The sequence below is a fragment of the Cetorhinus maximus genome, chromosome 2 (assembly GCF_964194155.1).
Source record: "Cetorhinus maximus chromosome 2, sCetMax3.hap1.1, whole genome shotgun sequence".
NCBI lineage: Eukaryota > Metazoa > Chordata > Chondrichthyes > Lamniformes > Cetorhinidae > Cetorhinus > Cetorhinus maximus.
In genome coordinates this window covers 140,572,398-140,716,576 of record NC_135880.1, presented here as the reverse complement: position 1 = coordinate 140,716,576, position 144,179 = coordinate 140,572,398, and the positions used below count along the sequence as shown (strand labels likewise).

The following is a 144,179-nucleotide window of genomic DNA, read 5'->3' as shown; positions in this document are numbered from 1 at the left end:
ACTGCTCACCCTCCTGCACACTGCTCCAGCTTCTGCCCACTGCTCCCGCTTCTGCCCACTGCTCTGTCTTCTGCCCACCGCTCCTGCTTCTGCCCACTGCTCCAGCATCTGCCAACTGCTCCTGCTTCTGCCCACTGCTCCCTCTTCTGCCCACTGCTCCCTCTTCTGCCCACTGCTCCCTCTTCTGCCCACTGCTCCCTCTTCTGCCCACTGCTCCCTCTTCTGCCCACTGCTCCCGCTTCTGCTCACTGCTCCTTCTGCCCACTGCTCCTTCTTCTGCCCACTGCTCCTTCTTCTGCCCATCGCTGCCTCTTCTGCCCATCGCTGCCTCTTCTGCCCACTGTTCATTCTATTGCCCATTGCTCACTGTCCTAGCTACTGCTTACTGTGTAGCCACTGCTCACTGCCCTGCCCATTGCTCGCTTACCTGCCCCTGCTCACTATCCTGCCCACTGCTGATTGTCCTGCATATTGCTCACCGACGTGCATATTGCTCACCCTCCTACGTACTGCTCACCCTCCTGAACACAGCTCACCCTCCTGCATACTGCTCAACCTCCTGCATAGTGCTCATCGACCTGCATACTGCTCAGCCTCCTGCATACGGCTCAGCCTCCTGCATACGGCTCACCAACCTGCATACTGCTCACCCTCCTGCATACTGCTCACCCTCCTGCATACTGCTCACCCTCCTGCACACTGCTCACCCTCCTCCATACTGCTCACCCTCCTGCATACTGCTCACCGTCCTACATACTGCTCACCCTCCTCCATACTGCTCAACCTCCTCCATACTGCTCATCGACCTGCATACTGCTCATCGACCTGCATACTGCTCACCGACCAGCATACTGCTCACCCTCATGCATAAGGCTCACCCTCCTGCATACTGCTCATCGACTTGCATAGTGCTCATCGACCTGCATACTGCTCATCGACCTGCACACTGCTCACCCTCCTGCATACTGCTCACCCTCCTGCATACTGCTCACCCTCCTGCATACTTCTCACCCTCCTGCATACTGCTCACCCTCCTGCATACTGCTCACCCTCCTGCATACTGCTCACCCTCCTGCATAATTCTCACCCTCCTGCATGCTGCTCACCCTCCTGCATACTGCTCACCCTCCTGCATACTGCTCACCCTCCGGCATGCTGCTCACCCTGCTGCCCGCTGCTCACCCTCCTGCACGCTGCTCACCCTCCTGCATACTGCTCACCCTCCTGCATACTGCTCACCCCCCTGCATACTGCTCATCCTCCTGCATACTGCTCACCCTCCTGCATACTGCTCAACCTCCTGCATACTGCTCACCCTCCCGCATACTGCTCATCCTCCTGCATACTGCTCACCGACGTGCACACTGCTCACCCTCGTGCATGCTTCTCACCCTCCTACATACTGCTCACCATCCTGCTCACACTCCTGCACACTGCTCACCCCCCTGCATACTGCTCACCCTCCTGCATACTGCTCACCCTCCTGCATACTGCTCACCGACCTGCATACTGCTCACCCTCCTGCATACTGCTCACCGACCTGGATACTGCTCACACTTCTGCATACTGCTCACCCTCCTGCATACTGCACACCCACCTGCATACTGCTCACCCTCCTGCATACTGCTCACCGACCTGCATATTGTTCACCGACCTGCATACTGCTCACCGACTGGCATACTGCTCAGCCTCCTGCATACTGCTCACCCTCCTGCATACTGCTCACCCTCCTGCACACTGCTCACCCTCCTGCATACTGCTCACCGGCCTACATACTGCTCACCCTCATGCACACTGCTCACCCTCCTGCATACTGCTAACCCTCCTGCATACTGCTCACTGACCTGCATACTGCTCACCCTCCTGCATACTGCTCACCCTCCTGCACACTGCTCACCCTCCTGCATTCTGCTCACCCTCCTGCACACTGCTCACCCTCCTGCACACTGCTCCAGCTTCTGCCCACTGCTCCCGCTTCTGCCCACTGCTCTGTCTTCTGCCCACCGCTCCTGCTTCTGCCCACTGCTCCAGCATCTGCCAACTGCTCCTGCTTCTGCCCACTGCTCCCTCTTCTGCACACTGCTCCCTCTTCTGCCCACTGCTCCCTCTTCTGCCCACTGCTCCCTCTTCTGCCCACTGCTCCCTCTTCTGCCCACTGCTCCCGCTTCTGCTCACTGCTCCTTCTTCTGCCCACTGCTCCTTCTTCTGCCCACTGCTCCTTCTTCTGCCCATCGCTGCCTCTTCTGCCCATCGCTGCCTCTTCTGCCCACTGTTCATTCTATTGCCCATTGCTCACTGTCCTTGCTACTGCTTACTGTGTAGCCACTGCTCACTGCCCTGCCCATTGCTCGCTTACCTGCCCCTGCTCACTATCCTGCCCACTGCTGATTGTCCTGCATATTGCTCACCGACCTGCATATTGCTCACCCTCCTACGTACTGCTCACCCTCCTGCACACAGCTCACCCTCCTGCATACTGCTCAACCTCCTGCATAGTGCTCATCGACCTGCATACTGCTCAGCCTCCTGCATACGGCTCAGCCTCCTGCATACTGCTCACCAACCTGCATACTGCTCACCCTTCTGCATACTGCTCACCGTCCTACATACTGCTCACCCTCCTCCATACTGCTCACCCTCCTCCATACTGCTCATCGACCTGCATACTGCTCACCGTGCTGCATACTGCTCACCCTCCTGCATACTGCTCACCATCCTGCATACTGTTGACCCTCCTGCACACTGCTCACCATCCTGCATACTGCTCACCCTCCTGCATACTGCTCACCCTCCAGCACACTGCTCACCCTCCAGCATACTGCTCACCCTCCTGCATACTGCTCACCGACTTGCATATTGCTCACCCTCCTGCATTCTGCTCTCCATCCTGCATACTGCTCACCCTCCTGCATACTGCTCACCCTCCAGCATACTGCTCACCCTCCTGCATACTGCTCACCCTCCAGCATACTGCTCACCCTCCTGGACACTGCTCACCCTCCTGCATACTGCTCACCCTCCAGCATACTGCTCACCCTCCTGGACACTGCTAACCCTCCTGCATACTGCTCACCCTCCAGCATACTGCTCACCGACCTGCATACTGCTCACCGAACTGCATACTGCTCACCCTCCTGCATACTGCTCACCGACCTGCATATTGTTCACCGACCTGCATACTGCTCACCGACCGGCATACTGCTCAGCCTCCTGCATACTGCTCACCCTCCTGCATACTGCTCACCCTCCTGCACACTGCTCACCCTCCTGCATACTGCTCACCGGCCTACATACTGCTCACCCTCATGCACACTGCTCACCCTCCTGCATACTGCTAACCCTCCTGCATACTGATCACTGACCTGCATACTGCTCACCCTCCTGCATACTGCTCACCCTCCTGCACACTGCTCACCCTCCTGCATTCTGCTCACCCTCCTGCACACTGCTCACCCTCCTGCATAAGGCTCATCGACCTGAATACTGCTCACCCTCCTGCATACTGCTCACCCTCCTGCACACTGTTCACCCTCCTGCATACGGCTCACCCTCCTGCATACTTCTCACCCTCCTGCATACTGCTCACCATCCTGCATACTGCTCACCGACCTGCCTACTGCTCAGCGACCTGCATACTGATCACCCTCCTCCATACTGCTCACCCTCCTGCATACTGCTCACACTCCCGCATACTGCTCACCCTCCTGCATAAGGCTCATCGACCTGCATGCTGCTCACCCTCCTGCGTAAGGCTCACTGACCTGCCTACTGCTCAACCTCTTGCCTACTGCTCACCCTCTTGCCTACTGCTCACCGACCTGCATACTGCTCACCCTCCTGCATACTGCTCACCCTCCTGCATACTGCTCACCCTCCTGCATACTGCTCACCCTCCTGCACACTGCTCACCCTCCTGCACACTGCTCACCCTCCTGCATACCGCTCACCGACCTGCATACCGCTCACCGACCTGCATACTGCTCACCCTCACGCATATTGCTTACCCTCCTGCATACTGCTCACCGACGTGCACACTGCTCACCCTCCTGCATACTGCTCACCCTCCTGCACACTGCTCACCCTCCTGCACACTGCTCCAGCTTCTGCCCACTGCTCCCGCTTCTGCCCACTGCTCTGTCTTCTGCCCACCGCTCCTGCTTCTGCCCACTGCTCCAGCATCTGCCAACTGCTCCTGCTTCTGCCCACTGCTCCCTCTTCTGCCCACTGCTCCCTCTTCTGCCCACTGCTCCCTCTTCTGCCCACTGCTCCCTCTTCTGCCCACTGCTCCCTCTTCTGCCCACTGCTCCCGCTTCTGCTCACTGCTCCTTCTGCCCACTGCTCCTTCTTCTGCCCACTGCTCCTTCTTCTGCCCATCGCTGCCTCTTCTGCCCATCGCTGCCTCTTCTGCCCACTGTTCATTCTATTGCCCATTGCTCACTGTCCTAGCTACTGCTTACTGTGTAGCCACTGCTCACTGCCCTGCCCATTGCTCGCTTACCTGCCCCTGCTCACTATCCTGCCCACTGCTGATTGTCCTGCATATTGCTCACCGACGTGCATATTGCTCACCCTCCTACGTACTGCTCACCCTCCTGAACACAGCTCACCCTCCTGCATACTGCTCAACCTCCTGCATAGTGCTCATCGACCTGCATACTGCTCAGCCTCCTGCATACGGCTCAGCCTCCTGCATACGGCTCACCAACCTGCATACTGCTCACCCTCCTGCATACTGCTCACCCTCCTGCATACTGCTCACCCTCCTGCATACTGCTCACCGTCCTACATACTGCTCACCCTCCTCCATACTGCTCAACCTCCTCCATACTGCTCATCGACCTGCATACTGCTCATCGACCTGCATACTGCTCACCGACCAGCATACTGCTCACCCTCATGCATAATGCTCACCCTCCTGCATACTGCTCATCGACTTGCATAGTGCTCATCGACCTGCATACTGCTCATCGACCTGCACACTGCTCACCCTCCTGCATACTGCTCACCCTCCTGCATACTGCTCACCCTCCTGCATACTTCTCACCCTCCTGCATACTGCTCACCCTCCTGCATACTGCTCACCCTCCTGCATACTGCTCACCCTCCTGCATAATTCTCACCCTCCTGCATGCTGCTCACCCTCCTGCATACTGCTCACCCTCCTGCATACTGCTCACCCTCCGGCATGCTGCTCACCCTGCTGCCCGCTGCTCACCCTCCTGCACGCTGCTCACCCTCCTGCATACTGCTCACCCTCCTGCATACTGCTCACCCCCCTGCATACTGCTCATCCTCCTGCATACTGCTCACCATCCTGCATACTGCTCACCCTCCTGCACACTGCTCACCCTCCTGCATACTGCTCAACCTCCTGCATACTGCTCACCCTCCCGCATACTGCTCATCCTCCTGCATACTGCTCACCGACGTGCACACTGCTCACCCTCGTGCATGCTTCTCACCCTCCTACATACTGCTCACCATCCTGCTCACACTCCTGCACACTGCTCACCCCCCTGCATACTGCTCACCCTCCTGCATACTGCTCACCCTCCTGCATACTGCTCACCGACCTGCATACTGCTCACCCTCCTGCATACTGCTCACCGACCTGGATACTGCTCACACTTCTGCATACTGCTCACCCTCCTGCATACTGCACACCCACCTGCATACTGCTCACCCTCCTGCATACTGCTCACCGACCTGCATATTGTTCACCGACCTGCATACTGCTCACCGACTGGCATACTGCTCAGCCTCCTGCATACTGCTCACCCTCCTGCATACTGCTCACCCTCCTGCACACTGCTCACCCTCCTGCATACTGCTCACCGGCCTACATACTGCTCACCCTCATGCACACTGCTCACCCTCCTGCATACTGCTAACCCTCCTGCATACTGCTCACTGACCTGCATACTGCTCACCCTCCTGCATACTGCTCACCCTCCTGCACACTGCTCACCCTCCTGCATTCTGCTCACCCTCCTGCACACTGCTCACCCTCCTGCACACTGCTCCAGCTTCTGCCCACTGCTCCCGCTTCTGCCCACTGCTCTGTCTTCTGCCCACCGCTCCTGCTTCTGCCCACTGCTCCAGCATCTGCCAACTGCTCCTGCTTCTGCCCACTGCTCCCTCTTCTGCCCACTGCTCCCTCTTCTGCCCACTGCTCCCTCTTCTGCCCACTGCTCCCTCTTCTGCCCACTGCTCCCTCTTCTGCCCACTGCTCCCTCTTCTGCCCACTGCTCCCGCTTCTGCTCACTGCTCCTTCTTCTGCCCACTGCTCCTTCTTCTGCCCACTGCTCCTTCTTCTGCCCATCGCTGCCTCTTCTGCCCATCGCTGCCTCTTCTGCCCACTGTTCATTCTATTGCCCATTGCTCACTGTCCTAGCTACTGCTTACTGTGTAGCCACTGCTCACTGCCCTGCCCATTGCTCGCTTACCTGCCCCTGCTCACTATCCTGCCCACTGCTGATTGTCCTGCATATTGCTCACCGACGTGCATATTGCTCACCCTCCTACGTACTGCTCACCCTCCTGCACACAGCTCACCCTCCTGCATACTGCTCAACCTCCTGCATAGTGCTCATCGACCTGCATACTGCTCAGCCTCCTGCATACGGCTCAGCCTCCTGCATACTGCTCACCAACCTGCATACTGCTCACCCTCCTGCATACTGCTCACCGTCCTACATACTGCTCACCCTCCTCCATACTGCTCACCCTCCTCCATACTGCTCATCGACCTGCATACTGCTCATCGACCTGCATACTGCTCACCCTCCTCCATACTGCTCACCCTCCTCCATACTGCTCATCGACCTGCATACTGCTCACCGTGCTGCATACTGCTCACCCTCCTGCATACTGCTCACCATCCTGCATACTGTTGACCCTCCTGCACACTGCTCACCATCCTGCATACTGCTCACCCTCCTGCATACTGCTCACCCTCCAGCATACTGCTCACCCTCCTGCATACTGCTCACCGACTTGCATATTGCTCACCCTCCTGCATACTGCTCACCATCCTGCATACTGCTCACCCTCCTGCATACTGCTCACCCTCCAGCATACTGCTCACCCTCCTGCATACTGCTCACCCTCCAGCATACTGCTCACCCTCCTGGACACTGCTCACCCTCCTGCATACTGCTCACCCTCCAGCATACTGCTCACCCTCCTGGACACTGCTAACCCTCCTGCATACTGCTCACCCTCCAGCATACTGCTCACCCTCCTGCATACTGCTCACCCTCCAGCCTACTGCTCACCCTCCTGCACACTGCTCACCCTCCTGCCTACTGCTCACCCTCTTGCCTACTCCTCACCGACCTGCATACTGCTCACCCTCCTGCATACTGCTCACACTCCTGCAAACTGCCCCCCCTCCTGCACACTGCTCACCCTCCTGCATACCGCTCACCCTCCTGCATACCGCTCACCGACCTGCATACCGCTCACCGACCTGCATACTGCTCACCCTCCAGCACACTGCTCACCCTCCAGCACACTGCTCACCCTCCAGCACAGTGCTCACCCTCCTGCATACTGCTCACCGACTTGCATATTGCTCACCCTCCTGCATACTGCTCACCATCCTGCATACTGCTGACCCTCCTGCATACTGGTCACCCTCCAGCATACTACTCACCCTCCTGGACACTGCTCACCCTCCTGCATACTGCTCACCCTCCAGCATACTGCTCACCCTCCTGGACACTGCTCACCCTCCTGCATACTGCTCACCCTCCTGCATGCTTCTCACCCTCCTGCATACTGCTCACCATCCTGCATACTGCTCACCCTCCTGCACACTTCTCACCCCCCGGCATACTGCTCACCCTCCTGCATACTGCTCACCCACCTGCATACTGCTCACCCTCCTGCATACTGCTCACCCTCCTGCATACTGCTCACCGACCTGCATATTGTTCACCGACCTGCATACTGCTCACCGGCCTACATACTGCTAACCCTCATGCACACTGCTCAGCCTCCTGCATACTGCTAACCCTCCTGCATACTGCTCACTGACCTGCATACTGCTCACCCTCCTGCATACTGCTCACCCTCCTGCGCACTGCTCACCCTCCTGCATTCTGCTCACCCTCCTGCACACTTCTCACCCTCCTGCATAAGGCTCATCGACCTGAATACTGCTCACCCTCCTGCATACTGCTCACCCTCCTGCACACTGTTCACCCTCCTGCATACGGCTCACCCTCCTGCATACTTCTCACCCTCCTGCATACTGCTCACCATCCTGCATACTGCTCACCGACCTGCCTACTGCTCACCGACCTGCATACTGCTCACCCTCCTGCATACTGCTCACCCTCCTGCATACTGCTCACACTCCCCCAAGACTGCTCACCCTCCTGCATAAGGCTCATCGACCTGCATGCTGCTCACCCTCCTGCATAAGGCTCACTGACCTACCTACTGCTCACCCTCTTGCCTACTGCTCACCCTCTTGCCTACTGCTCACCGACCTGCATACTGCTCACCCTCCTGCATACTGCTCACCCTCCTGCATACTGCTCACCCTCCTGCACACTGCTCACCCTCCTGCATACTGCTCATCCTCCTGCATACCTCTCACCGACCTGCATACCGCTCACCGACCTGCATACTGCTCACCCTCACGCATATTGCTTACCCTCCTGCATACTGCTCACCGACGTGCACACTGCTCACCCTCCTGCATACTGCTCACCCTCCTGCACACTGCTCACCCTCCTGCACACTGCTCCAGCTTCTGCCAACTGCTCCTGCTTCTGCCCACTGCTCCCTCTTCTGCCCACTGCTCCCTCTTCTGCCCACTGCTCCCTCTTCTGCCCACTGCTCCCTCTTCTGCCCACTGCTCCCGCTTCTGCTCACTGCTCCTTCTTCTGCCCACTGCTCCTTCTTCTGCCCACTGCTCCTTCTTCTGCCCATCGCTGCCTCTTCTGCCCATCGCTGCCTCTTCTGCCCACTGTTCATTCTATTGCCCATTGCTCACTGTCCTAGCTACTGCTTACTGTGTAGCCACTGCTCACTGCCCTGCCCATTGCTCGCTTACCTGCCCCTGCTCACTATCCTGCCGACTGCTGATTGTCCTGCATATTGCTCACCGACGTGCATATTGCTCACCCTCCTACGTACTGCTCACCCTCCTGCACACAGCTCACCCTCCTGCATACTGCTCAACCTCCTGCATAGTGCTCATCGACCTGCATACTGCTCAGCCTCCTGCATACGGCTGACCAACCTGCATACTGCTCACCCTCCTGCATACGGCTCACCGTCCTACATACTGCTCACCCTCCTCCATACTGCTCACCCTCCTCCATACTGCTCATCGACCTGCATACTGCTCATCGACCTGCATACTGCTCACCGACCAGCATACTGCTTACCGACCAGCATACTGCTCACCCTCCTGCATAATGCTCACCCTCCTGCACACTGCTCATCGACTTGCATACTGCTCATCGACCTGCATACTGCTCATCGACCTGCACACTGCTCACCCTCCTGCATACTGCTCACCCTCCTGCATACTGCTCACCCTCCTGCATACTGCTCACCCTCCTGCATAATTCTCACCCTCCTGCATGCTGCTCACCCTCCTGCATACTGCTCACCGACCTGCATACTGCTCACCCTCCGGCATGCTGCTCACCCTGCTGCCCGCTGCTCACCCTCCTGCACGCTGCTCACCCTCCTGCATACTGCTCACCCTCCTGCATACTGCTCACCCTCCTGCATACTGCTCATCCTCCTGCATACTGCTCACCTTCCTGCATACTGCTCACCCTCCTGCACACTGCTCACCCTCCTGCATACTGCTCACCCTCCTGCATACTGCTCACACTCCTGCACACTGCTCACCCTCCTGCATACTGCTCACCCTCCTGCACACTGCTCACCCTCCTGCATACTGCTCATCCTCCTGCATACTGCTCACCGACCTGCCTACTGCTCACCGACCTGCATACTGCTCACCGACCTGCATACTGCTCACCATCCTGCATACTGCTCACCCTCCTGCACACTGCTCACCCTCCTGCATACTGCTCAACCTCCTGCATACTGCTCACCCTCCCGCATACTGCTCATCCTCCTGCATACTGCTCACCGACGTACACACTGCTCACCCTCGTGCATGCTTCTCACCCTCCTACATACTGCTCACCATCCTGCTCACACTCCTGCACACTGCTCACCCCCCTGCATACTGCTCACCGACCTGCATACTGCTCACCGACCTGCACACTGCTCACCGACCTCCATACTGCTCACCCACCTGTATACTGCTCACCCTCCTGTATACTGCTCACCCTCCTGCATACTGCTCACCGACCTGCATACTGCTCACCGACCTGCAAACTGCTCACCCTCCTGCATACTGCTCACCGACCTGCATATTGTTCACCGACCTGCATACTGCTCACCGACCGGCATACTGCTCAGCCTCCTGCATACTGCTCACCCTCCTGCATACTGCTCACCCTCCTGCACACTGCTCACCCTCCTGCATACTGCTCACCGGCCTACATACTGCTCACCCTCATGCACACTGCTCACCCTCCTGCATACTGCTAACCCTCCTGCATACTGCTCACTGACCTGCATACTGCTCACCCTCCTGCATACTGCTCACCCTCCTGCACACTGCTCACCCTCCTGCATTCTGCTCACCCTCCTGCACACTGCTCACCCTCCTGCATAAGGCTCATCGACCTGAATACTGCTCACCCTCCTGCATACTGCTCACCCTCCTGCACACTGTTCACCCTCCTGCATACGGCTCACCCTCCTGCATACTTCTCACCCTCCTGCATACTGCTCACCATCCTGCATACTGCTCACAGACCTGCCTACTGCTCACCGACCTGCATACTGCTCACCCTCCTGCATACTGCTCACCCTCCTGCATACTGCTCACACTCCCGCATACTGCTCACCCTCCTGCATACGGCTCATCGACCTACATGCTGCTCACCCTCCTGCGTAAGGCTCACTGACCTGCCTACTGCTCACCCTCTTGCCTACTGCTCACCCTCTTGCCTACTGCTCACCGACCTGCATACTGCTCACCCTCCTGCATACTGCTCACCCTCCTGCATACTGCTCACCCTCCTGCATACTGCTCACCCTCCTGCACACTGCTCACCCTCCTGCACACTGCTCACCCTCCTGCACACTGCTCACCCTCCTGCATACCGCTCACCGACCTGCATACCGCTCACCGACCTGCATACTGCTCACCCTCACGCATATTGCTTACCCTCCTGCATACTGCTCACCGACGTGCACACTGCTCACCCTCCTGCATACTGCTCACCCTCCTGCACACTGCTCACCCTCCTGCACACTGCTCCAGCTTCTGCCCACTGCTCCCGCTTCTGCCCACTGCTCCGTCTTCTGCCCACCGCTCCTGCTTCTGCCCACTGCTCCAGCATCTGCCAACTGCTCCTGCTTCTGCCCACTGCTCCCTCTTCTGCCCACTGCTCCCTCTTCTGCCCACTGCTCCCTCTTCTGCCCACTGCTCCCTCTTCTGCCCACTGCTCCCTCTTCTGCCCACTGCTCCCGCTTCTGCTCACTGCTCCTTCTTCTGCCCACTGCTCCTTCTTCTGCCCACTGCTCCTTCTTCTGCCCATCGCTGCCTCTTCTGCCCATCGCTGCCTCTTCTGCCCACTGTTCATTCTATTGCCCATTGCTCACTGTCCTAGCTACTGCTTACTGTGTAGTCACTGCTCACTGCCCTGCCCATTGCTCGCTTACCTGCCCCTGCTCACTATCCTGCCCACTGCTGATTGTCCTGCATATTGCTCACCGACGTGCATATTGCTCACCCTCCTACGTACTGCTCACCCTCCTGCACACAGCTCACCCTCCAGCATACTGCTGACCCTCCTGCATACTGGTCACCCTCCAGCATACTACTCACCCTCCTGGACACTGCTCACCCTCCTGCATACTGCTCACCCTCCAGCATACTGCTCACCCTCCTGGACACTGCTCACCCTCCTGCATACTGCTCACCCTCCTGCATGCTTCTCACCCTCCTGCATACTGCTCACCATCCTGCATACTGCTCACCCTCCTGCACACTGCTCACCCCCCGGCATACTGCTCACCCTCCTGCATACTGCTCACCCACCTGCATACTGCTCACCCTCCTGCATACTGCTCACCCTCCTGCATACTGCTCACCCTCCTGCATACTGCTCACCGACCTGCATACTGCTCACCCTCCTGCATACTGCTCACCGACCTGCATACTGCTCACCGACCTGCATACTGTTCACCGACCTGCACATTGCTCACCGACCTCCATACTGCTTACCCACCTGCATACTGCTCACCCTCCTGCATACTGCTCACTCTCCTGCATACTGCTCACCGACCTGCATACTGCTCACCGACCTGCACACTGCTCACCCTCCTGCACACTGCTCACCCTCCTGCATACTTCTCACCGACTTGCATACTGCTCACCGACCTGCATACTGCTCACCCTCCTGCATACTGCTCACCGACCTGCATATTGTTCACCGACCTGCATACTGCTCACCGGCCTACATACTGCTCACCCTCATGCACACTGCTCACCCTCCTGCATACTGCTAACCCTCCTGCATACTGCTCACTGACCTGCATACTGCTCACCCTCCTGCATACTGCTCACCCTCCTGCACACTGCTCACCCTCCTGCATTCTGCTCACCCTCCTGCACACTGCTCACCCTCCTGCATAAGGCTCATTGACCTGCATACTGCTCACCCTCCTGCACACTGCTCACCCTCCTGCATACGGCTCACCCTCCTGCATACTTCTCACCCTCCTGCATACTGCTCACCATCCTGCATACTGCTCACCGACCTGCCTACTGCTCACCGACCTGCATACTGCTCACCCTCCTGCATACTGCTCACCCTACTGCATACTGCTCACACTCCCGCATACTGCTCACCCTCCTGCATAAGGCTCATCGACCTGCATGCTGCTCACCCTCCTGCATAAGGCTCACTGACCTGCCTACTGCTCACCCTCTTGCCTACTGCTCACCGACCTGCATACTGCTCACCCTCCTGCATACTGCTCACCCTCCTGCATACTGCTCACCCTCCTGCACACTGCTCACCCTCCTGCATACTGCTCACCCTCCTCCATACCGCTCACCGACCTGCATACCGCTCACCGACCTGCATACTGCTCACCCTCACGCATACTGCTCACCCTCCTGCATACTGCTCACCGACGTGCACACTGCTCACCCTCCTGCATACTGCTCACCCTCCTGCACACTGCTCACCCTCCTGCACACTGCTGCAGCTTCTGCCCACCGCTCCTGCTTCTGCCCACTGCTCCTGCTTCTGCCCACTGCTCCAGCATCTGCCAACTGCTCCTGCTTCTGCCCACTGCTCCCTCTTCTGCCCACTGCTCCCTCTTCTGCCCACTGCTCCCTCTTCTGCCCACTGCTCCCGCTTCTGCTCACTGCTCCTTCTTCTGCCCACTGCTCCTTCTTCTGCCCACTGCTCCTTCTTCTGCCCATCGCTGCCTCTTCTGCCCATCGCTGCCTCTTCTGCCCACTGTTCATTCTATTGCCCATTGCTCACTGTCCTAGCTACTGCTTACTGTGTAGCCACTGCTCACTGCCCTGCCCATTGCTCGCTTACCTGCCCCTGCTCACTATCCTGCCCACTGCTGATTGTCCCTCATATTGCTCAGCGAACTGCATATTGCTCACCCTCCTACGTACTGCTCACCCTCCTGCACACAGCTCACCCTCCTGCATACTGCTCAACCTCCTGCATAGTGCTCATCGACGTGCATACTGCTCAGCCTCCTGCATACGGCTCACCCTCCTGCATACGGCTCACCAACCTGCATACTGCTCACCCTCCTGCATACTGCTCACCCTCCTGCATACCGCTCACCCTCCTGCATACTGCTCACCCTTCTGCATCTTGCTCACCCTCCTGCATACTGCTCACCCTCGTGCATACTGCTCACCCTCCTGCATACTGCTCACCGTGCTGCATACTGCTCACCCTCCTGCATACTGCTCACCCTCCTGCACACTGCTCACCCTCCAGCATACTGCTCACCCTCCAGCACACTGCTCACCCTCCAGCATACTGCTCACCCTCCTGGACACTGCTCACCCTCCTGCATACTGCTCACCCTCCAGCATACTGCTCACCCTCCTGGACACTGCTCACCCTCCTGCATACTGCTCACCCTCCAGCATACTGCTCACCCTCCTGCATACTGCTCACCCTCCAGCCTACTGCTCACCCTCCTGCACACTGCTCACCCTCCTGCCTACTGCTCACCCTCTTGCCTACTCCTCACCGACCTGCATACTGCTCACCCTCCAGCACACTGCTCACCCTCCAGCATACTGCTCACCCTCCTGCATACTGCTCACCGACTTGCATATTGCTCACCCTCCTGCATACTGCTCACCATCCTGCATACTGCTCACCCTCCAGCATACTGCTGACCCTCCTGCATACTGGTCACCCTCCAGCATACTACTCACCCTCCTGGACACTGCTCAGCCTCCTGCATACTGCTCACCCTCCAGCATACTGCTCACCCTCCTGGACACTGCTCACCCTCCTGCATACTGCTCACCCTCCTGCATGCTTCTCACCCTCCTGCATACTGCTCACCATCCTGCATACTGCTCACCCTACTGCACACTGCTCACCCCCCGGCATACTGCTCACCCTCCTGCATACTGCTCACCCACCTGCATACTGCTCACCCTCCTGCATACTGCTCACCCTCCTGCATACTGCTCACCCTCCTGCATGCTGCTCACCGACCTGCATACTGCTCACCCTCCTGCATACTGCTCACCGACCTGCATACTGCTCACCGACCTGCATACTGTTCAACGACCTGCACATTGCTCACCGACCTCCATACTGCTCACCCACCTGCATACTGCTCACCCACCTGCATACTGCTCACCCTCCTGCATACTGCTCACTCTCCTGCATACTGCTCACCGACCTGCATACTGCTCACCGACCTGCACACTGCTCACCCTCCTGCACACTGCTCACCCTCCTGCATACTTCTCACCGACTTGCATACTGCTCACCGAACTGCATACTGCTCACCCTCCTGCATACTGCTCACCGACCTGCATACTGCTCACCATCCTGCATACTGCTCACCCTCCTGCATACTGCTCAGCCTCCTGCACACTGCTCACCATCCTGCACACTGCTCACCCTCCTGCACACTGCTCACCCTCCTGCATACTGCTCAACCTCCTGCATACTGCTCACCCTCCCGCATACTGCTCATCCTCCTGCGTACTGCTCACCGACCTGCATACTGCTCACCCTCCTGCATACTGCTCACCGACCTGCATATTGTTCACCGACCTGCATACTGCTCACCGACCGGCATACTGCTCACCCTCCTGCACAGTGCTCACCCTCCTGCATACTGCTCACCAGCCTACATACTGCTCACCCTCCTGCATACTGCTAACCCTCCTGCATACTGCTCACTGACCTGCATACTGCTCACCCTCCTGCATACTGCTCACCCTCCTGCACACTGCTCACCCTCCTGCATTCTGCTCAGCCTCCTGCACACTGCTCACCCTCCTGCATAAGGCTCATTGACCTGCATACTGCTCACCCTCCTGCACACTGCTCACCCTCCTGCATACGGCTCACCCTCCTGCATACTTCTCACCCTCCTGCATACTGCTCACCATCCTGCATACTGCTCACCGACCTGCCTACTGCTCACCGACCTGCATACTGCTCACCCTCCTGCATACTGCTCACCCTCCTGCATACTGCTCACACTCCCGCATACTGCTCACCCTCCTGCATAAGGCTCATCGACCTGCATGCTGCTCACCCTCCTGCATAAGGCTCACTGACCTGCCTACTGCTAACCCTCCTGCATACTGCTCACTGACCTGCATACTGCTCACCCTCCTGCATACTGCTCACCCTCCTGCACACTGCTCACCCTCCTGCATTCTGCTCACCCTCCTGCACACTGCTCACCCTCCTGCATAAGGCTCATTGACCTGCATACTGCTCACCCTCCTGCACACTGCTCACCCTCCTGCATACGGCTCACCCTCCTGCATACTTCTCACCCTCCTGCATACTGCTCACCATCCTGCATACTGCTCACCGACCTGCCTACTGCTCACCGACCTGCATACTGCTCACCCTCCTGCATACTGCTCACCCTCCTGCATACTGCTCACACTCCCGCATACTGCTCACCCTCCTGCATAAGGCTCATCGACCTGCATGCTGCTCATCCTCCTGCATAAGGCTCACTGACCTGCCTACTGCTCACCCTCTTGCCTACTGCTCACCGACCTGCATACTGCTCACCCTCCTGCATACTGCTCACCCTCCTGCATACTGCTCACCCTCCTGCACACTGCTCACCCTCCTGCATACTGCTCACCCTCCTGCATACCGCTCACCGACCTGCATACCGCTCACCGACCTGCATACTGCTCATCCTCCTGCATACTGCTCACCCTCCTGCACACTGCTCACCTTCCTGCACACTGCTCACCCTCCTGCATACTGCTCACCCTCCTGCATACTGCTCACCCTCCTGCACACTGCTCACCTTCCTGCACACTGCTCACCCTCCTGCATACTGCTCACCCTCCTGCATACTGCTCACCCTCCTGCATACTGCTCACCCTCCTGCCCACTGCTCACCCTCCTGCATACGGCTCACCGACCCACCCATTGCTCACCCTCCTGCATACTGCTCACCCTCTTGCCCACTGCTCCCCCTCCTGCCCACTGCTCCCCCTCCTGCACTCTGCTCACACTACTGCACACTGCTCACCCTCCCGCACACTACTCACCCTCCTGCATTCTGCTCACCCTCCTGCATACTGCTCCCCCCCCTGCATACTGCTCACCCTCCTGCATACTGCTCAACCTCCTGCATACTGCTCACTGACCTGCATACTGCTCACCGACCTGCATATTGCTCACCCTACTGCATACTGCTCACCCTACTGCATACTGCTCACTGACCTGCATACTGCTCACCGACCTGCATACTGCTCACCCTCCTGCACACTGCTCACCGACCTGCATACTGCTCACCGACCTGCATATTGCTCACCCTCCTGCACACTGCTCACCGACCTGCATACTGCTCACCCTCCTGCACACTGCTCACCGACCTGCATACTGCTCACCGAACTGCATATTGCTCACCCTCCTGCACACTGCTCACCCTCCTGCATCCTGCTCACCCTCCTGCACACTGCTCACTTTCTGCATACTGCTCACCCTCCTGCACACTGCTCACCCTCCTGCATACTGCCCACCCTCCAGCACACTGCTCACCCTCCTGCACACTGCTCACCCTCCTGCATACTGCTCACCCTCCTGCATACTGCTCACCCTCCTGCATACTGCTCACCCTCCTGCATACTGCTCACCCTCCTGCATACTGCTCACCATCTTTCATATTGCTCACCGACCTGCATACTGCTCATCCTCCTGCATACTGCTCACCCTCCTGCACACTGCTCACCTTCCTGCACACTGCTCACCCTCCTGCATACTGCTCACCCTCCTGCATACTGCTCACCCTCCTGCACACTGCTCACCTTCCTGCACACTGCTCACCCTCCTGCATACTGCTCACCCTCCTGCATACTGCTCACCCCCCTGCCCACTGCTCACCCTCCTGCATACGGCTCACCGACCCACCCATTGCTCACCCTCCTGCATACTGCTCACCCTCTTGCCCACTGCTCCCCCTCCTGCCCACTGCTTCCCCTCCTGCACTCTGCTCACACTCCTGCACACTGCTCACCCTCCCGCACACTACTCACCCTCCTGCATACTGCTCACTCTCCTGCATACTGCTCACCCTCCTGCATACTGCTCACCCCCCTGCATACTGCTCACCCTCCTGCATACTGCTCACCCTCCTGCATACTGCTCACCCTCCTGCACACTGCTCACCGACCTGCATACTGCTCACCGACCTGCATATTGCTCACCCTCCTGCACACTGCACACCCTCCTGCATCCTGCTCACCCTCCTGCACACTGCTCACTTTCTGCATACTGCTCACCCTCCTGCCCACTGCTCACCCTCCTGCACACTGCTCACCCTCCTGCATACTGCTTAACCTCCAGCATACTGCTCACCCTCCTGCACACTGCTCACCCTCCTGCATACTGCTCACCCTCCTGCATACTGCTCACCCTCCTGCATACTGCTCACCCTCCTGCATACTGCTCACCCTCCTGCATACTGCTCACCGACCTGCACACTGCTCACCGACCTGCATACTGCTCACCCTCCTGCATACTGCTTACCCTACTGCATACTGCTCACCCTCCTGCACACTGCTCACCCTCCTGCACACTGCTTACCGACCTGCACACTGCTCACCCTCCTGCATACTGCTCACCGACATGCATACTGCTCACCGACCTGCAAACTGCTCACCGACCTGCATACTGCTCACCCTCTTGCATACTGCTCACCCTCCTGCATACTGCTCACCGACCTGCATACTGCTCACCCACCTGCATACTGCTCACCCTCCTGCATACTGCTCACCGACCTGCATACTGTTCACCGACCTGCATACTGCTCACCGACCGGCATACTGCTCAACCTCCTGCACACTGCTCACCGACCTGCATACTGCTCACCCTCCTGTATACTGCACACCCTCCTGCACACTGCTCACCATCCTGCATACTGCTCACTCTCCTGCATACTGCTCACCCTCCTGCACACTGCTCACCATCCTGCATACTGCTCACCCTCCTGCATACTGCTCACCCTCCAGCACACTGCTCACCCTCCAGCACACTGCTCACCCTCCAGCACACTGCTCACCCTCCAGCATACTGCTCACCCTCCTGCATACTGCTCACCGACTTGCATTTTGCTCACCCTGCTGCATACTGCTCACCATCCTGCATACTGCTCACCCTCCTGCATACTGCTCACCCTCCAGCATACTGCTCACCCTCCTGCATACTGCTCACCCTCCTGCATACTGCTCACCCTCCAGCATACTGCTCACCCTCCTGGACACTGCTCACCCTCCTGCATACTGCTCACCCTCCAGCATACTGCTCACCCTCCTGGACACTGCTCACCCTCCTGCATACTGCTCACCCTCCAGCATACTGCTCACCCTCCTGCATACAGCTCACCCTCCAGCATACTGCTCATCCTCCTGCACACTGCTCACCCTCCTGCATACTGCTCACCCTCCTGCATACTGCTCACCCTCCAGCATACTGCTCACCCTCCTGGACACTGCTCACCCTCCTGCATACTGCTCACCCTCCTGCATACTGCTCACCATCTTTCATATTGCTCATCGACCTGCATACTGGTCATCCTCCTGCATACTACTCACCCTCCTGCACACTGCTCACCTTCCTGCACACTGCTCACCATCCTGCATACTGCTCACCCTGCTGCATACTGCTCACCCTCCTGCACACTGCTCACCTTCCTGCACACTGCTCACCCTCCTGCATACTGCTCACCCTCCTGCATACTGCTCACCCTCCTGCATACTGCTCACCCTCCTGCCCACTGCTCACCCTCCTGCATACGGCTCACCGACCCACCCATTGCTCACCCTCCTGCATACTGCTCACCATCTTGCCCACTGCTCCCCCTCCTGCACTCTGCTCACACTCCTGCACACTGCTCACCCTCCCGCACACTACTCACCCTCCTGCATACTGCTCACCCTCCTGCATACTGCTCACTCTCCTGCATACTGCTCACCCTCCTGCATACTGCTCACCCCCCTGCATACTGCTCACCCTCTTGCATACTGCTCAACCTCCTGCATACTGCTCAACCTCCTGCATACTGCTCACCCTCCTGCATACTGCTCACTGACCTGCATACTGCTCACCGACCTGCATATTGCTCACCCTCCTGCACACTGCTCACCCTCCTGCATCCTGCTCACCCTCCTTCACACTGCTCACTCTCTGCATACTGCTCACCCTCCTGCCCACTGCTCACCCTCCTGCACACTGCTCACCCTCCTGCATACTGCTCACCCTCCTGCATACTGCTCACCCTCCTGCATACTGCTCACCCTCCTGCATACTGCTCACCCTCCTGCATACTGCTCACCGACCTGCACACTGCTCACTGACCTGCATACTGCTCACCCTCCTGCACACTGCTCACCGACCTGCACACTGCTTACCCACTTGCATACTGCTCACCCTCCTGCATATTGCTCACCCTCCTGCACACTGCTTACCGACCTGCATACTGCTCACCCTCCTGCACACTGCTCACCATCCTGCATACTGCTCACCCTCCTGCATACTGCTCACCCTCCTGCACACTGCTCACCATCCTGCATACTGCTCACCCTCCTGCATACTGCTCACCCTCCAGCACACTGCTCACCCTCCAGCACACTGCTCACCCTGCAGCACACTGCTCACCCTCCAGCATACTGCTCACCCTCCTGCATACTGCTCACCGACTTGCATTTTGCTCACCCTCCTGCATACTGCTCACCATCCTGCATACTGCTCACCCTCCTGCATACTGCTCACTCTCCAGCATACTGCTCACCCTCCTGCATACTGCTCACCCTCCTGCATACTGCTCACCCTCCAGCATACTGCTCACCCTCCTGGACACTGCTCACCCTCCTGCATACTGCTCACCCTCCAGCATACTGCTCACCCTCCTGGACACTGCTCACCCTCCCGCACACTGCTTACCGACCTGCATACTGCTCACCCTCCTGCATACTGCTCACCGACCTGCATACTGCTCACCGACCTGCAAACTGCTCACCGACCTGCATACTGCTCACCCTCCTGGACACTGCTCGCCCTCCTGCATACTGCTCACCGACCTGCATACTGCTCACCGTGCTGCATACTGCTCACCCTCCTGCATACTGCTCACCCTTCTGCATACTGCTCACCCTCCTGCACACTGCTCACCATCCTGCATACTGCTCACCCTCCTGCATACTGCTCACCCTGCTGCACACTGCTCACCATCCTGCATACTGCTCACCCTCCTGCATACTGCTCACCCTCCAGCACACTGCTCACCCTCCAGCATACTGCTCACCCTCCAGCACACTGCTCACCCTCCAGCATACTGCTCACCCTCCTGCATATTGCTCACCGACTTGCATATTGCTCACCCTCCTGCATACTGCTCACCATCCTGCATACTGCCCGCCCTGCTGCATACTGCTCACCCTCCATCATACTGCTCACCGTCCTGCATACTGCTCACCCTCCAGCATACTGCTCACCCTCCTGGACACTGCTCACCCTTCTGCATACTGCTCACCCTCCAGCATACTGCTCACCCTCCTGGACACTGCTCACCCTCCTGCATACTGCTCACCCTCCAGCATACTGCTCACCCTCCTGCATACTGCTCACCCTCCAGCATACTGCTCACCCTCCTGCACACTGCTCGCCCTCCTGCATACAGCTCACCCTCCTGCATACTGCTCACCCTCCTGCATACTGCTCACCCTCCTGCATACTGCTCACCATCTTTCATATTGCTCACCGACCTGCATACTGCTCATCGTCCTGCATACTGCTCACCCTCCTGCACACTGCTCACCTTCCTGCACACTGCTCACCCTCCTGCACACTGCTCACCCTCCTGCATACTGCTCACCCTCCTGCACACTGCTCACCTTCCTGCACACTGCTCACCCTCCTGCATACTGCTCACCCTCCTGCATACTGCTCACCCTCCTGCATACTGCTCACCCTCCTGCCCACTGCTCACCCTCCTGCATACGGCTCACCGACCCACCCATTGCTCACCCTCCTGCATACTGCTCACCCTCTTGCCCACTGCTCCCCCTCCTGCCCACTGCTCCCCCTCCTGCACACTGCTCACACTCCCGCACACTACTCACCCTCCTGCATACTGCTCACCCTCCTGCATACTGCTCTCTCTCCTGCATACTGCTCACCCTCCTGCATACTGCTCACCCACCTGCATACTGCTCACCCTCCTGTATACTGCTCAACCTCCTGCATACTGCTCAACCTCCTGCATACTGCTCACCCTCCTGCATACTGCTCACCGACCTGCACACTGCTTACCGACCTGCATACTGCTCACCCTCCTGCATACTTCTCACCGACCTGCATACTGCTCACCGACCTGCATACTGCTCACCCTCCTGCATACTGCTCACCCTCCTGCATACTGCTCGCCGACCTGCATACTGCTCACCCACCTGCATACTGCTCACCCTCCTGCATACTGCTCACCGACCTGCATACTGTTCACCGACCTGCATACTGCTCACCGACCGGCATACTGCTCGGCCTCCTGCACACTGCTCACCGACCTGCATACTGCTCACCCTCCTGTATACTGCTCACCCTCCTGCACACTGCTCACCGACCTGCACACTGCTTACCGACCTGCATACTGCTCACCCTCCTGCACACTGCTCACCCTCCTGCATACTGCTCACCGACCTGCATACTGCTCACCCTCCTGCATTTTGCTCACCCTCCTGCATACTGCTCACCGACCTGCATACTGCTCACCCTCCTGCATACAGCTCACCGACCTGCATACTGCTCACCGACCTGCATACTGCTGACCCTCCTGCCCACTGCTCACCCTCCTGCCCACTGCTCACCCTCCTGCATACTGCTCACCCTCCTGCATCTTGCTCACCCTCCTGCATACCGCTCACCCTCCTGCATACTGCTCACCCTCCTGCATCTTGCTCACCCTCCTGCATACTGCTCACCGACCTGCATACTGCTCACCGTGCTGCATACTGCTCATCCTCCTGCATACTGCTCACCCTCCTGCATGCTGCTCACCCTCCTGCACACTGCTCACCATCCTGCATACTGCTCACTCTCCTGCATACTGCTCACCCTCCTGCACACTGCTCACCATCCTGCATACTGCTCACCCTCCTGCATACTGCTCACCCTCCTGCATACTGCTCACCCTCCTGCCCACTGCTCACCCTCCTGCATACGGCTCACCGACCCACCCATTGCTCACCCTCCTGCATACTGCTCACCCTCTTGCCCACTGCTCCCCCTCCTGCCCACTGCTCCCCCTCCTGCACACTGCTCACACTCCTGCACACTGCTCACCCTCCTGCATACTGCTCTCCCTCCTGCATACTGCTCACTCTCCTGCATACTGCTCACCCTCCTGCATACTGCTCACCCCCCTGCATACTGCTCACCCTCCTGCATACTGCTCAACCTCCTGCATACTGCTCACCCTCCTGGACACTGCTCACCCTCCTGCATACTGTTCACCCTCCTGCATACTGCTCACCATCTTTCATATTGCTCACCGACCTGCATACTGCTCACCCTCCTGCACACTGCTCACCTTACTGCACACTGCTCACCCTCCTGCATATTGCTCACCCTCCTGCATACTGCTCACCCTCCTGCACACTGCTCACCTTCCTGCACACTGCTCACCCTCCTGCATACTGCTCACCCTGCTGCATACTGCTCACCCTGCTGCATACTGCTCACCCTCCTGCATACTGCTCACCCTCCTGCCCACTGCTCACCCTCCTGCATGCGGCTCACCGACCCACCCATTGCTCACCCTCCTGCATACTGCTCACCCTCTTGCCCACTGCTCCCCCTCCTGCCCACTGCTCCCCCTCCTGCACACTGCTCCCCCTCCTGCACACTGCTCACACTCCTGCACACTGCTCACCCTCCTGCATACTGCTCACCCTCCTGCATACTGCTCACTCTCCTGCATACTGCTCACTCTCCTGCATACTGCTCACCCTCCTGCATACTGCTCACCCCCCTGCATACTGCTTACCCTGCTGCATACTGCTCAACCTCCTGCATACTGCTCAACCTCCTCCATACTGCTCACCCTCCTGCATACTGCTCACTGACCTGCATACTGCTCACCCACCTGCATACTGCTCACCCTCCTGCACACTGCTCACCGACCTGCATACTGCTCACCGACCTGCATATTGCTCACCCTCCTGCACACTGCTCACCCTCCTGCATCCTGCTCACCCTCCTGCACACTGCTCACTTTCTGCATACTGCTCACCCTCCTGCCCACTGCTCACCCTCCTGCACACTGCTCACCCTCCTGCACACTGCTCACTCTCTGCATACTGCTCACCGACCTGCATACTGCTCACCCTCCTGCACACTGCTCACCATCCTGCATACGGCTCAACCTCCCGCATACTGCTCACCCTGCTGCATAGTGCTCACCCTCCTGCACACTGCTCACCCTCCTGCATACTGCTCACCCTCCTGCACACTGCTCACCCTCCTGCATACTGCTCACCGACCTGCATACTGCTCACCCTCCTGCGTACTGCTCACCGTCCTGCATTCGGCTCACCCGCCTGCATACTGCTCACTCTCCTGCATACTGCTCACTCTCCTGCATACTGCTCACTCTCCTGCATACTGCTCACCCTCCTGCACACTGCTTACCCTCCTGCATACTGCTCACCCTGCTGCACACTGCTTACCCTCCTGCACACTGCTTACCCTCCTGCATACTGCTTAGCCTCCTGCATACTGCTCACCCTCCTGCATACTGCTCACCCTCCTGCATTAGGCTCACCCTCCTGCATACTGCTCACCTAGCTGCATACTGCTCACCCTCCTTCATACTGCTCACCGACCTGCACACTGCTCACCCTCCTGCATACTTCTCACCCTTCTTCATACTGCTCACCCTCCTGCATACTGCTCACCGACCTGCATACTGCTCACCGACCTGCATACTGCTCACCGACCTGCACACTGTTCACCGACCTGCATATTGTTCACCCTCCTGCACACTGCTCACCATCCTGCACACTGCTCACTCTCTGCATACTGCTCACCCTCCTGCCCACTGCTCACCCTCCTGCACACTGCTCACCCTCCTGCACACTGCTCACTCTCTGCATACTGCTCACCGACCTGCATACTGCTCACCCTCCTGCACACTGCTCACCATCCTGCATACGGCTCAACCTCCCGCATACTGCTCACCCTGCTGCATAGTGCTCACCCTCCTGCACACTGCTCACCCTCCTGCATACTGCTCACCCTCCTGCACACTGCTCACCCTCCTGCATACTGCTCACCGACCTGCATACTGCTCACCCTCCTGCGTACTGCTCACCGTCCTGCATTCGGCTCACCCGCCTGCATACTGCTCACTCTCCTGCATACTGCTCACTCTCCTGCATACTGCTCACTCTCCTGCATACTGCTCACCCTCCTGCACACTGCTTACCCTCCTGCATACTGCTCACCCTGCTGCACACTGCTTACCCTCCTGCACACTGCTTACCCTCCTGCATACTGCTTAGCCTCCTGCATACTGCTCACCCTCCTGCATACTGCTCACCCTCCTGCATTAGGCTCACCCTCCTGCATACTGCTCACCTAGCTGCATACTGCTCACCCTCCTTCATACTGCTCACCGACCTGCACACTGCTCACCCTCCTGCATACTTCTCACCCTTCTTCATACTGCTCACCCTCCTGCATACTGCTCACCGACCTGCATACTGCTCACCGACCTGCATACTGCTCACCGACCTGCACACTGTTCACCGACCTGCATATTGTTCACCCTCCTGCACACTGCTCACCATCCTGCACACTGCTCACTCTCTGCATACTGCTCACCCTCCTGCCCACTGCTCACCCTCCTGCACACTGCTCACCCTCCTGCACACTGCTCACTCTCTGCATACTGCTCACCGACCTGCATACTGCTCACCCTCCTGCACACTGCTCACCATCCTGCATATGGCTCAACCTCCCGCATACTGCTCACCCTCCTGCATATTGCTCACCCTCCTGCACACTGCTCACCCTCCTGCACATTGCTCACCCTCCTGCATACTGCTCACCCTCCTGCATACTGCTCACCCTCCTGCATACTGCTCACCCTCTTGCACACTGCTCACCCTCCTGCATACTGCTCACCGACCTGCACACTGCTCACCCTCCTGTACACTGCTCACCCTCCTGCATACTGCTCACCCTGCTGCATACTGCTCACCCTGCTGCATACTGCTCACCCTGCTGCATACTGCTCACCCTCCTGCATACTGCTCACCCTCCTGCCCACTGCTCACCCTCCTGCATGCGGCTCACCGACCCACCCATTGCTCACCCTCCTGCATACTGCTCACCCTCTTGCCCACTGCTCCCCCTCCTGCCCACTGCTCCCCCTCCTGCACACTGCTCCCCCTCATGCACACTGCTCACACTCCTGCACACTGCTCACCCTCCTGCATACTGCTCACCCTCCTGCATACTGCTCACTCTCCTGCATACTGCTCACTCTCCTGCATACTGCTCACCCTCCTGCATACTGCTCACCCCCCTGCATACTGCTTACCCTGCTGCATACTGCTCAACCTCCTGCATACTGCTCAACCTCCTCCATACTGCTCACCCTCCTGCATACTGCTCACTGACCTGCATACTGCTCACCCACCTGCATACTGCTCACCCTCCTGCACACTGCTCACCGACCTGCATACTGCTCACCGACCTGCATATTGCTCACCCTCCTGCACACTGCTCACCCTCCTGCATCCTGCTCACCCTCCTGCACACTGCTCACTTTCTGCATACTGCTCACCCTCCTGCCCACTGCTCACCCTCCTGCACACTGCTCACCCTCCTGCACACTGCTCACTCTCTGCATACTGCTCACCGACCTGCATACTGCTCACCCTCCTGCACACTGCTCACCATCCTGCATACGGCTCAACCTCCCGCATACTGCTCACCCTGCTGCATAGTGCTCACCCTCCTGCACACTGCTCACCCTCCTGCATACTGCTCACCCTCCTGCACACTGCTCACCCTCCTGCATACTGCTCACCGACCTGCATACTGCTCACCCTCCTGCGTACTGCTCACCGTCCTGCATTCGGCTCACCCGCCTGCATACTGCTCACTCTCCTGCATACTGCTCACTCTCCTGCATACTGCTCACTCTCCTGCATACTGCTCACCCTCCTGCACACTGCTTACCCTCCTGCATACTGCTCACCCTGCTGCACACTGCTTACCCTCCTGCACACTGCTTACCCTCCTGCATACTGCTTAGCCTCCTGCATACTGCTCACCCTCCTGCATACTGCTCACCCTCCTGCATTAGGCTCACCCTCCTGCATACTGCTCACCTAGCTGCATACTGCTCACCCTCCTTCATACTGCTCACCGACCTGCACACTGCTCACCCTCCTGCATACTTCTCACCCTTCTTCATACTGCTCACCCTCCTGCATACTGCTCACCGACCTGCATACTGCTCACCGACCTGCATACTGCTCACCGACCTGCACACTGTTCACCGACCTGCATATTGTTCACCCTCCTGCACACTGCTCACCATCCTGCACACTGCTCACTCTCTGCATACTGCTCACCCTCCTGCCCACTGCTCACCCTCCTGCACACTGCTCACCCTCCTGCACACTGCTCACTCTCTGCATACTGCTCACCGACCTGCATACTGCTCACCCTCCTGCACACTGCTCACCATCCTGCATACGGCTCAACCTCCCGCATACTGCTCACCCTGCTGCATAGTGCTCACCCTCCTGCACACTGCTCACCCTCCTGCATACTGCTCACCCTCCTGCACACTGCTCACCCTCCTGCATACTGCTCACCGACCTGCATACTGCTCACCCTCCTGCGTACTGCTCACCGTCCTGCATTCGGCTCACCCGCCTGCATACTGCTCACTCTCCTGCATACTGCTCACTCTCCTGCATACTGCTCACTCTCCTGCATACTGCTCACCCTCCTGCACACTGCTTACCCTCCTGCATACTGCTCACCCTGCTGCACACTGCTTACCCTCCTGCACACTGCTTACCCTCCTGCATACTGCTTAGCCTCCTGCATACTGCTCACCCTCCTGCATACTGCTCACCCTCCTGCATTAGGCTCACCCTCCTGCATACTGCTCACCTAGCTGCATACTGCTCACCCTCCTTCATACTGCTCACCGACCTGCACACTGCTCACCCTCCTGCATACTTCTCACCCTTCTTCATACTGCTCACCCTCCTGCATACTGCTCACCGACCTGCATACTGCTCACCGACCTGCATACTGCTCACCGACCTGCACACTGTTCACCGACCTGCATATTGTTCACCCTCCTGCACACTGCTCACCATCCTGCACACTGCTCACTCTCTGCATACTGCTCACCCTCCTGCCCACTGCTCACCCTCCTGCACACTGCTCACCCTCCTGCACACTGCTCACTCTCTGCATACTGCTCACCGACCTGCATACTGCTCACCCTCCTGCACACTGCTCACCATCCTGCATATGGCTCAACCTCCCGCATACTGCTCACCCTCCTGCATATTGCTCACCCTCCTGCACACTGCTCACCCTCCTGCACATTGCTCACCCTCCTGCATACTGCTCACCCTCCTGCATACTGCTCACCCTCCTGCATACTGCTCACCCTCTTGCACACTGCTCACCCTCCTGCATACTGCTCACCGACCTGCACACTGCTCACCCTCCTGTACACTGCTCACCGACGTGCATACTGCTCACCGACCTGCATACTGCTCACCCTCCTGCATATTGCTCACCCTCCTGCACACTGCCTCACCCTCCTGCATACTGCTCAGCGACGGGCATACTGCTCACCCTCCTGCATACTGCTCACCGACCTGCATACTGCTCACCCTCCTGCATACTGCTCACCCTCCTGCATACTGCTCACCCTCCTGCATACTGCTCACCCTGCTGCACACTGCTTACCCTCCTGCACACTGCTTACCCTCCTGCATACTGCTTAGCCTCCTGCATACTGCTCACCCTCCTGCATACTGCTCACCCTCCTGCATTAGGCTCACCCTCCTGCATACTGCTCACCTAGCTGCATACTGCTCACCCTCCTTCATACTGCTCACCGACCTGCACACTGCTCACCCTCCTGCATACTTCTCACCCTTCTGCATACTGCTCACCCTCCTGCATACTGCTCACCGACCTGCATACTGCTCACCGACCTGCATACTGCTCACCGACCTGCACACTGTTCACCGACCTGCATATTGCTCACCCTCCTGCACACTGCTCACCATCCTGCACACTGCTCACTCTCTGCATACTGCTCACCCTCCTGCCCACTGCTCACCCTCCTGCACACTGCTCACCCTCCTGCACACTGCTCACTCTCTGCATACTGCTCACCGACCTGCATACTGCTCACCCTCCTGCACACTGCTCACCATCCTGCATACGGCTCAACCTCCCGCATACTGCTCACCCTCCTGCATATTGCTCACCCTCCTGCACACTGCTCACCCTCCTGCACATTGCTCACCTTCCTGCATACTGCTCACCCTCCTGCATACTGCTCACCCTCCTGCATACTGCTCACCCTCTTGCACACTGCTCACCCTCCTGCATACTGCTCACCGACCTGCACACTGCTCACCCTCCTGCACACTGCTCACCGATGTGCATACTGCTCACCGACCTGCATACTGCTCACCCTCCTGCATATTGCTCACCCTCCTGCACACTGCCTCACCCTCCTGCATACTGCTCAGCGACGGGCATACTGCTCACCCTCCTGCATACTGCTCATCGACCTGCATACTGCTCACCCTCCTGCATACTGCTCACCCTCCTGCATACTGCTCACCCTCCTGCATACTGCTCACCCTCCTCCATACTGCTCACCGACGTGCATACTGGTAACACTCCTGCACACTGCTCAACCTCCTGCATACTGCTCCCCGACCTGCACACTGCTCACCCTCCTGCCCACTGCTCTCCTTCCTGCCCACTGCTCTCCTTCCTGCCCACTGCTCACCATCCTGTCCACTGCTTCCATCCTGCCCACTGCTGTCCATCCTGCCCACTGCACACTATCCTGCCCACTGCTCTCCTTCCTGCCCACAGCTATCCATCCTGCGCACTGCTCATCAAATTGCCCTCTGCTCACTATCCTGCCCACTGCCCACCATCCTTCCCAATGCTCACCATCCTGCCCACTGTTCTCCGTCCTGCACAGTGCTCTCCATCCTGCCCACTGCTCTCCTTCCTGCCCACTGCTCACTGTACTGACCACTGCTCACTGTCCTGCCCACTGCTGACAATCCTGCCCACTGCTCTCCTTCCTGCCCACTGCTGTCCATCCTGCCCACTGCTCACCATCCTGCCCACTGCTCTCCTTCCTGCCCACTGCTGTCCATCCTGCCCACTGCTCTCCATCCTGCCTACTGTTGTCCTTCCTGCCCACTGCTCTCCTTCCTGCCCACAGCTCTCCTTACTGCCAACTGCTCTCCATCCAGCCCATTGCTCACTGTCCTGCCCACTGATCACTGTCCTGCCCGCTGCTCAGTCTCCTGCCCGCTGCTCACTGTCCTGCCCACTGCTCACTCTCCCGCCCGCTGCTCACTCTCTGCTGCCCACTGCTCTCCTTCCTGCCCACTGCTCTCCTTCCTGCCCACTGCTCTGCTTCCTGCCCACTGCTCACCATCCTGCCCACTGCTTACCATCCTGCCCACTGCTCACCATCCTGCCCACTGCTCTCCATCCTGCCCACTGCTGTCCATCCTGCCCACTGCTCACCATCCTGCCCACTGCTCACCATCCTGCCCACTGCTCTCCTTCCTGCCCACTGCTGTCCATCCTGCCCACTGCTCACCAACCTGCCCACTCCTCACCATCCTGCCCAATGCCCACCATCCTGCCCACTGCTCAACATCCTGCCCACTGTTCTCCTTCCTGCACTCTGCTCTCCATCCTGCCCACTGCTCTCCTTCCTGCTCACTGTACTGACCACTGCTCACTGTCCTGCCCACTGCTCACCATCCTTCCCACTGCTCTCCTTCCTGCCCACTGCTGTCCATCCTGCCCACTGCTCACCATCCTACCCACTGCCCACCATCCTGCCCACTGCTTCCATCCTGCCCACTGCTCTCCTGCCCACTGCTCACTGTCCTGCCCACTGCTCACCATCCTGCCCATTTCTCACTTTGCTACCCACTGCTCACCATCCTGCCTACTGCTTCCATCCTGCCCACTGCTCTCCTTCCTGCCCACTGCTCACTGTACTGACCACTGCTCACTCTCCTGCCCACTGCTCACTGTCCTGCGCACTGCTCACCATCCTGCCCATTTCTCACTGTCCTGCCCACTGCTCACCATCCTGCCCACTGCTCTCCATCCTGCCCACTGCTCTCCTTCCTGCCCACTGCTCACTGTACTGACCACTGCTCACTGTCCTGCCCACTGCTCACCATCCTGCCCACTGCTCTCCTTCCTGCCCGCTGCTGTCCATCCTGCTCACTGCTCACCATCCTGCCCACTGCTCACTGTCCAGCCCACTGGTTACCATCCTGCCCATTTCTCACTGTCCTGCGCACTGCTCACTGCCCTGCCCACTGCTCACTGCCCTGCTGGCTGCTCACTGTCCTGCCCACTGCTCACCATTCTGCCCACTGCTCACTGTCCTGCCCACTGCTCACTGCCCTGCCGGCTGCTCACTGTCCTATTGACTGCTCACTGCCCTGCAAATGCTCTGTCCTAGCTATTGCTCACCATCCTGCCCATTGCTGAATCTCTCGCCCACTGCTCAATCTGCTGCCCAGCATTTACTCACCTACCCGCCGCTCACTCTCCTGCCACTACTCATTGTCCTTTCCATTGTTCACTGTCCTGCCCACTGTTCCGTGTCCAGCCTTCTGGTCACTGCCTAGCCCACAGCTTAATGTCCTGCCCACTGCTAACTGTCCTGCCCACTACTCACTGTCCTGCCCACAACTCATTGACCTGCCCACTGATCACTGTCCTGCCCGCTGCTCACTCTCCCGCCCGCTGCTCACTGACCTGCCCACAACTCACTGACATGCCCAATACTCACTCTCCTGCCCACTGCTCACTTACCCGCCAACTGCTCACTGTCCTGCCCACAACTCACTAACCTGCCTGCCGCTCACTGTCCTGCCCAATGCTCACTGTCCTCCCAATGCTCACTATCCTGCCCAAAGTTCACTGTCCAATGACTGCTCCCTCTTCTGCCCACTACTCACTGTTCTAGCGACTGCTCACTGCCCTGCCCAATGCTCTGTCCTAGCCATTGCTAAATCTCTTGCCCATTGCTCACTCTGCTGCCCAGCATTGACTGTCCTACCCACTGCCCACTGTCCTAACCACTTTTCACTATCCTGCCCACTTCTCCCTGTCTTGCCGGCGGCTCACTGTCCTGCCCACTGCTCAGTCTCCTGCCCACTGCTCCCTCTCCTGCCCATTATTCACTGTCCTGCCCATTGTTCACTGTCCTGCCGGTGTTAACTGTCCTGCCCACTGCTCACTGTTCAGCCCACTGCTCACACTACTGCCTGCTTCTCGCTGCCCTGCCTGCTGCTTAATGTCCTGCCCATTTCTGACTGTCCTGCCCACTCCTCACTGCCCTGCCCACTGCTCAGTATCCTGCCCACTGCTCCCTCTTCTGTCTAATGCTCACTCTCCTGCCCATTGCTGAATGTCTCGCCCACTGCTCACTCTGCTGCCCAGCATTTACTGACCTACCCATTGCTCACTCTCCTGCCCACTGCTCTCCATCCTGCCCACCGCTCACTGTCCTGCCCAATGCTCAATGTCCTGCCCACTGCTCACTGTCCTGTCCACTGCTCACTGTCCTGCCCATTGCTCACCGTCCTGCCCATTGCTCACCGTCCTGCCCATTGCTCACCGTCCTGCCCACTGCTCACCGTCCTGCCCACTGCTCACCGTCCTCCCCACTGCTCACCGTCCTCCCCACTGCTCACCATCCTGCCCACTGCTCACCATCCTGCCCACTGCTCTCCTTCCTGCCCACTGCTCTCCATCCTGCCCACTGCTCTCCTTCCTGCCCACTGCTCACCATCCTGCCCACTGCTCACCATCCTTCCCACTGCTCACCATCCTGCCCACTGCTCACCATCCTGCCCACTGCTCTCCATCCTGCCCACTGCTCTCCATCCTGCCCACTGCTCTCCTTCCTGCCCACTGATCTCCTTCCTGCCCACTGCTCTCCATCCTGCCCACTGCTGTCCATCCTGCCCACTGCTGTCCATCCTGCCCACTGCTCACCATCCTGCCCACTGATCTCCTTCCTGCCCACTGCTCTCCATCCTGCCCACTGCTCTCCATCCTGCTCACTGCTCACTGTCCTGCCCACTGATCACTCTCCTGCCCACTGCTCACTGTCCTGCCCACTGCTCACCATCCTGCCCATTTCTCACTGTCCTGCCCACTGCTCACCATCCTGCCCACTGCTCTCCATCCTGCCCACTGCTCTCCTTCCTGCCCACTGCTCACTGTACTGACCACTGCTCACTGTCCTGCCCACTTCTCACCATCCTGCCCACTGCTCTCTTTCCTGCCCACTGCTGTCCATCCTGCCCACTGCTCACCATCCTGCCCACTGCTCACCATCCTGCCCACTGCTGTCCATCCTGCCCACTGCTCACCATCCTGCCCCCTGGTCTCCATCCTGCCCACTGCTCTCCTTCCTGCCCACTGCTCACTGTACTGACCACTGCTCACTGTCCAGCCCACTGGTTACCATCCTGCCCATTTCTCACTGTCCTGCGCACTGCTCACTGCCCTGCCCACTGCTCACTGCCCTGCTGGCTGCTCACTGTCCTGCCCACTGCTCACCATTCTGCCCACTGCTCACTGTCCTGCCCACTGCTCACTGCCCTGCCGGCTGCTCACTGTCCTATTGACTGCTCACTGCCCTGCAAATGCTCTGTCCTAGCTATTGCTCACCATCCTGCCCATTGCTGAATCTCTCGCCCACTGCTCAATCTGCTGCCCAGCATTTACTGACCTACCCGCCGCTCACTCTCCTGCCACTACTCATTGTCTTTTCCATTGTTCACTGTCCTGCCCACTGTTCCGTGTCCAGCCTTCTGGTCACTGCCTAGCCCACAGCTTAATGTCCTGCCCACTGCTAACTGTCCTGCCCACTACTCACTGTCCTGCCCACAACTCATTGACCTGCCCACTGATCACTGTCCTGCCCGCTGCTCACTCTCCCGCCTGCTGCTCACTGACCTGCCCACAACTCACTGACATGCCCAATACTCACTCTCCTGCCCACTGCTCACTTACCCGCCAACTGCTCACTGTCCTGCCCACAACTCACTAACCTGCCTGCTGCTCACTGTCCTGCCCAATGCTCACTGTCCTCCCCAATGCTCACTATCCTGCCCAAAGTTCACTGTCCAATGACTGCTCCCCCTTCTGCCCACTACTCACTGTTCTAGCGACTGCTCACTGCCCTGCCCAATGCTCTGTCCTAGCCATTGCTAAATCTCTTGCCCATTGCTCACTCTGCTGCCCAGCATTGACTGTCCTACCCACTGCCCACTGTCCTAACCACTTTTCACTATCCTGGCCACTTCTCCCTGTCTTGCCGGCGGCTCACTGTCCTGCCCACTGCTCAGTCTCCTGCCCACTGCTCCCTCTCCTGCCCATTATTCACTGTCCTGCCCATTGTTCACTGTCCTGCCGGTGTTAACTGTCCTGCCCACTGCTCACTGTTCAGCCCACTGCTCACACTACTGCCTGCTTCTCGCTGCCCTTCCTGCTGCTCACTGTCCTGCCCATTGCTCACCATCCTGCCCACTGCTCTCCATCCTGCCCACTGCTGTGCATCCTGCCCACTCCTGTCCATCCTGCCCACTGCTCACCATCCTGCCCACTGATCTCCTTCCTGCCCCCTGCTCTCCATCCTGCCCACTGCTCTCCATCCTGCCCACTGCTCACTGTCCTGCCCACTGATCACTGTCCTGCCCGCTGCTCAGTCTCCTGCCTGCTGCTCAGTCTCCTGCCCGCTGCTCACTGTCCTGCCCACTGCTCACTCTCCCGCCCGCTGCTCACTGTCCTGCCCACTGCTCACTGCCCTGCCCACTGCCCTGCCCACTGCTCACTGTCCTGCCCACTGCTCACTGTCCTGCCCACTGCTCACTGTCCTGCCCACTGCTCACTGTCCTAATGACTGCTCACTGCCCTGCAAATGCTCTGTCCTAGCTATTGCTCACCATCCTGCCCATTGCTGAATCTCGCGCCCACTGCTCAATCTGCTGCCCAGCATTTACTGACCTACCCGCTGCTCACTCTCCTGCCACTTCTCATTGTCCTTCCCATTGTTCACTGTCCTGCCCACTGTTCCATGTCCAGCCTTCTGGTCACTGCCTAGCCCACAGCTTAATGTCCTGCCCACTGTTCACTCTCCCGGCCGCTGCTCACTCTCCTGCCCATAACTCACTGACATGCCCACTACTCACTCTCCTGCCCACTGCTCACTCTCCTGCCCACTACTCACTCTTCTGCCCACTACTCACTGTCCTGTCTGCCGCTCACTGTCCTACCCAGTGCTCACTGTCCTGCCCACTGCTCACTGTCCTGCCCACAACTCACTAACCTGCCTGCCGCTCACTGTCCTGCCTGCCGCTCACTGTTCTGCCTGCCGCTCACTGTCCTCCCCAATGCTCACTATCCTGCCCAAAGTTCACTGTCCAACGACTGCTCCCTCTTCTGCCCACTACTCATTGTTCTAGTGACTGCTCACTGCCCTGCCCAATGCTCTGTCCTAGCCATTGCTAAATCTCTTGCCCATTGCTCACTCTGCTGCCCAGCGTTGACTGTCCTACCCATTGCCCACTGTCCTACCCACTGCTCACTGTCCTGCCCACTGCTCAGTCTCCTGCCCACTGCTCCCTCTCCTGCCCATTGTTCACTGTCCTGCCCATTGTTCACTGTCCTGCCCACTCTTCACTGTCCTGCCCACTCTTCACTGTCCTGCCCACTGCTCACTGTCCTGCCCACTGCTCACTGTCCTGCCCACTGCTCACTGTCCTGCCCATTGCTCACTGTCCTGCCCACTGCTCACTGTCCTGCCCATTGCTCACTGTCCTGCCCACTGTTCACCGTCCTGCCCATTGTTCACTATCCTGCCCATTGTTCACTGTCTTGCCCACTGCTCACTGTTCAGCCCACTGCTCACACTACTGCCTGCTTCTCACTGCCCTGCCTGCTGCTCACTATCCTGCCCATTGTTCACTGTTCTGCCCAATGCTGATTGCCCTGCCCAATGCTCATCGTCCTTCCTGCTGCTCACCATCCTGCCCGCTGCTGTGTCCCACCCGCTGTTCCCTGTGCCTCCCAGTGCTTAGTGTCCCCCCCAGTGCTTAGTGTCCCCCCCAGTGCTTAGTGTCCCCCCCAGTGCTTAGTGTGCCCGCCAGTGCTCAGTGTCCCCTCCCAGTGCTCAGTGTCCCCTCCCAGTGCTCAGTGTCTCCCCCCCCCCCAGTGCTCAGTGTCCCCCCCCCCCCCCCAGTGCTCAGTGTCCCCGCCAGTGCTCAGTGTCCCCCCCAGTGCTCAATGTCCCCCCCCAGTGCTCAGTGTCCCCCCCCAGTGCTCAGTGTCCCCCCCCCCCCCAGTGCTCAGTGTCCCCCCCAGTGCTCAGGGCCTCGGCAACTGCTCACTATGGTGCTGCGAACTCACTGTACTGCCCACTGCTCACTAACTTGCCCACTGCTAAGTGCTGAAAACTACTCACTGTGCTGCCCAGTGCTCCCTCTTCTGCCCATTGCTCACATTTCTGCCCACTGCTCCCTCTTCTGCCCACTGCTGCCTGTCCTGCCCATTTCTCACTGTCCTGCCCATTTCTCACTGTCCTGCCCACTGCTCACTGTCCTGCCCATTGCTCACTGTCCTGCCCACTGCTCACTGTCCTGCCCATTGCTCACTGTCCTGCCCACTGCTCACTGTCCTGCCCACTGCTCACTGTCCTGCCCACTGCTCACTGTCCTGCCCACTGCTCACTGTCCTGCCCATTTCTCACTGTCCTGCCCATTGCTCACTGTCCTGCCCATTTCTCACTGTCCTGCCCACTGCTCACAGTCCTGCCCATTTCTCACTGTCCTGCCCATTGCTCACTGTCCTGCCCATTTTTCACTGTCCTGCCCACTGCTCACTGTCCTGCCCATTTCTCACTGTCCTGCCCACTGCTCCCTCTCCTGCCCACTGCTTCCTCTCCTGCCCACTGCTCACCGCCCTGCCCACTGCTCACCATCCTGCCCACTGCTCACTGTCCTGCCCACTGTTCACTGTCCTGCCCATTTCTCACTGTCCTGCCCATTTCTCACTGTCCTGCCCATTGCTCACTATCCTGCCCATTTCTGACTGTCCTGCCCACTGCTCACTGTCCTGCCCATTTCTCACTGTCCTGCCCATTTCTCACTGTCCTGCCCATTTCTCACTGTCCTGCCCACTGCTCACTGTCCTGCCCGTTGCTCACTGTCCTGTCCATTTCTCACTGTCCTGCCCACTATTCACTGTCCTGCCCACTGTTCACTGTCCTGCCCATTGCTCACTGTCCTGCCCACTGTTCACTGTCCTGCCCATTTCTCACTGTCCTGCCCACTGCTCACTGTCCTGCCCATTGCTCACTGTCCTGCCCAATGCTCTCCGTCCTGCCCACTGGTGACTGTCCTGTACACAGTTCACTGTCCTGCCCACTGTTCACAGTCTTCCCATTGCTCACTGTTCTGACCACTGCTCCCTGTCCTGCCCACTGGTCACTGCCAGGCCAACACCTCACTGTCCTGCCCCTTGCTTACTGTCCTGCCTGTTTCTCACTGTCCTGCCCACTTTTTACTGTCCTGACCACTATTCACCGTCCTGCACTCCGCTCATCGTCCAACCCACTGCTCACTGTTCTGCCCATTTCTCACCGTCCTGTCCAGTACTCACTGTCCCACCCACTGTTCACTGTCCTGCCCAGTGCTCACTGTCCCACCCACTGTTCACTGTCCTGCCCACTGTTCACTGACCTGCCCATTGCTCACTGTTCTGACCACTGCTCCCTGTCTTGCTCACTGGTCACTGCCAGGCCAACACCTTAATGTCCTGCACATTGCTCACCATCCTGCTCGTTGCTCACTGTCCTGTCCACTTCTCATTGACCTGCCTGCAGCTCACCGTCCAGCCCAGTGCTCACTGTCCTGCCCATTGCTCACTCTCCTGCCGCTACTCACTGACCTGCCCGCTACTCACTGTCCTGCCCGCTACTCACTGTCCTGCCCGCTACTCACTGTCCTGCCTGCTGCTCACTGTCCTGCCCGCTGCTCACAGTCCTGCCCGCTGCTCACCGTCCAGCCCAGTGCTCACTGTCCTGCTCACTGCTCGCTCTCCTGCCGCTACTCACTGTCCTGCCCGCTACTCACTGTCCTGCCCATTGCTCACTGTCCTGCCCGCTACTCACTGTCCTGCCCGCTACTCACTGTCCTGCCCATTGCTCACTGTCCTGCTCACTGCTCGCTCTCCTGCTGCTACTCAGTGTCCTGCCCGCTACTCACTGTCCTGCCCGCTACTCACTGTCCTGCCCACTACTCACTGTCCTGCCCATTGCTCACTGTCCTGCCCACGACTCACTGTCCTGCCCATTGCTCACTGTCCTGCCCATTGCTCACTGTCCTGCCCATTTCTCACTGTCCTGCCCACTGCTCACTGTACTTCTCACTTCCCACTCTCCTGCTATTGCTCACTGTCCTGCTCACTGCGCGCTCTCCTGCCGCTACTCACTGTCCTGCCCGCTACTCACTGTCCTGCCCGCTACTCACTGTCCTGCCCGCTACTCACTGTCCTGCCCATTGCTCACTGTCCTGCCCACGACTCACTGTCCTGCCCACTGCTCACTGTCCTGCCCATTGCTCACTGTCCTGCCCATTTCTCACTGTCCTGCCCACTGCTCACTGTACTTCTCACTTCCCACTCTCCTGCCCATTGCTCGCTGTCCTGCCCATTGTTCACTGTCCTGCTCATTGCTCACTGTCCTACCCACTGCTCACTGTCCTGCCCATTGCTCACTGTCCTGCCCATTGCTCACTGTCCTGCCCACTGCTCTCCATCCTGCCCACTGCTCTCCATCCTGCCCACTGCTCACCATCCTGCCCACTGCTCACCATCCTGCCCACTGCTCTCCATCCTGCCCACTGCTCACCATCCTGCCCACTGCTCACCGTCCTACCCACTGCTCACTCTCCTGCCCACTGCTCACTCTCCTGCCCACTGCTCACTGTCCTGCCCACTGCTCACTCTCCTGCCCACTGCTCACTGTCTTGCCCACGGCTCACGGTCCTGCCCACTGCTCAATGCCGTGCCCACTGCTCACTCTCCTGCCCACTGCTCACTGTCCTGCCCACGGCTCACGGTCCTGCCCACTGCTCAATGCCGTGCCCACTGCTCACGGTCCTGCCCACTGCTTCCTTTTCTCCCCACTGATCACTCTCCTGCGCACCGCTCAATGTTATGCCACTGCTCACTGTCCTTCTCACAGATCATTGTCCTGCCCATTGCTCACTGTCCTGCCCACTGCTCACTGTCCTGCCCACTGCTCATTGTCCTGCCCACTGCTCATTGTCCTGCCCACTGCTCACTGCCCTGCCGGCTGCTCACTGTCCTATTGACTGCTCACTGCCCTGCCCACTGCTCACTGCCCTGCCCACTGCTCACTGTCATGCCGGCTGCTCACTGTCCTGCCCACTGCTCACTGCCCTGCCCACTGCTCACTGCCCTGCCGGCTGCTCACTGTCCTATTGACTGCTCACTGCCCTGCAAATGCACTGTCCTAGCTATTGCTCACCATCCTGCCCATTGCTGCATCTCGCGCCCACTGCTCAATCTGCTGCCCAGCATTTGCTGACCTACCCGCCACTCACTCTACTGCCACTACTGATTGTCCTTCCCATTGTTCACTGTCCTGCCCACTGTTCCGTGTCCAGCCTTCTGGTTACTGCCTAGCCCACAGCTTAATGTCCTGCCCACTGTTCACTCTCCCGGCCGCTGCTCACTCTCCTGCCCACTACTCACTCTCCTGCCCACTGCTCACTCTCCTGCCCACTACTCACTCTCCTGCCCACTACTCACTGTCCTGACTGTCGCTCACTGTCCTGACTGCCGCTCACTGTCCTGCCCAGTGCTCACTGTCCTGTCCACTGCTCACTGTCCTGACTGCCGCTCACAGTCCTGCCCACTGCTCACTGTCCTGCCCACTGCTCACTGTCCTGCCCAAAGTTCACTGTCCTGCCCAGTGCTCACTGTCCTGCCCAATGCTCACTGTCCTGCCCAAAGTTCACTGTCCTGCCCAGTGCTCACTGTCCTGCCCAGTGCTCACTGTCCTCCCCAATGCTCACTATCCTGCCCAAAGTTCACTGTCCAACCACTGCTCCCTCTTCTGGCCACTACTCACTGTTCTAGCGACTGCTTACTGCCCTGCCCAATGCTCTGTCCTAGCCATTGCTAAATCTCTTGCCCATTGCTCACTCTGCTGCCCAGCGTTGACTGTCCAACCCATTGCCCACTGTCCGAACCACTTTTCACTATCCTGCCCACTTCTCCCTGTCTTGCCGGCGGCTCAATGTCCTGCCCACTGCTCAGTTTCCTGCCCACTGCTCCCTCTCCTGCCATTGTTCACTGTCCTGCCCATTGTTCAATGTCCTGGCCACTGTTCACTGTCCTGCCCACTGCTCACTGTCCTGCCCACTGCTCACACTACTGCCTGCTTCTCGCTGCCCTGCCTGCTGCTCACTATCCTGACCACCGCTCACTATGCTGCCCATTGCTCACTGTCCTGCCCATTGTTCACTGTCTTGCCCATTGTTCACTGTCCTGCCCATTGCTCACTGTCCTGCCCATTGCTCACTGTCCTGCCCACTGCTCACTGTCCTGCCCATTGCTCACTGTCCTGCCCACTGCTCACTGTCCTGCCCACTGCTCACTGTCCTGCCCATTGCTCACTGTCTTGCCCATTGCTCACTGTCCTGCCCACTGCTCACTGTCCTGCCCACTGCTCACTGTCCTGCCCATTGCTCACTGTCCTGCTCACTGTCCTGCCCACTGCTCACTGTCCTGCCCACTGCTCACTGTCCTGCCCACTGCTCACTGTCCTGCCCACTGTTCACTGTCCTGCCCACTGCTCACTGTCCTGCCCACTGCTCAATGTCCTGCCCACTGCTCACCGTCCTGCCCATTGTTCACTATCCTGCCGATTGTTAAATGTCTTGCCCACTGCTCACTGTTCAGCCCACTGCTCACACTACTGCCTGCTTCTCACTGCCCTGCCTGCTGCTCACTATCCTGCCCATTGTTCACTGTTCTGCCCAATGCTGATTGTCCTGCCCAATGCTCATCGTCCTTCCCGCTGCTCACCATCCTGCCCGCTGCTGTGTCCCACCCGCTGTTCCCTGTCCCCCCCAGTGCTTAGTGTCCCCCCCAGTGCTTAGTGTCTCCCCCAGTGCTTAGTGTCCCCACCAGTGCTTAGTGTCCCCGCCAGTGCTCAGTGACCCCGCCAGTGCTGTGTCCCCTCCCAGTGCTCAGTGCCCCCCCCCAGTGCTCAGTGTCCCCCCCCAGTGCTCAGTGTCCCCGCCAGTGCTCAGTGTCCCCCCCAGTGCTCAGTGTCCCCCCCCAGTGCTCAGTGACCCCACCAGTGCTCAGTGTCCCCCCCAGTGCTCAGTGACTCGGCCACTGCTCACTATGGTGCTGCGAACTCACTGTACTGCCCACTGCTCACTAACTTGCCCACTGCTAAGTGCTGAAAACTACTCACTGTGCTGCCCAGTGCTCCCTCTTCTGCCCATTGCTCACATTTCTGCCCACTGCTCCCTCTTCTGCCCACTGCTGCCTGTCCTGCTCACCGCTCCCTCTTCTGCTTAACGCTCACTGTCCTGCCCACTGCTCCCTGTCCTGCCCACTGCTCCCTGTCCTGCCCATCGCTCACTGTCCTGCCCACTGCTCACTGTCCTGCCCACTGCTCACTGTCCTGCCCACTGCTCACTGTCCTGCCCACTGCTCACTGTCCTGCCCACTGCTCACTGTCCTGCCCATTTCTCACTGTCCTGCCCATTTCTCACTGTCCTGCCCATTTCTCACTGTCCTGCCCATTGCTCACTGTCCTGCCCACTGTTCACTGTCCTGCCCATTGCTCACTGTCCTGCCCATTGCTCTCTGTCCTGCCCATTGCACACTGTCCTGCCCTCAACTCACTGTCCTGCCCACTACTCACCGTCCTGCCCAATGCTCACTGTCCTGCCCTCATCTCACTGTCCTGCCCTCATCTCACTGTCCTGCCCACTGCTCACTGTCCTGCCCACTGCTCACTGTCCTGCCCATCGCTCACTGTCCTGCCTACTGCTCACTGTCCTGCCCATTGCTCTCCGTCCTGCCCACTGCTCACTGTCCTGCCCATTGCTCACTGTCCTGCCCATTTCTCACTGTCCTGCCCATTGCTCACTGTCCTGCCCACTGCCCACTGTCCTGCCCATTTCTCACTGTCCTGCCCACAGCTCACTGTCCTGCCCATTGCTCACTGTCCTGCCCATTTCTCACTGTCCTGCCCACTGCTCACTCTCCTGCCCATTTCTCACTGTCCTGCCCATTGCTCACTGTCCTGCCCATTTCTCACTGTCCTGCCCACTGCTCACTGTCCTGCCCATTTCTCACTGTCCTGCCCATTGCTCACTGTCCTGCCCACTGCTCACTGTCCTGCCCACTGCTCACTGTCCGGCCCACTGCCCTGCCCATTTCTCTCTGTCCTGCCCACAGCTCACTGTCCTGCCCATTGCTCACTGTCCTGCCCATTTCTCACTGTCCTGCCCACTGCTCACTGTCCTGCCTATTTCTCACTGTCCTGCCCATTTCTCACTGTCGTGCCCATTGCTCACATTTCTGCCCACTGCTCCCTCTTCTGCCCACTGCTGCCTGTCCTGCTCACCGCTCCCTCTTCTGCTTAACGCTCACTGTCCTGCCCACTGCTCCCTGTCCTACCCACTGCTCCCTGTCCTGCCCACTGCTCCCTGTCCTGCCCATCGCTCACTGTCCTGCCCACTGCTCCCTGTCCTGCCCATCGCTCACTGTCCTGCCCATCGCTCACTGTCCTGCCCACTGCTCACTGTCCTGCCCATCGCTCACTGTCCTGCCCACTGCTCACTGTCCTGCCCACTGCTCACTGTCCTGCCCACTGCTCACTGTCCTGCCCATTTCTCACTGTCCTGCCCATTTCTCACTGTCCTGCCCATTGCTCACTGTCCTGCCCACCGCTCACCGTCCTGCCCACTGCTCACTGTCCTGCCCATTGCTCACTGTCCTGCCCATTGCACACTGTCCTGCCCTCAACTCACTGTCCTGCCCACTACTCACCGTCCTGCCCATTGCTCACTGTCCTGCCCTCATCTCACTGTCCTGCCCACTGCTCACTGTCCTGCCCACTGCTCACTGTCCTGCCCATCGCTCACTGTCCTGCCTACTGTTCACTGTCCTGCCCATTGCTCTCCGTCCTGCCCACTGCTCACTGTCCTGCCCATTGCTCACTGTCCTGCCCATTTCTCACTGTCCTGCCCATTGCTCACTGTCCTGCCCAGTGCTCACTGTCCTGCCCATTTCTCACTGTCCTGCCCACAGCTCCCTGTCCTGCCCATTGCTCACTGTCCTGCCCATTGCTCACTGTCCTGCCCATTTCTCACTGTCCTGCCCACTGCTCACTCTCCTGCCCATTTCTCACTGTCCTGCCCATTGCTCACTGTCCTTCCCACTTCTCACTGTCCTGCCCACTGCTCACTGTCCTGCCCATTGCTCACTGTCCTGCCCATTGCTCACTGTCCTGCCCACTGCTCACTGTCCTGCCCACTGCTCACTGTCCTGCCCAGTTCTCACTGTCCTGCCCACAGCTCACTGTCCAGCCCATTGCTCACTGTCCTGCCCATTTCTCACTGTCCTGCCCACTGCTCACTGTCCTGCCCATTTCTCACTGTCCTGTCCATTTCTTACTGTCCTGCTTATTTCTCACTGTCCTGCCCACTGCTCACTGTCCTGCTCATTGCTCACTGTCCTGCCCATTTCTCACTGTCCTGCCCACTGTTCACTGTCCTGCCCATTGCTCACTGTCCTGCCCATTGCTCACTGTCCTGCCCACTGTTCACTGTCCTGCCCATTTCTCACTGTCCTGCCCACTGCTCACTGTCCTGCCCACTGCTCACTGTCCTGCCCATTGCTCACTGTCCTGCCCAATGCTCTCCGTCCTGCCCACTGGTCACTGTCCTGTACACAGTTCACTGTCCTGCCCACTGTTCACAGTCCTTCCCATTGCTCACTGTTCTGACCACTGCTCCCTGTCCTGCCCACTGGTCACTGCCAGGCCAACACCTCACTGTCCTGCCCCTTGCTCACTGTTCTGCCTGTTTCTCACTGTCCTGCCCACTTTTTACTGTCCTGACCACTACTCACCGTCCTGCACTCCGCTCATCGTCCAACCCACTGCTCACTGTTCTGCCCATTTCTCACTGTCCTGCCCAGTGCTCACTGTCCCACCCACTGTTCACTGTCCTGCCCAGTGCTCACTGTCCCACCCACTGTTCACTGTCCTGCCCACTGTTCACTGACCTGCCCATTGCTCACTGTTCTGACCACTGCTCCCTGTCCTGCTCACTGGTCACTGCCAGTCCAACACCTTAATGTCCTGCACATTGCTCACCATCCTGCTCGTTGCTCACTGTCCTGTCCACTTCTCATTGACCTGCCTGCAGCTCACCGTCCAGCCCAGTGCTCACTGTCCTGCCCATTGCTCACTCTCCTGCCGCTACTCACTGACCTGCCCGCTACTCACTGTCCTGCCCGCTACTCACTGTCCTGCCCGCTACTCACTGTCCTGCCCGCTGCTCACAGTCCTGCCCGCTGCTCACAGTCCAGCCCAGTGCTCACTGTCGTGCTCACTGCTCGCTCTCCTGCCGCTACTCACTGTCCTGCCCGCTACTCACTGTCCTGCCCGCTACTCACTGTCCTGCCCATTGCTCACTGTCCTGCTCACTGCTCGCTCTCCTGCCGCTACTCATTGTCCTGCCCGCTACTCACTGTCCTGCCCGCTACTCACTGTCCTGCCCGCTACTCACTGTCCTGCCCATTGCTCACTGTCCTGCCCGCTACTCACTGTCCTGCCCATTGCTCACTGTCCTGCCCATTGCTCACTGTCCTGCCCACTGCTCACTGTCCTTCTCACTTCCCACTCTCCTGCCCATTGCTCACTGTCCTGCCCATTGTTCACTGTCCTGCCCATTGCTCACTGTCCTGCCCACTGCTCACTGTCCTGCCCATTGCTCACTGTCTTGCCCACTGCTCTCCATCCTGCCCACTGCTCTCCATCCTGCCCACTGCTCACCATCCTGCCCACTGCTCACCATCCTGCCCACTGCTCTCCATCCTGCCCACTGCTCTCCATCCTGCTCACCATCCTGCCCACTGCTCACCGTCCTACTCACTGCTCACTCTCCTGCCCACTGCTCACTGTCCTGCCCACTGCTCACTGTCCTGCCCACTGCTCACTGTCCTGCCCACGGCTCACGGTCCTGCCCACTGCTCAATGCCGTGCCCACTGCTCACGGTCCTGCCCACTGCTTCCCTTTCTCCCCACTGATCACTCTCCTGCGCACTGCTCAATGTTATGCCACTGCTCACTGTCCTTCTCACAGATCATTGTCCTGCCCATTGCTCACTGTCCTGCCCACTGCTCACTGTCCTGCCCACTGCTCACTGTCCTGCCCACTGCTCACTGTCCTGCTCACTGCCCTGCCCACTGTTCACTGTCCTGCCGGCTGCTCACTGTCCTGCCCACTGCTCACTGCCCTGCCCACTGCTCACTGCCCTGCCGGCTGCTCACTGTCCTATTGACTGCTCACTGCCCTGCAAATGCTCTGTTCTAGCTATTGCTCACCATCCTGCCCATTTCTGAATCTCGCGCCCACTGCTCAATCTGCTGCCCAGCATTTGCTGACCTACCCGCCACTCACTCTCCTGCCACTACTGATTGTCCTTCCCATTGTTCACTGTCCTGCCCACTGTTCCGTGTCCAGCCTTCTGGTCACTGCCTAGCCCACAGCTTAATGTCCTGCCCACTGTTCACTCTCCCGGCCGCTGCACACTCTCCTGCCCACAACTCACTGACCTGCCCACTACTCACTCTCCTGCCCACTACTCACTGTCCTGACTGCCGCTCACTGTCCTGACTGCCGCTCACTGTCCTACCCAGTGCTCACTGTCCTGTCCACTGCTCACTGTCCTGCCTGCCGCTCACTGTCCTGCCCAGTGCTCACTTTCCTGACTGCCGCTCACTGTCCTGACTGCCGCTCACAGTCCTGCCCAGTGCTCACTGTCCTGCCCAATGCTCATTGTCCTGCCCAAAGTTCACTGTCCTGCCCAGTGCTCACTGTCCTGCCCAGTGCTCACTGTCCTCCCCAATGCTCAGTATCCTGCCCAAAGTTCACTGTCCAATGACTGCTCCCTCTTCTGGCCACTACTCACTGTCCTAGCGACTGCTTACTGCCCTGCCCAATGCTCTGTCCTAGCCATTGCTAAATCTCTTGCCCATTGCTCACTCTGCTGCCCAGCGTTGACTGTCTTACCCATTGCCCACTGTCCTAACCACTTTTCACTATCCTGCCCACTTCTCCCTGTCTTGCTGGCGGCTCACTGTCCTGCCCACTGCTCAGTCTCCTGCCCACTGCTCCCTCTCCTGCCCATTGTTCACTGTCCTGCCTATTGTTCACTGTCCTGCCCACTGCTCACTGTCCTGCCCACTGCTCACACTACTGCCTGCTTCTCGCTGCCCTGCCTGCTGCTCACTATCCTGACCACCGCTCACTATGCTGCCCATTGCTCACTGTCCTGCCCATTGTTCACTGTCTTGCCCATTGTTCACTGTCCTGCCCACTGCTCACTGTCCTGCCCATTGCTCACTGTCCTGCCCACTGCTCACTGTCCTGCCCACTGCTCACTGTCCTGCCCATTGCTCACTGTCTTGCCCATTGCTCACTGTCCTGCCCACTGCTCACTGTCCTGCCCATTGCTCACTGTCCTGCCCATTGCTCACTGTCCTGCCCACTGCTCACTGTCCTGCCTATTGCTCACTGTCCTGCCCACTGCTCACTGTCCTGCCCACTGTACACTGTCCTGCCCACTGCTCACTGTCCTGCCCACTGCTCACCGTCCTGCACATTGTTCACTATCCTGCCGATTGTTAAATGTCTTGCCCACTGCTCACTGTTCAGCCCACTGCTCACACTACTGCCTGCTTCTCACTGCCCTGCCTGCTGCTCACTATCCTGCCCATTGTTCACTGTTCTGCCCAATGCTGATTGTCCTGCCCAATGCTCATCGTCCTTCCCGCTGCTCACCATCCTGCCCGCTGCTGTGTCCCACCCACTGTTCCCTGTCCCCCCCAGTGCTTAGAGTCCCCCCCAGTGCTTAGTGTCCCCCCCAGTGCTTAGTGTCCCCACCAGTGCTTAGTGTGCCCGCCAGTGCTCAGTGACACCGCCAGTGCTCAGTGCCCCCCCAGTGCTCAATGTCCCCCCCCAGTGCTCAGTGTCCTCGCCAGTGCTCAGTGTCCCCCCCCAGTGCTCATTGTCCCCCCCCCCAGTGCTCAGTGACCCCACCAGTGCTCAGTGTCCCCCCCAGTGCTCAGTGCCTCGGCCACTGCTCACTATGGTGCCGCGAACTCACTGTACTGCCCACTGCTCACTAACCTGCCCACTACTAAGTGCTGAAAACTACTCACTGTGCTGCCCAGTGCTCCCTCTTCTGCCCATTGCTCACATTTCTGCCCACTGCTCCCTCTTCTGCCCACTGCTGCCTGTCCTGCTCACCGCTCCCTCTTCTGCTTAACGTTCACTGTCCTGCCCACTGCTCCCTGTCCTGCCCACTGCTCACTGTCCTGCCCATCGCTCACTGTCCTGCCCACTGCTTACTGTCCTGCCCACTGCTCACTGTCCTGCCCATTTCTCACTGTCCTGCCCATTTCTCACTGTCCTGCCCATTTCTCACTGATCTGCCCATTTCTCACTGTCCTGCCCATTGCTTACTGTCCTGCCCACTGCTCACTGTCCTGCCCATTGCACACTGTCCTGCCCTCAACTCACTGTCCTCCCCACTACTCACTGTCCTGCCCATTTCTCACTGTCCTGCCCATTGCTCACTGTCCTGCCCATTTCTCACTATCCCGCCCATTTCTCACTGTCCTGCCCACTGTTCACTGTCCTGCCCACTGCTCACTGTCCTGCCCACTGCTCCCTCTCCTGCCCACTGCTCACTGTCATGCCCACTGTTCACTGTCCTGCCCACTGCTCCCTCTCCTGCCCACTGCTCACTGTCCTGCCCACTGCTCACCATCCTGCCCACTGCTCTCCATCCTGCCCACTGCTCACTGTCCTGCCCACTGTTCACTGTCCTGCCCATTGCTCACTGTCCTGCCCATTTCTCATTGTCCTGCCCATTGCTCACTATCCTGCCCATTTCTCACTGTCCTGCCCACTGTTCACTGTCCTGCCCACTGCTCACGGTCCTGCCCATTTCTCACTGTCCTGCCCATTTCTCACTGTCCTGCCCATTTCTCACTGTCCTGCCCATTTCTCACTGTCCTGCCCATATCTCACTGTCCTGCCCATTGCTCACTGTCCTGCCCACTGTTCACTGTCCTGCCCACTGCTCACTGTCCTGCCCACTGCACACTGTCCTGCCCACTCTTCACTGTCCTGCCCACTGCTCCCTCTCCTGCCCACTGCTCACTGTCTGCCCACTGCTCACCATCCTGCCCACTGCTCTCCATCCTGCCCACTGCTCACTGTCCTGCCCACTGTTCACTGTCCTGCCCATTTCTCACTGTCCTGCCCATTGCTCACTGTCCTGCCCACTCTTCACTGTCCTGCCCATTTCTCACTGTCCTGTCCACTGCTCACTGTGCTGCCCATTGCTCACTGTCCTGCCCAATGCTCTGCGTCCTTCCCACTGCTCACCATCCTGCCCACTGCTCACTGTCCTGCCCACTGCTCACTGTCCTGCCCATCGCTCACTATCCTGCCCACTGCTCACTGTCCTGCCCATTGCTTTCCATCCTGCCCACTGCTCACTGTCCTGCCCATTGCTTAGTGTCCTGCCCATTTCTCACTGACCTGCCCATTGCTCACTGTCCTGCCCATTTCTCACTGTCCTGCCCACTGCTCACTCTCCTGCCCATTTCTCACTGTCCTGCCCATTGCTCACTGTCCTGCCCATTTCTCACTGTCCTGCCCACTGCTCACTGACCTGCCCATCTCTCACTGTCCTGCCCATTTCTCACTGTCCTGCCCATTTCTCACTGTCCTGCCCATTGCTCACTGTCCTGCCCATTTCTCACTATCCCGCCCATTTCTCACTGTCCTGCCCACTGTTCACTGTCCTGCCCACTGCTCACTGTCCTGCCCACTGCTCCCTCTCCTGCCCACTGCTCACTGTCATGCCCACTGTTCACTGTCCTGCCCACTGCTCCCTCTCCTGCCCACTGCTCACCATCCTGCCCACTGCTCTCCATCCTACCCACTGCTCACTGTCCTGCCCACTGTTCACTGTCCTGCCCATTGCTCACTGTCCTGCCCATTTCTCATTGTCCTGCCCATTGCTCACTATCCTGCCCATTTCTCACTGTCCTGCCCACTGCTCACTGTCCTGCCCATTTCTCACTGTCCTGCCCATTTCTCACTGTCCTGCCCATTTCTCACTGTCCTGCCCATTTCTCACTGTCCTGCCCATATCTCACTGTCCTGCCCATTGCTCACTGTCCTGCCCACTGTTCACTGTCCTGCCCATTTCTCACTGTCCTGCCCACTGCTCACTGTCCTGCCCACTGCTCACTGTCCTGCCCACTCTTCACTGTCCTGCCCACTGCTCCCTCTCCTGCCCACTGCTCACTGTCCTGCCCACTGCTCACCATCCTGCCCACTGCTCTCCATCCTGCCCACTGCTCACTGTCCTGCCCACTGTTCACTGTCCTGCCCATTTCTCACTGTCCTGCCCATTGCTCACTGTCCTGCCCACTCTTCACTGTCCTGCCCATTTCTCACTGTCCTGTCCACTGCTCACTGTGCTGCCCATTGCTCACTGTCCTGCCCAATGCTCTGCGTCCTTCCCACTGGTCACTGTCCTGTACACAGTTCACTGTCCTGCCCACTGTTCACAGTCCTTCCCATTGCTCACTGTTCTGATCACTGCTCCCTGTCCTGCCCACTGGTCACTGTCAGGCCAACACCTCACTGTCCTGCCTGTTTCTCACTGTCCTGCCCACTTTTTACTGTCCTGACCACTACTCACCGTCCTGCACTCCGCTCATCGTCCAACCCACTGCTCACTGTTCTGCCTATTTCTCACCGTCCTGCCCAGTGCTCACTGTCCTACCCACTGTTCACTGTCCTGCCCAGTGCTCACTGTCCCACCCACTGTTCACTGTCCTGCCCACTGTTCACTGACTTGCCCATTGCTCACTGTTCTGACCACTGCTCCCTGTCCTGCTCACTGGTCACTGCCAGGCCAACACCTTAATGTCCTGCACATTGCTCACCATCCTGCTCGTTGCTCACTGTCCTGCCCACTTCTCACTGACCTGCCTGCAGCTCACCGTCCAGCCCAGTGCTCACCGTCCAGCCCAGTGCTCACTGTCCTGCCCATTGCTCACTCTCCTGCCGCTACTCACTGACCTGCCCGCTACTCACTGTCCTCTCCGCTACTCACTGTCCTGCCCGCTACTCACTGTCCTGCCCGCTGCTCACAGTCCTGCCTGCTGCTCACCGTCCAGCCCAGTGCTCATTGTCCTGCTCACTGCTCGCTCTCCTGCCGCTACTCACTGTCCTGCCCGCTACTCACTGTCCTGCCCATTGCTCACTGTCCTTCCCATTGCTCACTGCCCATTGCTCACTGTGCTGCCCATTGCTCACTGTCCTGCCCATTGCTCACTGTCCTGCCCATTGTTCACTGTCCTTCTCACTTCCCACTCTCCTGCCCATTTCTCACTGTCCTGCCCATTGCTCACTGTCCTGCCCACTGCTCACTGTCCTGCCCATTGCTCTCTGTCCTGCCCATTGCTCACTGTCCTGCCCACTGCTCACTGTCCTGCCCATTTCTCACTGTCCTGCCCATTGCTCACTGTCCTGCCCACTGCTCGCTGTCCTGCCCATTTCTCACTGTCCTGCCCACTGCTCACTGTCCTGCCCATTGCTCACTGTCCTGCCCATTTCTCACTGTCCTGCCCACTGCTCACTGTCCTTCTCAATTACCACTCCTGCCCATTGCTCACTTTCCTGCATTCCACTTACTGTCCTGCCCGCTGCTCACGGTCCTGGCCACTGCTCAGTGTAGTTCCCATTTCTCCCTGTCCTGCCTATTGAACTGTTGGCAGGACAGTTAGCTGTTGGCAGGACAGTTAGCTGTGGGTAGAACGGTGAGCAGTGGGCAAAACAGTGAACTGTCCTGCCCACTGCTCACTGTCTTGCCCACTCCTCACTGTCCTGCCCATTGCTCATTGTCCTGCCCATTACTCACTCTCCTGCCCACTGGTCACTGTCCTGCCCACTGGTCACTGTCCTGCCCTCTGCTCTCCGTACTGCTCACTGCTCAATGTCCTGCCCACTGTTCATCCTCTTGGCCACTTGTCCAATTTCCTACTCACTATGCAATCCCTGTTGCCCTTGCTGAGATCGCTGACTGAGACTTCATTGTGGGCATTGAGTTGAAACGACGTCCAATAGAATGCTCCATATCCAACACAGTGGGACAGCCAATAGGCGCTCTCCGGACCCCAACCTGGACTGCACATGGGCAGTGACCAATCAGAACTACGGCATAAATATCAGACACTCCAATCAGCGTGGAGGGATAAGTGCCGAGGACCAATGGGCTGCTCGGACTCCGGGACAGAGAGACATGAGACGGGATGGAGCAAAACAAAACCCGGCGGGGAGCGCGGAGCCGGGGAGGGGAGAAGCGGAGCGGGCAAAGGAGGAGGGGAAAAGGCGCTGACCAACTGCTTTCGGTTCCTGGAGCTCTCGGAGTTTGGTCTCGGTAAGAGTTGGGTGAAGAGTGTGTATCCAGCTGACCGGGGGCTGTCCCTCTGACACGGGACCAGCCTGTGGTCCAGTGTCCGAACGGGTGATGTTCGCTTCCGCCGCCTCCTGTCTCCTTCCAGCTGCCGTGGCTGGTGCTTGAAGCGCTGGCCGGTGGCAGCACCTCCTGCCCTTGGCTGCTGGGTGTGTGGAGTGCGGCTTTCTTGGTCCAGCTTCCCCAGTCCCTAGCCCGTCACCCATCGGTACTGACCAGACTCTGGTCCTGGCTTCAACAAGGTGACCTATTACCATCGGTCACTCAAAAGAGATCAGTATTTCCAATTAGTACATCCTAGGATGCCTTTCAGCACCTGTAAAGATAACTGTTAACTTGCTTTTTCTTCCTTTCGCTTTCTGATGAAGCTCAGTGTTTTTGTTACCCTTTTCCATTGGGTTTGTAATATGCAGTACTCCTTCTGTTTTCCTAAACAGTGCACTCAAGGGGAGTCCGATAGCCGGGACTGGCCGTCTTCTGCATGACTAGCCTCAAGCACTCCATCACTGTGTGTGGGTCAGTTGTTGCCAGAATAATCATGCAGTTATATTGCTCCAAACACTCCCCCACGTCGCTCCAAAGAGCGTCACAGCCACCGAAGTATTTTTGAAGCGTAGCCACTTATTGTAATATAGGGAAACGTGCCAACCAATTTACACCCATCAAGAGCCCACAAACAGCAATAAGATAAATTATTATTTTTTAACTGATGGTTGTCAAGGCGTAAATATTAGCCAAGAACCACCCCCCCTTTGCTCTTTGACTAGTGCCATGGTATCTTGTACATGCACCTGAGAGTGCAGACAGTTTCAAAATTGTATCTGTCTAATCCAAAAGATGACACCTCTGGCTGTAAAGCACTCCATTGATACAACACTGACGAGTCGGTCTAGATTTTACTCTCATGAACTGGAGTGACTTATATGTGTGCTACCACTGAGCCATGGCTGATAGCTTTAAGGGATGCTGCAGTGTTAGAGGTGCTTAAATGAGATGTTAAATTGCTGACTGGTAGCTATAGAATATACAGAACTGGGAAGATATTGTGATCTTGTGATTTGAACAAAGCAAGTTTTAGAGAAAAAAAACTATTGTTAATGATTTCAGCAGACAGTGATGACACTCCCTCTTGAATTTGTTGATCTTGTCTATCTTGTGTCCTGGGCCAGTCTGTTCCATCTCCTCTTGGTGAAATAAATCATAAACCATTGTTCACCTTCCCTCCTCTAGTTGTTTGAGATCCAGTGTTACATGGTTGCAGGAGTGGTCAACCTGTCAATGCTCAACATGCAGAACAAGAAAACGTACACTTACAAAGGGGCACATGCTCTAAGTGTACTCACTGATAATGCCATGTAACTTCAAATCATACAACGTATAGATTGCAGGAAATGTTGAAACCTAGCACATCAGCATAGTTTGATTGTAATTATTTTCTTAAAATCTGAATTTGACACCCTTATGTCTCTGTCTGATGCACTCTTTCTCTTATTAAGTACTTTCCCTATCATTCCCTTTCTCTTTCTGTCTTTTTCTCTCGCTGTCTCTCTCCTTGTCCTTTCTGTTCCTAGCCTCTTTCCACCCCCCCCCACCCACTCTATTCTCGGCCTTTTCCCTACTCTCCCTTTTACCACCCCTCCCCCGCCCATCTTCTTTCTGCCATCTCATCCCTCCATGTCAAAAGTAATGGTTAATGCTTCCTCAGTGTTTAGATGCTATATGAACTCTATGTGAAATATTTTGAAAGTTAATGCAGGTTTTGCATGGATGGCTGTCTATGTATAGACGTTGAGGGAATTAAAGCTTTCCCAGTTGTTTGAGGGAAATGACAGAAGGTGGTATAGCTTCAGAAAGGCATGGGCTACCTGCTCCAATTATGGCCAGTGGCACCTCTGCCAAAATCTCACAACAACAGGTCTGGCAAGAATAAAATAGTGTAAATTTCTAGTTTCTTAAAATAGTATTTTGATGTGCGTTTCTCTCTAGTACAGTGTGAGATTGTACCCAAGTAACACAAATAAAATTTGTTGGATGCACAGTTTTTCCACTGAAAGCTGCATCTGCATAAGATGCAATAAAGCAGGTCTCGGGAAGAAAAGTTGTAATGTGAGACCAACTGCAATCAGACTGTGCTCTACATGCCACAGATGTGCCAGGCACTGATTAAATTTGTTTTCTTTCGAGGTCTTGTCTGCAAGGAAGCAGAACTTTGTATATACATTTTAACTAAAATGGCCTGGCTTTTTGCACATTGGAATAAGCTGTTTGAACTGATGGACTCTGTTCTACCTCATGTAATATTTCTATGTGATTTGCGGTGTATTCGCTGTCACTTTCCCAATGTTGATTGCTGGCCGGGGACTGACTAATATTTGGAACCTCCTGCACACAGTGGACACATCATCTTATTTCCAACCAATAACAAAGACTCTCAGAATTTCAAATCCACTGACAATGTTTCAAAATGCATCAAAGTTGACTTATAGTGCCTCTTTACCTGTGGGCCTCAGTGCTTTGGCATCAGCAGCAGAATCATTTCTGTGAGATGCATCTACTGTGCTCACTGATTCCATGCCTGAGGTGTCCCCTGCAGAGCATTTGATGCTGGATGCTGCTCAATGGCAGTCTGCAGAGCAGACGTCTCTTGCTGCATAACATTATCCAACTGTGTGGTAGAATCTGTGTATCTAGCCTGCCCAGTTTGCATCGTCTTGTGGAATGAGATAACTGTCTTGCTCTCCAGTTTCATCAATGACCCTGTCCTCTTCATTCCCCTTCCAACCCAGAATCACAAAGTAACCTAGCCTGTGGCAGTGCTGTACTTTTGCACAGCAGCAGCTGACTCATCTACTCTGCTCCCTCCTCACTTGCAATCAATGATTTACACTGAATTTCTACTCTCAAACTGATTACTGTCTGAGAGGCATGTGTGGCTGAGATGTCACCTGTTTCAAGCAATGTGAATGCTGCAAAGTTCCAAGGTGAGTACCATCGGTAGGCACTTTCTGCTCTTGGGTGTGTAGCCATTTTATTTTAAAGGAAAGACACAGAATGGTCAGGTATACTTTGTTCTACATAATTCTGGCTGTGGCTCAGTGGCAGCGTTATTGTTTCTGTTAAACTGTTGTGATTTCAAGTTACGCTGTAGGCACTTGAGCAGATAATCCAGGTTGAAGGAGCGCTGCATTCTCAGAGATGTTATCTTTAGGATGAGATGTTAAACCAGGGCCCCACTTTCCCTTTCTGGTAGAGGTAAAAGATTCCATGGCACCATTGGAAGAGCAGGGGAGTCCTCCCAGCAATCCTGGCAAATATTTATCCCTGCAGCTTCAATAAAACAGGTTATCTGGTCAGTATCATTGTTGCAGTTTGTGTGGTTTTGCTGTGTGTAATTTGGCTGCTGAGTTTACGACAATGACTACAATTCAAAAAGTACTTTATTGTCATTTAAGCACTTTGGGAAACCCTGGGATTGTGTATGATGCTATGCAAATGCAAGTTCTTCCTTCTTTTAAAAAAAGTGAAATCAGAAAACAACAGAGCCCTTTGAAAGAAAAACTTGTGTTTATATTGCACCTTACAGAATCTCAGAACATACCACATCACCTCACAGCCAATGAATTGCTTTTTAAGTAGTCAAAGCCAGCAACCAATGTGTGCACAGAAAGATTCCACTAGCAACAAATGAGATGAATGACCAGTTAATCTCTTTTGGTGATGTTGCCCATATTTATTATCTTGTTCTGTACTGGCAATAACTGTGAAAAATGGGTACCACAGGGACAGGTACTGGATTGATACCTGAACAAACAGAAATTAATACAACTGGCTTGTTGCAAGCCCATGCCTGGTACTATTGGGCGGTCGAACACTGTGGTAATGAAGTCTTCTGTTTATTCTGAATAGCCAATGAATGTAAGATTTTGCCAATGACAAACTTTTTACTCCCAAACGCTACTTTATATATTGAAATCAATGAAATTTCCTTTGTTTAGTTCTCCCATTGCCGCTTTGCTTCTCCTTCAGCCTAGAGTAGGGTTGTGAAATCAGCAGCTCTGAAGCCATGTATAGCTTGGGAGCCCTGACAGTCTGATCCTTGAAGCCCAGACAACTCCGTCCCATTTGTGCTTCTATTTCTTATTTGGTTTGTCATGTTTCAGGATTTGCCCAGAGGTTTGCAAAGGATTTGAGCTCACCCAAAACTCTGCTATCCATTTTCTAACTCACACAAAGTCCCATTCAGTCACCACTACTGATCTACATTGAATGCTATTCCACAACACCTCAATTTTAAAATTCTCACCCTTGTGTCCAATTTCCTACATTTCCAGCCTCCCTTATCTCTGTAATCTCCTCGAGCTCTACAACCGTCTGCAAAAGCTGCATTCCTCCAATTCTGGCCTCTTGTGCGTTCCCCATTTGCTTCACGGTACCAATTGCAGCTCTGCCTTCAGGCATCAAGGCCCTGAGCTCAGGGAGACCCTCCGCAAACTCCTTCACCACTCTCCCTTCCATTAAAACGTGCTTAAAACCTAATTGTTCAAGCATGCATTTTGCCACATGTCTTAATCTCTCTTTCTGTGGCTTGGTGTCAACTTTTTGTCTGATTACCTCCTGCAAAGCACCTTTAGACATTTTACTATGTTAAAGATATCATAGATATACGAGTTGCTGATGTTGTTGCATAGAACACAGCTTTCAGTGAAATTCATAGTGCTCTTGGAAGCGCCGACAAGGCTATGGAAAGTGAGATTGGGCCGGATGGCTGCTTATCGGTCTACGTGGACACGATGAGCCTCGAACAGGCTGCAAATTTCTATGATTTTGCTGGATTCTTTGTCTTACAGTTAGTAAGACAAATTCCCTTAACAGAGAGCAAAATCAATTAAACTAGTTAGTCCTAAAACTTGGGAAATGATGTCTCCTTCAAACTTCTGCAAGATGAGCTTGTGTTCCACTTGTAGGCAGGAAGCTAAATATCTGATTTCTAACTTTCCTCAGATCACCGTGTTTGGGATTCACCAAGTGAGCTGCTACTGCCTTTTTCGGTTTACACCCCTCACACCCTATCTGGACTCAAATGCGACCTTTGCAACATTTTACATGTGAATATTACTGAAATGCCTTATTTAACTCCATTTAACGTTACGAGTCCGAATGACCCTTCAACAGTTCTGTTGAAGGGTCATTCAGACTCGAAACGTTAACTGTGCTCCTCTCCGCAGATGCTGCCAGACCTGCTGAGTTTTTCCAGGTATTTTTGTTTTTGTTTTGGATTTCCAGCATCCGCAGTTTTTTTGCTTTTAACTTAACTCCGTTGTCTGGCATACCATGCAAGAAACAGTATTATTCTCCGTTTGTGTTTTGTGCGGATTGAATTGAATCGTAACTTAATTTAATATACTGACTTTTAACTCGAAATAGTCCTGAGACTATTTAGTTTAACCACTAGGGTGGTTAAACCCTAAGTCAGGACACCGAGATCTGTTGGTATCAGCGCCGAGATACCAACGGGCTTAAACTTCATGTGGCTCTCTGAGATAAAGACCGAGAGTGATGTCTGAAATATCCCTCTCTCTCTCTCTCCGCATCTTGCTCCCTGTTTGGCCAGGAAGAGATGGGCTTCTGCAGCACCAGATGTGAGCGCTGGGTTTTGTGTACATTCTTGTGCTGCTGGTGGGTTCCACTGGCTGCAGGCTGTGCCACTAAAAGCGCCTCAGGGCTTCCAGATGACCCTCCACATTCTACCCCTGACCATCTTTGAGAAAGCTGGAATCCAAAACTTCGCCCCTCTAAAATTCCGAGACCAGAAGAAACTCGCGGTGCCCAATTCCACTATAACAATGACCTGCCTTGGGGATGTGTGTGTGTGTGTGTGAGAGAGAGATCTTGGCTTCCAGATTTTAACACTAGCCTCTTGTGTGTTTTCTTCCAGCGCCACGAGCAGCTTCCAAGAAGAAAAGATGTAACCAGCCGAGAGTGTGACAGAGCGACAGCACCTTGTGAGGCTGGGGCGGTGAGGGCACTTCCCCTGGGGGGGGGGGGTGCTGAGGGTCTGTCTCGCCGTTGCTTGAGCCATGTCTGCTGGAAGAGGCTTTGTCTGCACCCGGAAACCTGGCGACGAGCAGAAGCTGGCCGAAGTGAGCGTCGTGGTGGTGGACTCTGATTCCGAGGATGAAAGTTCCAGGCTCTCCGCGAATTGCCGCCAAACTGGCCGAGGGGCGGAGTGTCCGCCGGCGCCAGGCTTTCCGAGTGGCCGCTCAGGAGGATCGCTCTGGAATAATGACGGCGGCGGCCGGCTCTGGGAGAGGAAAGCGGCTGCCATGTGCACTCCCGAGACTCCGAGAAGTGACCCCCGCGGCCCAGGGAGGCTGCTGGGCACTTTGCCAACTGACCCAGCCCCGCCCTCGCCCCCCGAGCCCAGGCAAACTTCAGGCGAGCTGCTGCTGCCTCCGGCGGACGGGGCCGGCGCCTTCTCCGCCCTGCCCGCCCCTCTGGGGGCCATCTCCCTCCCCCCGGGCATCATCATCATGACCGCCCTGCACTCCCCCGCAGCCCTGGCTGCCATGGCAGACGGGGCACTGCAGCTGGCCAGCCTGCCAGACTGCCCCCTGTCCCACCCGGCGCCGGCTGCCGGCGGCCACCCGGCCAAGAAGAAGAGGAAAAGGTGCGGGCTGTGCGCACCCTGCAGGAGGCTCATCAACTGCGGAGAGTGCAGCAGCTGCCGGAACCGCAAAACCGGCCACCAAATCTGCAAGCTGCGGAAATGTGAGGAGCTGAAGAAGAAACCAGGCTCTTCACCAGAGGTAGAGTAAAAGCATTGGGGGGCGGGGGCTGCATTCTTAACCATTCATTCAGACCTGGTAGTTATTGAGAGTATTCCCGTTTCTTCAGTCCATGCAACCGAGCATCGAAACTGTTGGGCAACTTCCTTGAGCTGCATTTTTTGTCCTTTTCCCTGGATGTATTGTCATATGACAGAACGGAGAGGTGACAGAGATCAGCATTGCACACGGAGCTGCTGGTTGGAGTGAATGACAGTGTGAGTGCTATGTAGGACTTCTCAAAGTGCCTTCCCCCTGAGTCCCTGTAATCCACCTTTCAATCTCTGGGAATTCATGTTTAAATTTGGGCTTCGTTTACTGGCATTGACGTATTCACCGGTGTACAGGTGTGCAAGACAAGGCTGGGAAGTGGGAGGTGTAACTGGAGACCACTCATTCAACATTCTGCTTGGAATGTGTAATCTGATTCGGTCTGGCTAGAGGCAGGCAGTTCTGCATTCAAATTCTGGGTTAATACTCTTGAATTCAGTCTACACACAGTGCTAACTTTGTTAAAAACAAAAAAACTACTGCGGATGCTGGAAATCCAAAACAAAAGCAGAATTACCTGGAAAAACTCAGCAGGTCTGGCAGCATTGGTGGAGAAGAAAAGAGTTGACGTTTCGAGTCCTCACGACCCTAGTTCTGTTGAAGGGTCATGAGGACTCAAAACATCGACTCTTTTCTTCTCCACCGATGCTGCCAGACCTGCTGAGTTTTTCCAGGTAATTCTGTTTTTGTGCTAACTTTGTTGCTTGTTAGGTTGCCCAGTTTAAATTGTAGGCCTGGGGAGGTTCAGAAAGGGGCTGTTGTCTTGTTGGTAGGTAAATCTTAAGTCAGAACATCAGGGCCTGTCTGTATCAATAACAGGAGACATCTGCAGTTTAATGGGTATGCGCATTTAAATTTCTCTGTGCTTATCAGACTTCCTGGTACACACCAAGGGACTCACTAAGATAAACACTTGGATGCTCTTGGTCCATGGCTGGTGTTGGCCAATTTTGACAGGTGTGACAATGTGACTAGTTCATACACCAGCCCTAATCCACCCTCTGACCATATGTTGCAAGTGGTAAAGACACTTGTCTGTTGGAAGTAAGTAAATTTAGCATCTGCAGGGGATGTAATGTTCTAATTTACCAGGAGCCAGGAAGCCCTTCAAACCAATGGGTGGAAATTTGGGCAATGCACTCATGTCTTTCCAAATCATGTTAGCCATGGGCAAGGTTTTTGGCTGCCATGTGCGTACCTGCAAAATGTAGGCTGATTAGTTAACATTTTGGGGCTTTACTCCATATATACATAGTATGATTTTATCTATGGCACTGTGTTGGATATCTAATGTATTGGAGAAGTTTAATACCGGCCACGTGCTGTTGGAAAGAGCAACTGGTGATCGGAAACAGTAAACTAATCTGTCCTAGCCCTAGACCAGAGACATCCAGACTTTTTTTAGTGTGTATCATGGAATCTCACATGGGCATAGATAAATTGTAAATGCACATTCTTACTAAGTTGCAGATATCTCCTGTCACTGATACCAAGACAAGAGCACAATAATTAGGAGCAGGAGGAGGCCATTCAGCCCCTCGAGCCTGCTCCACCATTCAATAAGGGAATGGCTGATCAGATTGTGACCTTAACTCCGTTTTTCTGGCTGCTCCTCCATAACCCTTGACTCTCTTGCCAATCAAAAATCTATTTAACTCAGCTTTGAATATGTTTAATGTTAAGCTAACTGGCCTATAGTTTCCTGCTTTCTGTCTCCCTCCTTTCATGAATACTGGTGTTACATTTGCAGTTTTCCAACTGATAGGACCCTTCCAGACCCTTCTACAGTGAAGACATACACAAAATACTTGTTCAATGTCATAGTCATAGAGGTCTACAGCACAGAAAAATGCCCTTCGGCCCATTGAGTCGGTGCCGGTCAAGCAAGTACTTGACTATTCTAATCTCATTTTCCAGCACTAGGCTCATAGCCTTGTATGCCACGGCATCGCAAGTGCACATCCAAATACTTCTTAAATGTTATGAGGTTTATGCCTCTACCACCCTTTCAGACAGTGAGTTCCAGATTCCCACCACCCTCTGGGTGAAAAGATTTCTCCTCAAACCCCCTGTAAACCTCCTGCCCCTTACCTTAAATCTATGCCCCCTGGTTATTGATCCCTCCACCAAGGGGAAAAGTTCCTTCTGTCTACCCTATCTATGCCCCTCAATTTTAAACACCTCAATCATGTCCCCCCTCAATCTTCTCTGCTCCATGGAAAATAACCCCAGTCTATCCAATCTCTCCTCATGACTAAAACTCCAGCCCAGGCAACATCCTGGTAAATCTCCTCTGCACTCTCTCTAGTGCAATCACATCCTTCCTATAATGCAGATTCCAGAACTGCATACAATACTCTAGCTGTGGCCTAACCAGCATTTTATAAAGTTCCAGCAGAACTCACTGCTCTTATATTCTATGCCTCGGCTAATAAAGGCAAGTATCCCATATGCCTTCTTAACCACCTTATCAACCTGTCCCGCTACCTTAAGGGACTAGTGGACATGAACACCAAGGTCCCTCTGATCCTCGGTACTTCCCAGGATCCTACCATCCATCGTGTATCCCCGTGCCTTGTTTGTACTGCCAAAGTGCATCACCTCACACTTATCCGGATTAAATTCCAATTGCCACTGATCAGCCCATCTATGTTCTCTTGTAATCTAAGGCTATCCTCCTCACTATTTACCACCCCACCAATTTTCGTGTCATCCGTGAACTTACTGATAACCCTCCTACATTCAAGTCTAAATCATTTATATATACCACAAACAGCAAGGGACCCAACACCGATCCCTGTGGAACCCCACTTGACAAAGGCATCCAATCACAAAAACACCCCTTGACCATCACCCTCTGCTTCCTGCCACTCAGCCAATTCTGGATCCAATTTGTCAAATTGCCTTGGATCCCGTGGGCTCTTACCTTTGTTAACAGTCTCCCATGCGGAACCTTATCAAAAGCCTTGCTGAAGTCCAAGTAGACTATGTCAAATGCATTGCCCTTATCTACACACCTGGTTACCTCTTCGAAAAATTCAATCAAATTGGTCAGACATGACCTCCCCTCAACAAAACTATGCTGCCTGTCCTTGACTAATCCCTGTCTCTGCAAGTGTAGATTAATTCTGTCCCTCAGAATTGCTTCCAATAGTTTCCCCACCACTGAAGTTAGGTTGACTGGCCTGTAGTTCCCTGGTTTATCCCTTCCTCCCTTTTTGAATAACGGTACCACATTGGCTGTCCTCCAGTCCTCTGGCACCTCTCCTGTGGTCAGAGAGGTATTGAAAATTATTGCCAGCATCCCTGCTATCTCCTCCTTTGCCTCACTCAGCAGCCTGGGATACATTTCATCCGGGCCTGGAGATTTATCTACTTTTAAGCTTGCCAGACCACTTAGAACCTCCCCACTTTCTATGCTAATTTCTTTAATTATAACACAGTCCTCCTGTCTGATTTCCATACCCACGTCATCCCTCTCACTTGTGAACACCGACACAAAGTATTCATTCAGAACCCTATCTATGTCTTCCGGCTCCACACACAAATTACCACTATGGTCCTTAATGGGCCCTACTCTTTCCCTAGTTATCCTCTTACTCTTAATGTACTTGTAAAATAGCTTTGGATTTTCCTTTATTTTACCTGCCAATGTTCTTTCATGCCCCTTTTTTGCTCTCCTAATTTCCCTTTTAAGTTCCTCCCTACACATTCTATACTCTTCGAGGGCTTCTGCTGTTTTGTATCTGCCATAAGCCTCCCTTTTTCTCTTTATCCAATCCTGTATATCCCTCGACATCCAGGGTTCCCTGGATTTGTTGGTCCCACCCTTTGTCTTTACTGGAATATGTTGGCCCTGTACTCTCCCTATGTCCCTCTTGAATAAGTCCCACTGCTCTGACACAGATTTACGTAAAAGTAGCTGCTCCCAGTCCACTCTGGCCAAACTATATCTGATCTTATTAAAATCGGCCTTCCCCCAATCTTGAACTCTGATTTCTGGCCCATCTTTGTCCTTTTCCTTAACAACCTTGAATCTAACAAAGTTGTGATCACTATCTGCAAAATGATCCCCCACTGATACCTCTGCCACTTGCCCGGCTTCATTCTCTAAAATTAAGTGGAGGACCGCCCCCTCTCTTGTAGGACCTTCTACGTACTGGCTTAAAAACTCTCCTGCATGCATTTTAAAAATTCCGCTCCATCTAAACCTATCACACTATGACTAACCCAGTTAATGTTGAGGAAGTTGAAATCCCCCACTATTACTACCCTATTATTTTTATACTTCTCTGAAATTTGCCTATATATCTGCCCTTCTATTTCTCTGATTATTTGGGGGCCTGTAGTACACTCCCAGCAATGTGATTGCTCCTTTTTTGTTTTCCAGTTCTACCCATATGGCTTCATTTGAGGAGCCTTCAAATATGTCATCCCTCCTTACTGCTGTAATTGATTCCTTGATCAATATTGCAATACCCCCTCCTCTTTTACCTCCTTCCCTGTCTCGCCTGAAGACCCGATATCCTGGAATACTGAGCTGCCAATCCTGCTCCTCTCTCAACTATGTCCCTGTGACAGCAATGACATCATACTTCCATGTGTTAATTTGTGCCCTCAACTTATCTGCCTTATTCGTCAGACTCTTTGCATTAAAATAAATACCATCCAACCTTGCCAAACTCCCTTGTGCCTTAACTGGCCTATAATTTCTATGCCTTTCAGACTCACTTGCTCTCTCTTCTAATTTTGGCTGTGCATCTCCCCCTGCTGAACTTCCTCTCAGGATCCCATCCCCCTGCCAAGTTAGTTTAAACCCTCCCCAACAGCACTAGCAAACCTCCCCGCAAGCATGTTGGTCCCATTCTGGTTCAGGTGCAACCCGTCCGCCTTGTACAGGTCCCACCGCCCCCAGAAATGGTCCCAATGTCCCAGAAATCTAGAGCCCTCCCTCCTGCACCGTCTCTCCAGCCACGCATTCATCTGGACTAACCTATTTCTATATCCACTAGCGTGTGGCACTGGAAGTAATCCAGAGATTGCTACCTTTGAGGTCCTGTTTTTTAATCTGTTTCCTAGCTCCCTAAATTCTGCTTGCAGGACCTCATGCCTCTTTCTACCTGTGTCGTTGGTTCCAATGTGTACCACAGTCTCTGTCTGTTTGCCCTCCCCCTTTAGAATGCCCTGCAGCCATTCAATGACATCCTTGACCCTGGCACCAGGGAGGCAACATACCATCCTGGAGTCACGTCTACGGCCACAGAAACACCTGTCTGTTCGTCTTACTATCGAGTCTCCTACCACTATTGCTCTTCCCCTCTTTTTCCTCCCCCCCCCCCACCGCCAACCTGTGCAGCTGAGCCACTCACAGTGCCGTGAGCGTGGCTGCACTCCCCAGAGGAACCGTCACTCTCATTGTTTTCCAACACAGAAAAATGGTTCTTAAGCGCGATGCATCCTGGGGATTTCCTGACTACCTGCCTGACACCTTTCTTCTGACTGGTGGTCACCCATTCCCTCTCTGTCTGCACTTCCATAAGCTGTGGGGTGAACATGTCTAAAAACGTGCTATCCACGAAACTCTCAGCCTCGCGGATACACCTCAGTGCCTCCAGCTGCCGCTCAAGCTTCAAAACTCAGGGCTCAAATAGCTGCAGCCGGTAGCACTTCCTGCACACGTGGTCGGTCAGAGCACAAGGAGTGTCTCGGACTTCCCACATGTTGCAGGCGGCACATAACATAGGACTGAGCTGCCCTGCCTCTAGTTTTAAAAAAAAACCCTTACTTTAAGTTAAATACAGGAAAAAAATGTTAAATTATTTATGTAGTTTAAATAAAAACTAGAACCCTTACCTTTCCTTAGCTTAATCTATTTTAAACTGGAGAAAAACACTTACCCACTACTCACCAATCAGCTCCCACCTTTGTGCTGATGTCACTTTTTGAAGCTTCCCCGCACTCTGATCTCTCCAGCGCGCCCTCGCACTGCCTTGTGATATAACTTTTTTTTTGGAAAATATACTTTATTCATAAAATATCTGAAAGAACATTACAAAACATTTCAAAATGGCCATCACAAAAAGTGCAATCAGATTCAACTTTTACACATGGATCACGAGGTGCTTCAATACAATCAATGAATATTACAGTCATTTCAATATGTTCGTTATAGACAGTCAGACAGTAACATGGCATTGGAGTTATCGACATACATCATGTTGCACTCTGAGGTGCTTCAATACAATTATGATACACTTAGTGTTCACTACATACAATCTTTGTGAGTTGTACGGCGCAAGGAGTCCCATCCCCTTGGTGCACTATGGCAGAAAGGTCTTAGACAGTGACCTTTCCCCATTGTGCCTTCTGCCCCAAGCTTTAGTGCATTCCTCAGTACGTAGTCGTGGACCTTGGAATGTGCCAGTCTGCAACACTCGGTCAGGGACAACTCTTTGCACTGGAAGACCAACAAGTTTCGGGCAGACTAAAGAGCGTCTTTCACCGAGCTGATGATCCTTCAGCTGCAGTTGATGTTTGTCTCGGTGTGTATCCCTGGGAACAGCCTGATATCACTCTTCTAACTTTTAACAAGAACTGACTGCAGGATACTCTTCCCAGACTGCTTCACCGTGATGCTGACTGCAGGACACTCTTCCCAGACTGCTTCACCACGATGCTGACTGCAGGACACTCTTCCCAGACTGCTCCACCGCAATGCTGATTGCAGGACACACTTCCCAGACTGCTTCACCGCGATGCTGACTGCAGGACACTCTTCCCAGACTGCTTCACCACGATGCTGACTGCAGGACACTCTTCCCAGACTGCTTCACCGCGATGCTAACTGCAGGCCACTCTTCCCAGACTGCTTCACTGCAAAGCTGACTGCAGGCCACTCTTCCTAGACTGCTTCACCACGATGCTGACTGCAGGACACTCTTCCCAGACTGCGTCACTGCGATGCTGACTGCAGGACACTCTTCCCAGACTGCGTCACCGTGATGCTGACTGCAGGACACTCTTCCCAGACTGCTCCACCGCGATGCTGACTGCAGGACACTCTTCCCAGACTGCTTCACCGCGATGTTGACTGTAGGACACTATTCCCACACTGCTTCACCGCGATGCTGACTGTAGGACACTATTCCCACACTGCTTCACCGCGATGCTGACTGTAGGACACTCTTCCCAGACTTTTTTTTTTTTTTTTTGTAAAAATATACTTTATTCATAAAAAATCTTCAATCACATTCAAAACCATTTCAAAAACAACATTACAAGGGTACAATCCAGGTTAAACTTTTACAAAATGTATCACCAGGTACATCAGTACAAACAATATTACAATCATTTACAGCCTTTCATTTTGATCTGTACAGCCCGAGGGGCTCTAAACAGTTCCCAGTCTCTCGGTGCGCTGTGGTAGAAAGGTCTTAGACAGCGACCCTTCCCCATTGCGCCTTTGCGGCAGCTGCCCCAAGCTTTAGTGCGTCCCTCAGCACGTAGTCCTGGACTTTGGATTGTGCCAGTCCGCAACAATCGGTCGGGGACAACTCTTTGTGCTGGAAGACCAACAAGTTTCGGGCAGACCAAAGCGCGTCTTTCACCGAGTTGATGATCCTCCAGCTGCAGTCGATGTTTGTCTCGGTGTGTGTCCCTGGGAACAGCCCGTAGAGCACAGAGTCCTGTGTCACAGAACTGCTCGGGATGAACCTCGACAGCAACCACTGCATCTCTCTCCAGACTTTCTTTGCAAAGGCACAATCCACAAGGAGGTGAACAACGGTCTCTTCCCCACCACAGCCACCTCGAGGGCAACGTGCAGAGGGGGTGAGACTCCTGGCGTGTAGGAAGGATCTGACGGGGAGGGCCTTTCTCACCACCAGCCAAGCTACGTCTTGGTGCTTGTTGGAAAGTTCTGGCGATGAGGCATTCTGCCAAATGACTTTGACAGTCTGCTCGGGGAACCATCCCACAGGGTCCACCCTCTCCTTTTCCCTCAGGGCCTCTAGGACGTTACGTGCTGACCACTGCCTGATGGACTTGTGGTCAAAGGTGTTTTTCTGCATAAATTTTTCCACCAGGGACAGGTGGTACGGCACGGTCCAACTACTTGGAGCGTTCCGCGGCAGCGTGGCCAGACCCATCCTTCGCAACACCGGGGACAGGTAGAACCTCAGCACGTAGTGACACTTGGTGTTTGCGTACTGAGGGTCTACGCACCGCTTGATGCAGCCACACACAAAGGTGGCCATCAGTATGAGGGCGATGTTGGGCACGTTTTTTCCCCCTTTATCTAGAGGCTTGTACATCGCGTCCCTGCAGACACGATCCATTTTCGACCTCCAGATAAAGCGGAAGATGGCTCGAGTGATCGCCATCGCGCAGGAGTGTGGAATGGGCCAGACCTGCGCCACGTACAGCAACAGCGAGAGTACCTCACACCTGATGACCAGGTTCTTACCCGCAATGGAGAGGGAGCGTCGCTCCCACATGCCCAGTTTCCTTTTCACCATAGCCACTCGCTCCTTCCAGTTTCTAACGCATGCCCCGGTCCCTCCGAACCATATCCCCAGCACCTTCAGGCCGTCAGCCCTGACAGTGAAGGGGACAAAGGATCGGTCAGCCCAGTTCCCAAAGAACATGGCCTCGCTCTTCCCACGATTTACCTTGGCTCCCGAGGCCAGTTCGAACTGGTCGCAGACGTGCATCAGTCTGCGCACCGACAGCGGATCCGAGCAGAAGACGGCGACGTCGTCCATGTACAGGGAGGCTTTTACCTGAGTGCCTCCACTGCCTGGGATCGTCACTCCTCTTATGCCCGGATCCTTCCTGATGGACTCGGCAAAGGGTTCTATGCAGCACACGAAAAGGACAGGCGAGAGAGGACAGCCCTGCCTGACTCCAGATTTAATCGGAAAGCTATCTGTTTCCCACCCATTGATTGAGACTGCGCTACTGATGTTAGTGTAGAGCAGTTGGATCCAATTTCGAATTCCCTCCCCAAAGCCCATTTTGGAGAGCACATCCCCCATGTAGGTGTGCGATATTCTGTCAAAGGCCTTCTCCTGATCCAAGCTGATGAGGCAGGTATCCACACCCCTGTCCTGTACATAGGCAATCGTATCCCTGAGCAGCGCCAGGCTGTCAGAGATCTTCCTGCCTGGCACAGAGCAGGTCTGGTCAGGGTGAATCACCAATTCCAGAGCGGATTTGACCCGGTTGGCGATGACCTTGGACAGAATCTTATAGTCCACATTCAACAGTGAAATGGGTCGCCAATTTCTAATTTCCTCCCTTTCCCCCTTGTGCTTGTAGATGAGGGTGATGATGCCTTTCCTCATGGATTCTGACATGCTGCCGGCCAGGAGCATACTCTCGTACACTTCTAGCAGGTCTGGGCCGATCAAGTCCCACAGAGCCGAATACAACTCCGCCGGCAGGCCGTCGCTTCCGGGGGTTTTACTCTTCTCGAAGGACTCGAGGGCCTTAGTCAGTTCGTCAGGAGTTAGCGGTTTGTCTAGGCTCTCCCGCGTACTGTGGTCTAAGACCTCCGTGATAGAGGACAGGAAGGACTGGGAGGCCGTGCTGTCCGTGGGCTTCACGTCATACAGACCGGCATAAAAGGATTTGCTGATCCTCAGAATGTCGGACCGTGATGACTTTACTGAGCCGTCTTCTTCCTTCAGGCTGCTGATCACAGAGCGCTCTCTGTGTACCTTTTGGAAGAAGAAACGTGAGCACGTCTCATCCTGCTCCACGGAGCGGACTCTGGAACGGAAGATGATCTTGGAGGCCTCCGAGGCAAAGTGCGAGGCTTGCTGGCCCTTCACCTCTTGGAGCTCCTCCTTGACATCGACCCCCATCGACTGCAGCCGGAGCAGATTCTGCATCTTTTCCTGGAGTCGGGACATTTCCCTCTGTTCCTTTCTAGCTTTCTGGGTGCCTTTGCGGATGAAAAACCTCTTGATGCTTCCCTTGATCGCTTCCCACCAGTGTGTCAGGGACTCAAAGAGGGGTTTCACGGTTCTCCAACCTTTGTAATCCCTCTTGAGCTCCTCAATGTTCTCTGGGGTCAGCAGTTGCACATTTAGCTTCCATGCCCCCCTGCCCACCCTCAGGTCTTCCTCCAAGTGGCAGTCCGCCAGTAGGAGGCAGTGGTCAGAGAAGAACACCGGCTTGACGTCGGTGGATCTGACTGTGAATGCACGGGACACAAACAGGAAGTCTATCCTGGAACGAATGGACCCGTCTGGCCGCGACCAGGTGTATCTACGCTGCGCTCCGTCTGCAGGGTTGCTGAAGACGTCGTGCAGCTTGGCATCCTTAACTGTTTCCATCAGGGATCTGGACGTAGCGTCCAATCTGCTTCCGGCCCTGCCGGATCGTCCAGCCGCATCGATGATGCAGTTGAAGTCACTCTTCCCAGACTGCTTCACCACAATGCTGACTGCAGGACACTCTTGCCAGACTGCTTCACCGCAATGCTGACTGCAGGACACTCTTGCCAGACTGCTTCACCACGATGCTGACTGCAGGACACTCTTCCCAGACTGCTTCACTGCAAAGCTGATTGCAGGCCACTCTTCCCAGACTGCTTCACCGCGATGCTGACTGCAGGACACTCTTCCCAGAATACTTCTGCCATTTCCATCTTTTCCATTATTAATTCCACCGTCTCATCCTCTAATGGACCAGTAGTTCTCAGTGTCTGATTTAGGCTTTATCTACCAATAAGGCAACAGCCCCTTTCCAAACTACCAGGCTTATAGAATTCAAGCAGGACAAGCCAACGAGCAACAAAGTTAGCTCTGCACCTCTATTGAAGAAAGAGGGATAAACCAGGCAGACGTTAACCCATTAGCCTTAACTCCTAGGTAGGATAATGGTATTGATTATTAGCTGTAAGCTTGATTATTATGGAACAGATAATCATCTAGTATAAAGCAGTCAACTTGGGTTCAAAGAGGAATATCCTGTTTGATGACTGTTCTAAACTTTGTTTACAGAAGTGACAACTAAAGTGGATGATGATTAAACACAATGGCATAGTATTCCTATACTTTCGGAAAGGTTTTTGACAAAATTCCACGTGAAAACCTTTGGTCAGACTCAAAGTGACAGGGATTCATCTTGGGAATGGATAGGAAATTGTCTGAATGGTAGAAAATGATGGGTAGATCTTAGAAGAGCTATGTGGAGTGGGGTTTGAAGGGAATTTAGTATGGGGGTTTGCTGATGCTCAGTACTGGGATCACTAGTGTTGCAACAACGAATTGAACACTGATTCTAAGTTGGGACTGCAGTATTGGGGTGCGTGGCCAAAGTGGACGGGGATCTATTCAACTCTCTAAGGTGTGAGACCTCCACCTATTGATCGCAAAGTTCCGGCCTTAGGTGCATTTCCCCCTCACATTAGCCTGCCAGTGGTGGCAGAGCTGTTTCAGCCACAGTGCTGACTGCCCCCACTCCCGCCCCCCTCACTTCTCCATTTCTTTCATTTCTTTTCCTCTCTCTTCATATTTTCTGTCAAACTTCCAGTCATCACTCCTAACTCTCCCACCATGACTCTGTATCCACATCATTAATCTCTTTTGTGTTTCTTTCCTCACCACCAAAACTTGTTATTGACTTTAATACAATACACATGATTAATAATGCTGATCTTTTCCTCCGTCCACCTCTCTTCACACATAACCCCCCCCCCCACCCGCCCCATGCCTCTCCTCTTTTTCCTTGCCCCTCTTCTATTGGGAAATATCCAAATTAGAGAGCAACCTGAAATGTAATTGTGAAGTTCAAATGATGTGTACTGTCTGCGGTGTCCTCAGTTGTACCACAGGCCAACCTCATCCTAGGGCCAATTTTACAAAATCATGCTCGTGGCAAAACGTCTCATCTGCTGCGAGTACATATCAGCAAACCTGAAGCCATGCTCTTCACCAGTTTGCTCCCATTAAAGTGAATGGATGAAGAATTTCTCTCTTCTCCTTCATGTTTAACAAGAGTCTGTGCTGCCAGTGGATGTTTGTAAAATCAGCCCCAGATTGTATAGTCTATGTTCAAAATATCATTACTTCTGCATTGTGGTACAGGGAGCGATAGTATTTGAATCATACATGAAAAACATGTGCCTGCAGCTCCTCGCTTGTAACCTTTCGTCACTGTCATGCTACTATCACTACCTGAGCATTCTTGGTGCAAAATATCTTTTTATATGCATTTTATTTTATAGAGTGACTAAAACAGACTGCACATAAAGAATATAAAGCTAACTTTGAATTGAAAGTCTAATTCAGTCAACTTGTTAGGCAGTTGGGATTTTGTGATGTATGGTGCAATCACAACTGTCCCATTTGAATTTTTACACCTCTGTCTCACAACCAACTGCATCCTCTATATAACCTGTACTAGACTTTCAGCAGTTAACCAGTATCCATCATTCATGCTCTAGCTTCTGTTCCTGCCAATATGTTGCACAGTTTGAGTGCAGATCATGTGACAGGAAAGAATTTGGTGAAAAAGCAGTTCCATGTGATAGAAAATGGCACTGATTGAGGAGTTGTCATATAGCATATTGCAGTTGAATCCAGGTCTAATGAACACAAAGCCAGTTTGTAAGGAAAAGATATCTTTAAATAGTTTTAGGCCATAGTTTTAGGCTAAGGGGTGGTAGATTTAAATCAGAGATGAGGAGGAATTACTTTTCTCAAAGGGTCATGAATCTGTGGAATTCACTACCTCAGAGTGCAGTGGATGCCGGGACGCTGAATAAATTTAAGGAGGAGATAGAAAGATTTTTAATTAGTAATGGGTTGAAAGGTTATGGGGAGAGGGCGGGAAATTGGAGTTGAGGCTGAAATGAGATCAGCCATGATCGTAATGAATGGCGGGACAGGCTCGAGGGGCTGAATTGCCTACTCTTGCTCCTAGTTCTTATGTAAATCAGGAATTGTTCAGCTTCTATTTTTTTAATAACTAATTTTCATTTTTTTATTCTGCCTGATTCCGATTACAGGAATATTTTTCGTACCATTTGACTCGGGCAATGGATGTAGACTGTGGATATTCAGTAAGATATCATTTTTCCATTAAGTAGAAGAATTGACTCTTAAAGCAGTCACTGTGTTGTTGATTACTGGTATCACTCTCACCTCTGAGTTGGGTAGCAGGTTGTGGGTTCAAAGGCCCAATCCAAAACTAGAACATAAAAATCAAGATCAACACTCCAGTGCAGTACTGATGGAGTACTGCACTGTCAGAGGTGCCATCTTTCGAATTAGATGTTAAACCAAGGCCATCTCTGTCCACTCAGGCATATGTAAAAGATTCCAAGGCACTATTTTGAAGAAGAGCAGAGGAGTTATTCCTGGTGCCCTGGCCAATATTGATCCCCCAGTCAGCACCATTATCTGGTCATTATCACATTGCAATTTGTGGGACCTGTCTAGACGGAATTTTATGGTGGTGACGGGCACTCAGCCGCCAGCTTGAAAGCCAGCAAGGGATCCGTTGCCTCCTCCTTGGAAGGATGGCCCATATTACGTGCCAATCAGGCTGTTAAGAATCCACCAGTGGGCCTTTCCCCGGGATCAAGGATCCTGGGACGGAATTCCAGCCTGCTGAGATCGGCTGGCCAATCAGAGGCCTGCAGCTCTTTTGCTCAGTAGCACCACCAGGAGGCAGTGGCTGCTACAAGAAAGACACCCACCCAAGGCCCGGATCTTCGTTGGATCCCTGGACTCAGGTGATTGATGGCAGAAAGGGTTTCATAGGGAATTAGAGTGTAGGGGGATCAGCAGCATGGGGCAGGGGTTGGCCCTCAGTGGCCCTCCTGTCCCCAGCCTGCCTCCCCACACCCTCCCCTTCCCGATGCCGGATCCCTTGATCAGGCACTGAGTATCTTTGAATGAGGGACTCCCCTGGGAAACCACAAGCAACCTGCACAGGTTTCCTCAGTATGCTTCTCATGTGGCGACAAGCCTTCCTGCCACCAGCTGCAGCAGGATGAGGCCTTTAATTGGGCATTAATTGCCCACTTAAAGGCTTCAATTGGCAACTGGATGGGACGGCCATCCATGGGCCTTCCCTCCACAAACTTAATCGAATGAAGGCTTGAGATAATCAGGCCACTATCTCTCCCGATTAAATGCCCTCCCAGCCTCCAAACTTGCCATGGGGAGAGCATAAAATACCACCCTCTGTGTGTTAATTAGCTGCTGTTGTTTCCTTCAGTCCAACAATGACTACACTTCAAAAAGCACTTCTTTGACTGTAAAGTGTTTTAGACGGTCCTGTGGTTATGAAAGGCACAATTAAAATGAAAATCTCATTTTTAAAATTAGAGTTTAAAACATTCTAGCATTACAGGATGTTTGGTTCTTCAGTCTGTACCAATGTTTTTCTCAGCATGAATCTCCTAGTATAATCCCACTCTCCTGGTTGGCCTGTATACTTTGTAATATTCCTGTTTTACAAATAACTACTTAAATTCCTTTCAAAAATAAATTTTCTTAAGATTTGCCTCAATAATGGTTTTGCCAGAAGACTGTGGGTGTAGAAGAGATATTGGGAGACCAGATGGAATAAATGAGCAAAGTTTGGAAGGGCAGTTCCAAAATTAGCATTTAGAAAGGAGAGGAGAAACTTCTTCAGGGCAGCAAACTCTTTCTTGTCTCATGTTTAATACTGTGAGAGACAGAAATATTATGGGAAGAGATTCAAGCCTTGTTTGAAAAGTTTTTGAGGGGAAAAGGTGTATTCTGATAAACTGAGGAATCCAGTCTTATTGGAAACACTTCAGTGATAGAGGAAGATGTGGCTGTTGTACTTTAGGTCAAAGGGGATAATGGGGTTATGAATGACATTGGAAGGAGGAGAACAAAGGTGGACTTATCAAAGTTTAGAGGCAGTTGCTGGTTTCTGGACTAGGTTAGAGACAGGAAAGTGAAGGGGAATAAACTGTTTTCGAAGAATTGGAAGAAACATGAAATCATTGTCCCGTTTTAAGGTTTAGCCACAAGTCAAGTTAAGGGGAGGTGGTCGCAAAGAGGTATTGATACTGGGTTGGTAATCCTGAGACCCAGGGTAATGCTGGGGACCTGGGTTTGAATCCCACCACGGCAGATGGTGGAATTTGAACTCAATAAAAATCTGGAATTAAAAGTCTGATGATGACCATTGCTGATTGTAAAAACCCCATCTGGTTCACTAATGTCCTTTAGGGAAGGAAATCTACTGTCCTTATTTGGTCTGGCCTATATGTGACTCCAGACCCACAGCAATGTAGTTGATTCTCAAAATGTCCTCTGAACAAGGGCAATTAGGGATGGGCAATAAATGCTGACCCAGGCAGTGACCCCCACGAACGAATAATAAAAAAAAGTGAGCGGCTGATTGTACCTATAATTCCTCACATATTGGGATGGGTTTTAACTTTCACTGCCAGGAGGATAATGGTCATATAATCCCCTGTTATACACCATGTAAATTGGGATGACGATCCAGTTTTCCATTCTGATGGTTAAAGTTAAAGAACATTGTAGTGAGTTGCTGAGCTGGACCATGGGTAAAACATTACTGGCAGTCTCCTGAGAAGAACAAGATAGTAGACCAGTTACTCTACGATATTCTGCAACACCCACAGCTGTTGGTTGCAGAATAGCTCTATTGATGTCTGAAAGTAGTTCACTTGCTCAAGCTTAGTGGGGAATGGTGTGGGAAAGTGAAGCAAAAGGCAGTGGGGAATAACGTGGTGGGAAAGGGGAGCAAGAGGCAGGGGAATGAAATGCGAGAAGGGGAGGAGGGAGAATTAGCTGCAGTGTGCTGTTTCTTTGACAAGGCACTTGATTTATCTGCATCAAAGAAACAAACTCCAGCGGACAACCTGTTTCATTAAAATTGGTTGTGGGGAATGAGGGATGTGCTTTTCGGTAGCAGAGTTAGGAAATTGCTTACAGTTTCTCACTAATTATTAAGAGTTTATAGCTTGACCAAGGCCATTCACCATGAGAGAGTTTCTCAGTGCAAAACTGCGCAGTTGGAAATCAAAGCAGATTCCAATAAAAAAAACACTTACAACAAATGTGGCTTCTGCTTTTCATTCAGCCATATGTTCGGGGGAAAAAACTTGCATCTTACAACCTTCCCAAGCACTTTACAACCATGAAGTATCTTGAAGTATAGTCACTGCCGTAATGTAGGAAGCGCAGCAGCTAATGCATGTATAGCAAGATCCCACATACAATAATGACCAGATAATCTGTTTTGGTGGTGTTAATAGGAACAAGGACTGTTAGCTAGTGCAGTGGAAGAACTTGCTGCTTTTCTTTGAAGTAATGCCTGAACAGGCAGAAGGTGCTTTGATTTAACGTCTTGTAAGACATATCTTGGGCATTGTAGCACTCCCTTGGTACTGCAGTGACAAGTCAGTTTAAATTATGTGCTGAAGTCCTGAACTGAGGGTTGAACCTATGACCTACTGATTCGAAAGATGAGCAGTTCTGGTGCATGACATTCCAACCCCTGACACACTCCCATTGCGATGTGCGCTAAGCTGGGATATACACTAAAATATTTAAAGGAGCTGAGCTCACATTAGTTTGCAAGGGCTTCTCATTTTGACATATGACACAAATACCATCGGCTCCATTAACCTGCACCCTGCTTTCCATGCAAACTACTATCTATCTGATTGCAGATTAGCTTTTTGTTTGATTCCTGAACAATAAAAAACTATTTTTGACCTCCGTGCTAATGGCCTCATCAGAGTGCTGGATTGCAGCAGTTGCTGGGAAGGATCAGGGGCTAACATGTACACTGTGGACATGGTGATTGGAGAGAGAACTAATGATTTTATTTACTGATTTTAGTCAGCCTAGAATTGATCACTTGTCCCATACTCTGTGATGAACTGTAAGAATAATTTTTTCCAGAAAGTAGCAGGGGGCAGCAATGGAAGGAATAAACACCCCAGTATCTGAGCTAGATTTTTTTGTAAGTGTTTGAGGTACCATATATATACCCCACTATTAAAATGATTGTGGCAGGCCCAGGTTGGAAAGAGTGAAGTAGTTCTGTTAACATTTGGGAGCTTAAGCTCCATTAACCCTGTGCCGTTGGAAACTGTATCATGTAGTTGTCTGTGGTAGCTGTGTGATAACACTTGCCCTTCCACTCCTTGCCAGGGATTTTTAATAATTGTGAGTGGGAAGCTGTATCTAACATGTAGGTGCTGTGGGGGGGTGGGGGGGAGTTGGGAGGTGGTGGTGTGGAGGTGAGGGGAGCATTCCAAGGTTCTGTCATGTAGATCCTCCGCAGAGGCTCATCAAAAGCTGCAGAGACTGAGAAAATTGGCTGCCTGCCAGGTCACACTCCATCAGTGTCATCTGAAAGGAGGATAATTCCTTTCCCTTAAGGAGATCAGATAATTGGAAAAATCTGGGCTGATTTCCATTCCACCAGATTAACTGGGCATTTAACAGCTCCAATTGTAGAGGTGTTGCACATAAACAGCAATGAGCAGGAGTGGAGAGGGGAGGGGGCCTGCGTGGGGAGGTAGTGGCGGGGGGGCTCAGCTGTCTGTTTTATGGAGCCTGTGCAAGTTGGAGAGGTCTGAATACCCAGGCAGCTGGAGTCAGGGGACAAGGAAAGTCAGTGCTTCCCAGTGATTCGTAAATGAATAAATTATGAATTTGTTTACAATGGAATGAGTATATTATATAAGAAATGTAAGAAATAGGAAAACGAGTAGGCCATTTGGCCCCTTGAGCCTGCTCCGCCATTCAATAAGATCATGACTGATCTGATTGTGGCCTTAACTCCACTTTCCTGCCTGCCCCCCCATAACCCGTAGCTTCCTTGTCGATCAAAAAATCTGTCTAACTTTGCCTTGAATATATTCAATGACCCAGCCTCCAGTGCTCTCTGGAGAAGAGAATTCCAAAGACTAACAACCCTCTGAGAGAAGAACTTCCTCCTCATCTCCCTCCTAAATGGAAAACCTCTTATCTTTAAATTGTGCCCCCTTGTTCTAGATTCCCTCACATAGGAAACATCCTCTCAGCATCTACCCTGTCAAGCCCCCTCAAAATCTTATATGCTTCAATAAGATCACCTTTCATTCTTCCAAACTCCAATGAGTATAGGCCCAACCTGCTCAACCTTTCCTCATAAAACAACCCCTTCATCCCAGGAATCAGACTAGCGAATCTTCTCTAAACTGCTTCCAGTGCAAGGATGTCCCTCTTTAGATGACCAAAACTGTATACAGTACACTAGGTGTAGTCTTATCTGTACAGAATTGTAGCAAGACTTCTCTCCTTTTATACTCCATCCTTCTTGCAATAAAGGCCAACATTCCATTTGCCTTCCTAATTACTTGCTGTACCTTTATACTAACTTTTTGTGATTCATGTACAAGGACACCCAGATCCCTCTGTATTCTGCAGTTTTTCTCTGTTTAAATAATATTATGCTTTTCTATTCTTCTTGCCAAAGTGGACAACCTCACATTTTCCCATGTGATACTCCATCTGCCAAATTTTTGCTCACTCACTTAACCAATCTCTACATATCCTCCTCACAACTTGCTTTTCTACGTATCTTCATATCATCAGCAAATTTGACTACAATACAGTCAACCTGTTCATCCAAATCATTAATATAATTCATAAATAGTTGAGGCGCCAGCACTGATCCATGTGGCACTCTACTAGTTACAGTTTTCCATTCTGAAAAAGACCCATTTATCCCAACTCTGTTTCCTGTTCGTTATCTAGCCCTCTGTCCATGCTAATATATCACCCCAACACCATAAGTTCCTATTTTGTGTAGTAACCTTTTATGTGGCATATTATCAAATGCTATTTGGAAATCCAAACAGACCACATGTACTGGTTCCCCTTTATCCACTCTGCGTGTTACATCCTCGAATAATTATATTAATTTGTTAAACATGATTTCCCTTTCACAAAACCATGTTGACTCTGCCTAATAGTATTACGATTTTCTAAATATTCTACTGCTACCTCTTTAATAATGGATTCTAGCATTTTCCCAATGACAGACCATAGGCTAACTGGTCTATAGTTTCCTGCTTTCTGTCTCTCCTTTCTTGAACAGCGGTGTTTCAGCTGCATTTTTTGCAATCTGCTGGGACCTTTCCAGAATCTAGGCAATTTTGAAAGATTACAACCAATGCATCCACTATCTCTGCAGCCACTTATTTTAAGACCAAGGATGCAGGCCATGAGGAACTTGTCAGCCTTAAGTTCCATTTGTTTTCCCATTACTTTTTCTCTATTCACGATGATTGCTTTAAGTTACCCAGCCCCGCCACCCGCTCTTTTGCCTCTTGATTTTCTGCTATTGCTGGGATACTTTTTGTCTCTTTTACTGTGAAGGTGGATACAAAATACTTGTTCAAAATCTTTGCCATTTCCTCATTTTCCATTATTAGTTTCCCAGTCTCACCCTTTAAGAGACCAATGTTCACTTAGCTACTCATTTCCTTTCAATTTACTTGTCTGATTTCATATTTTTTGTTAGTGTTCTCTCCTATGCCAATTTCTCCCTCTTTATTATTCTTTCGGTCATCCTTGCTAGTTTCTAAAACTTTTCCAATCTTCTGGCCTACCACTAATCTTTACAGCATTGTATACCTTTTCTTTCATTTGATAACCACTTAAATTCCTTAGCTACCCATGGATGGTGGATCCTCCTGGTAGAGTCTTTCTTCTTCAATGGAATGTATCTTTGTTTAGGGTTATGAAATATCTCCTTAAATGCCTACCATTGCTTCTCCACCATTTCCCTTCTAACCTATTTACCCAATCCACTTTAGTCAACTGTGCCTTCACATCCTTGTAATAGCCTTTATTTAAGTTTAAAGCATGAGTTATGGACCCACATTTCTCATTCTCAAACTGAATGCAATATTCTATCATGTTATAATCACTCTTGCCTAGAGGATCCTTTACTATGAGGTCTTTAATTAATCCAATCGCATTACACATTACCAGGTCCAAAATAGCCTGTTCCCTGGTAGGTTCTAGAATGCATGTTCTGTTATTAGTCACATGGAACTGAATCTTCCGTGGAGAGGCAATCAACATTGGATTGCCACTCCGCTCCTCTTTACTTACCCTAGACTGGAGCTGCACATTTCTCGTTCGGACTTCCGAGCTGGGCCTGCTGAGAAATGTGCAGCACACCTGCTCCGGGAGTTCTTTCTGTGCAGTGCAGCAGCTTCAGAAGAAGTGAAGCCACGCCCCTTTTTATGGCACTTGCTGCCATAAACCAGTAAGCTTAAAGGTCCTAGCCACTTTGACAGGAGAGAAGGTAAGTGTGCAAGGTAAATGGGTGGGATGGGCCATGGAGGTGGAGGTCGTGTCAGGGTGTGGCATGGGGAGTCGGGGGTTGGGTGGTCGGGTAGTCGGGGGTTTGGGTAGCCTGGAGTGGGGGTTGGGTGGTTGGGGGATAGTCAGGTGTTTGGGGGGTCATGGTGTTGGGAGGTGGTCAGGGAATGGGGATAGTCGGAGAGTTGGGGCGTTGCTGGAGAATGGGGTAGTTGGGGGGAGTTTGGGTGGTAGTTGGAGGGGTGGGGGGGTGTCAGGTGATCAGGGAGGTGGGGGCTAGTTGGGGAGTGGATGGGTGTAGTCGAGGGGTCCAGTAGGCAGTCAAGGGGGTCAGTACCATAGCTACCCAGAAGATAGAAATGGTTTTAATCCTAATCTTTCCTGGGTAATTATTCTACGAGGAGAGTCAGAACCATCCAAAGACTCTGATTTACATTGGAGTTGAAACAATTCCCGTACAGTCCTTGCTTGAGGTCTTCAAGAGCATCCCCCAGTGCATCTTCTGGGGTACCTCTGGGGTACGAACCCCACCTCCACCCATGCCCCCGCCCCCTCCACCACTCCTCGGGAAACAGAAGATCTGGGCCATGGTGACACAGCAGTTTTGTAGCAAGTGAGCTTGAGACCAAATCATTTCTGGATTTTGGAATGTTCTGGACTATAGAATGATGTTAGAATGCCTAACCAGAAAATGCTGCAGAAAGAAATATTTACCTGAAACATAAAACAGTGATAAAACATTATAAAACAGTAATAAAAATTTGTTTCACTTATCCAAATACCAATGATCTTTACGGAGCCCTTGCCTTTTCAATTTGTTGCAGCACCCGAACAGTCAAGTGGCAAGTCCATGAGTTGCTTGGGTCTGTTCAAAAAATTTCCGGACAGCTGATCTTTAGGATCAGGATTACCAACAATGCCCCACTGTCCCACATTCTCTGTCTGCCACATTCCCATCACTAGCAGGTATTTTGCCCCTGTTAGCTTTGATGTCTTATTGGCCAGTGAAGTCCCTTGCCCACTCCTCCCCCCCACCCCACAACCCTTGCTGAGCATCTTTATTACCTGATGCCCCATTTCTCCTCCAAAACCCTGACTAGAAGTAAGTGGAAGTTTCAGGCTCCAGCTCAATGGGCCCTCCTGATTTGAAGGAACCATTTAACACCCAGTTTTTGTGGTAAATCATCTTTCGATGCTACGTGGAATTCCAGGCAAAAATGATGCAGGTCGTTTTCTGACACCAGTCATATGTTACCGGTACTCTAGTGAAATGAAAGAAACTAGAATTTTCTTTCCATGCCGGGTATGCCCAAAGGAAATGTAAGATGCAATGGGTAGAGAGCTGGAGCTGTGGCTCTCTGCTTCAGTTTTCATTCCTAATGCTCTAAGGAACACAGCACACAGGGCAATTTCTTTCTGACTAATGCCCCAAGTGAAATAGGACACTGCTCTGATCTGGCAGATGCATAAGAAGATTGAATTTTCCTGGCCTTAGTGCTATTAGGAACTTTGCTTCTTGCATGTTAATGCAGTAAATAATTTAATAGATGTTTTATTTGCTGGGTGTTTGGGGTCTGACCCTTCTCGAAAATAGAATGATGGAATGGTTACAGCATAGAAAGAGGCCATTCAACCCATTGTGTCGGTGCTAGCTCTCTGTAAGAGCTACTCAACTAGTCTCACTCCCCTGTCTTTTCCCCATAGCTCTGCAAATTATTTCTATTTGACTGTGTATCGAATTCCCTTTTCTAAGCCATGATTGAATCTGCCTCCACCACACGTTTAGGCAGTGCATTCCAGATCCTAACCACTCACTACGTGAAACAAGTTTTTCCTTATGTCATCTTCTTTCTGCTTTTATACTTCCCTGAGGGTCTGACTATTGCTTAACTTGAAGCCAGTGCATTTGGCATAATCTGAAGTGACAGCTCCAGGTTCTCTTCCAAATGTGTCTATGATCATACAAATTAGATGTTTAGAGATTAGACCTATCAAGCGATTGAAAAAATTGATCACAATTAATCCCACAATTAACGATTTTAATCTGTTCATCTTGGTTTTAATCAAGTATTTAATAGATACTCATTGTTAAGGATTTTTTAAAATGTAGAGGAGAGATGAGAGTTTTTACACAGTGATTTGTGATCTAGAATGCACTGCCTGAAAGGGTAGTGGAAGTGGTTTCAATAGTAATTTTCAAAAGGGAATTGGATATATACTTGAAGAGGAAAAACTTTCAGGGCTTTAGGGAAAAGGTAAGAGAGCAGGATTAATCGAATAGTTCTTTCAAAGAGCCGGCACAGGCATGATGGGCTGAGTGGTCTCCTTCTGTGATGTATCATTCTATGATTCTATTTACATGCGAGCCCTTACTTTTATAGCTGCTGGCTGCTATGTTGGATATACTGGTGTCAGTTTTGGCTTGTGTGTCATTTTGATATCAGCAGGAGGAGATTGGTGGATAAATTAGTACATGGAGCCTTGTTGCTTATACATATTATGCATGTTATAATTAATGGCAAATGCAGAAACAATCAGGTAGTAAAATCATAAAAGTAAAGGATAACTATCAATGCTACTCTTTAATTATTCCCAGCCTTTGGTAGAAAATGTGGCAAACCTTGCTGAAGCACTGCACCTCGCAGTATCTATCATTAGGCACTTTACTGCATCCTTCAGCTTGTATATACCTTCTGCCGTAATTTTCTGGATGTGGGATCTGAAATGGCGTGGTGACAATAATTGGGGACATCTGAGACCTTGAGAGATGTCATTTGTTTGAGGCAAGTGGCAGAGAGGCATCAATCAACCAGGAAGTCCTGCAGATACACAACTCAGTGTATCCCTGAAATTGCTGGTTGATTTGTGTGGGTGTTGTGACCTCTCCCTGTTTTTCCAGGAAAATTTAGCTCCTAAGTAGAATGCTTGGTGTAACTGACTGCATCCTGAACTGTTTACAAAGGGCTTAGGTTTTTCAGATCCTGCCCCTACTCACATTCCCTCTTCCCGAAGGTTACCCTTACTTGCATGCACTCTCCTCTCCTTCCTTTCTTCCCACTCATCCAGCCTTTCGCTCTGTGTATCCTGTTCCCAACCTCACCCTGTTTCTTTTCTGACTTGCCCTCCCCATATCCCATTCTGATCCTCATTCTCTCCCCTCTCAGGCTGCCCCTCGTATCCTGTTCCCACTCTTTCCCATCTCCCCATTCTCTCAGCCTTTCCCTCTGTGTATCCCATTCCCACTGTTGTCCTGCTCCCTACTATCTCAGGCTTTCCCTCCCCACAATCCATTCTCACTCTTGCCTAGCTCCCTTTTCTCTGAGCCTTTCCCTCCTTGTATTCTGTTCCCGCACTCGCCCTGTTTTCTCTTCTTGGACTTTCTCTCCCAGTATCTCATTGCCACCCTCGCTTTGCGCTCTCCTTCCCACATAACTTCTGCAATTAACGCATTGGCAAAATAGTTGAATATATTAATTACAGACATTAACTGCGATTAATTGATCGTCTTATTATAAGTGAAAGCAAATAGACCCCGAAATGCAAGGGATGCAATCCTGGCATTCGTGGGCTCGTGAACATGGGGTCAGAGAGCATGATTACCACAATGGGCGCCATCTTGGGAGCCCACTTGACCTATACTGGCAGAAACTGCTTTTTCCCTTGTCATCTTTGTGAGGGACCAAATGTAAAACTTTAAAAAAAAAATCAATTTTTGGGATTCTGGATCCTTTGAATGAGGCGACTTCTGCTGTGTTGGAACCTGGTATACCTCCCCTGACTTGGTGCAACTGCCTCCAGTGTTAGGCTGGGTGATTTTATGGGCGAGGACAGCAGGCACATCCAACGTAGGGGCTCTTTGGCTTTTCCTACCCTCTACAAGGCAACAGGAATTTCCTTGCTAGGGTCAAGACCCAATCTATCCAGGTGCCAACCTTTTTCCAAGCATTTTCAGTGGAATTAAGGCGGAATGTAGTTCAGGTCCCCGCTGTTTTTATTTATAATAGTAACATGGTTATCAGTTTTAAACTTTGACTGAGTGAGGAGGGAGGTTAGGAGAAAATTTCTTCACTAAGTTATTGAAGCATTAAATGTCTTGCCACAGGGAGTGATTGAGACAAAGAATGTTGCACCTTTTAAAAGAAGAGTAGATGAACATTTTGAAACAGCAGGAGATATGAAGAAACAGCGAGGCAGTGGGATTTGTTGTGGATTACAACAACAACATATATTTGGATATAAATGTTAAATATTTTCATATGAATATTAGAGTTAGCGTAGTCCCTGTGGAATAGGCTCTTTCTGTGCTGTACATTTTAAGAGCTGGATTTTCCTCTTGATTTACCACTTGTTTGAGGGTGTAAAACTAAGTAAAATTGGCTGGTAAGTCTTACCACTGAATCTGCTGGTTACAAATTCACACCCACATTTTCTTGCTAGGAAATAAAGTACATTTTCCCTTCACCTGCCCACCTGATGCATTTAAATGAGGTCAGGTGGACTTGATCAACCCACCCAGACTTCATTCTTCTCCAATGCTGACCGGAACCCTAATAAAACTATGTAAGCAATGGTATGAGGCGGATGCTGCATTGCGGGGCTATTTTGTTTGCTAGAACTGAAGATGGGTTATACTTTGTATATCGATTTTAGGCATATGGTGCTCGTAAACATTTGACCTGATTATTTAGCCAGCAGTGCAGAATGTACAATTTTGGACTGGAGGAGAAAGGGGGAGAACTAATCTAATGAGTGGAGGGATCCTGAAGTAAACAAGCCCCTTGGAAAGACAGCAACTTCTGTGACCATGCTGGACACCGACTCAAAGGTGCTACTGGTTAGCATCATGATAGACTGAATGATCCTAATCAGGCCTTGGAGGGCCTGTTGAGGAGTGGTTTTGCCGGTCTGTTCAGCGGGTCATGAGAAGCTTTCTGGATGTTTTACAGATACATGTAGTGGATTTTTCTCATTTCTGCATCATTTGAACCACATACTTCAAAACATTTCCAATCGGAAAGTGAGATCAATGTTCTCTGATTTTCTTAAACCAAAACGGCTATGTAAGAACATTGCTACACTTTAAGAAAGTACATAAAGCTGGCACTGTCTAAGATGAGCTTGATCCAGGCTTTGCCAGCTTTTGTCTCCAATCTCTCCATCTCTCACAGTCTCTCTTGTTAACTGCAATGTTTCTCCTTGTGTTAATTCAGGGTTTCCAGTAATAATGTTTCCCCCTTGTTTGCAGTTTTCTGTCAATAATTGTATGCAACCTTCCTCTTTCATAGAGAGCAATCTTAAGACGAAAAGAAAATGAGTGGCATTGATTCTTGTTTTTTTCCCCCCATATGAGCGCACTCATCTTTAGGTGCATTATGACTTTAAATAAACTGCTCTTGAGGATTAGCAGAACTGCTTGAGACAGGCAGTGGGAGTTCACAGAGTGGTTGTGAGCTATGATGGTGCTTCAGTTTTCCTGACACCCGGGTGATGGCCAAGAACATGAGAGGCAAGGAGGTGAGTAAAGCCTCTTTAATTATTAACAGGATGTGGAATTTGATCAATTCCTTGGCGGCCCTTATGAGATCATTGAAACTATTCCTGCACTGTATGGCAGTCCTTAGGGTGCTGAAAGTTGCACTGCACTGACTGCTTCAGCAGCCTCCCTCCACAGGGCCTGAACCAGCCTCTTATCACCCCACCAGCCTCCGCATTCAAAGGATCATCCTCCGCCATTTCTGCCAACTCCAGCATGATGCCACCACCAAACACATCTTCCCTTCACTCCCCCTGACGGCATTCCGTAGGGATCGTTGCCTCCGGGTCACCCTGGTCCACTCCTCCATCACCCCCTACTCCTCAACCCCCACTTATGGCACCTCCCCATGCCCACGCAGAAGATGCAACACCTGCCCCTTCACTTCCTCTCTCCTCACCATCCAAGGGCCCAAACACTCCTTTCAAGTGAAGCAGCATTTCACTTGCATTTCCCCTAACTTAGTCTACTGCATTCGTTGCTCCCAATGCGGTCTCCTCTACATTGGAGAGCCCAAACGCAAACTGGGCGACCGTTTTGCGGAACACCTGCGGTCTGTCCGCAAGAAAGACCCAAACTTCCCTGTCGCTTGCCATTTTAACACTCCACCCTGTTCTCTTGCCCACATGTCTGTCCTTGGCTTGCTGCATTGTTCCAGTGAAGCCCAACGCAAACTGGAGGAACAGCACCTCATCTTCCGACTAGGCACTTTACAGCCTTCCGGGCTGAATATTGAATTCAACAACTTTAGATCTTAAACTCCCCCTCCCCCCATCCCCACCCCGTTTCTCCCCCCCTCCCCCCCTTTTTTTCAATAATTTATATAGATTCTTCTTTCCCCACCTATTTCCATTATTTTTAAATCTAAAACTAAAACCTTGTTAGTCTGTCCACCATACCCCCACTAGAGCTGTATTTTGAATATCCTGTCTTCCATTCTTAATTAGCACTTTTCTTAGACAAATATCACCACCTTCAACACCTCTTTGACCCTTTTGTCTGTGACTTCTTTTGATTATCTGCTCATCTCCACAATCACCGCACCCTCAACGTCTAAACCAGTTTATATTTCTCCCTTCTCCTAACTATGCTTCAGTTCTGCCGAAGGGCCATGAAGGCTCGAAACGTTAACTGATTTCTTCTCCGCCAGACCTGCTGAGTTTTTCCAGGTAATTCTGTTTTTGCTCTTATTGGGCTTCCTGTCTTGGCACCTAAGAGTTGTTTCCCTGCAGCCCTTACTTCAGCAAGTATAACTTCTACAGATGTAGCTTAAAAAAAAACCCTTCCAGCTGATACCATACCTAGCCACTTCTGCATCACCTCCCTCCACTCCCCGGCAGCTTCTGCACTTTCAGGCATTCTTTCACTTGTGGCTCCAACTGTCCAAAAACTATTTAAATAGCTGTAGCATTTTAAATGCTAAATCACTTGACTTCTTCCCTTGCCACATGACCTCCGCCGCCTCCTCTCTCCAGTGGCAGTATTTCCTAAATTACAACTGTGGCCTAGGGCCATGGAGGCTCCACAACCTATCCAAAATGGCGCTGGGAACACAGATCTGGAAGTCCTTCTCCCATTCCTGACAGATCGATTTTCACTGGTAGGGGAATGGGGGTGGGACATGACTCTCACATGGGGTAAACCTGAACTCAGCAAGTCCATTTGAACTTGGTGCCGAGTTCAAACAGACTATATTTTCACTGGAGCAACGGCCTTCTTCCACTGCGTGAGAGTTATGAATTTTTAGTGTAGACATAAATGCTTGTAAAGGGTGGGTAAGGGCTGTGGAACTGTCAAGCTGTCACGTTATTAAAATTCCCTGCCCTATAAATTTAAAAAAACACACCCTGCATGTGTCAGTGAGTTGAAAACAGTCTGTGCTTGGTGTTTCAATTGATGTTAGCTGACTCAACCCTAAGTGCTATCATTATAGCATTTTACTGCCTGACTGCTTCCGCAACCTGCCATTATCGCTGTGGGGGGGCTGTAAGTTCAGTTTGATTGACATCTCCAAGAGGCTATTAAAGGATTAGCTGTCTTTGATGTGGGGTTATGAATACAAATATATGTTTTTATGAGGGATTAAGTTCTTGATGGGATTTAAATGTATTGAATGAGCTTTTATGAATTTTTTTTTATATAGCGAAGTCTGTAATAGAACTTAAAACTTTATTTCATCTCAGCATGGCTACTGAGATCTGACCATGGTGGACACTGGATAAGTTGGCATGGATGGTGTAAGGGCAAAAGGTGGTGGTAGGGGTCATAATTTGGCACTAAGTTGGCATAGGAGCTATATGGGGCCATGGGGGTGAGTGCGGGGGGGGTTTCAAGAGTGGCATTAAGTTGGCATAGGTGATGAGTAGAGGGGCATGGGTTAGCACAAGTGGCATGGATGGGGCATGGGGAGTGGATGGAGTTGAGGGGGGTGTGAGGGATGTGTATTAGAGAGCCTAATATTTAACAACACAACAGGGTGAAGTCCAGGAGAACTGAAGCAGGCCTTTTAACCAGCCCAACTTGGCATTAGGTAGCCCCTTTGGCTGTCCAAAATGCATCCGAGAGTGGTGAGTCCAACTCCAACATGCAACCTCCTCCCCCAGAATGATGACCCTGCCATTCAGGCACTTTTCCCCTGAGGTGGTATGGCGAGCTAGAAAATTTACTGACTCTGCACACCCGCCATGGGAGCCAAATCCAGTCCTGTGACTACAGTTCAAAAGTTCATCCTTGGATGTAAATTGCTTTGGGACATCTTGAGGTGATGAAAGTACTTTATAAATGCAAGTCATTCTTTCCATAGCCCAATGAGTAGCAGTATACTGCTCCTAACCCAAACAACAGTAGGTCAGCAGTGGAATCGCTAGATCAGGTTTACCAAGTTGCCCACCCACTAACCTGTCAATAGAAAGTGAATTCAAACCTTAATATTCTAATGCCTCTATCGGGCTACTGTAATTTTGCATTGTAAGAATGGCTTCAGGCTGAGTTGTGTTTGTAAATCTACCTGGCAATGTGAAAAATTGCCCAGGTATGTCTTGTACCTAGAAAGCAGGACAAATCCAAACTGGTCAGCTACCGCCCCATCGGTCTACTCTCGATCATCAGTAAAGTAATGGAAGAGATCATTAACAGTGCTAACAAGCAGCATTTGCTTAGCAAGAACCTGCGCACTGACGCTCAGTTTGGGTTCAGTCAGGGCTCATTACAGCCTTGGTTCAAATGTGGGCAAAAGAACTGAACTCCAGAGATGAAGTGAGAGTGGCTGCCCTTGACATCAAGGCAGCATTTGACTGAGTTTGGCATCAAGGAGCCCTAGAAAAACTGGAGTCAATGGGAATCAGGGAGAAAACTCTCTGCTGGTTGGAGTCATACCTAGATATACCTTGATATCAAGGCAGTATTTAGCATCAGCGTGTTCAAGCAAAACTGAAGTCAGTAGCAATCTGGCAAAACTCTCCTCTGGTTGGAGTCATACTGAGCACAAAGGAAGATGGCTGCAGTTGTTGGAGGTCAATCACCTCAGTCCTAGGACATCACTGCAGGAGTTTCTCAGGGTAGTGTCCTAGGCCCCAACCATCTTCAGCTGCTTCATCAATGACCTTTCTTCCATCATAAGGTCAGAAGTGGGGATGTTCACTGATGATTGCACAATGTCCAGCACCATTCACGACTTCTCAGACACTGAAGCAGTCCATGTCCAAATGCAGCAAGACCTGGATAATATCCAGGCTTGGGCTGACAAGTGGCAAGTAACGTTTACGCCACACAAGTGCCAGGCAATGACCATCTCCAATAAGAGAGAATCTAACCATTGCCCCTTGACACTCAATGCCATTACTATCACTGAATCCCCCACTATCAGCATTCCAAGTCAAGAAGTGGTTTGGAGGGGAACGTCCAGCTGGGTCAAAATCCTGGAACTTCCTTCCACTGTGAGTGTACCTACATCACATGGACTACAGCAGTTTGAGAAGGCAGCTCACCACCACCCTCTCAAAGGCATTTAGTGATGGGCAATAAATTCTGGCCTAGTCAGAAACCCCCACATTCCATGAATGAATGAAAAAAATTGTTGAACAAAGTTCTGGTTTAAATTGACTTATTCAACCAGTTTTACCTTTTGAAAACCTACAAGGTTCTGTCACTTGAGCAGGGACAGTAACCAAGCTCTTCATATTTTGATCAAATGTCAGCTTTCCCAAAATTACATTTGCTTGTACTAGGGCAGATGTTCATCTTCGCCATAACATGGGTGGCTTGCCTGTGTTTATAGAGGCCGTCTGATATTCAATTCAGTGATTTCAATGGATGGAGATTCACTCTGCCAGATAACCACTCTAGCCGGTGACGAAAAAAATCAACCCCATTATTTCAAATTGCTGTTGTTAACTACTTGAATGTTGATATAAAGCTTTTGCGGTAGAGGTTCTGAGGCAGTTATAAATCCTTCATATAATTATACAATTAGCCCATTGACAGTAGGTAGAACAAATATGGTGGTGAATGCTGAAGAAGATTACACTTTGCAAGTTTGCTTTGGCTCAGTGATAGCTCTTTTGCCTCTGAGTCAGATGTTTGTAGGTTTAAGACCCCTCTAGAGACTTGAGCATATAATCTAGGCTGACACCCTGTGTAATATTGGAGTTGTTGTATTTCAGATAAAACATTATACTGAGGCCCCATCTGCCCTCTCAGGTGGACATAAAAGATCCCACAGCACTATTTCTGGAGAGTTCTCAACATTTATCTCTCGACCAACACCTAAAATGGATGATCTGGTTATTTATTTTATTACTGTTTGTAGGATCAGGATGTGCCCAAATTGTTTGGCACAATTCCTACATTGCAATGACGATTACACTTCACATGTACTTCATTGGCTGTAAAACACTTTTGGGATATCCTGCAGTTATGAAAGGTGCTATATGAATGCAAGTCTTCTTTCACGATGGAACAGACCAGTTTTCATTTCAAAAGAACAGCCATGCTAATTAAATAAAAGGAATAACAAGGAAGTATTCAATGAACAGCATGACACTAGGAAGTTCTGAGGAACAAAGGGACCTTGGCGTTCGTGTCCATAGATCTCTGAAGGCGGAGGGGCATGTTAGTGGAGTGGTGAAAAAGGCATATGGGATACTTGCCTTTATCAATCGAGGCATAGATTACAAAAGTAGGGAGGTCATGTTGAAGTTGTATAGAATCTTGGTGAGGTCACAGCTGGAGTACTGTGTGCAGTTCTAGCCGCCACATTATAGGAAGGATGTGATTGCACTGAAAGGGGTGCAGAGGAGATTCACCAGGATGTTGCCTGGGATGAAACATTTAAGTTATGAAGAGAGGTTGGATAGACTTGGGTTGTTTTCGTTGGAGCAGAGAAGACTGAGGGGTGACCTGATCGAGGTGTACAAGGTTATGAGGGGCATGGACAGGGTAGATAGGGAGCAGCTGTTCCCTTTAGTTGAAGGGTCAGTCACGAGGGGACACAAGTTCAAGGTGAGGGGCAGGATTTAGGGGGGATGTGAGGAAAAACCTTTTTACTCAGTGGGTGGTGACCATTTGGAATGCGCTGCCTGGGAGGGTGGTGAAGGCGGGTTGCCTCACATCCTTTAAAAAGTACCTGGATGAGCACTTGGCATGTCATAACATTCAAGGCTATGGACCAAGTGCTGGTAAATGGGATTAGGTAAGTAGGTCAGGTGTTTCTCATGTGTTGGTGCAGACTCGATGGGCCGAAGGGCCTCTTCTGCACTGTGTGATTCTACGAATAAGCCACTTTGTTCTCTGGATCAAAGACGCAGGCTCAGATTTTCGTCCCCAGGCCGTGCGTGGCAAGTTGGGTGATATCCCAGCTTGGTGCAACTGACCTTTAAAAATGGACTTCCGCTGATGGGAATTTTGGTCAGTTGGGGGTGGGGGGGGTGGTTGCTGCGACGATGGACTGAAACAGAAGTCAGGATGGGCAACCCTGGAATGAAGGCCTGGAGGTGGGTGCAAGGTCTGCCCCAGTGCCCTGGCACTGTGTTTTAATAAATAAAAAAATAATAAAACAAAAAACATTGCTCCAGACCTTACCCCTCATCACCCACATGCACCCTATGCCCAATTCATGCCAGCCTATGCCAACTCATGCGCCAGGCACCTCTACTGCAACTTAGTTACCCTCTGCCCACCCCCATGGCCACACTTACTCCTATGCCAACTTAATGCCAACCCATGGCCCCACCACCCTTTACCCATACCCCCTTCATGCCATCTCATTTATTATCCTTGGACAGTTCCTTGACAGGTTTGACACTTCCTGGATAACTTTGAAAGACTTGACATGTTTGGCACTTCCTGGACAGATTTGATAGCTTTACAGTTCCTTAACATTTCCTCGACAGCTGGACATCTCCTGGACAGCTGGACACCTCTTTTACAGCTTGACAGTTCCAATGAGTTTGTGCATAAAAGGTGCATTATCATGTTCACGTTTAACAATCCCAAAGGATGCCTTACTTCTTCCAAAGGTGCCCCTAAGTCCTATCCAAAAGGTTGGGTACCTTACCTCTCCAAAGGGGTACCCTGGCTATCCATAAGAAACCATCAAGTTCAGACCTCTTCTTACCTGTCCTAATCTGCACATTCCAGACTCAACACCCATGTTCTTCCAAAATCCCACTTCAGTGGAAGCAGCTCATTAGTTAGATGGCCAGCCGAATCGCGCATGCCCAAACCCCCCCTGACTCCAGTCCCGCTCCTATGATGATGGATAATGCCAGTTTCTGGGAATACTTGGACCTTTCAGCCATTCCCGGGACCTTCGCCATGATGGAGAGGCTCTCCGTTGTGGTGAAATCTGGGCCACAATTTTAACTTTAATAAATAAAGCAACCAGTTCCAGGTTTTTCCTACAACACTGAAAACCAACTAGACGCAGGATGCCCATTGTTAAATTCCGTGTGTTGGTCTTTTCCACTTTCATTGTTGGGCCAACTAATCAATTATGTGCTGAAGCTTCCATTATTGCTTTCTGCCAATAGTACTGCACAAGCCCACACAGAGTTCCAATGATGGATGGGGTAAAAGATTACACAGACAACACTGAAGAATGATTCATTCTTCATTATCCTGGATACCATAGAGAGGCACCAGCATAGCATAAAAATGATTTATCTAAGTCTTCCCTCTTACTTGACATGTAAAGCACCAGTGAAAACTCTGACGTCCAAGTAAGAGCATTGTTTGCATGTTATCTCTGACAAGCAGGTAAGTGCATTTCGACCTGTTCATTGACACACAGTTAGCCTTGTATCTGTGTTTGAGACACACAATGCCATTGCACTCTCACGCTTCCAATTATCGGTGAAAATCCTACTGCAGCAGCACTGTTTGCCTGCCCATGTTCTTTCCCCCTGATCCTGGGAGATATTATGGAGTCTGCCTAATTAAATCTTTTTGGTGGGTCCTGTCAGTATTCCAAATGCTATTGGTTTGCTTACCTTGGGTGGCAAGGAGGAGAATCCTTGTAATACTTGATGTAACATAGTATAGTTTGCATGACTGGCTTACACAAAAATATTTATTTAAATTCTCAACATTGTCTACAGCCATTGATTTTTCTGTGATCATTTCATATTGTCACCAACTCATGTTAGCTAAGATGGTCTGTTAAATTTTAAGCCCATTTTCCTCTCTCGTCCCCCCTCTCATTGCAATAGCAACGCTGGGTACCAGGACTGTACCGCCAGTCCTCATGCCCTGCACTGCTAAAGCGTTTAAGGGTCATTATGGAGCAGTGGTAGCGCTCTCTCCTCTAAGTCAGAAAATTTAAGTCCCACTCTAGAGACTTGAACACAAAATCTAGGCTTACACTTCAATGCTACACTGAGGGAGCGCTGCATTGCCAAAAATGCCATCTTTTAGTTGAGACATTAAACTAAAGCCCTTCTTCCCACTCCAGTTGAGGTAAAAGATTCCACAGCACTATTCAGTGAAGAATAGGAAGTTCATCAATTATTTTGCCCAATATTTATCCCTCAACTAACATCACTTAAAAAAAGATTATCTACTCATTGCTGTTCATGGGACCTTGCTGTGTGCAAATTGGTTGCCATATTTCCTACATTACAACATTGGTTACACTTCAAAATTAAAGTACTTTCACATCTGTAAAACACTTTGAAACATCCTGAAGTCATGAAAGACATTATCGAACTGCAAACTTTTTCTTTATGATGGGGGAATACATTGGATGACAAATTATTGTCATGGCTTCACAATAGGCAACTGCCCACCCAAACATGGAGACACCTGTTGCATCACCACTGTAGATGTTGGTAGAAGTGCTGATAGAACAAATGGCTCTGTCTTCTTGAGTGTTGCGGTGGCTGTCTTCATCCTAGCGAGCGGTGAATATTTTTTCTGGTGAGCGGTAATTCCCAGAATGTTGTTGATGGGGCCTTGGCAATGGTGGTACTGTTAAATGTCATTGAGAGATAGTTAGGCTGAGGATGCCAACTGTGAGAAGCACCTGCTGTGATGTTCTCGGGCAGTGATGATTGGCCTCCAAAAATTATGACTATGTCGGGTATGACTCCAGCCACTGGAGGATTTCCCACGGATCCCATTGACTTCAGTTTTGCTACATACCATATGAATCAAATGTTGCCTTGATGCCAAGGGCAGATACTTACAACTCCCTTCTTGCATCCATATATGCCATCAAGGTTGTGATGAGGTCTGAAGCCAAGCAGCTCTAGTGGACCCGAACTGAGTATTGGAAAACGGGTTATTGGTGAGCAAGGGCTGCTTGATGGCACTGTTGATTACTACTTGCATTCTTGGCTTATAATTGAAAGGCCACAAATATGATGGTCCAGATTTGATTTGTTCAGTTTTGGCATTTTTCTTTCCATGCGACGCCTTGATGTCAATCTGTCCTAGCTATTCAATCTATTCCATTGCGAAAGTTAGATATCAGTGTTTTATGTTCTGTTAGTTCTGTTGAAGCAAAGGAAGATGCAGGTCTATGGGGAGAGTCAGGCAGTGAGAGTAGTTTTGCATTGTTATAACACCGAGCCAACAAAGACACTATGGTCAAAATTGCCTCAGCCTGTGTTGTAAATTTGCATCAATCTATTTTTCTTTGGTTCCATTATTCATTTACTAATCTAGATAGAGAGAATTTTACTGTTTGAACTTTGGTTGCATATCTCATGCAGATGCAATAATTTAATCCCTTAATTTTTTAATAAGTGACTGTTCACAAAAAGATAGGGTTTGGAATTGGAGTTGAACTATTGGCATGGGTAAGGAATTGGTTAGGAGAAAGGGAGTGGGGATAATGGTGTGTTCTTCAGGATGTGACTCATGGTGTGTCCCAGGGATCTATATTGCATTTTGTTATAATGAGCAATGACTGAGGTGAAAGAATAGAGAGCCATACAACCAAGTTTGCTGATGACACTAAAGCCTGGATATTCACCGAGTTGAGATGACTCGGGAGCCCTTTAAAAATGGTGGTGGGGTGGGGGGGGGGTCGCAATTCCAGGATTCCCAATCCCATTCCCAGGCTTTTTGATTTTCACCAGGGCTTTTAACGGGTGTGGGCTGGTTCGGGTCAACAGCATGCACCCTGCACTCCCAACCTGGCCAGCTCCATTGTGGCGATAGGCATGTACTAGTCCTCCACAATTTTCACGGAGCTTTTTAAAGAGTCTAGAGGTGTCATGAAGCATAGTCTGCATAAGGGAACCTTTGAAAGGTAAGTTCAGAAAGTCCCCCTCACGCCCCCTGTGCCAAGCTTTGACGCCTCTATGCTCACTGACCCACTATACACTGTGTAGAACCAATGAACCCTACAATGACAATAGGCTGTGTGAAAAAAAAGCTTTTTAAAAAAGTCATTAATTCATAACTTTCCACTGTTTTAAAAAAAAGCCTTTTACTACAGGGCATCAAAAGTGCCAATCATCTAGCCCTTTCAAGGTTTCAATAGCTGCAAGCACTTGAAACCTCTTAAACTTGTGTGAATAAACATTTGGAAATTGACAGCAGAAACCAGCGAGCCAGGGCTGTCAATCAAGCGATGTTTTCTTTGAGGTTCAGGTGTTTTAGTACGCTATTGGATGTCTGGGCTGTCAGCCAAGAAAGTTTAATGAGGCTTGAGAGATTTAGGGATCCCTGGACAGATACAACACAAATTAAAAGGCTAATAAAATATTGACCTTTATCTCAAGGGTCTTGGATTACAATGGGGTGGAAGCTATACTACAATAATATAAAGCTCTGGTTAAACTGTGTCTGGGGTACCACATTCGGTTCTGGGCACTGCATCTCAGAAAGGATATATTGGCTTTGGAGGGGATACAGTGCAGATTCATCAGAGTGGTAAAGGGCCAAAAAGTGTTAAATTATAGGGACAAATTGCATTGACTAGGCTTGCATTCGCTTAAACACAGAAAATTAAAGGATGATCAAATTGCAAATTGAAAGTTTTGATAGGATAGAGAGAAACTATTTTCTCTGGTGGGTCATCCAGGAAAAGGGGAATAACCTTAAAATTAGAACTAGTCATCCAGGGATGATGTCAGGAAACACTTCTTCACACAAAGGGTAGCGGAAATATGGAACTCTCTCCCCCAAAAAGGTTGTTCAGGTCAGAACTATTGAAATTTCAGAACTGCGATGGATAGATTTTTCTTAGGTAAGAGCATTAAGGGATATGAAGCAAAGGCGGGTAAATAGAATTGAGATGCAGCTCAGCCAGGATCTATTTTAGTGCCAGAATAGACTGGGTGAAGTTGAGTGGCCTACCGCTAGTTCTATTTTCAAACATATTAATGGTCCAAATTTGCTTTTTATACTTTGGCCCGGATTTTCGCCATGATATAGAGCTCTCTCCATCATAGCAATAATCCCAGAAGTAGCAAAAATCCTAAGTACTTCCCCAGAAGCCGGCATTTTCCATCTTCGCTAGGGCAGGACTGGAGTCGGGCTGGGGTTTATGCATGTGCAATTCGCAGAGGCAGCTGGCTGTCTAAATCATTAGCTGCCTCCACTGAAGTGGGATTTTGGTAGGCCAGGAGCGTGAAACCCGGAGTGTGCAGTTGAGACCAGGTATGAGGAGGTCTGAACTTGGTGGATTCTTATGGATAGCTCGGGTACCCCTTTGGAGAGGTAAGGTACCCTTTTGGCTAGGGTTCCAGGACACCTTTGGGAGAGGTAAGGCATCCTTTGGGATTGTTAAAAGTGAACATGATTATGCACTTTTTACATACAAACTCTTTGAAACTATCAAGCTGTAAACGAGGTGTCCAGCTGTCAAGGAAATGTACTGGAACTGTCCAGCTGTCAAAGCCACCCAGGAAGTGTCAAACCTATCAAAACTATCCAGGATGTGTCAAATCTGTAAAAGTTACCCAGGAAGTGTCAAAGCTGTCAAGTAACTGTCCAAGGGTACTAGATTAGTTAGCATGGAGGGGGTTAAAGCATCAGGTGGTGAGGGCATGGGCTGGCATGAGATGGCATGGGTTACGGACCAGTATGGGTGGGTAGAAGGGGTCTGGGGCAATGGAGTGGGCAGAAAGGTGTGAGATGCGATGAGTTGTGGGTAGAGGGGCACTAAGTTGGTGTGGGGGCATGGGGTGGGTGGAGAGTATGGGTTGACTTAGGTTGGCATGGATGGGGCATAGGGAGTGCATGAGGGGGTGGGGGGGCGTTGGTGAGGGCTGGTGGGATGTGTTTTGTTTTATCATTAATTATTGTTTATTTAAACACAGTGCCGGGGCGCAGAGGCAGGCCTTGTACCCAGCCTGCCTCCGCACCTGGGAGCCTGCGGATTCATTATGGGCTTGCCTGCCTCGACTCTAGTTTCAGCCTGCCTTGCCCCCACCAACCATAAATCCCACCTCTGGCTGGCCATTTTTAAAGGTTGGGTTCATTGAGCTGGGAAATCACCTGACTCGGCGAACCTGACCCAGGGGTGAAAATCTGGGCCTCTGTCTCACTTAGCCAGTTAGTAATTTCTTATTGGATTAAATTGATATTTTCATATATGACATGTGCTCTCACTTTTGAGGGAAAGTGCTCCTATATTACAGTTGATGCAAATTAATTTGGGTAAGTCCTGAAATGCATGTCGGAATTAAGGTACGTGATTATCCCGTGCCCGCTCATTGTGTAGCAGGTGGAGGACTAATGATAGCTGGATGCAACAAGCTCTACCCATACTATTTGCTGTGTGCATGATTGGAGGCCCCAATATTGACCCAACACTTCATAAAGGAAGACTGCACCTTTTAAAGGGGAGGTGCATTGTGCCTGGAAAAAGTGGTGTGAGCCTTTTATGAACTGAGCCAGTGCTATAATATATAAAAGAATGGCTGTACAGGCAAGAGAGCGAAGTATAGGAAACCTCCAAAAATGCATACAATTGCAACAGCAACTAACCCGTAAGTGGAATCATATGGCATAGAAGTAGGCCAATTGGCCCATTGTGCCAGTGGTAGCTCTTTGGTAGAGCTATTCAAGTAGTGCCACCCTCCTGCTCTTTCTCCATAGCCTGGTGAGTTTGTTCCCTTCAAGCATTTATTCAGTTCTATTTCGGACATTACTCTTTGAACCTACTTCCACCACCCTTTCAGGCAGCGCATTCCAGATCACAGCAACAACACTCTATAAAAAATGTTTCATGTCACCTCTGATTCTTTTGCCAAATCACCTGGAATCTATGTTCTCTGGTTACCAACCTTTCAGTCACAGAAAACAGTTACTCTTTGTTCAATACTTTGAACACCTCTGTCCATACTCCTTTTAACCTTTTCTGCTTTAAAGAGAACAATCCCAGCTTCTTGAGTCTCACCACATAACAGAAGTCTCCTTGGTACCATTCTAGTAAATTTCTTCCGAACCCTGTCCTATACCTTGACATCCTTCCTGAAGTGTTGTGCCCAGAATTGGACACAATACTCCAGCCAAGGCCTAACTAATGTTTTCTAAATTTTTAGCATAACTTATTTGCTTTTTTGCACTATTCCCGTGTTAATAAAGCCAAGGATTCCATATGTCTTTTTCTCGGCCTTCTCAACTTGTCTTGCTACCTTCTTTGAAATGTGTACATATACCCTCAGGTCTCTCTGTTCCTGTAGCCCTTAGAAATTGTATCATTTAGTACCTCCTCATTGCACTTCACACTTCTCTGTGTTAAATTTCATCCGTCCATTTCATCAGCCTGTCTATGTCATCCTAACTCTATTACAAACCTCCTCACTGTCTAGTACATTTCTGAGTTTCAGGTCACCGCAGACTTTGAAATGATGCCCTGCATGCCTGAGTCCAAGTCACTAACGTATATCAAAAAGAGCAGTGGTCCTAATATCAAACCCTTGTGAACACCATTGTAAACATTACTCCAGTCTCATAAACAACTGTTCACCACTACACTCTACCTTCTGTCTCTTAGTCTCTAGTTCTTGATCCCTGCACCTATTGGAACAGTTTCTCTCCATCTACTCTGTCTAGATCCCTCAAGGTTTTGAACATCTCTATAAAATCTCTTCTAAACCTTCTCTTTTCTAAGGAGAGCAATCCCATCTTCTCCTCGTTATTCACAGAATCACACAGTGCAGAAGAGGCCCTTCGGCCCATCAAGTCCGCACCGACATGAGAGAAACACCTGACCTACCTACCTAATCCCATTTACCAGCACTTGGCCCATAGCCTTGAATGTTGTGACGTGCCAAGTGCTCATCCAGGTACCTTTTAAAGGATGTGAGGCAATCTGCCTTCACCACCCTCCCAGTCAGCGCATTCCAGATTATCACCAGTCTCTGCATAAAAAAGTTTTTCCACACATCCCCCCTAAACCTCCTGCCCCTCACCTTGAACTTGTGTCCCCTCGTGACTGACCCTTCAACTAAGGGGAACAGCTGCTCCCTATCCACCCTGTCCATGCTCCTCATAATTTTGTACACCTCGATCAGGTTGCCCCTCAGTCTTCTCTGCTCCAATGAAAACAACCCAAGTCTATCCAACCTCTCTTCATAACTTAAATGTTTCATCCCAGGCAACATCCTGGTGAAACTCCTCTGCATCCCTTCCAGTCCAGTCACATCCTTCCTATAATGTGGGGACCAGAACTGCACACAGTACTCCAGCTGTGGCCTCACCAAGGTTGTATACAACTCCAACATGATCTCCCCACCTTTGTAATCTATTCCTCAATTGTTAAAGTCAAGTATCCCATATGCCTTTTTCACCACCCCACTAACATGCCCCTCTGCCTTCAGAGATCTATGAATGCCCGCACCAATGTCCCTTTGTTCCTCAGAACTTCCTAGTGTCATACCGTTCATTGAATACTTCCTTGTCAACTTACTCCTTCCAAAGTGTATCACCTCACACTTTTCAGGGTTAAATTCCATCTGCCACTTATCTGCCCATTTAACCATCCTGTCTATATCTTCCTGTAGCCCAAGACACTCAACCTCACTGTTAACCACCTGGCCAATCTTTGTGTCATCCGCAAACTTACTAATCCTACCCCCTACATAGTCATCAATGTCGTTTATATAAATGACGGTATAATAGGGGACCCAGCACAGATCCCTGTGGTACTCCAGTCACTAAAGCTTCCTTCTGTCATCACCCTCTGTCTCCTACAGCTAAGCCAATTTTGAATCCACCTTATCAAATTATCCTGTATCCCATGTGCATTTGCCTTCTTTATAAGTCTCCCATGTGGGACCTTGTCAAAGGCTTTGCTGAAATCCATATAAACTACATCAACTGCACTACCCTCATCTACACACCTGGTCACCTCCTCAAAAAATTCAATCAAATTTGTTAGGCATGACCTCCCTCTGACAAAGCCATGCTGACTATCCCTGATCAAACCTTGCCTCTCCAAGTGGAGATAGATTCTCTCCTTCAGAATTTTCTCCAATAGTTTCCCTACCACTGATGTGAGACTCACTGGCCTGTAGTTCTCTGGCTTATCTGTACAACCTTTCTTAAATAGCGGAACCACATTAGCTGTTCTCCAGTCCTCTGCCACCTTCCCTGTAGCCAGAGAGGAATTAAAAATGGGTCAGAGCCCCTGCTGAAGTCCCTCATCCTTGGAACCATTCTCGTAAATCGTTTCTGCACTGTCCCAAAAGCCTTCACATTCTTCCTAAAGTGCGTCGATCATGGTTTAACTTGTTACCCTTCTGTTGTCTTCTGGCTTGATGAGGTTTCACTTACTCTATGGAGGTAGTATTTAGTTTTTCTTGAAACTATTTATTTAGAACTATGTATGTCCAAGACCTCATGGTAAGTACATCACACGCTGGACACAGAGGCCCAGATTTTTGTTCCCACGTCGGGTGTGCAAAGTCAGGAGATTTCTCAGCTCAAAGGTGGGAGGTCAGATTTTCAGTTGGGGAGTGGTGGGAATGGGCGGAAATAGGAGTTGGGGCAGGCAGCCCCGGAATGAGTGCAGAGGCTGCCAGGTCCGGAGGCGGGCCAGGCCGTTTAAATAAATAAAGCAAAAAATATTCCTACAGCCCTCATTCCTCACCTACCCACACACTCCCTGTGCCCCATCCATGCCAACCTATCCCAACCCATGCCCCCACCCACACCCTTATATCCCTACGTCATCCTATGCACCCACACACCCCACATGACCCCCTCACACCCCTATGCCAATCCATGGCCCTCTACCTACACTATACTCCTCTGCCAACTACTGTCCCTCTAGCCACCCCTTATACCCTCTCCATGCCAACTCATTTAGTATTCTAGGACATTTCCTTGACAATTCCTGGACAGCTTTGATACTTCCTGACAGGGTTGACAGCTTTGACACTTCTTGAATAGTTTTGACACTTCTTGGTCAGCTTTGATGCTTCTTGGACAGCTTACCTCTCCCAAAGAGTGAATGACTTCTCCCAAAAATATCCCAGGAGCCTCTCCAAAGGGGTAACTTGGCTGTCCATAAGAATTCTCCAAGTCAGACCCCCTCTTACCCATACTGATCTGCACACTCTGGATTTCACACTCATGGCCTACTAAAATCCCACTTCAGTGGAGGTAGCTGGTGATTTAAACGACCAGTTGCCTGCATGAATTGCGCATGTCCGAACCCCAGCATGACTCCAGTCCCACCTTCGTGAAGATGGAAAATGTTGGGTTCGGGATGGGACTTAGAAATTTCGGCCTCTTCGGGGATTTTCGCCACCACGAAGATGCTCTCCGTTGTGGCAAAAATCCAAGCCAGAGAGTTCTCTGTCTCGCTCCCTTGGAGTCACTTGGTCCTCTGACCCTGATGTCATGCTTACATCATCATTAACATCATTGTCTAATTAATATAACCATTAACCCTTTGCAGTTCAGAATTGGACAAAATCCTCCAGTTGAGACTGAACCAGTGGTTTTATAAATGTTTATTATAACTTCCTTGCTTTCATACTCTGTGCCTCAATTCATAAAGCCCAGGATCCCGGATGCCTTTTTAACTAACTTTCCCAACTGCCATGCCACTTGCAACAAAATTTGTGCACAGGTACCCCAGGTTTCTTTGTTTCTGAACCCCCTTTAGAATTTTACCTTCAGTTTATATTGCCTCTCCTCATTCTTCCTACCAAAATGTATCATTTCATATTTCTCTGCATTAAATTTCATATGCTGCACTGTTATGACTGATGCAGTTGGTAAAGCAGAGTTATTTTAAAAATCCCAGAGGGAAACTTTAAATAACTGTTATAACCTATAATTTTAGGTGTTATGTTTGAGATGCGACTCTAAACTCAGGAATCAGATCACTAGTTCTCGAGGTTTTACATTAAACTAAATGAAACATTTTATTAATTTACACAGGTTGAATATATGTACACAGGGCTACAAATTACTACTATCATAACTTTTAACAAATCCCCAAACTAATCTCCATTAAGGCAATAGCAACCCATAGACTTAACCAAACACCAGGCAAAGCATTTTCACCTTACAAGTTCAAAATGAGGTTCTTTTCACTGTGGAACCAGTTGGAGGCTTGCAGTTACCTTTTGATCTTATATTGCCTCTGCTCACTTGAAAACTGCTGAGGTTATACCTACCAGCCCCACTGAATGTTAATTCTCATTATATCAATAACCTCTTTGAACTTCACCTTTTAACAATAAAACCCGTTTCACAATACCAACTTTATTAGTAATATAAACATATTGTTTGGTAGCTGCTGGAAAGATGTCCGTTTTCACCCCACTTCTTGAATGTTCTATTCAAAAAATGCATATGCACGCTATCGCTCTTACATATCAAAACTAGTACCCATCAAAGCACCCAGACTAGCTGGCTTTAATCCAATTAAGGCATACCTGCAGACGAAACCTCTATTTTAAAAGAAAAATATTTTCTAAAATATATATATTAATAGCTTCATGACGCATATGTCCACACGTTCCATCTTTTACTCTGTGCCCTATTTGATATCTAGGGAGATGATGGTGTAGTGCTAATACCACTGGTTTAGTAATTTTAAGGCCCAGGCTAATGCTCTGGGGACATGGGTTGAAATCCCACCATGGTAGCTGGTGCAATTTAAATTCAGCTAATAAATCTAGAATATAAAGCTAGTCTCAGTGTTCATGAACATGTCAATGATTATCGATTGTTTTAAAAACCCTTAAGGTTCACTAATATCCTTTAGGGAAGAAAATCTGCCATCGTTACCTGCTTTAGCCTACATGTATTCCAGATCCATAATAATGTGGTTGACTCTTAACTGCTCTCTGATTAGGCCTCTCAGTTCAAGGACAATTAGGGATAGGGAACAAATGCTGGCCTTCCCAGCAATGCCCACCTCCCATGAAAGAATAAAAACAAGTCTCTCACTATCCTCCTCACAGTTTACAATACATCCAAGTTTTGTGTCATCTGCAATTTTGAAGTTGTGCCTTGTACGCCCAAGTCTAGCTTATTAATATATATCGCAGTTATGTTAGTCAAACATGTTTCTCCTTTAACAAATTTGTGCCGACTTTAATTTGTTATCCCATACTTTTCATGATATCAGTTAGTTGCGTCCCAGATTATTGTCCGTAAAAGTTTCCCACCACCAATGTTAGGCTGAGTGGCCTGTAGTTGCCGAGTTTACCCCTCCCCCATTTAATAAATGGGAAGTAACATTTGCAATCCGCCAGTTCTCTGGTATCACCCTGTATCCAAGGAGGATTGGAAAATTGTGACCAGAGCCTCCGCATTTTCCACCTTTACTTCCCTCAATAACCTCGGATGTATCCTATCCAAAATATATGGAGATTCTACTTTGAGGACTACTAGCTTTTAAGTAGCTCCTCATTAACTATTTTTATCCTTACCAATATTGCTGTTACACCGTCCTTTATTGCTATATTGGCTGCACCCACTTCTGTAGTGAGGTCAGATGTAAAGTACTTACAGGGACAAGCTGCCTGGTTTAAATTTCAAACAATGCTTGGCATTTAATTGACAGTAACCATCACTGGTGCATTTCCCATGGCAACATCTCTACCAATCAGAGTCCACTTGCCAACCAATCAGCACTCTCTTCACCTACAGTATAAATTGCTGTTTTCCCTTATATTGGTATTCTTGCGAAGTGTCCTGATGAGTGCAAGACGAAAAGCTTCGACTTGTCTCTTTTTTCAGCAATACTCAAGTTCTGTACTGCTAATCGACTATAAGTAGAAAAATGTTAATACTTCAGGTACAACTCTTTGTCAAAACCCATGACCTGCTGACTTGAGGTGAGAGTGCCAAGGCTGACACCAAATTACTATGTAATTGTAGGAGAGAAAGAAAAGTAGATTCAGAAGCTCTTTATCTGTAATGCTTTCTTTCTGACAAGTTATACCTGAAACATTAATTTTTTATTCCCTCTCTCCACAGATGCTGACTGATTTGCTGAGTGTTTCCAGCAATTTTTCTGTTTTGCTGTTTGTTTCAGATTTCCAGTGTCCACAGTATTTTGCTTTCTGTGTTGATCCCATGCCCCAACCACTGCACAAATCGGTGTGATCGCTGTCCTATGTTGTGTTGTATAGATTGATAAGATTGGTACTATCACATATTCACTCAACTGTACTACAGCTATCCTGCAAGCGAGTCTGACCCATGAAATGTGGTGTGCGTATAGCACTATGTCCTTCTTAGACTGAAATTACAAAGCACCTAAGATTAGGTATTCAGCTGAGTTTTTGACTCAGCTCTAAGAATTCCAAAGATTAATAATCTAGCAGCTGACACAAGATAAATAATGGGTGAGAACAGGGAGTTGATGCACTGGAAACTTCTTCTAAATTCAGAGGAGGCCATTTTAAGATACTAATACAGATGCACCATTGACGTTTCGAAGCCTGGGCAAAGCAGATGTTCGTTTTAGTACCCTTAGGTATGAGCTATATTTAGGTCCTTTATTCAGTTGTCCTGTAAGCGGTGGGAAATTTAGATGCAGCTAGGATTACATATTGCAGGGACAGGAAAGCTGCATCTTGCAATATGCCACCAGTGTATCAAGGGAGGTAAAGCAGCTTGATAGATGGGCTGACAGATGGCAAGGTGGGCGGAAAAAAGGTGGATTTGGAACAGTGCACCCTGCTCGCATATCCAATTTGCCTGCCAAATTTCTGGCACTAAGCTTTGATTTCAAACATTTATTTCCTGAATAAATAAGTACAAAGAGGAAACTCAAAAATCATACAGGTTAAATAAAAAGGAAAGGTCACAGGTCTTTTGTACAAAATTGTAGAGATCTGAGGGCTTGATTTACTATTGTGATGGTGTTAAATGCAGGCACATTTTGGGATGTACTTTCCATTGTTTAATGCAGGATAGCAGCACAATCTTTTTTCAATGATGTCTTGGCTCCTGAGAAGCAGGCTGCCAGCTGAGCAGCACAAGAGAACATAAGTGGCAAGGCAGTTATTGGAATATGGTTTTCTCCAGGTCACAGAGAGGAAGAAGGGGCCAATCAGACCAGGTAATGGGAGACTTGGGAAAGCTTTTTGTTTGCCATTGGCATCTATCAGGGTTGCTCATTATGCAGCATAAGCCAAAGTTTGGTCAAGACATCATTGAGACTGATGTTGAGCTCTTCTCTTCAGTGTGACTCAACAACACCCACCATCAGCTCCCCCGCCCACCACCCCCCACTTTCCCCCACTGCCACTGTTGCCTTCCTGTCCTCAGCTGTTTGTGTGAGGCTGAATCCTTTGGAGACAAGACCCACATTGAGGAGAAGTAGAGAGATGGCCAAACTATGGTGGATATCTAATATACATCGTTGGTTTGACTGCTCTTAATCAAAGGCAAAGCCTTTTCCATCTTTTGCACTTGCTCATTCTGCTGTAAGTTAAAAAATTCAGGTATCGCTGTTCCACAGTGAGCTGAAAGGGTATAAGTTGTACTTTAATGGCCTGAAAATTGCCGCAGCTCATGTGCACTGACCCTTGCTCCCAAATTCCCTATATACATTCATGCTGCACAAAGCTTTGTGTTGGATGCATGGAATCCTGCAGTGTAACCCTTTGTGCTCCAGTTAAAGGAAGGCCGCTTGTATACAAGCCTGCAAAGTGATACCAGCTATTTTTCCAGGTGTGACCCTTGCAGGAGGTGAAAAAGAAAGTAGTTCCCAGTTTAAGAGGGTCATTTAATATTTTAAGGCCGGGAAAATATTTGAACAAGAATCAAGGTTAACAGAGGATGTTCTTCTGCCGTAGAATATGACATGAAAAGACCAGCTAGTCTATAGGCCTGTCTCATCATTGTATCAGTGTCCATTTTAGGTTACATTCCTGCGAAGTGCCATAGGCTATTTTCTATACTGAAGGCACTATGTAAATGCAAGTTACTATTCTTGTGACAATGGTTCTTATGAATTAGCTATCCTTCACAACAGTGAAATATTGCCTTTAATTCAGTTAACTGCTGGCTTATCCTGATTTGCAAATCTTTCAACTCTTATCATGCTGTGATTTTTCTGGCACAAAATTTTGAGAACACTCATTCCTTTTAAATGGAAATTTATTTCTATTTGTATTTGCTTTGGGTGGGAAGGTGGTTTAAATTGGAATATACTCCCATACCTATATTCTTTCTGCAAGTTTACGTGTGCTCAAATGAGTTGAGCTGTTATGTTTGCACTGCCTAATTCATGGTTAAAGAATGCCATATTTACACTGCACTCTAAGACTGTTACCTGTGGCGTTTGTGCCAGCCTGGCATAGGCCTCCTGGCATTTCTGGGCCTCTTGGAACATCAGCTGTCCTGTTTGGGGGAGAGCCATGCTCCTACCAAAATTTGGATTCTCAACTCTGAATGGACATATTCATGGAGCTCTCATCACATGACCTCCCACCACCAATCACCTTGCTAGGCTAAACAACCTTTATACTCCCATTTCCAATATTTTTATAACTAATAAAGTATTCAAAGGAAACGGGGGGGGAAAACTGCACAATTATTTTTAACAGCCTCATGATTTTTCTCCTGGGTTGCTCACCGTAGTGTCCAGGAGATTCATTCCTGGAAATTCCAAAGTCAATCCTACATGGTTGACACCCTGAACGCACTCATTGGCAGAGCTCTCTCAACAGTTAGGTGCTTAAGTGTTTCAGAGAGTGGGGGAGGGAAGAGTCTGTGAACATTTAAACTGAGGTTGAGTGAGTTTGGAATGTGCCTGGACATTTAACTAATACTCTAGGTCATGTTATAAATCAGGTTTTACGCTCCAGTTGGCATGAAACCAAGGTGAGGTGAGACCAGAAGGCTCTGTGTAGTCAGGTCAGAAACTTCACTCTGGGTGTATTCTGCAGCTTTGGCATCGTGAATTGAAAATTGCTTCACACCAATACTAAATTTGCAGGGTTGGTGCAGCCTCAGTGTACTGCTACATGGTGTATATGCTCAGCAACAACAACTTTCATTTATATGACACCTTACTGTAGTAAAACACCCCAAGGTGCTTCCCAGGAGTGTTACTGAACAAAAAATGAACCTTGATACGTGATCTGAGTTCTGTTTTTTGACAAAAAAAATACAAAAGATGCAAATGTAGAATTTCCAGCACAGAAGGTCATTTGGCCCTTCATGACTGTGCCAATATTGGCTCTTCAACTGGGGTTATAATAAACACAGGTAGATCATCCTCATTCAAATATTGTAACTATTGTAGGCCTAACCTTCAAGGTATGCAAATTTAACTGGGAAACAGCTTTCAGCAGGTGAGCTGTGAAGGCAGTAAAAATTCACCCATCTTGGGGGAAGGGAAAAAGAAACTCTGGGACGCTTTAACTCCTAGACCTCATTGAAATGCCGCCGGCTGACTTCTCACTAATTCCTGGAATACCAGGAGAGACAGATTTTCATTCTATCACATTCTGCCAGCGACATACATGTGACCACCTGCCTTCAGTAAAGGAGTAGATTTGGCAGTCAGACCATAGCTTTGGTTAACTGCCAAAGAGAATGATTTCCTCTCTGCATTTTAGGGTGGATTATCTGAAAGCTCACCCACCTCCAGAGTGTATCCGAATATTACAGGCATGTCGCTTGGAATTTTCCAATCCATAATGCTGGACGAGGACTAGATAATCTACCCTTATGTGTAAAAAAAATCATTATTTGCATTTAGTTATGAAGGGTGGGTTTATAACTTTTTACTGACTGCATGGAGAAGGCTTCCCTGATTATTATAATGCAACAATGGTACAGTAGCTACAGACAACGAAACACACACTCACACACGAGTTAATTTCAGGTGTATTAAGTGACTATTATTCAGCTCTCCTCTGACAACCACCCTAACCAGTCCAAAATTTGTACGGTTGAATGAGTTGTGACTGCTGTTTAAAATTAGGCAGCCATCATGAGGCTTTGGAGAAGTTAGTAATAGATTCTTTTTAGCACAGTTTGTCGAGGGGGAAATGTTGAGAAACTGACGCAGTGTGATGGGCCCTGATCAGCACCACATTGAGAAATAGTTTCTCTGGGCAGTACTCTGGACAGCCATGATTTGTGCAGTGAGGAGCTGAAAGAGACATGTACCATCAAACGTGTGTGTCTAAAAGTGTCTTTCTGACTCTGTTGGTAGCACTCTTGCTTCGGAGCTCAAGGTGGTGGGTTCAAGTCCCGCTTTGAATGCGGGCACGTAATCCCGTCTGACATTTCAGCGGCCGAGGGAGTGCTGTGCTTTTGGAGATGCTGCCTTTCAGATGAAATATTGGGCTGGATTTTCATGTTGAAGGTGGGTAATGGGAGCAGGGAAATTCCCCGGCTCGATGCACCCACCTCGGGGAGGAAAAGGGTCTGGAAAGGCGTGATTTCTGCCCTGGAAGGTGCTGCTACATGCTGGATTATGGGCCCACTGCCCCAGAAACAATTTGGAGGTGGCCACAGGGGCTGCTGAGTGCCAAGTTCTCTGGGACTTCACTCCAGGTGTTTTATTCCATATTAGGCCCTCTACCCACTCACCCACCCACTCCCAGTGCCCCATCTGTGCCACCCCATGCCCCTCCACCTACCCCAATGGCTCCTCATATCCTCCGTACCAACTTATACCCATCCACCTACCTCCAATCGCCCCTCATACCCTTCATGCCAACTCATAACACTTCTGTGTCCATTCACCCTGTATACATTCTATAGATGACCAATGAGCCCTATAGTAACAAAGACGTGTGATAAAGCTTAAAAAAATGACATACATAACTTTTTTTAAAAACTTGCTGTTACTACAACCCTATGGGTGGAATTTTCCCAGATTTGCACTAAGTGCAGTAGCGGATGGGTAAAACAATGTTTTACCCGCTGGCTGCGATGGTAGGATTTCACGCCGTATCGTCTGAAACCTGTTACATTATTTATGCATTCCTGGGAAACACGCCATTTCCATAGTGGATGGGCTCTCATTCGCCTGCCTGCCATCACCTCGTCACTTCATCACGCCGGGCGCCATATTTAAAGTCCAGCCTCACGCACACACCTCAGTGCTTCCTGCCTACGACTGCTGCAGGGAACATGTCCACGGAAGGCAAAAGGACTGCAGCCCCCTGGTTCATTGACGCGTCACTGGAATGCCTTTTGGATGCGGTGGAGTCCATCCAGGATGTCTTTTACCCCTGCTCTGGCTGCAGGATGGGTAGTGCAATGACCAACCAGGCTTTGGAGGTAGAGGTAGTGGCAGTGGCGGTCAACGCCAACGCCCTGCTAAAGAGGACAGCCACCCAATGCTACAAGAGGATGAATGATCTCCTCCTTTCTGCCAGGGTTAGTCACTCTTCTCATCACTCTTAACTCACATATTCACAAACACACGACACACGCACAGGGCCCTCACTCAGTTCCTGTTCAAGGGACATCACCATTCACTTTCTTTGTCATCGTCCTCATCCCGTCCATGGGACTACTCACCACCCACACATGCCAGGCATGCTTATCATCTGGCCTGGCAGGCATCCTAATAACACTCACTCCATCTCTATTCATGCAGGACAAACTGACACACAACAAGAGGGAGAGGTTGTAGACCTGAAATCAAGGTCCTTATGGACTTTGAAAACAAGAGTCATCCAGCTGGCCGGTGAGGATCTGAGCCAGTCCTGTGCTGATGGTGAGATCGGCAGTGCTCTACCAAGTGAGGATCCAGCAGTACAACATCCATCAGACAACCATGCCATGAGTGATGTGTCCTGTTTCACAGACCACCGCCATGCACTAATTATCTCCCCTTGCTTTCGCAGGCACACCTGAGAAAAAAGCAATGGAGTCCATGGCATAGGGCCTCCAATCAAACCACAGAGAAACCTCTGAAGAGAAATCTGGAGGCACCCTCCTTGAAGTCCCATCTCAGCGCTCACCCTCCACCAGCGCAGAGAGACACATCTCAGTGGGACCTAGCATTAGAATAGACTCTGGATCATAACTTGGTGAGCACATCGCACTTTCTGATCCACAGCAGGCAGCGGCAGGGACTTCCCTAGTCCCCGGCACTTAGAGGATTTCTGGAGGCTAGAACTTTGCTGAGTCTGAGTCAGATGACGAGCGTCTTGACTCTGTCATGTCACAGCTGCTGGAGCTGCAAAGGCAAGCTCAGGAACATCAGGAAGGGATGTCCACTGTACTCCTCAGATTGCAAGGCACGTTGGAGGAGCCCGTCCACCTTCACTCTGACGTTATAGCGCCGGAATGCCAACGCACTGAGGTCAACACTGGGAGGATAGCAGCTGCCATGGGGACCTTGGTCCAGGACTTCACTCCTGCACTGCTGCGCGGGCTCAACTCCATTGCTGATGCCATAGTTGGTCTCCAACAGTGTGTTGCGAGAGGGGTGCCTGGCAGCTCGATCACACTCCATTTACTCAAGGAGACAACCAGGGGCCTTCGGGCACCCATAGGGAGGAGGATCAGCAGGCGCACACCCCGGGGACATCCATTTAGGTGACTCCGGGAGCGTCCGGCCGATCCGAATCCCCTCTTCCTGTGACCTCAGTAGCTCCAGCTCCACAGGCCGAGGCGGGTTCCACTGCCGCAGAGCAGGACCCTGAAAGCAGGCCGGGGCCCTCCAAGCCTCAGCCCTCCAGAGGATGCCCACCAAGCTCATTACAGGCAGGGCATTGCAGTCAGCAGGCTGCATCCATCTCCGCTGTGGATGTCTGAGGAGCACCAAGACGTAGCAGTAGGGTTAGGAAAGTTAAGAAGGTGTAGTTACACAGCCTGGGCACGGGTGTTAATCATTTGTACATAATGTTCACTATTGTCAATAAACTCCCAAGAATGTCTCCCTGCCGATGACTCCTTGTTCTGATGAGCAGTCTTCTGGTCACACAGATGTGAAACCTTTCTGCACAAGATAAAGGCAGGTTTCTCAGTCCAGGGCCTCTTCCCTGTGCTTTGTGCAGCCTTCAGACTAAAGTGATGGTCCAGCCTCATACCCACTGGACACATTACTGATGCCTGCACCTCGATGGTGTTTGTCATTGCTGCCAGAATGTCGTGGGCAGGCATAACAGAGTTCCATCATCCTCTCTGTGTGCTCTCAACACCTTTTAAGGTTGGGCTGGTTCCCATCTCTTCAGCATATGTGACCAGTGAGACTGTGCTCCTGAAGGACTCAGGTGCTGAAGGCAGACAAAGAATCAGATGCTCCTAAAGTTTCATGGCTGCAACTCTATGATATGACCCTAATCACAGAGCGCAAGCGAGCTGCCCTTGGCCAGACAGAAGTCAAACATTTACAGAGGCTATGTGAAGACCTATGGAGTGTCCTCACTGCATGTCATCATCCTCTTGCAATCGAACAACTATTAGGGCCTCCATTGCATCTCTATACAGGAGCATTCTCACAGAGGGTATTCAGGCTGCCATAAGCCAGACTGGAGTGAAGTGTTCACAGATGCAATGTGAGGATCTATGGGGTCACCTCACTGCATGTCATCATCATCCTCCACAAATCTAACAGCTATAGGGGCCTCCCAAGCATGCCTGTCTAGTCTGGACAGTTTGAGGGCCTCATCCCTGTCGTTGTCGCCTTCAAGGACCTCCTCACCCTCATCCTCATCAGCGTCCTCCTCATCAGAGGAGACCTCCAGTTCCACCATCTCCTCCTCAGCCGACACTTCTCCCCGTTGCAACGCCAGGTTGTAAAGAGTAAAGTAGATGACGACGATGTGTGACACCCTCTGCGGACTGTATTGCAGGCTCCACCAGACCAGTCCAGGCACCGGAACCTCACCTTCAGCATTCTGATGGTCTGCTCCACCCAGTTACGGGTTGCAGCATGAGCCTCGTCATACCGTCGCTCTGCTGCAGTCTGAAGCCGCCGCACGGTATCATCAGCCACAGCCCCTTGTCCCCGAGGAGCCATCCCTGCAGCTTCTGTGGACCCTGGAAGACTTCAGGGATCTGTGGCCGACTGAGGATGTAAGCGTCATGTACAGTCCCTGGAAACTGTGCGCACACCTGCAGGATGCATTTCTGGTGGTCACACACCAGCTGCACATTCAGCAAGTGGAACCCCTTGCGGTTAATGTAGTTGACCGCGCATTGCGACAGAGATCTGAGCGCCACATGAGTGCAGTTGATTGCATCTGGCATCTGTGGGAAACCTGAGATCTGGGCAAATCCAATCGCTCTTGCATCCTGGCTTTCCTGGTCCCAGGTGAAATGCACAAAGTTGTGTGCCCTTGTGAAGATGGCATCCGTGACCTCATGGATGTATTTGTGGGTGGAGGCTTGTGATATCCCACAGAGGTCACCTGTGGAACCCTGAAAGGAGTCACTGGTGTAGAAATTGAGCGCTGGTCACTGTCATAGCTGATATCTGAGGAAAATGTACATATCCAGAGGAAACTTGCCTGCAGTATTACTAGATAAACCAAGCAATGTGTGTGAACTTATTTGCAGAGTCACAGCACTCTTTGATTCATCTTCACTCTGTATTACAAACTTACAAAAAGAAAGGTAAGAAAAGACCATCAGACTCCTCAAGCCTATTCTATCGAGTTAATAATGTAACCTTGCACATTGTCCATCCACGTCCTAACAAAGCTGAAGCAAAATTAACAAAAAGATGTAGCCAGTTGAGGAAGAATCTGGAGAATTTCCTTCTGACTCCCTTAGGCAATTGAGCAAAGTTCCAGGGGACCATTGTTGACCTCAACTCATCATAACTTACCTCCCATAACTGGATGGATCCTTTTCTTCCAGGAACTTGCCCATACACACCATGCCAATATAGAGGACAAGCGGAAATACTTTCAGGGTAATAACCTTGCTGTGTCAACAGGTGACCTTCAGTTTTGCCATCTCTATCCATTTCAGTTATCTTGGATTGTCTACTGCTTGCAATCTAATGATGTTTGGGAATGACATAGGTGACTTGAAGAATATGGCACCTTAAGCTATTCATCCATGATTGGCTGTTTATATCTTTCTTCCATTGCAGTTATTGGCTGGATTTAAACCATCTAATTCTACCTTGGATCATACTTATGGGTCCCAACTTCTCATGAGTTTGTATCTGTAATCACATGGAGCCCTTTGTAAGCTTTTGGTAACTTATCAAGGAAGCAAGCACTGCCTGATAATCGCTTTCAGCTAGGACTGGTGCCGCCATCAGTTCTTGTTTTAAGTTTAAAGTATTGAGCAAGTTTGTTTTATAGAAGATTTACAAACATAAGAAACAGTCACATAGTAAAGCTCTATATTCCAATAAAGTGAATATCCTCCACCTAAGTCCTTGAGGGGGCAAAGTAACAAAAGATAATGGAGTAGAAATTAGATTTCACTGTTCACATATTTTGGACAATAAGTGGGTGCCTAAAACTCTTTGTAAATAAATTTAAAAGAGCACATGGTAATTGTTTTCCTTGAATTACTTACCGCTGTTGGAGGCAATTTTCTTTTTATTATTTGTTCTTGGGATGTGGGCATCGCTGGTTAGGCCATCCCTAATTTCCCTTGAGGGCCTTTAAAAGTCAACCACATTGTTGTGGGTCTGCAGTCACATGTAGGCCAGACCAGGTAAGGATGGCAGATTTCCTTCCCTAAAGGACATTAGTGAACCAGAAGGGTTTTTACGACAATCGACATGGTTTCATGGTCATCATTAGACTTTTAATTCCAGATTTTTAAAATTGAATTAACATTCCACCATCTGCCGTGGTGGCATTCCAACCCAGGTCCACAGAGCATTACCCTAGGCTCTGGATTACTAGCCCAGTGACAATACGCCACCACCTCCCCCCAGAGTATGAATTAATCGATACTATTTCTGGGAAATACCAACTGATGTTTTCACATTCTTAGGAGTTTCAAACCAGCAACTGTTTTCAAATGGACCTTCAAATAGACATACACCAACAGCACTTTTTATATTTACCAGAAGAGAGTCACCCAAAATTCCTGGATTTTAGATATTCCACCACAGGTCTAGAAAGGAACTACCCGTAATTTATAAACTGAGCCAGCATTTACAGTTTGTATTTCAGGAAGATATAAATGGGTTAGTGGAATGCGCTGATAGAAGGGCAGATAATTTAATGTGGGTAAGTGTAAGGCAAGAAAAATGGAATAGGAGTATACACTTAGTGAAAGGCATTGAAGGATGTCAACCAACAGAGAGATCTAGGGATGTAAAAATATAATTCCCTGTGGGGCATGTGTAAATAAATAAAGTTATAAAAAAAAGGCTTATAGTATTTTGGACTTATAAACCTGGCAATAGAGTACAAGATTTTTAAAAATAATGATAAATTTGGATAAAACATTGGTTACTCCGCAGAGTGCAGTTATAGGAAGAACATTAAAACCATAGAGAGTGCTCAGTATAGATTTACCAGGATGATAGTTCTGAGGAGGGAATTAGGATGCTGGGATGATTGCCACGGAACTAGAAAAGGCTGAGGTAATTTAATAGAGGTTTTTAAAAGTATGAAGGTTTTAATTGGATGAATAGAAAAATGCTTATTTCCTCCTGGGAAGGCATTGAGGATCATCAATTTTCAGAGAGCGGGAAGAGAGATTAAGGGAAATTATTTTGTAGAGGATTGTTACCACATCAGTGAGCACATCCTTGATGAGGTAAAAACATGGTAGTCCCTCAATGCCAAATAGTTGGCACGTTCCCAGTATATGTGCAAAAGAAAGCACTTACATTTCTGTTGTGCCTTTAACTACCTCAGAATGTCTCAAAGGGCTTTACAGCCAATTAAATACTTTTGAAGTAAAGTAACTGTTGGAATACAGGAATCATGGCAGCCAATTTATGTACAACAACTTCCCACAGACAGCAATGAAATAAATGACAAGATCATTTTTTTTTTGGTTTAATTATGTTAGCTGAGGGATAAATGTTGTCTAGGATACCAGGGAGAACTCCTTTCTTTGAATAGTGCCAGGGACCTTTTAAGTCCATTTGAGAAGGCAGACGGGACATTGGCTTAGCTAATCATGCTTAAGAAAGCAGGCCAGATTTTATGGAGGAGGCGAGAAGGTTGAGTCGGGTAACTTCCCTACCCGTCTCCTTTAAATAGGACCCCGCCTGCCATTTTTTCATTCCAGAGAGGCGGGTGCGGAATGGATTCAGGCCTGCTGCCTCTATTTACTGGACTATTGGCTGAGTTTTAATGACCAATGTTTGGCCCTCAAACCCCCACCCTTCATTCCCCCCTCCACATCACATCCATCCCACATGCCCGCACGCCTCCTCATATTTCCCATGCCCCTTGTATGCCTCATAGCTAATCACACAGTATCCACTATGGGCAGACTTCAGGAGCCATGTTTTAGAAATGGAAATGAAAAAAAATTAAACTTCTAATAATCTAATAGAGCTCTCATTCAAACATACTTCATACTGAAAAAAACTCATTCATAAAAGCCATTCAAAAAACCCCTCAAGTGATTAATCTGTTTTAAAAACAAACATTTATTTCTATTTCATTGCAGTTCTGATGAAGAGTCATTCGGACTCGAAACGTTAACTGTATTCCTCTCCGCAGATGCTGTCAGACCTGCTGAGTTTTTCCAGGTATTTTTGTTTTTGTTTTAGATTTCTAGCACCCGCAGTTTTTTGCTTTTATCTATTTCACTAACTACATCAAAGACAGATAATCATTTAATAACCTCTTCCAACTGTCAATCAAAATGTGGACACAATCCCTTCGCTGAGATAAGTGGTCCTGGAGTTTTTTAACTCAGCCAAACATTCATACAGCCCCAGCTATCAAAACAAGCCATTGTAGTTCCAGACAATGAAGCCTATTGAAATTGAAAAAAACAGATGGCTATGGTTTTTTCCTAAGCGATATCAGATGACCTGTCAATCAATGCTCTCCAAGAGCAGGTGTTTTTTTTTCTCTAAGTGAAAGCTACAGACTTTTTTTTCAATTTTAAAGGGCTGAGGAGATTTAAATCACTTCAGCTTATGGCACTCCAGTGTTTTCTTCAGTTTTGAATGCATAATAGCACTTTTACAAATGGGAAAAGTACTCTAATGCATCTCAATACTTACACCATGCAGGTCAGTGTAATAGTCAACTTAACTTTGCAGGCAGAGTCCTATAATCAATCACTGCAGTTAAAACACATCTACTTGATAGCATCTAACTATTGAAGTTGAAAGAACAGAGTTTTTTTGTATTTCAAAGCCTGTCATTGAAAGAATTCCAGGAGCAGGTGACTTTTTTTGGTTCTCCACTTGGGACTGTGGTTCCCCTGTGGTTCATGACTCCTCTTGAGATGCTGTGAAACAGGTATTATGGAAGGGGCCTAACTGCACAATAATTGTTTGGAGGTTGGCGGGGAGCTGCAGGCTGATTGGGTTGTGAAGACAGGTGCATTGCCCACTCCCACAATGGAACTGGCATGGGTGGGAGTGCTGCGTGCACATGGGCTACCCGTACCCTTATCCTGTGCCAGCAAAATATAGCTGTAACAGGGTTACACCTGCCATTTTTAAATCTGAAAATCTGCACCAGCATCTCAGCATTCCCTCAGTTTAGCATTGAAGAGTCAGTGATATTTTTGTGCTGAAGTCTCTGGAGTGGGATCTGTACCCACAATCTATTGCCTCAGAGGTGAGAGTACTACACTGAGCCACGAATAATAATTTACCCTCCAGGCTTCTGTCTCCTCCCTCTAATGTCGCTCATTCTGCCTGCTGCTTATGTTACTCATTAATGTTTTTAAAGGAGAGCGGATGGCATGATAATTAGACATTGTTCAGTTTGTGTTAAAATTCATAGCAGCTGGACAGTATGTAAGGCAGAAAAAGTCAGCTTGCTTTAGTCAGGTTGTCCCCTAATTTTATTTTATTCGAATGGCTGGGGAAACAATTATAATTTGATGTCGAGGTTAACAATCCATTCAACAGCTTCAGCTGATGTAGTATGAATGGTTGTGTTGCCGTTGGTAATGGATCTCTCAGGGCACCGGAGTGGTCTGACTTGGATGGCCACAATCACAATTTCCTCACGTTTCACTTGCAGAGCAAGTGGTCACAACTTCTCTGGCTTGTCCTTAAGTGGTTGAGGGTTGTCCTTATTTTCCACGGAAGGTTACATATGAACATATGAATTAGGAGCAGGAGTAGGCCACTCAGCTCCTTGAGCCTGCTCTGCCATTCAATAAGATCATGGCTAATCTAATTGTAATCTCAACCCCACATTCCTGCCTACCCCCGATAGCCTTTTACCCCCTATCAAGCTCTGCTTTAAAAATATTCAAAGACTCTGCTTCCACTGCCTCTTGAGGAAGAGAGTTCCAAAGACTCACAAGTCTCTGAGAGAAAAAAATTCTCATCTCTGTCTTTAATGAGTGACTTCTTATTTTTAAACAGTGACCCCTAGTTATAGATTCTCCCACAAGAGGAAACATCCTCTCCACATCCACCCCTGTCAAGACACTTTATCAAATGCCTTCTAGAAATCTAAGTATAATACATCCACCAGATCCCCTTGATCCACAGCATATGTGACTCTTTCAAAGAACTCCAATTAATTGGTTAAACATGATTTCCCTTTCACAAATCATGTTGATTCTGCCCTATTGCCTTGAATTTTTCTAAGTGCCCTGCTATAACATCTTTAATAATAGCTTCTAACATTTTCCCCATGACAGATGTTAGGCTAACTGGCCTGTAGTTTCCTTCTTTCTAAATCCCTCCCTTTTTGATCAAAGGAGTTGCATTTGCTATTTTCCAGTCCAATGGAACCTTTCCTGAAGCTAAAGAATTTTGGAAAATTAAAACCGATCCATCAACTATCTCACTAGCCACTTCTTTCAAGACATTAGGGTGAATTCCATCTGGACCTGGGGATTTGTCAGTCCACAGCCCCAACAATTTACTCAATACCACTTTCCTGGTAATTGTAATTTTCCTGAGTTCCTCGTTCCCATCCGTTTCCTGATTTACAGATATTTTTGGGATGTTACTTGTGTCCTCATGAAGACTGAAGCAAAATACCGGTTGAATTCATCCGCCATCTCCCAATTTCCATTATCTATTCCCCAGACGGACTTTCTATAGGATCAACGCTCACTTTGTTAACCCTTTTCTTATTTAAATATCTATGGAAACTCTTACTAGCCATCTTTATGTCGCTAGCTAGCTTTCTCTTGTACACTAATTTTTCCCTCCTTATTAATCTTGTCATTCTTTGCTGTTCTTTATATTCTTTCCAATCTTCTGACCTGCCACCTGTCTTTGCGTAATTATATGCTTTTTCTTTAAGTTTGATACTGTCTTTAACTTTTTTAGTTAACCACAGATGGTGGGCCCTCCACTTGGGATTTTTTCTTTCTCATTGGAATGTATATATTCTGTATATTCGGAAATATCCCTTTAAATGTCTGCCACTGAACTTCTATTGATCTATCCCTGAACCTCATTTGCCAGTTCACTTTAGCTAGATCCGCTTTCATGCCCTCATAATTGTCTTATTTAAGCTTAAAAAACTGCAACTTCACCGCTTGGATCAGTTATCAGGTTGCGATTGATGATGTTTGAAGTCAACCAGGTGGCGCACCATTAAGAGGTGGGGCTGCCGTTAGTTTGTGGGGAGTGGAGTATGTCCCAGTCGGGGCCATTTCAGACGAATACATGGGGTTTTTTGAGGTCCTGAGTAAATGGGAGTGCTTCGTTCGCTATCAGCCGGTGGTGTTCTTTGAGGAGGATATTTCCCTGAGGACATCAGGAGGTTCAATGGGTGCTAGCACAGGAAGCCACTCGAGCTGTGTTGGTCTCAACGTCCCGAAATAATCCTCATGACTTCCTGGGGGTGGATATCTACCACGTTTGTTGGCAGCTCCTGCGCCAGGTTGAGCAGCAGCACTTTGCTGTTGGGTAGCCAGGGCAAGTGAAGAAGTGCGTAGTGTGTTGGCTCTGCTGCCCCTGGTGGTACCCACCAGTTTCTGTATAAGATTCATTCTAGTCTTGATCTCGGCTCCGGTATTCTGGAGGTGTTATTAGTAGGCCAATGTGTGGTCAAGAGTGATACCAAACTATTTTGTCATTGGGTTGTGAGTGATTGGTTGGCCACAGAACTGGACATAAAGTTCTTCCCTGGCCCTCGGGTTGTTCAGGTGGAAGGCTGAAGCAACAGTCTTGGAAGTGTTTGGCTGAAGTCTCCATTTTCTGAAGTAGGTTTTCAGAGAACATAGATCTTCAGTAGGTCATTTCTTAATGTACTAAAGTTCTTTAGCCTGGAAAGCAAGAGCCAAGACGCAACATATGCAAAGAACAGTGACTTTGTGGGAGAGAGATCACTGGTATATATGATGAAGAGAGCCAGGGAACGACTGATCTTGATGGAGCCTGTTGTTGGTTATGCATGGGTGGCTGATTTGATAAGAACATAAGAAATAGAAGCAGCAATGAACCAGGTGGCCCATCAAGCCTGCTCCACCATTCAGTACAATCATCGATGATATTGGGCTTTAACTCCATTTTCCTGCCCGCTCCCTATATCCCTTAATTCCCTGACGGGCCAAAAATTTGTCTATCTCAGCCTTAAATGTATTCAATGATGGAGCATCCACAACCCTCGTGGGTAGAGAATTCCAAAGATTCATAAACGTTTGAGTGAAAAAATTTCTCCTCATCTCAGTCCTAAATGATCGACCCCTTATCCTGAGACTGTGCCCCCGTGTTTTAGATTCCCCAACCAATGGAAGCAATCTCTCAGCATCCACCCTATCAAGCTCCATCAGAATTTTGTAAGTTTCAATGAGATTGTCTCTCATTCTTCTAAACTCCGGAGAATATAAGCTCAGTTTGATCTCCAAGGTACACACGGAACTGTCGGTTGCTGATCATGGAGTTAATTAGTTGTAGAGTTTTCAGACTGTTTGGAGAGTTTCAACAGCATACTTGTGCACAAGATTGTGTCATAATTGGCCCTCTTGCTACTCCTGCAGCACTTTGCTATGGCTGCATGTGAATTCGTAGTGGAAAAGTCAATGTTTCTCTCAGCATTAACCATCCTTGGTAAGTTCTCACATTACTACAGAGGTAGTGATTCCTATCTTGAAAGCAGCTATTTGAAGGACACTAACCACCCGAAAGATTAAGGGGGCATAATTCACTGTCAAAATAACTGGGCGGCGTATGACACTTGCTTTTGCGTAAATGTTATGGGAGCTTCAAGCAAGAACATAAGAACTAGGAGCAGGAGTAGGCAATTCAGCCCCTCGAGCCTGCCCCGCCATTCAATACAATCATGGCTGATCTCATTTCGGCCTCAACTCGAATTTCTCGCCCTCTCCCTATAACCTTTCAACCCGTTACTAATTAAAAACCTGTCTACCTCCTCCTTAAATTTATTCAGAGTCCTGGCATCCACTGCACTCTGAGGTAGTGAATTCCACAGATTCACGACCCTTTGAGAAAAGTAATTCCTCCTCATCTCTGATTTAAATCTACCACCCCTTAGCCGAAGACTATGGCCTCTCGTTCTAGAATGTCCCACAAGGGGAAACATCTGCTCCACGTCTACTTTGTCTATCCCCTTCAGCATCTTATATACCTCAATTAGTTCTCCTCTCATCCTTCTAAACTCTAGCGAGTATAGGCCTAAACCGCTCAATCTCTCCTCATAAGACAAGCCCCGCATCTCCGGAATCAATCTAGTGAACCTCCTCTAGAGGTTCAGGCCACTGAACTGCCTCCAATGCAACTACATCCTTCCTCAAGTAAGGGGACCAAAACTGTGCACAGTACTCCAGATGCAGCCTCACCAATACCTTGTACAGTTGCAACAACACTTCCCTATTTTTATGCTCTATTCCTTTAGCAATAAATGCCAAAATTCCATTTGCCTTCCTTATTACCTGCTGTACCTGCATACTAGCTTTCAGCGATTCATGCATGAGGACACCCAGATCCCTCTGCACTGAAGCATTCTGAAGTTCCTCTCCATTTAAATAATAAGTCGCCTTTTTATTCTTCCAATCAAAATGGGTAACCTCACACTTATCCACGTTAAACTCCATCTGCCTAATTTTGGCCCATTCACCTAACCTGTCCATATCTATTTGTAAATTTCTTATTTCTTCATTGCAACTTACTTTCCCACCTATTTTGGTGTCATCTGCAAATTTAGCTATAGTTCCTTCTATCCCTGAATCCAAGTCATTAATATAGATTGTAAAGGACCCCACTAGTTACAGCTTGCAATCCAGAAAAAGACCCATTTATCCTGACTCTGCTTTCTGTTGGTTAGCCAATCCTCTGTCCAAGCTAATATATTACCCCTAACTCTGTGTGATCTTATCTTGTGTATTAATCTTTTGTGCAGCACCTTATCAAAGGCCTTCTGGAAGTCCAGATATGCTACATCTACAGGATCCCCATTATCCACTTTGCTTGTTACATCTTCAAAGAACCCTAGCAAATTAGTCAAACATGATTTACTCTTCATAAAACCATGCTGACTCTGATGGATTGCATTTTGACTTTCCAAATGCCCCATTACTACTTCCTCAATAATGGATTCCAACAATTTCCCAACGACAGATGTTAAACTAACTGGTCTATAGTTTCCTACTTTCTGCTTCCTCCCCTTTTTGAATAAGGGCGTTATATTATCATTTTTTCAATCCACTGGAACCTTTCCAGAATCCAGGGAATTTTGGAATCTTATAGCCAATGCATCTGCTATCTCCGCTGCCACTTTCTTTAAGACCCTGGGATGTAGGCCATCAGGTCCTGGGGACTTGTTACCCTTTAATCCCAATAGTTTGCTCAGTACTTTTTCTCTAGTGATGGTGATTGTTCTAAGTTCCTCCTTCTCTATACCCTCTGCACTACCTGTTACTATTGGGGTGGCACTATTTTCCTCCACCGTGAAAACTGATGCAAAAGATGTAAACTTGAAAATCCAAAAGTTGCTGTTCAGATTGTGCCATTACAGCATTAGCTTCACAAATATGTCATCTCGCTAATTGCTTCATCATTTATTTATTTAGCAAATCCAAATCTGCGAAGCTAAATGATAGCTGCCTGATTCACTGAATTTATGGTGATTAGTCCACCACTTAGTCTGTAGAGGCGACACTCCTCGGTAATGTGCAGCATCGTTTGTGTCTTTCCACAAGTGCATAAGGGGTTTGTACTGAGGCCCCAGCAGTGGAGGCTGGCTGCAAAGGGGCCCTGGCTTGTCCTGAACCTATTTAGCAAGGACCACTGTCGCCATGGCAGTTCAAAGCCATTCAACAGATGGGGTTTGTCACAAGGAACTTGTTAGTGACTTCCCGTGTTTCCATTCCTTGACCCGAAGGATGTTTGCTGGTAGATCTTGCTCAGGAAAGGTGCTCCATATGGGGCGCCAAGGTGCAAGGCAGGCAGTAGGTGGGCTGAACAGGTCATCGTGGAGTGGAATGTGAGGTTCAGTACAGATGGTTTCAGCCAGCTTGTGGGATTTCATCAGTCAGCGGATGTGTGTTGAAGTGATATTTGCAAGGACAGGAAGCCAGGGAGAGGTGTTAAGTGGAGAGTTCCAGTTATGATGCATTCAGTTGAGTGTCAACAAGATGTGTGTGTTATGACCTTTGCCAGACAGGTGCACGGTACTCTGCTGAGGAGTATGATAGGACAAGTGGGGTCTGGAGTGCTGTGGAAGCAGCACTCCATGCGGATGCAGCAAATTTGGTAAGCAGGTTGTTTCTGGTTGTGACTTTTGCTGCAAAGGGTCGTGATCTGTGGGATTCACTACCTCAGAGTGCAGTGGTTGCTGGGACGCTGGGTTGAAAGGTTATGGGGAGAGGGCGGGAAATTGGAGTTGAGGCCGAAATGAGATCAGCCATGATCGAAATGAATGGCGGGGCAGGCTCGAGGGGCTGAATTGCCTACTCCTGCTCGTAGTTCTTATGTTCTTATATTCTTCAAATATTTCCAGAAGGGCAGAGTCCTATCTAGAGCCACTGCCGAGTATATTGAGTTGGCATCATGCCTCATCACTGAAATGCATTCAATGGCATAAAGTTGCTGTAGTTGTGCAGCATATATGAAAGAAACTTGCCAGGTCATTCACTTGTCCCTTTCAGACTAAGTACTCTTTTTAATGATGTGATAAGTGTTACCACAAATCAACCACACTAGCACTGAAAGATTAAATGTTGCTAGTGTGCACTTTCACTCCTTCACATTTTAACTGATGTTAAAAGTTTTAAAATTGTAAAATTAAAAATAAAAGTTTACTTTTTGTTTCTCATCTTTTTCTTTCATTCTCTTAATCCGATCTTTCTTTCCCTCTCTTTATTTCTCTTTCTGTACCTAATTTGACATTGAATTTACCCACCTTATTTTACATTACCTTCTCTGGCCCAAATTTTTGCCGATTTGGAAGAGCTCTGCACATCAGTCAAAATGGCAGTGGAGCCCCAATTATAGAAATTCGGCCCTCGCTCCTGCCAATTTTGCTGGGGGTGTGGAATGTGTTGGGGGAGGGGGTCTGGAAATGGGACAGAACATACTTTGCCCATATGTGGATTACAGAGGCAACTGCATATTCAAAAGTGTAAGTGCCTTCAATCTGTAGCAATTTTGGTCACCCAGCTTTCTGAAACATGACTCATGGGCTTTAGACATTTGAACAAAAGATCTAAACTTGTTGGAGTTCTTTGGAGAGATCGGATACCCTTTTGACAAGGTCAGGTACCCCTTTGAGAGAGGTCTGGTATCTTTTGGGATTGTTTAGCATAGACATGAATAAAAAATTGATAAGATCTGTAGAACTGTCACACTGTCATTTTAATCCTCTGCTCTTTAAGTTTTTGGAAAAAAAACAGTTCGCGGTTGAAAGAAATTAGAGATTGCAATTTCACGATAAGCCTGAGGGTTGTCATTATAGGATTAGTGTTGCTTGACTGCTTCCACAACCTACCATTATCTGTATCATTATCATATAACTGTAAGTTCACAGTTTAATTGATAGCTCTATGTGGTTATAAAGAGATTAGTTGTCTTTGATGTGGGGTTATGATACAAATGTTTGTTTTTATTGCGGATTAAGTACTTGAAGGAATTTAAATGTATTGAATAGGTTTTTATCAATGAGTTTTTTTAAATATAGGGAAGTCTGTAGTAGATACTTAGAACCTCATTTTATTTTATCTTAGCATGGCTCCTAAAGTCTGCCCATGGTGGGATACTGGGTGAGTTGGCATGTAGGATGTAAGAGCAAAAGGTGGTGGGTGTGGCATGAAGTGTCATGGGGCTACTGTAGGCTATCGGAATGATTGGAAGTCATGAGTTGGCACTATTTTGGCATTTTTCTATTCATTCATGGCATGCGAGCATTGCTGGCTAGGCCAGCATTTATTGTCCATCTCTAATTGCCCTTGAGAAGGTGTGGTGAACTGCCTTCTTGAACCGCTGCAGTCCATGTGGTGTAGGTACACCCACAGTGCTGTTAGGGTGTTCCAGTGTTTTGACCCAGTGACAGTAAAGGAATGGCGATATATTTCCAAGTCAGTGTGTGAGTGGCTTGGAGGGGATCTTCCAGGTGGTGGTGTTCCCATGTGTCTGCTGCCTTTGTCCTTCTAGGTGGTGGTGGTCGTGGGTTTGGAAGGTGTTGTCTAAGGAGCCTTGGTGAGTTTCTGCAGTGTATCTTATAGATGGTACACACTCCTGCCACTATGCGTTGGTGGCGGAGGGAGTGAATGTTTGAGAATTGGGTGGCAATCAAGCGGGCTGCTTTGTCCTGGATGCTGTCAAGCTTCCTGAGTGTTGTTGGAGCTGCACTCATCCAGGCAAGTGGAGAGTATTCCATCACACTCCTGGCTTGTGCCTTGTAGATGGTGGACAGGCTTTAGGGAGTCAGGAGGCGAGTTACCCGCTGCAGGATTCCCAGCCTCTGACCTGTTCTTGTATCCACAGTATTTATATGGCTAGTCCAGTTCAGTTTCTGGTCAATGGCAACCCCCAAGCTGTTGATAGTGGGGGATTCAGCTGTGGTAATGCCATTGAACGTCAAAGGGCAATGTTTAGATTCTCTCTTGTTGCAGATAGTCATTGCCTGACACTTGTGTGGCACGAATGTTACTTGCCTGGATATTGTCCAGGTCTCGCTACATTTGGGCATGGGCTGCTTCAGTATCTGAGGAGTCGCGAATGGTGCTGAACGTTGTGCAATCATCAGTGAAGATCCCCACTTCTGACCTTATGATGGAAGGAAGGTCATTGATGAAACAACTGAAGATGGGGCTTATAAAGGGCTATGGGGATGTGTGGTGGTCATGGAGTGGCATAAGTTGGCACTGAGTTGACATGGAGGGTCTTAAGAGCCATGAAAGGTGGGTAGAGGGGCATTGGTTGGCATGGAGAGTATGAGAGACCATGGGGGTAGGTGGGGTGCGTGAGGTGGCATGAGTTGGCATAGCTGGGACATGGGGAGTGTGTGGGGGATGAGGGGGTGTGAGAGCTGGAGGGCTGCTTTTTATTTTGTTCTTTCTGTGACAACTGGAACAAAATCCTAGATCACCGAAGCGGGCCGTTTAAACAGGCTGCCTTAGCACCCAACAACCTCTGTGGAGGCCTTCATACTGTTTCAGGGGGTGGCGGGCCTGACTCCATTTAGCACCACCCCGACCCCCGGAACAAAAACCATATGGGACACTTATGCACGAGTCGGGTTTGTGGAGTCAGGAATTTCCCAACTCTGTGTTCCTGATGCGGGAGCGCAAATTTGGCTCTCAGTCTTTCTGTTATTCATTTCAGAATCCTTTAATCTGATTATTTAAAGAGATACACAATTGCTTTCCCCGTTCTTTCGGGGCCCAGATACCCCCTTTCTCTTGCTGTGATGTTAACAGCTCACACTTTCAGCAGCTTGTCACAAAAATTTAACAAACCTAACCATGCAAGGGCCAATCTAACTAACGGCAGATATTGCTAGATGTCCTACCCTAGCAAATTATGGCCTATTGGGGTAAAGATTCTTCTGTTTTTCCTGCCCATTAATTGTAATGATTTGAATGTGGCAATATTGCAAACTTCAGCGGAGATGTAGCAGTTATCACAAAACAATTGAGTAACTTACCTTATTTAATCAGTGTACAGCAGCATTGACCTTTGTAACTGCAGGTATTAATATACAGTACAATAATACTTGGGAGCGAGATACTGTTTACAGAACAGTAGCTGTAATCTTTATAGATATACTAAAACTGCATGGAAGGTGAGACTAATACTCCTTACAGTACTAATTTTACAGTACTAATATTGTAGTGTTAATACTCGTACAGGACAGTGCAATACTCTACTTATATTCCTTACAGGATGGTTCTAATACTCCATACAGTACTGCTACTTGTAGGATTGTGCCAGTATTCTTTACAAGGCAGTATAATATCTAGAAGTTTACAGCACAAAAAGGGAGGCCATTCGGCACGTTGTGTCTGTGCTGGTTTTTTTGCTGGGGCAACCTAAAACTAAGCCAACTATTCTGTCCACTCCCCATATCCTTGCATCTCCTCTGCATGAAATATTTATCCAACTTTCACTTTAAAAAGGCATGGTTTCTGGCTCAACTGTTCCTGTGGCAAATCAGTCCGCGATTCAAGACTGCACTGTGTTTGGTTTGCTTTTCGGGCTCCCCGCATGGCAACTCTCCCACCTGCCATTGGTTGAATACCTGCAGTGGTGAGATGAGTTCCTTAAGTGGCATTAATTGCCCATTTAAGGACCTCAATTAGCACCTGGGCCAGAAGGCCTCAGGAACCTTTCCACCTCGACTTAATTGGAGCAGAGGCGGGAAGACAGCAGGGCTCCTAGCTCGCACCCTCCCACCAGATTAAATGCACCCGCCTCTAAACTCGCTGCTGGGGTCATTAAATTACACCCTGTGATTCTATTCTATTAGTTCTTTGTGCTTCCCTTTCTGTCCCCTTCTGTTTCTTTCCTTTCTGTTGGAAAGGACGTGGCTTGAATGGAGCTACCGGCCATTGAAGACTTCAGGCTGGATTTGGGATGAGGGGGAGAAATGTCACCCTCAGTGGCTCCTTTCCTTCCCCCGATCCCAATCACACATGTCTCCCTCCATGCTTGTTCCTTCCCCTTTCTTAGAGCCCTCCTGTTTTTCTCCTTCACCTCTCCTCCCCCCATCATTTACACATCTGCTTTCCTCTTCAACCCTACCTCCCCTTTGATACCTCCCTCCCTCCCTCCCTCCCTCCCCCCCCCCATTTTCCCTTTTCACTCCACTTCCCTATGCACCCCTCCATTTTCCATTTCCTTACTCTTTCCCCTCTTCCACTCTTCCCCTACCCTCTCCTCTCCCCTTCCCTTACCACCTCAATCTCCCCACCCCTTCCCCTACTGCTACCTTTCTCCTCCTGCTTCCATTTTACCTTTTCCACCTCCCCTTTCCCCCTTCCTCCCATCTCTTTTTCCCCTTCCTGTCCACTTTCCTATGCCCTCCTTTTTCTCATCCCCACCTCCCTCTCTATTGATTCATAATTACCAATAATCCTTTTAATTGCATCTTCATTACCTCATTGTATTCCCTAAACAAAAGCAAATATTTTACTCAGTCGCTATGGACACGCATGAATGTGAAATAATGCGCGATATTTCAGTCAGCGGGTGCGCATGGAAGTTGGCAGTGCCCATCGACAATTAAGAGGGCTGTTAAGCCCATTAATCAATTAATTAAATGGAATTTTTCCCTGCCCATCCAACCTTACGGTTGGTGGGTGGGCGAATAGATCAAGCGGCCTTTGGATTTTTGAGGAAACCTCACCCAAGGGTGGGATGAGATTTCCGATGTTAATTAAAAATAAAATAAACATTTTTAGAACTCACTTTCAACATGTCCCTGCTCATGTGACGGAGTCATATGAGGGGCATGTTTTTCTTTTTCTAAAAAACTTTATTTCTCATGTGAAAAATCTTCCGCTCCCTGAGGCAGCTCTGTGCCTTCAGCGAGCATTCGCTGAGCGCACCCGTGTGCATGCGCTGACTTCTGCGCCCGGCCCCCCAGGCAGCGCTGAGCATTTCAGCATCCAGTTAACTGGCTGTTTATTGGCCAGCCAGCGTGAAACCGCAGTCGGGGCCCAATTGTGGCCGTCAGACCGTTATGTGGCCGCTCCCAGGCCCGCCCGCTGCGCCAACCCGACGAGGGGAAAAACCTCCCCTATGAGCCCGTTTTTGAAATGGGTTGGGGGAGTTACAGATCAAACGAAGGACCTCAGTCCCAGACCCCATAACAACTGGGGGAACCACAGCTGCAGTTGTTGGCCATCCTCTGGAGGAGTTGCCCCCCCCCCCACCCCCCCCAAGGATCATGGCCCGGCTGCAGGCATTTTGAAAAGTAAAAACAATCTTACACGGCCTCTCCTTCGCAGTCTCCATCTTCAGATTGGCAGCTCCCGCCTTGGTTGGAGGGGCTGCCAGTTACTGTGCTGGAAGGCTCCCATTGGAGTTCATGATTGAGTGGTGAGCCCGTTCCTTTGCCGTAATTACCTGAAGTGTTGAATATTGTGGTGGGCGTGCCTAAAGCACACCGTGCGGGGTCAGAATCAGAACTAACCCGCATTTCTGGTTCTCAACCCAATTGAAAATCCATTCCAATCTTTTTTCATATTTTCTTTTTCTCCCTGACTGGTTCTCTTACTGAGCACATCACCTTGTATTGTAATCTCTAGCAGACTTCTTAGTAGCTTGTCTTGTTAGGCATGCATCAGTGGCTTTTCTGTTGTTGCTGTTGCATTCTGTTCGCCAACTTTGAAAACATGTTGATACCCTCTCATTCCCCTCCCATTTTTCCCTCTCCTTCACAGGCCCATTTTTACATTCCTCCCCTCCTCCTTTCCTTTCATTCTCTTCTGCCATTTTTCCCTCTGCTTCACCCCCCTCACAACTCCGTAACCTGCACCCCAACTCTGAGGCTAGAATTTTCCGGCCCCTCCCCAAGGCAGGGCCAGAAAATTCCTGCCTGAGCCTTTGTTTGATTTTCAATTTTTTTTTAAAGATAAATCAAGTTAGAATGTGGAAAGAAACTATTTTTTGCCTTTCCCTCAGTCTGCCTTTTTCCCGTCTGTTTCTATAATCTTTTGGTATGTATTTAGATCAACCTCACAGCAGCACACAGGTGGGGATAACTAGTTGACTTCAAACAATGCATTTCTTTTTGTAAGTAGCAATATTGGAAGAGGCAGTCGCTTGGCAGTTTTTCCCTTCCTAATCGATCCCATTCCAGTTTCTCTTTCTCTCTCTCTCTCTCGCACCCATTCCCTCAGCTTGATACATTTACGGTACAGTCATTGTTCACACGGACAAACACTGCAATAGCTGTGTAATCAGACTGACCACTGTCATTTTTCCTTTCGCTTGTCAAGCCCTCCCCTTTAAAAAAAACACTGAAAATAAATATTACCTCAGTAAAGCTTTTGTTATATGTGTCCTCTTGTTTTTCAAAATTAATTGAAAGTTGAAGAAAAATATTGCACCACTGCAGGATACCAATACACCATGCACATGCTAAGAGTTTACAAATCAAATTCAGTCAGTGCCATGCGCAAAGGCTTCAACTCCAAGCCCAGGCTCTTTGAAGAGGCTTAGGTCTTCAAGTTAAAACTTTAATGAATGAATTAAAAGGCATGTAAAAGCTATTAGATAAATTTAACGATATTGTGAAATATGTATTATTAGATCTTTGTTTTTTGTGTTGAAATGCATGTGTTATATATGAGAAAACTGGTAGGCAAAATAGAATCTCAGAAGCATGTTAGTCGATTAATGGGAACCCAGTGGCCAGATTGCACAATCTCAAGGTAATATACTCTCACTATAAAATAGCAGCTGTTGTGTGTCACACAGTATGGCACCTTTAACACTGGCATAACAGGAACTGCATGTAATTATGATGGGAGTAATTTTAACTTCTAGTCTTGGGTGATAAAGAAATCATAATGAATTCGCAGCTCGTTTTACACCTTGCCCAGTTTCTTCTCCCTTGTAAAAATCAAAATTTCTCCCAATTTTTGTTAATGAAGAAAGCTGTATATGTCCACTATTGAACCCAAGAAGCCTTTTAAGATGTGAGCAATTCTGAACTCCAGGACAGTAAGCATAAAGGCCCTTAAAAAACAAACCAACCACTGGAGTTTATTTCTAGAGGGATAGAATTGAAAAGTGGAGAAGTTATGCGAAACTTGCATTGAACTTCGGTTACACAACGTTTGGAGTAATGTGCACAATTCTGCTTGCCCTGTTATGAAAAGGATAGAGACACTGGAGAGGGTGCAAAAATATTTACAAGAATGATACCAGCAGAGAGGCTATATCTATCAGGAAAGGATGTACAGCGAGGCCAGGTCACTTTTCTCTTGAAAAGTGAAGTCCATGGGGTGACCTAATAGAGATCTTTACAATTATGAAATGTTTTAATACAGCAGCATCAGAGTGTTTCTGCTTCGGGGGAAAAATTAAGCTAGAGGCGATCAGTTAGTCACAAGTAATCAAATAGGAAGTTCTGAAAAATCTTTTTTACCCAGAGAGTGGTGAGAATGTGGAGCTCGTTGCCAGAGGGAATTGTTGAGGTAAATAGTGTAGATGGATTTTAGGGAGACTAGTTAAGCATGAGAGGGAGAAGGGATGAGAGGGTTATGCTAACAGAGTTAGAGGGCGGAGGCTCGAGTGGCGTATGAATTCAACAGGTTGGGATGAATGCCCTGTTTCTGTGCTATATGTTCTATGTAATTTAATGAACCTTAGAAAAGGAACATAAAACAGCTAATCCTACATTGAGTAATGAAGTAAAATGATTCTAGAGGTTAGGGCAATTGTTCCATTAAATACTAAACCCAGTGTAAGAGCTTCATCTTTTTGTACAGTGATGAAATCAAAATGATTCCCAGTGGGTTTTCAGTGCATCACAAGCTGTATGTCCTGAGGGCATTAAAAGTTAACCATATTGTGTGGGCCTGGAGTCACACATAGGCCAGACTGGGTAGGACTGGCACATTCTCTTTTCTAACGATCATGAGTAAACCTTTTTACAAAAGTCCAGCAGCTTTCGTGGTCATTCTCTGCTGTTAGGCCAGATGTGTTGAATTTATTTTAAAATTTGCCTTGGTGGGAGTTGAGCTTCTAATCTCTAACTTGCTCTTCCTCTACCATAGCCAAGTAGGTGACCATGTCCTGTTGTCTGTGTGCCTTTCACCAGAGTTCATTTAAGTACGCACTCAAAACATTAACCTGATTTTACAGACACTGACTGACCAGCATTTTCTGCTTTTTACTTCGACTTCAGCATTGAAAGTGAACCTTCGGCTTGGTGGCTGAATCAGAAGCTACTAAGTTCGAGCCGCGCTCTGCACACACAGCCCCAGTGAGTGGAGACCAAAGCTGTGGCTCAGAATTCTGGGTTGACATCCAGTGGGCTCCCTGCATCTGGTCGATGTAGGCAATCCTCCACCCCACTCACCACCCCACCCCTCTTGGGTTCTTGTAGCCCGAAAACCCTCTCGTCCTACAGGACGAGCCAGCCTATGGGCAGGTATGAAGATGGCTACGGTGCTGGAATAAGTGTTTACATCACGGTCTGTGAGACTGTTAATCAGGCTGCAAATCTACTTCACTCTATTCACCAAGAAAGTAATGTGAAGATACAAAAGCAACAACTTCATTGTTGGCAGGTTTTTATTTCTATTTTAATTGTTAATCTAACTTTTCCTTCCTTTCCCTTTTGTAGAGGATAATCGTTCCTGGTGGAGGGGAAGCTTTCAGGTGGTTCTTCTGAGAGTAATTGACGAGCTCCTCACAACCTCATGAAACGTGATTTGCCTCACGAGTGGAGAACGTGTTCTGCATGTGTTCCTTACGCAAGGCACGAGTTCTATGCCAGTGGTTCCTTTTTGTTATCATAGTGGACATTGTATTTTTTAAGCATCTTTGGTTTTATGTGAAAACTACGTGTTGGTATTGTTAGGGATGAATTGTACAAAAATGCAACTTGTACTGTTTGATGGAGAGAACTGGACAATCATTATAATATATTACGTATGCATTTGTGGCCAGTGCTATTGTTTATTAAAAAGAACTTGTTTTAAAAGATGGGGATTAAGCAATAACCTGCAGTGCAATTGTATAGATAATGAGCATGATTTGTAAGCTAGTGAAGGATATAACTGTTTTACTAAGAGCCAATTCTTTTTCCTCTGGGTTTAGCAACAAGTTTATATTTCTTAGCATGCTCCCAGCTCTTGCTTCCTCAGCCTGTTATCAGCTGCTTCTTCATACTGACTGAAGAAGCCAACAGGGCTGTTATAAGGCCATTTGGTTTTCAAAAATAGTGGACCAATTGAATAACAGATGAGTAGTAAAGGCCATTCTATTCAGCATAGGAGGTGGCACAGAGAGATGGAGGAGGTCGTTGGTTGTAACGAAATCCCCTTGCCCTCGTAGCCGTCAGTTACATTTGTTACACAACACCAGCAAAGAGACATACTTCACAGGGTCTTATCTTCTCTAAAAAAGAGATACATTTTGGTGACAGTACAGGCCGAGTGGTCTTTGCAGAATTCGCCATATGGGGCACTGTAATTCCTAATCAGGAATTAGCAACTGACTTCAGAAGACACTCAGGTATATTTTCACCCAGTCACTGATGTCAGCAAAACCTTCCCTTCGAGCTTCTGACAGGAAGAAAATGTGTCACTGCAGTTAGCAGGGCCACTTCCAAAGTGCAAAATTACCTCCATAAATAAGATGAAATGCTCCTCATGACTCCTTTACGATGAAAGTGCCTGTAATGGTTGTTTAATCTTTCAGTTCTGTGCCAGATTATTGAAGTACAAATGGATGAGGGGGCAGTTTAGTGGGCTACTGCCCTGACCTCTTGGCTCTGAAACCCAGAGCACCAGTCCAGCTTCAATGTCTAGAACAAAACCCTTTCTCTCGCTTTTACCGACAGCAAGCATTCGACAAGCAATAACTTTGAGAAATCTCAACCCGCTCACTTCTTGCTGAGTGCAGATGCATGGAAAAAGTTGTCCCCAACTGGGCACTGTACTCGGAGTCTCACATAAAGAGACCACTGGTGTGATTGGTGGAGGAAAGAAAATTTTCCCAATAGTTTAGTTGGGTATGCTGTTCTGCTTCAGGGTTTTCGGCACTTTGTTGACATGGAGTGGACGTGGGGAAGATGTTTCCATTAGTAGGAGAGACTAGGACCCGAGGGCACAGCCTCAGAGTAAAGGGAAGACCTTTTAGAACAGAGATGAGGAGAAACTTCTTTAGCCAGAAAGTGGTGAATCTGTGGAATTCATTGCCACAGAAGGCTGTGGAGGCCAGGTCATTGAGTGTATTTAAGGCCGAGATAGATAGGTTCTTGATTGGTAAGGGGATCAAAGGTTACGGGGAGAAGGCGGGAGAATGGGGTTGAGAAACTTATCAGCCATGATTGAATGGCGGAGCAGACTCGATGGGCTGAATGGCCTAATTTCTGCTCCTATGTCTTATGGTCTTATGGAGTCAAGGGAAGTTAAGGCTGCATTTGGTTGTGGTATCGCACCCCAGGGAATTCCAGTTGGTGCTTTGGGTAATAGTGTTTCAGTTATCACATTTCTCATCTTTAAGAAGTATTAAGATATTCACCAAAGTTAAAGAAAACAACCTTGATTTGCCTGCGACCTTTCTTGGATGGGGATCATTTTGAATTTGAGCAAAGTCAAAATTAGACTCATAGTTGTATTCGTGCAACCTGCTTGATTTAGTGAAAATGTTTTGTTAAAATAAATTACAATGTTCTCTCATTCAGCCAGTTACATGCAATTGGATCGAAGTTGAAGGTCTGATCAGTGTTTCACATTAACTGGCTATGAAGTAAAATGAAACTGTAACTCTGAATTAAAATGACGAGTAAGGCAGGGTCAACATCCTGAAACGTCATTTCTCTAAAGGGCCGCAGATAAGACTACTCTGTATTTCTAGCATTTCTTGCTTTTATTTTTCAGTCTCGTTAGGCCTCGGCACTTGGGGACCTGTGCAGTAACAGCCTGCAGACGCACATTTGCAGCCAGAGTTAGTTGCATGCTATGTTCATACTTCCCTGATCTTTTTTCTTTGATGACCTTGTAGCTGAAATCAATCATCGCTAAATGTGGACTAGTAGCCTCTCGCTGGCATATTCAGTCTGGGCCAAGATGTTTGTGTGGCATCGTTTTATTGAACTAAAACTATTTTTGTAATTGATTTTGTGAGTAGTTTTAACATGCACCAAAATAAAGTGTGTTACTATGATCAGCTCAAAAGTCAGGAATCTGCATCCATTTAAGTCTTTTATTTCATCCTTGATGCTAACGAGGAAAGAAGGTACTTATATTTATAATAGCTTTTATGATCTTAGGACATTCCAAAGCCCCTCTCAGCCAGTGCAGTATTTTTGAAGTGTAATATGGAGAAGTACATGAGCCAATTTGTGCATGGTAAGATCCCACAGCTAACAACATGATAATGACCAGATAATCTTCCAGAACACCAGGGAGAACTCCCCTGCTCTTCTTCAAACAGTGCTGTGGGATGTTTTATGTCCAATTGAAAGATGGCACTTCTGACCAGGCAGCAGCCCCTGAATATTGCACTGAAGTGTCAGCCTTCATTATATGTTTAAAAGTCCGATGTTGTAGTTGTACCAAAAACCTTCTAACTTCAAAACGGACTGCAGCTAACTAGATGAAGACTTGGAGATTGGTGCGAGGGGGAGTTTGGTGAAGGGGGGGTGGGAAAGAAGGTGTTTGTTTCCTTTTTCTATCTTTCTCATCCCATAGGAATAGGTTCTTGCTCTACCACAGGGAAAGGAGCTGGCTGTTTGGTGAGCATCTGGTAAGTGGGTAAGTTCTATTCTATCCCTAAGGCTTAAAATAGTGCACAAATTGGTGGTAAAGTTAATAAAATATATAAGAAAGCAACATAAATAAGTGATTAATATAAATAAGTAATTAATTAAAACACATTAAGGATGGCAGGACAGGCGATGTGTAAAGGCTGCAGCATATGGGAGCTCCTGGATAACATTGTGACCCAGGTCAAAAACGTTGGCAGTAAGGGTTTGCGGCTTGAGGAACTTTGACACTGAGTCATTGAGCTGAAGGCTGAGCTGCAGACACGGTGACACATCAGAGAGTGAGAAAGTTAATGGATGCTTTATACCAGGAGGCAGGCACACCACATAGGATAGGGTCTTCTGATTTGTTCAGTGGTAAGGGACAGAAGGGTGTGACTGTGAGTGAGGGAGGTAAAGGCACCCAGAGGGCAGGACTGCAGGAGTGTGAGCCTCTTTAACTGGCCAATAGGTTTGAGGTTTTCTCCGCCTGTTTGGATGAGAGCAGGGGCTGCAGGGTGGATGAGTAAACTGACCATGGCACTGTGGTACAGGACACCATTCAAGTGGAGGGAGCGAAAAGGAATGTAGTGGTAGTAGGGGACAGTGTAGTGAGGAGGATTGACGCTGTTCTCTGTAGCAAAGAGCGAGAGTGCCGACAGATGTGTTGCCTGCCCGGCGCCAGGGTTCAGGACATCTGCTCAGGGCTGGAGAGGAACTTGCAGTGGAAGGGGGAGGATCCAGTGTTTGTGGTCCATGTAGGTACCAACGACATAGGCAAGATGAGGAAGGAGGTTCTGCATAGTCAGTATGAGGATCTAGACACCAAATTAAGAAGCAGCACCTCAAAGGTAATAAATTTTGAATTATTACCTGAGCCATGTGCAAATTGGCATAAAACAAATAAGATTAGGGAAATGGGTGCATGGCTGAAAGACTGGTGTGGAAGAAGTGAGTGCCGGCTTGTGGGGCACTGGCACCAGTATTGGGGAAAGGGGATCTGTACTGTTGGGATGGTCTACACGTCAACCATGCTGGTGACCTCGCAATCCATCTAACTAGGGAAGTAGAGATGGTTTTAAACTGAATAGTGAGGGCAAAGGAAGATATGGGGCAGAATTTTCTGCCCACCGGACGGGTGGGCCCAACCCAATCTCTGGCAGGCGGGGAGCCGATCCCCGCCAGAGAAGCGGGCCCCGCTGCTATTTTAAGTGGGCGGGCCAATTAAGGCCCACCCAGAGTGATGCCCAGCGGGAAGTGCTATGCACTTCCTGTGCGGGCAAGGTGGGGAATTCCCCAAAAGTGAGAGTGTGTTCTTTCGCGCGTGCGCATGAAAAAGCGCACATCTCCTTGAGGCTAAGTGCTGCCTCAGGGAGATCACTGACAGTTGTACAAACATTAAAAATAGAAAAATAAAAAAATCCTTAACATGTCCCCCTCATGTGACAATATCACACGAGATGGGACATGTTAATAAATTTCACTCAAACTTTATTAAAATTTTTTGAACCCTACATGAAACCTCATCCCGCCAGTGTATGAGGTTTCATGTTTTTTCTATTTGCCGCCGGGGCTCCTGGCCTGCCCAACAACCTTAAGGTTGGACGGGCAGGTCCTTTAGTTGTTTTAATTATCCTGTCAATGGCCTCAATTGGCCATTGACAGGTCGGTGGGCCCGCAGCTGATTTTGCTGTGCCCCCACCTTCCTGAAAATTTAAATGGGGCGGGATGACGTCGGGGATTCCCCCCGACATCATCCTGCGTCATTTTGCGCGTCTGCAAGCAGGCCCCGCCCCCTGCTCGCCAATGGCAAAATTCAGCCCATGGTAAACCAAAGAGTAGTGACAAGGCAAGAGAGAAAGGTATTATGGGAAATAATAAACAGACTGACAGGAAGGGACAAAGAGTACACATCTAAGAGTAAATCAGCAGACAAGCCTAGTCACTACAAAAATAATAAAAGGACAAAACTAAAGGCTCTGTATCTAAATGCACGTAGCATTTGAAACAAAACAAAGGAACTGATAGCGCAAATCTAAATAAATTAGTATGATCTGATAGCCATTACCGAGACCATGGCTATAGGACGACATAGACTGAGACCTGAATATTGAAGGGTGCATGACATTTAGGAAGGACAGTGTTGTAGGGTGGCCAAGTTGCACTTTTAATGATAGAGTTGATCTGCAGACACTTCTTGGGTGCAAACTTTAAATTTATTTACAGTATACTCAGCAGCAACTAGACGTGTGCTTTCAGCTCCAACACTAACTCTTCACTGAATGCTGAGGTAGCCTGCACTACTCTCCTATTGGTCACTACAGATCATGTGATCTTACCTAACGAGTATTATTCTTAAAACCTTATACACTAAATAAAACCATAATCACTTCACTCCTTCCCTTTAACTCTGCTATACATATTATATTTACAAGTACATATTTTTCAAGACAAAATAATATTTACACTGGGTAAGGAATTTACAGGTTCAGTCTTTCAGGTGGTTTCCTGGTACATGTGGAACGTCGCAGCTGCACAACTTCAGATTCTTTGTCAGGAACCTCCTTTTCCGGAGTTGTCTGAGCATCAGGTGCTTCGGTGGGCACTTGCAGTTCTGTATCCTCAACCCCTTCAGGAACATCAAACATGTCTGTCCTAGGCTGAGTATCCTCAACAGAAAACGCAGACCCGGTCATGATCACTGGTGGAACCAAATCTTGGTGATTTGTCTCTCTCTTCCTCAAATGGTCCACATATTTACGGATGATCCGGCCTTCCACCTCCACGTGGTAAGATAGAGGTCCAGTCACCACACCTATTTCACCCGGTAACCACTTTGGTCCTTCCCTGAAATTTTTCATGTATACTGGCTCTCCCACGGTAAATTTCCTCTTGTGACTATGCCAGACGTGTCTAGTTTTTTGGCTCCCCTGACTCCTTTCCACCTTCCGCTCTAAAATTAGCATTATTAAACTCAATCTCATCCTGAGATGCGGTTTCAAAAATAACTTCGCAGGTGTGACACCTGTTGTGTGAGGAGTAGTCCTGTAATGAAAAAGAAAGCGTGCTAGTTTGGTTGCCAAGGAATCGCCAGTTAGTTTTGTCAATGCCTGCCTTGAACATTTGAACCGCCCTTTCGGCCAGTCCGTTTGAGGAAAACATAGAAACTAGAGGGAGAATTTTCCCCCATCGGGGGAGATTGTGTGGGAGCGGGCGGGCGCGCCCCGATTGGGTCCGCGCCACCATTTTACGTGGGTGTGTCAATTAAAGCCCGCCCAGCGTGACGTGTGCCTAGAAGTGCTGAGCGCTCCCTGTGCGGGTGGACGGGGGTTCCCTGAGTCGAGGCCTGCGCTCTTTCGGGCACGTGCGTGAAAGAGCACAGAAATCTCCCTGAGGCACAGAGGTGCCTCAGGGAGACTAAGTTTTAAAAATCTAAATAAAGAAAAGAAAAAATTTTAAGACATGTCCCCTCATCTGACAGTGTCACATGAGCTGGGACATGTCCATAAATTTTTATAAAAGTTTTTATTCAATTTATGAACACTTCATGAAACCTCATCCTGCCCGTGGATGAGGTTCCGAAAATTTTGGCCTCGGAGCAGGAGTGGGCCATTCAGCCCTTCGAGCCTGCTTCGCAATTCAATATGATCATGGCTGATCCTCTATCTCAACACCATATTCCCGCTTTCTCTCCATACCTCTTGATGCCCCTAATATCCAAAAAATTGTCAATTTCTTTCTTGAATATATTAAGTGACCCAGCCTCCACAGCCTTCTGTGGTAGGGAATTCCACAGGTTGACCACCCTCTGAATGAAGAAATTTTTCCTCATCTCAGTTCTATATAGCCTGCCCCGTATCCTGAGACTGTGGCCCCTGGTTCTAGACTCCCCAGCCAGGGGAAACATCCTCCCTACATCTGTCTAGCCGTGTTAGAATTTTATACGTTTCAATCAGATCTCCCCTCATTCTTCTAAACTCTAGTGAATACAGGCCCAGTCAAACCAATCTCTCCTCATACGACAGTCCTGCCATCCCTGATATCAGCCTAGTGAACATTCGTTGCACTCCCTCTATGACAAGTATATCCTTTCTTAGGTAGGGAGACCAAAACTGCACACTATACTACAGGTGTGGTCTCACCAAGGCCTTGTATAACTGCAGTAAGACTTCTGAACTCAAATCCTCTTGCAATGAAGGCCAACATACCATTTGCCTTCCTAATTGCTTACTGCACCTGCCTGTTTACTTTCATTGGCTGGTGTACAAGGACACCCAGATTCCTTTGTACATCCACATTTCCCAATATATAATCATTTAAATAATACTCTACCTTTCTGTTTTACACACCGAAGCATATTACTTTACATTTATCCATGTTACACAACATCTGCCGTGTTTTTGCCCATACACCCAACTTGTCTAAATTGCCCTGAAGCTTCCTTGCATCCTCCTTACAACTCACAACCCTGTCCAGTTTTGTGTCATCAGCAAACTTGGAAATATTGCATTTGGTTTCCTCATCCAAGTAATTTATATATATATCGTGAATAGTTGGGGCCCAAGCATTGATCCCTGTGGTACACCACTAGTCACTTCCTGCCATCTGAAAAAAGACCCATTTATTCATACTCTCTGTTTCTGGTCTGTCAACCAATTCTCAATCCATGCCAGTATATTACCCCCAGCCCCATGTGCTTTCAATTTGCCCATTAGCCTCTTATGTGGGACCTTATCAAAAGCCTTCTTGAAATCCAAATACACCACATCCACTGGTTCTCCCTTATCTTTTCCACTAGTTACATCCTCAAAAGAACTCCAGTAGATTGGTTAAGCATGATTCCCCTTTCATAAACCCATGCTGACTTTGTCTAATCCCGTTAATGCTTTCCAAGTGTTCTGTTACCATGTCTTTTATAATAGACTCTAGCATTTTCCCTACTACTGATGTTAGGCTAACTGGTCTGTAATTCTCTGTTTTTTCTCTCCCTCCTTTTTTAAATAGTGGGGTTAAATTTTCCTAGGAACTAGAAGTCTATAGAATTTTGGAAAATGATCACCAATGCATCCAATATTTCCAGGGCCACTTCCTTTAGGACTCTGGGATGTAGATTATCAGGCCCTAGGGATTTTTCAGCCTTTAATTAATTTCTCCAGCACTATTATTTACTGCTGCTGATTTTCTTCAATTCCTCCCTCTCACTAGATCCTTGGTTCCCTAACATTTCTGGGAAATTATTAGTGTCCTCTTTTGTGAAGACAGAACCAAAATATGTGTTCAGTTCTTCTGCCATTTCTTTGTTCCCCATTATAAGTTCCCCAATTTCTGACTGTAAGGGACCTACATTTGTCTTTGCTAATCATTTCTCTTCACATTTTTATAGAAGCTTTTACAGTCAGTTTTTATGTTCCCTGCAAGTTTACTCTCATACTCCATTTTCTCCTTCTTGATCAATCTTTTTGTCCACTTTTGCTGAATTCTAAACTGCTTCCAATCCTTAGGCTTGCTGCTTTCTCTGGCAATTTTATATATCTCCTCTTTGGAACTAATACTATCCCTAATTTCTTTTGTAATCCATGATTGAGCCACCTTTCCTGTTTTAATTTGCACCAGACAGGAATGAATAATTGTTGTAATTCATACATACCTTCCTTAAATATTAGCCATTGTCTGTCCACCATCAGCCCTTTTAGTAAGGTTCCCCAATCCATCATTGCCAACTCGTGCCTCATACCCTTGTAGTTCCCTTTATTTAGATTCAGGGCCCTAGTTTCAGATTCAACTTCTTCACTCTCCATCTTAATGGACAATTCTATCATTTTATGGTCACTCTTCCCCAAAGGACTCCACACAACAAGATTGTTAATTAATCCTTTCTCATTGCACAATACCCAGTCTAGTATAGCCCACTCTCTAGTTGGTTCCTAAGGTTCCTAGGTATTGGTCTAAAAAACCATCACGTACACACTCTAGGAAATCCTCCTCCACAGTATTATTGCTAGTTTGGTTTGTCCAATCTATATGTAGACTACAGTCGCCCATGATTACAGTTGTACCCCTATTGCATGTACCTCTAATTTCTTTTTTACTGTCTTCCCTTACATCTCCATTACTGTTTGGGGGGCCTATAGACAACACTCAACAACGTTTTCTGCCCCTTGGCGTTTCTTATCTCCACCCAAACAGATTCCACTTCATGATTTTCCAAGCCAATATCTTTCCTCACTATTGCATTGATTTCCTCCTTTACTAACAGTGCTACCCCACCTCCTTTCCCTATTTGTCTGTCCTTCCTAAATATTGAATACCCCTGGATGTTTAGTTCGCATCCTTGGTCACCCTGCAGCCATGTCTCCGTAATTGCAACTATATCATAACTGTTTATATCTATTTGCGCTGTTAATTCATCTACCTTATTGCAATTGCTCCGCGCATTAAGATACAATGCCTTTAGACTTGTCTTTTTAACCTTGTTAGTCATCTTAACTTCATTTTGCACTATGACCCCATTTGTTTATCGCCCTTGTTTTTCCTGCCTTCCACTTTTGCTTCTTACTTTTCTGTCTTTCGTTTCTATCCTTGTCTCCCCCTCCTCTATCTCCCTGCTCAGGTTCCCATCCCCCTGCCATTCTAGTTTAAACCCTCCGCCGACAGCAGTAGCAAACAGCCCCCCCCCCCCGAGGAGATTGGTCCTGATCTTGCCCAGATGCAATCCGGCCTGTTTGTATTGGTCCCACCTTTACCAGAACTGGTCCCAAAGTCCCAGGAATCTGAATCTCTCCCCTCTACACCATTTCTTCAGCCACGTATTCATTCAATATATCCTGTTTTTTCTACTCTTGCTAGCACGTGGCACTCGTAGTAATCCTGGGATTACTACCTTTGAGGGCCTACTTTCTAATTTACATCCTAACTCCCTATATTCAGCTTGTAGGACCTCATTCTTTTTTTACCTACGTCACTGTCACCAATATGTACTACTGTTCGCCCTCCCCCTGCAGCCTCTCTGAGACATCCTTGACCCTGGCACCAGGGAGGCAACATACCATCCTGGAGTCTCTTTTGCAGCCACAGAGATGCCTGTCTGTTCCCCTTACAATTGAATCCCCTATCACTACAGCCCTGCCACTCTTCTTCCTTCCCTCTTGTGCAGCAGAGCCACCTGTGGTTTGCTCCTGCTTTCCCCTGAGAAGTCATCTCCACCAACAGTATCCAAAACGGTATATCTTTTAGTGAGGGGGACAGCCACAGGGGACTCCTGCATTACCTGCCTTCCTCTACTCTGCCTGGTGGTCACCCATCCCCTTTCTGCCTGTTCAGTCTTTACCTGCGGCGTGACCACCTCGCTGAACGTGCTGTCCACGACAATCTCAGAATCACGGATGCACCACAGTGAATCCACCCACAGCTCAAGCTCTGAAATGCAGTTAGCCAGTAGCTGCAGCTGGACACATTTCCTGCACACATGGTCACCAGGGACACTGGAAGTTTCCATGACTTCCCACATAGCACAGGAGGAGCATATCACAGGTGCAAGCTCTGCTGCCATGACTTCCCTTTAGGTTAAGCTTGTTAGTTACTCCCTTTAAAGAATACTAACTACACTAGGGACCTTAATCCACTCCAAATACTTCCACTACAGCCCAAAGTCCTCACCTTGTTTTATTTAAGCTAATGGACTGCAGCAGTTTAGTTAGTAGAAAAAGTAGTAGAAGTACTCACCTGATCTTACTTACAAATCAGCTGCCTCCCCTGCGTTGTCACTTTTTGAATCGTGACGCCACTTTGAACTCCACCGCCTGAAGGTCCTGAGGGTACGCCTCTCCTCTCCGGTCTCGTTCTGTTTTTCGCGCCATTTTATACCGTTCTCACTGGCCTCTCCTTTCCGGTCTAAAACTCACCTTCTTCCAACCCTAACAGCAAATTTGAGTTAATTGCTAAATTAAAGAAAGACTAGACTTTAGATAGAAATTAACCCTTAATTTAACCCTTAAACTCCATCAGTCCCAATCTCCAACTGAAGCTCTCTACTGCAGCCAAACATAGCACTCCAGGGCAGACAAAAAGGGTGGTACGGTGCAGTTTTTACGTGAGTGATACTGTTGAGACTGATAAACTGTTGAAACTCAGGACTTGTAAATGCTGTGCCCTTATTGGAAATTACTATCTGGTAGCCTGTGAATGGCAAAACTCTGATGTAGTTTCCCAATTGTAGCGGCTGACATTGATGACTTCGCCTCATATACGTCCAACCATTTTGAATGGGCATCGACAATGAGCAGAAACATTATTCCCAGGAAAGGCCCAATGTAATCAATGTGTAACCACACCCAGGGTCTACCTGGCCACTCCCATGGGTGTAATGGAATGGTCACTGACGAATTTGCAGTTGCTGACATTGCACACAGTGCTTTGCTAAATTCTCTATTTCACCATCCATCCCAGGCCACCATAGATAGCTGCATGCTATGGTCTTCATTCGGGAAATTCCTGGATGGGCACTGTGTAGTTCAACTAAAAGTGGCTCCCTTCCCTTTGGAGGAATTATCACTCGTGCTCCCCACAATATGATGCCAACCTGGCTGGTTATTTCATGTCTTCTGTTGAAGTACGGTTTCATTTCGTCAGATACGGGCTCCTGTGACCAACCATGTAGCACTTGTTCTCGCACCTGAGGTATGACTATGTCCCGACTTGTCCAGTCTCTGATCTGTTGAGCACATACCGGTGAGGAATCTAAGAAATTTAACAATGAGAACAAGTTCCTGTGGAACTGGGAAATGCTCATCATTTTCTTGTAAAGGCAAACGACTAAGGGCATCGGTGTTTGCGATTTGATTGCCAGGCCTATGTACGAAAGTGTATTCGTATGCTGCCAGAATTAAAGCTCTATTAGTATTTCTATATCCTCTTTCTGCATGCCCTCTTCTTTCTAGCGCAGACTTTAGTCTCGGCCTTCTTTTTGACTTCTCTTTTGGCCAGATTTCTCTCAGATGCCAGCTCAACTTGTCTGAGCTCAGTGGCTGAACCTCCCAAAATTTCATTACCTGTCTGCTTCTTGGAAAATTCTGCGACTTTTGCTTCCAAAGCCTCTTTGGCTTCATTTGGTCAGCAATAATACTGAAGGCTTGTGCTCCAGAACTTGCCACGCCCCTAGCCAAACCGTTCCAGTACAGGTACAGCACAGGCATCTACCTGGCTATGTGGAAAATTGTCCCGGTATGTCCTGTACACAAAAAGCAGGACAAATCCAACCCGGCCAATTAACGCCCCTCGGTCTACTCTCAATCATCAGTAAAGTAATGGAAGGGGTCATCAACAGTGCTATCAAGCAGCATTCGCTTAGCAATAACCTGCTCACTGACACCCAGTTTAGGTTCTGCTAGGGCCACTCAGCTCCTGACCTCATTACAGCCTTGGTTCAAACATGGACAAAAGAGCTGAACTCCCGAGGTGAGGTGAGAGTGACCGCCCTTGATATCAAGGCAGCATTTGACCGAATGTGGCATCAAGGAGCCCGAGCAAAACTGGAGTCAATGGGAATCAGAGGGAAAACTCTC

The 144,179-nt window shown here is 49.6% G+C and overlaps 1 protein-coding gene across 3 annotated transcripts; it reads left to right on the top strand.

Annotated features, from left to right (window-relative positions):
• The first annotated feature begins 51,856 nt into the window (after positions 1–51,856).
• Positions 51,857–134,042, top strand: LOC144698219 (uncharacterized). Of its 3 annotated transcripts, none has more exons than XM_078570203.1 (3): positions 51,857–51,986; positions 57,958–58,828; positions 131,491–134,042. In XM_078570203.1, the coding sequence occupies exons 2-3, from the start codon at positions 58,100–58,102 to the stop codon at positions 131,536–131,538; spliced, it is 777 nt and encodes a 258-aa protein (XP_078426329.1). In that variant the 5' UTR covers positions 51,857–51,986; positions 57,958–58,099; the 3' UTR covers positions 131,539–134,042. The 3 variants fall into 3 exon arrangements, with proteins under 3 accessions (XP_078426329.1, XP_078426336.1, XP_078426325.1); XM_078570199.1 differs by lacking the exon at positions 51,857–51,986 and adding an exon at positions 71,916–71,969 and having other exon boundaries at positions 58,062–58,828; XM_078570210.1 differs by lacking the exon at positions 51,857–51,986 and having other exon boundaries at positions 57,401–58,828.
• Positions 134,043–144,179: the final 10,137 nt, after the last annotated feature.

Coding starts and splice junctions, on each gene's coding strand:
- LOC144698219 (XM_078570199.1), top strand. CDS start 58,100: ATGTCTGCTGGAAGAGGCTTTGTCTGCACCCGGAAACCTGGCGACGAG. Junction 58,829..71,915: donor AACCAGGCTCTTCACCAGAG/GTAGAGTAAAAG, acceptor TTCCGATTACAG/GAATATTTTTCGTACCATTT. Junction 71,970..131,490: donor ATGTAGACTGTGGATATTCA/GTAAGATATCAT, acceptor TCCCTTTTGTAG/AGGATAATCGTTCCTGGTGG.